This window comes from Coregonus clupeaformis, unplaced genomic scaffold (genome assembly GCF_020615455.1).
Source record: "Coregonus clupeaformis isolate EN_2021a unplaced genomic scaffold, ASM2061545v1 scaf0115, whole genome shotgun sequence".
In the NCBI taxonomy this organism is placed as follows: domain Eukaryota; kingdom Metazoa; phylum Chordata; class Actinopteri; order Salmoniformes; family Salmonidae; genus Coregonus; species Coregonus clupeaformis.
This window is the reverse complement of record NW_025533570.1, coordinates 351,904-496,082: the sequence shown is the minus strand read 5'-3', so window position 1 is coordinate 496,082 and position 144,179 is coordinate 351,904. Positions and strand designations below refer to the sequence as shown.

General features: G+C 44.8%; 1 protein-coding gene across 2 annotated transcripts; it reads left to right on the top strand.

The window, feature by feature from the left end:
* The first annotated feature begins 100,087 nt into the window (after nucleotides 1-100,087).
* LOC121543315 (diacylglycerol O-acyltransferase 1-like) lies at nucleotides 100,088-143,923 on the top strand. Of its 2 annotated transcripts, XM_041853106.1 has the most exons (17): nucleotides 100,090-100,555; nucleotides 100,912-100,999; nucleotides 108,920-108,960; nucleotides 109,579-109,664; nucleotides 130,535-130,587; nucleotides 130,835-130,940; nucleotides 136,287-136,415; nucleotides 137,307-137,381; nucleotides 138,187-138,290; nucleotides 138,900-138,938; nucleotides 140,834-140,875; nucleotides 140,980-141,024; nucleotides 141,194-141,306; nucleotides 141,477-141,542; nucleotides 141,751-141,838; nucleotides 143,277-143,339; nucleotides 143,458-143,923. In XM_041853106.1, the coding sequence occupies exons 1-17, from the start codon at nucleotides 100,335-100,337 to the stop codon at nucleotides 143,620-143,622; spliced, it is 1,524 nt and encodes a 507-aa protein (XP_041709040.1). In that variant the 5' UTR covers nucleotides 100,090-100,334; the 3' UTR covers nucleotides 143,623-143,923. The 2 variants fall into 2 exon arrangements, with proteins under 2 accessions (XP_041709041.1, XP_041709040.1); XM_041853107.1 differs by lacking the exon at nucleotides 137,307-137,381 and having other exon boundaries at nucleotides 100,088-100,555.
* The last annotated feature ends 256 nt before the right edge of the window (nucleotides 143,924-144,179 follow it).

The window sequence follows — 144,179 nt, the reverse complement described above, 5'->3', positions numbered from 1 at the left end:
GTGGGATCACAGTGGGTTTACAGTGGGTATATATTGGGTTCACAGTGGGTTTATATTGGGTTTACAGTGGGTTTATTTTGGGTTTATAGTCATCACTGGTCCATGACTTTACTGCTCTCAGTCAGCCTCATCACCTCAGGATGCAAACAGCAACAGTCAATTACTATCTCTCTGCTATCGCTCTCAGCCCCTCAGAGTATTTACATACCATCAATATAATCCCCAAGCAGAGGTCGATTATGTGGCATGATAGAGGTGATGGATTAGCAGATGTGGCTTTGTGTGGTAACTAAACCATGTACTGATGTCCATGTTGTTGACTTGTATCCCTGACTGTATGCTGAGGGAATGATGTTGGAGTCAATAGCAATGAAAATTCATAATAATAACCCAACCACTTCATCTGTTATTTTATTTTATAATATTTGGGCTTTATTCAGACTCAAACCCTCAGGATTTGATGCAAACAAGGTTTGCAAAATTCCGTTAACTTTCCCAAAATGCTTAGGTTTTCCAGGAATCCTAATAGGGGGGATTCCAGATTTCTCTACTGACTCCTGGAATCTTCCAGAAAGGATTTCTGCAAAACCTATGCATTTTTTTTAAAGTTACCGGAATGTTGCACATTAAATACTGTGGCAAATACCCACTGACAGATCCACTGAAGCTGTGTGTCTGTGTAAAGCCCCAATGCCCACTGACAGATCCACTGAAGCTGTGTGTCTGTGTAAAACCCCAATGCCCACTGACAGATCCACTGAAGCTGTGTGTCTGTATAAAACCCCAATGCCCACTGACAGATCCACTGAAGCTGTGTGTCTGTGTAAAACCCCAATGCCCACTGACAGATCCACTGAAGCTGTGTGTCTGTGTAAAACCCCAAATGCCCACTGACAGATCCACTGAAGCTGTGTGTCTGTGTAAAACCCCAATATGTGTTATTCTCTCCTGATCCAGCACCAGTCTGTATGATGAGTGGGGAGGACTGACAGAGGACTGGGCCATCTGTTTTGCTACATGTGGGAAATCTTTGACTGATGACAAAAGTCAGAACCGACTGTGTTTGTGATGATGCAAAACTTGAGGATGATTCTTTCTCAACACTCCCCCTCCTCCTTGGTTGTGTGAATTTATGTTGACTGTTCTTACCATGTTACTGTATTAAGTCTGGTCTAAAATACCAAAGAGGAAAATGTATTTGGGGAGAGGAATTGGGAGGAATTTCATGCCTGTAATATTAATATAATGACCTTAGGATCTTGCATTCTCTCTCTCTCTCTCGCTCGCTGTCTTTTACACACGAAAACACCATTCTTACAGAATATGGATTCTCTATGGCCAAATAAATCAGTTATCTCTGCAATGCAGTCTATTAAACATTAATGTACTGTATGAATCTAATTCCTCCCGGCTGAATAAGTAGGAACACGAAAGTGTCCAAAGGCACCAACAAATAGAGTAATACAGTACTACATTTAGCAGACGCTCTTATCCAGAGCGACTTACAGGAGGAATTAGGGTTAAGTGCCTTGCTCAGGGCACATTGACACATTTTTCATCTAGTAGTCTCGGGGATTTGAACCAGCAACCTTTCAGTATAGGCCCAATGCTCTTAACCACTAGGCTACTACATTACTACAGCAATACAGTAATACAGTACTACAGTAATACAGTACTACAGCACTTGAACGGCTGAGCTCACCCATAGTTTTTATGATCTCCAAGCAGCTAAACTGGGTCAAAAACTGCTGTAGAGTAGTCTAGGAAAAGCACTCCCAGGCTGTGTCCCAAGTGGCATCATATCCCCTATTTAATGCACTTATTTTGTGCACTAAATAGTAAACATAGTGCACTATGTAGGAAATAGGGTGCCATTTGGGACGCAGTTCCAAAGTCTAGTAGTGCAGATTAGTGTCTTGGTCTCCAGGTCTGTCATGCTGCATTATAGGCCAAGTTCCATGACAACAACAACAACACGTTCCATAACCAATAGTCATGAACTGTCTCTGTATGAGGATGCGGCCCAAATGGCACCCAATGCCCTAGTTAGTGCACTACTTTTGACCAGTGATATAGGGAATAGGGTGCAATTTGGGACACAACCTGAGAGTCACAGTGAGCAGGACAAATAATGGCCCATTTAGAGAACGAAGATAATGGACTTATTTCAATTAATTTGATGTTGTTGTTGTTGTTTTACACTCTGTTCTCTACCAGGCGTATGATTGATCTGGCCAGATCCACTCTGTAGTTCTGTTTCACTCATGGCTTCCTTCCTCACATATTCATAGAAAATGTTTCATTCTTGCTCTATTGGACTGAGCCCAATAATGGGAAGACTTTAACACTGTCTCAGCTAGGTCCACCCATACAACAGGGTATGCTGAATGCACACACTACTGACAGTCTCTTTGGATAAAAAAGTGTCTGCTAAATAGCATACATTATATTCTACAGGACTATGGGCCAAGGACATGTTGGACTTTGGTAACAGTCGCAGCATATTGTTGTGTTGGTATTACATTATCATGGAAACGTTTTGTTGACTGACAACATTATTCAACTCATAATGTTATTTAAATCTCCCGATCTGAAGCAGAAGCAGTGCAGTAAATCTGTAAACACATACAGTAACTGAAATGACAGCTACAGTAATTATTCAACATTCAAAACGTTAAATAAAGAAGGACCAATTACCTGTAGTCAGTTCTTTTGGCACAGAGAAGTCAGTTCCCATTCATGACAGTCTGTCCGGTGCTGGAACAGAGATGAGAGAGGTACTGTATGACAAAACTCACAGAGCACTGTTGTGGAATAGCACAGCATTCCCCGTCAATCATCAGGCCATGCTTTGTGTCATTCTAATGAGGCTCAGGCTGATTTAAATATGCTACTTCCTCAACAGACCTGTGGTGACAGTGAGTGGTACAGAGATTAATAACTAACGCTGAGTCCTAAGTGCTGAGTCCTAAGTGCTGAGGCCTAGTGCTGAGTCCTAGAGCTGAGTCCTAGTGCTGAGTCATAGTGCTGAGTCATAGTGCTGAGTCCTAGTGCTTTGGCCTAGTGCTGAGTTCTACTGCTGAGTCCTAGTGCTGAGTCCTAGTGCCGAGTCCTAATGCCGAGTCCTAATGCTGAGTCCCAGTGCTGAGTCCCGGTGCTGGGTCCCGGTGCTGAATCCTAATGCTGAGTCCTAAGTGCTGAGGTCTAGTGCTGAGTCTTAAGTGCTGAGACCTAGTGCTGAGACCTAGTGCTGAGACCTAGTGCTGAGACCTAGTGCTGAGGTCTAGTGCTGAGGTCTAGTGCTGAGGTCTAGTGCTGAGGTCTAATGCTGCGGTCTAATGCTGAGTTCTAATGCTGAGGTCTAATGCTGAGGTCTAATGCTGAGGTCTAGTGCTGAGTGTTAAGTGCTGAGGTCTAGTGCTGAGGTCTAATGCTGAGGTCTAGTGCTGAGGTCTAGTGCTGAGTCTTAAGTGCTGAGGTCTAGTGCTGAGGTCTAATGCTGAGGTCTAGTGCTGAGGTCTAGTGCTGAGTCTTAAGTGCTGAGGTCTAGTGCTGAGGTCTAGTGCTGAGGTCTAGTGCTGAGGTCTAGTGCTGAGGTCTAGTGCTGAGTCTTAAGTGCTAAGGTCTAGTGCTGAGGTCTAGTGCTGAGGTCTAATGCTGAGGTTTAATGCTGAGGTCTAGTGCTGAGGTCTAGTGCTGAGTCTTAAGTGCTGAGGTCTAGTGCTGAGGTCTAGTGCTGAGGTCTAATGTTGAGGTCTAATGCTGAGTTCTAATGCTGAGGTCTAGTGCTGAGGTCTAGTGCTGAGTCTTAAGTGCTGAGGTCTAGTGCTGAGGTCTAGTGCTGAGGTCTAATGCTGAGGTCTAGTGCTGAGGTCTAGTGCTGAGGTCTAATGCTGAGGTCTAGTGCTGAGTCTTAAGTGCTGAGGTCTAGTGGACTCACAGCCATCTACTCTCACCTCACACCTTAAAGGGCTCTGCTTCCAGACCTGGGTTCAAATAGTATTTGTTTTCTTTCAGATACTTTAGGTGCACTTAATTAAGCTTGTCTCTCGCAATGTAACCAATGGAGTAGTCCCAAAAGTGCAAACCCCATCCATTTGTCCCTCCCAAGCAGGCTCAAGCAAATCCTCAAAGTATTTGAAAAGAAAACCAATACTATGTGAACCCAGGTCTGTATGTTTGTTTTCCAAAACAGATTCCCAATGACGTGGGGGTGACTTTCCTTCTGCCGCTGTTCTGACATACACACTGAAAACACAACACAACCTAATTTCCCAGAATAACTTAATCAGCGGCTCAACGAAAGAGGCAGGCACTTTTAACAGGGAGAAGTAGAAGTGTTGTCTGCCTGCCGAAGAGCTTTCCCTCCAAGCTTTGTTACAATGGATGAATATGCAGTGGACATCACAGGGGAGAGCAGCTCAAAGACAGGCTCATGGATTGACTGATACTGAGGAGACCAGTTGTACAGTATTTTGTTTCATTCAAATATGATTTTATGCACGCTTGTGTCTTTCAGCTGTTCAATCAACCAGGCTAATTTTATTCCATTTTGACTTTGCCAATGATTCCCACCTAACCTTAATTTTTTTAAACATTTGTCACATTTGCATACATTCAGTTGCCTCGGAAATTACAGTATAAGTTGACAATGCCATGATGGATGTATAAAAGCAAAAAGGAACAACACTGCTTTAGACAGTCTGGCTGCAGAGACATGGACAAATCTAAATCAACAATTGCTGTTTTATTTACCTGAATTCACATACAATTATATATATTTCTCTAATATCATGTTTGGATACGCTGTTTGCCATGTGTACAGATAGCAGCCCCATTCAATACTTTCAATGCTATTTTGGGTTAAAAACTGCAAAATGTTTATAACTGGTGGTACTTTTCCATTTAGGCATGTAATAATAGGTTTCACCAGGTCATTGCTCATGAAGTCTCATTTTACTGCACAGAAAAAGTAACAAAACAATACTGAGGTGATTATGAAACAAGCAGGAGTGTACCAATTGTGTTTGGAAACTTTTATTCTTATAAAAGCCATTCTAAAATCGAATAAAAACAAGGTGTGTGACTAAGTTGCGGCCCCGGCCATTTAGCAACACTGGGTTTGGCCTCTGGCAGAGATTCCCTCGCTCTTCCCCTAACATTAACAAGTGGTGACATGCATTCCCTTTAAAGCAGGATTTATCACAATGCAGAAGAACATTTCAATTAATAATGTATGGGTGTTTTCCTTAGAGGTTTAACCAAGGAGCAAAAAACTAAAAAATTCGCATTGCAAATCATCAAAAATGTTAATGCAGACGTTGGTTGTATTCTCATTATATGGCTGGCTTTTCTCTATGTTTACCACCTACTGTATGGAGGTTGAGGAATACTTAATTGTTTGAGAATAGCTAGTCTTATAATCCATTCATTAGTACACAGCCCATTTGAATATCTTTTATCTTCCAAATGAGCAAATAACATTAATGTGGTTGAAGCTGCAACAGATTGTCTCTTGGTATTAAACCTAATGCTAACAGGTCTCAGTGTAGGTCTATACAGTACAACGTACTACACACACAACGGTTAATGGATTTGATTCTACACATTATTCTGTTCTCATATGATCAGTCTTTTCATATTTCATGTCTTGTGTGTCATCATCAGAATGCAGTATTTTCTATAGATCACACCATTGGTCCTATCAGCCTACAGTTCAGGTATCAGCTTTCTTCCCAGTGCTTTTATAGAAGACATGCAAGGGTACGCAGCCGGGGGCGGAGAGCTGAGAGGAGAGGAGAGGAGAGCTGAGAGGAGAGAGGCTAAGAGGAGAGGAGAGCTGAGAGGAGAGAGCTGAGAGGCTGAGGAGAGCTGAAAGGAGAGCGGCTGAGAGGAGAGCTGAGAGGCTGAGAGGAGAGCTGAGAGGCTGAGAGGAGAGGAGAGCTGCCTGTCTGTCTGTCTCTCTGTGGGGGCGTGAATGTCTGGGAGATCATAGGGCCTCATACAGGATCATGACACCTCATTGAGATAAAGGGTTTTTATTACCATGTTATTGATGCCATGGCGAAGAGAACGTCCATTACTACACCCACCAGTTGATGCTGCTGCATCATTGTATCATTATCTGCAGTAGTGTAGAGCATTACTGGAAATTGTTGCAGAGCAGAGTGTGGAGAGAGAGAGAGAGGGAGAGAGAGGGAGAGAGACAGATGGAGAGGGAGAGAGAGAGAAAGAGAGAGAGAGAGAGAGAGAGAGAGAGAGAGAGAGAGAGAGAGAGAGAGAGAGAGAGAGATAGGGGGCGAGAAAGAGGGAAAGAAAGAGATAAATTACTAACCATCTCCTCTCCTCTGTCCATCCATTCCTCTTCCCATTGTTTATAATTAGACATAATATTACTATTAGCGGGAATCTAAGCAGAGGTCAGAGGCCGGTTTTGAAATATAGAGAGGAGAAGGAGAGCAGAGAAAGACACACACACACACACACACTCACACACTCACACACACACACACACACACACACACACACACACACGAGAAGGGGAGTCAGTTGTTCCTGCTTCAGGGTGTGTCTCTGTATTATGCAGAGTGCACTCCGGTGCCTGTGGACCCCTCAAGGCAAGTGAGTAGCTGCTTCCATGCAACATTGTCACCGTGAGCGATGCTGCCTGTTCCAGTGCAAAGCAATCATCACAAGCAGCAAGCCCACATCCTGTTCTGCTGCTTCCCCCTTCATGCTGTAATTCCCACTGCTGCTGCTCCCCAATGCATTCAGAAGAAAAACATGCAACTAATTCCACCTGTGTCGGCCAGCTTCTTCTCCTTCTTCTTATTCCCCTCCCACGCAACAATGGTTTACCGGAGAAATGCAGAGCGGGCAAAAACTACCGGCCATCTAATAATTTGCTGAATGCTTTTTCAGTGAGTATGAATGGTCACACATGGTTTGTTCTGCAATTAGTTTTTTTCTTAATTGCAGTACAATTTACTCTGGTATTGTAAACATTTCAGTGAAGGAAAGGACAGGTCTGCTACCTACCACCGAAGCACCTTAACAGGTATGCTACCTACCACCGAAGCACCTTAACAGGTATGCTATCTACCACAGAAGCACCTTAACAGGTATGCTACCTACCACCGAAGCAGCTTAACAGGTATGCTACCTACCACCAAAGCAGCTTAATAGGTATGCTACTTACCACCGAAGCAGCTTAACAGGTATGCTATCTACCACCGAAGGGAATAGGGTACCATTTGGGACACACAGAGTGGGGAAGGCCACATATGAATGAACTAAGCAGTCAACAGTTAACAGAGCCCAGCTGTAGTTAGCAGCTACTAGATATCAGCACAACCAGCTGTAGTTAGCAGCTACTAGATATCAGATCAACCAACTGTAGGAGGCAGCTACTAGATATCAGCTCAACCAGCTGTAGGAGGCAGCTACTAGATATCAGCTCAACCAGCTGTAGGTAGTAGCTACAGTGAGGGAAAAAAGTATTTGATCCCCTGCTGATTTTGTACGTTTGCCCACTGACAAAGAAATGATCAGTCTATAATTTTAATGGTAGGTTTATTTGAACAGTGAGAGACAGAATAACAACAAAAAAATCCAGAAAAACGCATGTCAAAAATGTTATAAATTGATTTACATTTTAATGAGGGAAATAAGTATTTGACCCCCTCTCAATCAGAAAGATTTCTGGCTCCCAGGTGTCTTTTATACAGGTAACGAGCTGAGATTAGAAGCACACTCTTAAAGGGAGTGCTCCTAATCTCAGTTTGTTACCTGTATAAAAGACACCTGTCCATAGAAGCAATAAATCAATCAGATTCCAAACTCTCCACCATGGCCAAGACCAAAGAGCTCTCCAAGGATGTCAGGGACAAGATTGTAGACCTACACAAGGCTGGAATGGGCTACAAGACCATTGCCAGCTTGGTGAGAAGGTGACAACAGTTGGTGCGATTATTCGCAAATGGAAGAAACACAAAAGAACTGTCAATCTCCCTCGGCCTGGGGCTCCATGCAAGATCTCACCTCGTGGAGTTGCAATGATCATGACAACTACACGGGAGGATCTTGTCAATGATCTCAAAGCAGCTGACCATAGTCACCAAGTAAACAATTGGTAACACACTACGCCGTGAAGGACTGAAATCCTGCAGCGCCCGCAAGGTCCCCCTGCTCAAGAAAGCACATATACAGGGCCGTCTGAAGTTTGCCAATGAACATCTGAATGATTCAGAGGAGAACTGGGTGAAAGTGTTATGGTCAGATGAGACCAAAATCGAGCTCTTTGGCATCAACTCAACTCGCCGTGTTTGGAGGAGGAGGAATGCTGCCTATGACCCCAAGAACACCATCCCCACCGTCAAACATGGAGGTGGAAACATTAAGCTTTGGGGGTGTTTTTCTGCTAAGGGGACAGGACAACTTTACCGCATCAAAGGGACGATGGACGGGGCCATGTACCATCAAATCTTGGGTGAGAACCTACTTCCCTCAGCCAGGGCATTGAAAATGGGTCGTGGATGGGTATTCCAGCATGACAATGACCCAAAACACACGGCCAAGGCAACAAAGGAGTGGCTCAAGAAGAAGCACATTAAGGTCCTGGAGTGGCCTAGCCAGTCTCCAGACCTTAATCCCATAGAAAATCTGTGGAGGGAGCTGAAGGTTCGAGTTGCCAAACGTCAGCCTCAAAACCTTAATGACTTGGAGAAGATCTGCAAAGAGGAGTGGAACAAAATCCCTCCTGAGATGTGTGCAAACCTGGTGGCCAACTACAAGAAACGTCTGACCTCTGTGATTGCCAACAAGGGTTTTGCCACCAAGTACTAAGTCATGTTTTGCAGAGGGGTCAAATACTTATTTCCCTCATTAAAATGCAATTCAATTTATAACATTTTTGACATGCATTTTTCTGGATTTTTTTGTTGTTATTCTGTCTCTCACTGTTCGAATAAACCTACCATTAAAATTATAGACTGATCATGTCTTTGTCAGAGGGCAAACGTACAGAATCAGCAGGGGATCAAATACTTTTTTCCCTCACTGTACTAGATATCAGCTCAACCAGCTGTAGGAGGCAGCTACTAGATATCAGCTCAACCAGCTGTAGGAGGCAGCTACTATATATCAGATCAACCAGCTGTAGGAGGCAGCTACTAGATATCAGCTCAACCAGCTGTAGGAGGCAGCTACTAGATATCAGATCTACCAGCTGTAGGAGGCAGCTACTATATATCAGCACAACCAGCTGTAGTTAGCAGCTACTAGATATCAGATCTACCAGCTGTAGGAGGCAGCTACTAGATATCAGCTCAACCAGCTGTAGGAGGCAGCTACTAGATATCAGCTCAACCAGCTGTAGGAGGCAGCTACTAGATATCAGATCAACCAGCTGTAGTTAGCAGCTACTAGATATCAGATCAACCAGCTGTAGGAGGCAGCTACTAGATATCAGATCAACCAGCTGTAGGAGGCAGCTACTAGATATCAGTTCGACCAGCTGTAGGAGGCAGCTACTAGATATCAGCTCAACCAGCTGTAGTTAGCAGCTACTAGATATCAGTTCGACCAGCTGTAGGAGGCAGCTACTAGATATCAGCTCAACCAGCTGTAGGAGGCAGCTACTAGATATCAGCTCAACCAGCTGTAGGTAGTAGCTACTAGATATCAGATCAACCAGCTGTAGTTAGCAGCTACTAGATATCAGCTCAACCAGCTGTAGGAGGCAGCTACTAGATATCAGCTCAACCAACTGTAGGTAGTAACTACTAGATATCAGCTCAACCAGCTGTAGGTAGTACCTACTAGATATCAGCTCAACCAACTGTAGGTAGTAGCTAGTATACAGCAGCTCAACCAGCTAAAGGTAGCACAGGGTTTCCCAAACTCTGTCCTCGGGACCCCAAGGGGTACACGTTTTGGTTTTTTCCCTAGCACTACACAGCTGACTCAAATAAACAACTAATCATCAAGCTTTGATAATTTGAATCAGCTGTGTAGTGTTAGAGCAAAAACCAAAACATGCACCCCTTGGGGTCACGAGGACCGAGTTTGAGAAACGCTGAGGTAGCAGCTAGTGGATAGCAGTGAGACATGCATCCTGTCAACTCCCGCTTTAATCCCTTTTAACTTTAACAGTATGAAAATGTATGCACTCACTAACTGTAAGTCGCTCTGGATAAGAGCGTCTGCTAAATGACTAAAATGTAAAATGTAAACTTAGTGCTGTGCTGATCAGCCCAGCTCCTGCACCGTGGATGCATCTCAAATGGCATCCTATTGGGCCCTCGTCAAAAGTAGTGCACTATGTAGGGAATAGGGTGCCATTTGGGATGCAGATCGTGTCTCGGCTCCCTCCGCCTCTCTCCCCAGAGAACTGCCAGGCAGCAAGGGACACAAACAACGCCTCAACACCTAGCCTCACACTGACTGCAAGCCTCACACTGACTGCTAGCCTCACACTGACTGCAAGCCTCACACTGACTGCTAGCCTCACACTGACTGCAAGCCTCACACTGACTGCTAGCCTCACACTGACTGCTAGCCTCACACTGACTGCTAGCCTCACACTGACTGCAAGCCTCACACTGACTGCTAGCCTCACACTGACTGCTAGCCTCACACTGACTGCTAGCCTCACACTGACTGCTAGCCTCACACTGACTGCTAGCCTCACACTGACTGCTAGCCTCACACTGACTGCTAGCCTCACACTGACTGCTAGCCTCACACTGACTGCTAGCCTCACACTGACTGCTAGCCTCACACTGACTGCTAGCCTCACACTGACTGCTAGCCTCACACTGACTGCTAGCCTCACACTGACTGCTAGCCTCACACTGACTGCTAGCCTCACACTGACTGCTAGCCTCACACTGACTGCTAGCCTCACACTGACTGCTAAACTCACACTGTCTACGTCCCAAATGGCACTCTAACACCACTTTTGACCATGGCCTCTGGTCAAAAGTACTGCACTGCATAGGGAATAGGGTGCCATTTGGGATGCACCCACTGTCTGACGGCCAGCAGGCTGAATTAACCACTGGAGGTACAGAACAGAACAGGGAACACACCGGGGGAAATAGATCTGATGGACATTTCAACAGGGGATTCTCTAGTTCTTCTTCTCTAGTTCTTCTTCTCTGTCTCTCTCTGTCTCTCTCTGTCTCTCTCTCTGTCTCTCTCTGTCTCTCTCTGTCTCTCTCTGTCTCTCTCTCTGTCTCTCTCTGTCTCTCTCTGTCTCTCTCTCTGTCTCTCTCTCTGTCTGTCTCTCTCTGTCTCTCTCTCTGTCTCTCTCTCTGTCTCTCTCTCTGTCTCCCTCTGTCTCTCTCTGTCTCTCTCTGTCTCTCTCTCTCTCTCTCTCTGTCTCTCTCTGTCTCTCTCTCTCTGTCTCTCTCTCTCTCTCTGTCTCTCTCTCTCTCTCTCTCTCTCTCTCTCTCTCTCTCTCTCTCTCTCTCTCTCTCTCTCTCTCTCTCTCTCTCTCTGTCTCTCTCTCTGTCTCTCTGTCTCTCTCTCTCTGTCTGTCTCTCTGTCTCTCTCTCTCTCTCTCTCTCTCTCTCTCTCTCTCTCTCTGTCTCTCTCTCTGTCTCTCTGTCTCTCTCTGTTTCTTTCTCTCTCTGTTTCTTTCTCTCGCTCTCGCTCTCTCTTTCTCTTGCTCTCTGTCTCTCTCTTTCCCGCTCTCTTTTTTAACACAGACATGGGGCATCATTTATCAAGGTGGTTGGTTTTGCCATCACCTCCAGCGGTGCTCCTCAGTGCAGCACAAGGGCAGGTGCCCACACGGGGACACCCAGCTAGCCACAGCTCCCTCCAACGGTCATTTTTCATGCTCTCATACCCCATTATAGTGGAGTCGTACTGAGTAAACATTTTCCTCTGTCCCACCGCTTCAGGTGCTCTTCGCTGATGTGAGGCTGGCTGATACAGACACAGAGACATCCTCTGAAGGCTGATGGGAATGTTCTTCTAAAGTTTAATCATCATACAGTGAGGGAAAAAAGTATTTGATCCCCTGCTGATTTTGTACTTTTGCCCACTGACAAAGACATGATAAGTCTGTAATTTTAATGGTAGGTTTATTTGAACAGTGAGAGAGAATAACAACAAAAAAATCCAGAAAAATGCATGTCAAAAATGTTATAAATTGATTTGCATTTTAATGAGGGAAATAAGTATTTGACCCCTCTGCAAAACATGACTTAGTACTTGGTGGCAAAACTCTTGTTGGCAATCACAGAGGTCAGACGTTTCTTGTAATTGGCCACCAGGTTTGCACACATCTCAGTAGGGATTTTGTTCCACTCCTCTTTGCAGATCTTCTCCAAGTCATTAAGGTTTCGAGGCTGACGTTTGGCAACTCGAACCTTCAGCTCCCTCCACAGATTTTCTATGGGATTAAGGTCTGGAGACTGGCTAGGCCACTCCAGGACCTTAATGTGCTTCTTCTTGAGCCACTCCTTTGTTGCCTTGGCCGTGTGTTTTGGGTCATTGTCATGCTGGAATACCCATCTACGACCCATTTTCAATGCCCTGGCTGAGGGAAGGAGGTTCTCACCCAAGATTTGACGGTACATTGCCCCGTCCATCGTCCCTTTGATGCGGTGAAGTTGTCCTGTCCCCTTAGCAGAAAAACACCCCCAAAGCATAATGTTTCCACCTCCATGTTTGACGGTGGGGATGGTGTTCTTGGGGTCATAGGCAGCATTCCTCCTCCTTCAAACACAGCGAGTTGAGTTGATGCCAAAGAGCTCGATTTTGGTCTCATCTGACCACAACACTTTCACCCAGTTCTCCTCTGAATCATTCAGATGTTCATTTGCAAACTTCAGACGGCCCTGTATATGTGCTTTCTTGAGCAGGGGGACCTTGCGGGCGCTGCAGGATTTCAGTCCTTCACAGCGTAGTGTGTTACCAATTGTTTTCTTGGTGACTATGGTCCCAGCTGCCTTGAGATCATTAACAATGTCATGAACCCTGCGTCCTGAGTCAGTTCCTGCCTGTGTTGCCATTTTTCTGCTCGGAATCTCCTGTTTCCTGAAGGTTCTTGAACGCTCCCTGCCTGGTTGCCGGGCGACGTTGCTAGGCGGGAGATCTCTCGCTTACCCGCACCTGCATCTCATCAGCGATCTGCACACCTGGTCCTGATCATCACCCTTCATAAGCTCTGACCTGACATCCATTCCCTGCCGGATCGTTAGCCATGAACAGTATGTTTGTCAGCGTATCAGCCTTTGAGTTTCTAGCGTTAGTTTTGTTGTTTTGCACCTTGTTGGCTTGCCGTGTACTTACCTCCATTTGTTTCTATCTACAGTCAATCTCCCAGAACCTTCACCCAACCCCTGCCTGGTTGTCGGCGGCTGCCGAGCCATTATTGGATCTGCCACTGCACCTCCACCAACTCATCTCCGCCGCCCGCTCTGTCCCCTGGATTATTCTGCATCGTGTTTTTTTGAATCTGTTAATAAATACTCACCTTCGTTCAACTCACCTTGTCCTGGTCTGCTTCTGGGTTCTGGCTTAGAAAACCGTGACAAACAAGATCCTCCCGTGTAGTTCTGGGCTGATTCCTCACTGTTCTCATGATCATTGCAACTCCACGAGGTGAGATCTTGCATGGAGCCCCAGGCCGAGGGAGATTGACAGTTCTTTTGTGTTTCTTCCATTTGCGAATAATCGCACCAACTGTTGTCACCTTCTCACCAAGCTGCTTGGCGATGGTCTTGTAGCCCATTCCAGCCTTGTGTAGGTCTACAATCTTGTCCCTGACATCCTTGGAGAGCTCTTTGGTCTTGGCCATGGTGGAGAGTTTGGAATCTGATTGATTGATTGCTTCTGTGGACAGGTGTCTTTTATACAGGTAACAAGCTGAGATTAGGATCACTCCCTTTAAGAGTGTGCTCCTAGTCTCAGCTCGTCAACTGTATAAAAGACACCTGGGAGCCAGAAATCTTTCTGATTGAGAGGGGGTCAAATACTTATTTCCCTCATTAAAATGCAAATCAAATTATAACATTTTTGATATGCGTTTTTCTGGATTTTTGTTGTTGTTATTCTGTCTCTCACTGTTCAAATAAACCTACCATTAAAATTATAGACTGATCATTTCTTTGTCAGTGGGCAAACGTACAAAATCAGCAGGGGATCAAATACTTTTTTCCCTCACTGTATATATACTGTAAATATATACGTGTGTGTGTCTTATCAGTATGATTTGGTTTGATTCACTGGTGTTAGGTCAACCTCATGTTATATAGACACAAAGCTAGATTCACTCAGAGATCTATAGGGTTCACTGGTGTTAGGTCAACCTCATGTTATATAGACACAAAGCTAGATTCACTCAGAGATCTATAGGGTTCACTGGTGTTAGGTCAACCTCATGTTATATAGACACAAAGCTAGATTCACTCAGAGATCTATAGGGTTCACTGGTGTTAGGTCAACCTCATGTTATATAGACACAAAGCTAGATTCACTCAGAGATCTATAGGGTTCACTGGTGTTAGGCCTACCTCATGTTATATAGACACAAAGCTAGATTCACTCAGAGATCTATAGGGTTCACTGGTGTTAGGCCTACCTCATGTTATATAGACACAAAGCTAGATTCACTCAGAGATCTATAGGGTTCACTGGTGTTAGGTCAACCTCATGTTATATAGACACAAAGCTAGATTCACTCAGAGATCTATAGGGTTCACTGGTGTTAGGCCTACCTCGTGTTATATAGACAGAAAGCTAGATTCACTCAGAGATCTATAGGGTTCACTGGTGTTAGGCCAACCTCATGGTACATAGACACAAAGCTAGATTCACTCAGAGATCTATAGGGTTCACTGGTGTTAGGTCAACCTCATGGTATATAGACACAAAGCTAGATTCACTCAGAGATCTATATGGGTATTTATTTCCTTCATCTTTGGTTTGTTCACTGGTGTTAGGTCAACCTCATGGTACATAGACACAAAGCTAGATTCACTCAGAGATCTATAGGGTTCACTGGTGTTAGGTCAACCTCATGGTATATAGACACAAAGCTAGATTCACTCAGAGATCTATATGGGTGAATTTAATAAAAATTCAAACGCATTACATATTGCAGATTGTACCGTGCAGTACAGTAAAATGCCCAGGCATCTTTAACATCTCTGTCAGAGAAAACCTATGATGGCTTTTATATCTGTGTGGCTTGCTTTACTGCGGTGTGCCTATAAATCCTCTTTGTTCCAACGCGTGTTGTTGGTCACTGGTGTGAGATGAATGATGTACACTCCAGGCACAGCAACAAATCGTCCTCCCCACAGACAGACACTTTCCAGTGGACAAACATTAACAGACAAACACATGCTCAGCCTCCGCTCGTCCACACACAAACACAGCAGCCCAGCGAACAAGTGCCGACTGCCTTGTCAGGGCGCTGAAGCAATTGATTCAGCCTGGGATGCAGGCGAGAGATGTGAGGGAAGCAGTGATGGCTGCTGGATGCTGCTGCTGCAGTGAACTCTCTGTTGACTTAAACCACTCTGATGACCTAGAATGACAGACCTCTGTCAACAAGCTCTCCCCACTGAGCTGAATAAATATCGATGGACCGAACAGTTTGGGGCTGCAGCCAGACACACACATAATCTGCCTTTCAAATGGCACCCTATTCCCTATATAGTGCACTACTTTTGACCAGAGCAGGGCATAGCCGCGGGACGCAGGGGTGCTGGGGGTGCTGCAGCGCCCCCTGAAATATCAGAATAAAGAATATTAATTTGAACAAGTATTTCGTTTTGCAGAAAAAAATGGGATTTTACTACTTCTGGATTAGTGGACAGATATAGCTGTCTGTAGCGCTGGCATTTTATTTTGCCCCCCCACCCCTGGTCCTTTAAAAACCTCCTGTATGTTGTGTGCTATATATTTACTCACTCTATTGATGTTTGTTCTCCTCATGTTTGTGTGAATAATGTTTACTTTACTTTTGTTTACTTTTAATTTTCATTGCACCAACATACACTGAGTGGACAAAACAATAAGAACACCTGCTCTTTCCATGACGTAGACTGACCAGGTGAATCCAGGTGAAAGCTATGATGTCACTTGTTAAATCCACTTCAAATCAGTGTAGATGAAGGGGAGGAGACAGGTTAAATAAGGATTTTTAAGCCTTGAGACAATTGAGACATGGATTGTGTATGCGTGCCATTCAGAGGGTTTGTGTCAAGAACTGCAACACTGCTGGGTTTTTCACGCTCAACAGTTTCCCGTGTGTATCAAGAATGGTCCACCAACCAAAGGACATCCAGCCAACTTGACACAACTGTGGGAAGCATTGGAGTCAACATGGGCCAGCATCCCTGTGGAACGCATTTGACACCTTGTAGAGTCCATGCCCCGACGAATTGAGGCTGTTCTGAGGTGTTCCTAATGTTTGGTATACTCAGTGTATAGTCTCATTTAACCCTACAAGACATGTGGACATGTAGTTCTATGTTACCATGTAAAATAATGTTAAATCACATGAGACAGAAATCACATTAGACAGCAATCACATTAGACAGAAATCACGTTGGACAGAAATCACATTAGTCAGCAATCACGTGAGACAGAATGAACGCGTGCACATCAGCCATCGAGATTTGAACCAATTCTTGAGCTTGGACGCTGACATTGAACGCAACGCGAGCAGTATAGCAGCATTCATTGTTTTCAAAGGAAGCATTCCCTCAATGGCTAATGGCTGAAGGCAATGCCGAACGTCCAAATGGCTGTAGTGTAGCAGTGCCGTTACGTGATTTCTATCTTGTGAATGAAAATAATGAGATAATTTCTTTATTTTGGTTGGTTTCTGTGTAGCAGGTAGAACGTGCCAACCTGTTGTTTACGAAGCATGCAACGAATAAATCACGTGACAGAAATCACGTTAGACAGAAATCACGTGAGACAGAAATCACAATAGACAGAAATCACGTGAGACAGAAATCACGTTAGAAAGAAATCACGTGAGACAGAATCTCTAACAGCCGTGAAGCAGAACTTGAACAACTAGCAATTTTAGAAATACCCCTCATTGGGAACAGAATGGTACTGTATAGGGTATAAGGGAATCTAATTTTGTGCTAATCATAGCTCAAATAGAAGTCCTTTTAGATTAATGTATTTATGGCTTCGACTATGTATTTTCTGAGTCTAGACGATTCAATATCTCCCCCGGGTGTGCCGCTATTCATTTAGTTTCATCACGTTTGTTCTCAGCTCATGAAATTAGTTGTGATTGCTTCCCAGTGAGTTACTTTCCAACACTGAGTATTATATGTACTCTTTGAATTTCCACTGTGTCCTGTGTGGTTTATGTGGCAGATTGAATAAAGTGTCATAATTACTGAACACAATTGTTTTTAAGGATCAAGCAAAATGAAGACTATAAAGCCGCCCTTCGGGGGTAGGATTACGATCCAAATAAATACACAGATGTCAAGCTTCTTCACCACCGAGCCCAAACGTCCTTCTTTGATTATCTTAACTTTTATAGAACTTTAAAGCCCCTTCAGAGAGCATACAGTTACTGTGCTCTCTCACACACATGTCATCCATCCGGTTATACATTAGTCTGCAGGTGCTGCTGTACACTAATACACTACAGCCTACCTCATCCCTGCCTAGGGATAACAGAAGACCAGGAAGTGCCATTGGGGAAGAGAGCCACTGGGTTGGTTGGCCCCAGGGCCGTAACCAGGGTTTTAGTGAGGTCTATTGTCCAAATGCTATTTGGAAAACAGCAAAAAAAAGCAGACATTTCCCCAGCCATTATCACCTTGGCTGCTGTAGGTTCATTCACCTCAGTCCATCTACAAACACACAGCCTATTAGCTATACAATTGTAATGTTATATCCCTGAAAAGGGGGACATATGAGAAGTGATTCACACTGACACGTAGCATCAGCAACTGTTCAGTCAGTTTTTATGACGAATTGCATAAAATCATCAACTCTTTACATAAATAGCTATTTTCTCAAATTACATAGCGTTCACATTTGTATTCCTAGGTATTACTAATCAAGCTCTGCACAAACAGACATCAATGGAGCACACAGGATTGTATTATCACATTCACATTAATTATTAGAATATTACTCATTACTGTTTTAATATAGTGGGGGGAAAAGGTGGGAAATGGATAAGATGAACAACCACCGATATAAACTAAAACGTATGACATTTTTTAAACTGTACTGTTTGCATTCCGATTGCATTTTAATTTAGGCCTATAGGGAAGAAATGCCATGTAGATATGTTCATATTGAAACATACCTTCTTTCCTAACTTGTTTGAAAAGATTAGTAAATATTTTCTAAGGGAACCCAACATGGGGCCCCGACCACAAGTTTGGGAACCGCTGTACTCACCTCTGTCTCCTCTCTCTCTCTCTCTCTCTCTCACATCATCTCTCTCTCGCTCTCTCTCACATCATCTCTCTCGCTCTCTCTCTCTCACAACATCTCTCTCTCTCTCTCTCTCTCACATCATCTCTCTCTCGCTCTCTCTCACATCATCTCTCTCGCTCTCTCTCTCTCACATCTCTCTCTCTCTCTCTCACATCATCTCTCTCTTGCTCTCTCTCACATCATCTCTCTCGCTCTCTCACAACATCTCTCTCTCTCTCTCTCTCTCTCTAACATCATCTCTCTCTCTCTCTCGCTCTCGCTCTCTCAATTCAATTTCAATTTCAATTTAAGGGCTTTATTGGCATGGGAAACGTATGTTAACATTGCCAAAGCAAGTGAAGTAGATAGTAAACAAAAGTGAAATAAACAATAAATATTAACAGTAAACATTACACTCAGAAGTTCCAAAAGAATAAAGACATTTCAAACGTCATATTATGTATATTTACAGTGTTGTAACAATGTGTAAATAGTTAAATTACAAATGGGAAAATAAATAACCATAAATATGTGTTGTATTTACAATGGTGTTTGTTCTTCACTGGTTGCCCTTTTCTTGTGGCAACAGGTCACAAATATTGCTGCTGTGATGGCACACTGTGGTATTTCACCCAGTAGATAAGGGAGTTTATCAAAATTGGGTTTGTTTTCAAATTCTTTGTGGATCTGTGTAATCTGAGGGAAATATGTGTCTCTAATCTGGTCATACATTTGGCAGAAGGTTAGGAAGTGCAGCTCAGTTTCCACCTCATTTTGTGGTGGAAAGTCTCTCTCTCTCTCTCTCTCTCTCTCTCTCCTCTGCTTCCTCCAGCATGCATTGCAGCCTGCTTCAGCCTCACCACTGAGTACCACACCACTGTCTCAGTAGCCTGCTCTCTGTAAAGCAAAGTTATTATGAGCACTTAGTAGGGCTGGGAATTACCAATATTGACCTCACAATATATTATTACGATACTTACTCTAGGTGCCGATACGATATGTATTACGATTCTCACGATTCTGTATGTATCGCGATTCGATACTGTGATTTTATTGCGATTCGATGTTCCAAACATATTGCTCACAATATGTCTGCTGAAGAGGGACAAGAGAGAGCCGTTAGAAAGCAAGTTTTGATCAGTGATGGAAATAAAAGTGCTGAAAACAAATTGGCTCCCTACTAAAAAAGAAGATGGAGAACAAGCTACGAAGGAAAAATACTCGAGTTTTGGTGCAGCTACTGCCAACTAGTGTAAAAAGAATATTGCTATATTGTCAAAACGATACGATATATCGTCAAAGACATCCCGATATGTAACTGTATCGATATTTTCCCCCATCACCAGAACTTAGTAGCCTATTGTTTGCTCCGTTTAACGTCAGCTTCTTACTTTATCCTTCTAGCTGGCATAGTATTCTAAACAAAAATATAAACGCAACATGCAACAACGATTTTACTGAGTTACAGTTCATATAAGGAGATCAGTCAATTTAAATAAATTAAATAGGCCCTGGGAGGCGTAGCCATGGGTGGGCCTGGGAGGGAATAGGCCCAACCACTTGGGAGCCAGGCCCACCCACTGGGGAGCCAGGCCCAGCCAATCAGAATGAGTTTTTCCCCACAAAAGGGCTTTATTACAGACAGAAATACTCCTCAGTTTCATCAGCTGTCCGGGTGGCTGGCCTCAGATGATCTTGCAGGTGAAGAAGCCGGATGTGGAGGTCCTGGGCTGGCGTGGTTACACGTGGTCTGTGGTTGTGAGGCCGGTTGGACGTACTGCCAAATTCTCTAAAATGACGTTGGAGGCAGCTTATGGTAGAGAAATGAACATTAAATTATCTGTCAACAGCTCTGGTGGACATTCCTGCTGTCAGCATGCCAATTGCTCGCTCCTTCAAAACATGAGACATCTGTGGCATTGTGTTGTGTGACAAAACTGCACATTTTAGAGTGGCTTTTTTAAGTTCCGGTGCAGCTGTGTAATGATCATGCTGTTTAATCAGCTTCTTGATATGCCACACCTGTCAGGTGGATGGATTATCTTGGCAAAGGAGAAATGCTCACTCACAGGGATGTAAACAAATTTGTGCACAAAATTTGAGAGAAATACGCTTTTTGTGCATATGGAACATTTCTGGGATCTTTTATTTGAGCTCATGAAACATGGGACCAGGACTTTACATGTTGCGTTTATATATTTTTGTTCAGTGTAATACTAGCCAGAGCCCTTCAACGTTATTGCAATAGAAGTCTCTGCCAGCAGCTAGCCACCTGACTGACTGACTATTTACCAGTTGTGCACTCATTCTCCGGGAGTCCGTTTTTGTTTGTTTGGGGGATGTCTGTAGACATGGCAGGAGTCGCGGGACAGCTTTAAAATCCCCTTTTGTCCGGCATCTCCCAAACACAATGTCAGCAGCGTGCGTCTCTAGTTGCCTACTTGCGCCGACTACGAGCTGGGGTAGTTCGTTTCACGTCACAGGCCCACGTCCCGTGCCGCGAGAGGGCGGAGTTAGCCATTTGAGAGAGTGCGGAATGTGCTGCTTAAAAGACAATCTGGGAGGCAAATCCGAGGGACATAAAGAACAAACCACTGTTCATGATTCCACTCGTTCGCAAAGAGGCAGGCGCGATTAGAACTCAGTCAGATCAAGAATAGCAGTGCTCTGAGCTTTGATCAACGCTGGGAGCAATATTTAGATGTTGACCCATATTGTTTTTATTTTATTTTATTTTATTTAACCAGGTAAGCCAGCCAGTTGAGAACAAGTTCTCAATTGTGTTGATCTTTATTGTGTACAAAATATATATTTGTATTATTTTATGTATATACATTATTTTTATTATAAATAATTACCAACCAGGTCTGGTCCTGGACGTCACAGGGACGGCCCTCCCCTCGGTAGGACACCAGAGGACAAAAGCAAAGACTGTGAATCCATACCCCACCGTGGAACAGGGATAAAAATACTTTGCAGACAAGTCAATTAATCAGGTTTGAACTGAAGGTGCTAGCTGCGCTGAAAAATCCTTTAAAAGTTGTTGTAGAACAGTATGGTGAGGCATGTTGTTTATGTTGACTACTGTATAGCACTAGGGCTGCTGCTTTGGATAGCATTGGGACATAACCTATGTCACATTAATGGACGCCCAGGGATATATGGACAATGCAACAACCTTTATTTTATTTTATTGAAGAAGTCTATACTTTGGGGTGTTCTTATAATTCTATTAGTAAAAGGCACAATTAAGACCGGTTTTAAATAAGGCAGATTCAGGTGTAATTTCAATGACTTGAAAAAAGAAACGCAAGTTATTTGTAGCCTAATTAATTTATAGTTCAGACAATATGGCTGTCGCCTCTCAAATGCATCTTAGTCTTCTGTTCTGTCTCCTTCTACAGCCCTCCCTCACTAGGGTTCCTTCTCCAGATAATGATTTATCTGTTCTGTCTCCTTCTACAGCCCTCCCTCACTAGGGTTCCTTCTCCAGATGATGATGTATCTGTTCTGTCTCCTTCTACAGCCCTCCCTCACTAGGGTTCCTTCTCCAGATGATGATTTATCTGTTCTGTCTCCTTCTACAGCCCTCCCTCACTAGGGTTCCTTCTCCAGATGATGATTTATCTGTTATGTTTCCTTCTATAGCCCTCCCTCACTAGGGTTCCTTCTCCAGATGATGAGTTATCTGTTCTGTCTCCTTCTACAGACCTCCCTCACTAGGGTTCCTTCTCCACATTATGATTTATCTGTTCAGTCTCCTTCTACAGCCCTCCCTCACTAGGGTTCCTTCTCCAGATGATGATTTATCTGTTCTGTCTCCTCTGAAACAGAGTGTGGAGAGAGAGAGAGAGAGAGAGAGTGTCTTGGGACTGTGTGGTGTGGAGGAGGACAGTTAAGGACATTACCATGTTTCCATCCTCGCAGGTGTTACTGCACACCAGTGGCGGTCGGTGCCGTTTAAGATGAGGGAGGACAATCTTTTTTTCAATGAGCATGGCCTTATTTCTATTACAGCGTGTTGGATGACTGTCATTCATATTCCATTCACCCAGCTCAATGTAACATCGATAGGTTTAGGCTACTACATGATACTTTAATTTTCCCTATATCCATCATGAGATTGCTACAACCTAGCCTATGACTGAAAGTTTACAACGTAGGTGCACAGTTTGAGAGAAAAACTGTAGTAATCAAGGTGACAGACAGTGACACATTCCGCCTTGCACACTCTTGCCTGCATCTAGCTGATCTGGGGTGTAATCATTAGTCCAACAGTTGCAAACGAGAGTTTCTACCGGACAACCGTTTTTCAACAGAATCGGCTAAATGAATACACCTCTGATCAGACGCAAACACAGTTCACTTTCATAGCAGCCACATACAAACAGCATGATCGTTGGATAATTCCTTCTCACATCTATGCACTCTCCTCCGCTCACCTTTTCCTTTCGCTTGTGGACTTCAGTTGTCTGTGACCAGGCGAAAAAAACGTTCCTACACAAACCTTCATATCATAACCGCTAACTGCTACACACAGCCTACATCATTGTCACCATATTAATATAGCAATAAACAATAGCTAACGTCATAGTCAGCATAGCTACTAGAACTAATGCGATAGTAAACCTGCTACAATCATGCAGTACAGTGTACAGTCAAAAAGCAGTTTAGCAGTTTTACCGGCATGCCCTGGTGGCAATAAATAAATAAAACCAAACGCTTACCTTGACTTCGAAGAGTTCCAGTGTTGGATAGCCATAGCCAGCTAGTTAACATAGCATCCCTCTCTGTTTGAGCCGGGTGTTTGAGTAGGCTAAACTAGCTACCTGCATTCGCTAGCTAAGTGAAAGTGGGAAAAAAATACAACAATATATAGCTAACTCTCTCTCTCTCTCTTGCTTCTCCTTAATTTTTAAATAAATTAATATGTTCAAAACTGTTCAACTGCTGTCTTTCTCTCTCTTTGAGTCAACTACTCACCACATGTTATGCACTGCAGTGTTAGCTTGCTGTAGCTTATGCTTTCAGTACTAGATTCATTATCTGATCCTTTGATTGGGTGGACAATATGTCAGTTCATGCTACAAGAGCTCTGATAGGTTGGAGGACGTCCTCCGGAAGTTGTCATAGTTACTGTGTAAGTTTATGGAAGTGGGTGAGAACCATGAGCCTCTTAGGTTTTGTATTGAAGTCAATGTACCTAGAGGAGGACGGAAACTAGCTGTCCTCCAGCTACACCATGGTGCCACCCTACATGGTGCTGTTGAGGCTACTGTAGACCTTCATTTCAAAACAGTGTTTTAATACATTTTTGGGTGATGTGAATATATTTATTATAGTTTTACTATAAAAAAAATTATAATATGAAATTCACTGAAGAGGATGGTCCTCCCCTTCATCCTCTGAGGAGCCTCCACTGCTGCACAAATCCCCCACACTGACATGATACTTTAGCTTAAAGCTGTAATCCGTAATGGTGAAACTGCCACGTCCCTTTACGACATTACAATGACAAAGAAGTTACTTCAATCAACAAACACTGTTTTATTCCCTCGGACAACATCGCACAACATTGCACACGTGATAGAACAGCAGAGTATGTACTGCACATTCTATTTAGCACGATGCTGTAAGCTCCTCTACTCAGTTTCTTCAACAAAACAAAAACAATAACAGTGAAGCTGTTTCACCTTATGCGGATTTCAGCTTTAACTGTTGCTCAGTCACAATATACAGTGGGGAGAACAAGTATTTGATACACTGCCGATTTTGCAGGTTTTCCTACTTACAAAGCATGTAGAGGTCTGTAATTTTTTATCATAGGTACACTTCAACTGTGAGAGACGGAATCTAAAACAAAAATCCAGAAAATCACATTGTATGATTTTTAAGTAATTAATTTGCATTTTATTGCATGACATAAGTATTTGATACATCAGAAAAGCAGAACTTAATATTTGGTACAGAAACCTTTGTTTGCAATTACAGAGATCATACGTTTCCTGTAGGTCTTGACCAGGTTTGCACACACTGCAGCAGGGATTTTGGCCCACTCCTCCATACAGACCTTCTCCAGATCCTTCAGGTTTCGGGGCTGTCGCTGGGCAATACGGACTTTCAGCTCCCTCCAAAGATTTTCTATTGGGTTCAGGTCTGGAGACTGGCTAGGCCACTCCAGGACCTTGAGATGCTTCTTACGGAGCCACTCCTTAGTGCCCTGGCTGTGTGTTTCGGGTCGTTGTCATGCTGGAAGACCCAGCCACGACCCATCTTCAATGCTCTTACTGAGGGAAGGAGGTTGTTGGCCAAGATCTCGCGATACATTGCCCCATCCATCCTCCCCTCAATACGGTGCAGTCGTCCTGTCCCCTTTGCAGAAAAGCATACCCAAAGAATGATGTTTCCACCTCCATGCTTCACGGTTGGGATGGTGTTCTTGGGGTTGTACTCATCCTTCTTCTTCCTCCAAACACGGCGAGTGGAGTTTAGACCAAAAAGCTCTATTTTTGTCTCATCAGACCACATGACCTTCTCCCATTCCTCCTCTGGATCATCCAGATGGTCATTGGCAAACTTCAGACGGGCCTGGACATGCGCTGGCTTGAGCAGGGGGACCTTGCGTGCGCTGCAGGATTTTAATCCATGACGGCGTAGTGTGTTTCTAATGGTTTTCTTTGAGACTGTGGTCCCAGCTCTCTTCAGGTCATTGACCAGGTCCTGCCGTGTAGTTCTGGGCTGATCCCTCACCTTCCTCATGATCATTGATGCCCCACGAGGTGAGATCTTGCATGGAGCCCCAGACCGAGGGTGATTGACCGTCATCTTGAACTTCTTCCATTTTCTAATAATTGCGCCAACAGTTGTTGCCTTCTCACCAAGCTGCTTGCCTATTGTCCTGTAGCCCATCCCAGCCTTGTGCATGTCTACAATTTTATCCCTGATGTCCTTACACAGCTCTCTGGTCTTGGCCATTGTTGAGAGGTTGGAGTCTGTTTGATTGAGTGTGTGGACAGGTGTCTTTTATACAGGTAACGAGTTCAAACAGATGCAATTAATACAGGTAATGAGTGAAGAACAGGAGGGATTCTTAAAGAAAAACTAACAGGTCTGTGAGAGCCAGAATTCTTACTGGTTGGTAGGTGATCAAATACTTATGTCATGCAATAAAATGCAAATTAAGTACTTAAAAATCATACAATGTGATTTTCTGGACTTTTGTTTTAGATTCCGTCTCTCAGAGTTGAAGTGTACCTATGATAAAAATTACAGACCTCTACATGCTTTGTAAGTAGGAAAACCTGCAAAGTCGGCAGTGTATCAAATACTTGTTCTCCCCACTGTAGATTTTTAAGGTTAGGGATTATGTGCCACTTTTTAGGATGTCAATATGAATGTAATGTGTTTGTTTGTAATTTTGTCATGTCTTTTAATCATTACGTGTTCTATATGTTTTTAACATTGAGGACCACTTTGGAAACAAGTGTTTTAATTAATACCTTTAAGTGATATCCTCTGGGAACACATTGTACACATTGTTGTATATGTCTTTTGCCCAAATAAAATTCAATTCAATTGATGAACATGGATGTAAATGTAAATTCGGAACTGTTTTTTGAAAACGGTATTATCAAAAGATCAGTTCCGTATTAATACACTAATGATGATTGAGTAAAAAAAAATGTCCAGAGCCTTGGAGTGTGTCCAGAAACGACACCCTCTTCCCTATTTAGTGCACTACTTTTGACCAGGACCCACAGGGTAGCGGTCTATATAGGGAATAGGGTGTCATTTGGAACGAAGCCTTGGAGTGAACAGAGTTCTTACTGTACCTCAGTGTGAGAGTGTTAGCTGTCAATCATCAATGAGGTAACCATGGATTAATGGAGGGGAGATGTCCATAGTCCTGTAGGACGTGCTGTCAGGTCCATGTGATTTTGTCATCTGGAGAACAGGAAGACCAGCAGCTCACGCGCATGCCGGACACAGCACAGCTCACCAATGACAGCCCCCAGGCAACAATGGGCCTCCATCATGTCACCACTCCGTCACGTCAGCGCAGTCCCAAAGGGAGCAGCCACTTACACAATATGCTGTCATTCTACTAGAGATATGCTGCTCACTCAGAGGTCAGATCCGTCATGTACGATGGTGTTACTATATCTACCGCCTCACTTTTAGCACATCATTTGTTGATGCAGCTGCTGATAACATAGGTGAAGTGCTATTGGCTCAGTTGTTATTGTGTTAATGTTCTGTTTTCTTGTGTGCCAATCTTTCTCTCTAAGGATAAAGCAATACAAAGCTCTGGCTCAAGGCAGAGACTGGTGTGTTATTCCAACATGATATTGTTGAATTACTGTAACAAGTGGCGTTACATTCTTCATTCTGATTTCCTTCCATATTAGTATTCTGACAGTACTGTCTCCTATACAACAGTCAGAATACCAACATCTGGTAAAATTGCCACAGTAACTATTTGTATTCATCCCTGTCCTACAGCTACAGTATACATCAAAACAATAATTAAAATACTGCACGATGCCTGACTGAGTGCCAATGATCCAACAACCTGAGCATGTCCATCCTTACTTAATTATAACATGTAGACTAAAGACTGCGTATGTCTCATGAAATAGTTTTTTCCCATGAACAAAGCTTCACGTTGGATTATGGTTATTTGAGTATTTACATCCTGTAGTTTAACAACTTCATAATGAATCACAAGACTTGTTGTCTGGGTTTTTATAGCAGGTGTTACCAACAGTTTCCCGATATGTATGCTATTTGCACTTGAGAGTAGTGGCTCAACAGGGAGCCATCCACTAACTGTGAGGGATACTGAACAGCTACAGCTCGTTTCCTAGTGTCAGACTGGGCGACCAACAGACCAATTATGTTTGATCTAATGTCTGTTTCCCAAATTGAACACTATTCCCTATATAGTCCTTATATAGTGGGCCCTGGTCAAAAGTAGTGCCCTACAAAGGTAATAGGGTGTGATTTGGGAGGCGGTATATCAGACCGTATAACACGGGTAGTGATCTTTGTGCTGACTCTACCACTGAGACCAGGGAGGAGAAAAGTCCCTGAGCCTCTATTCTGCTCCCTGATTGGTCGATTATTTCCCTGACAGGATGAATTTTCAAAAGCCCTTTAGACCAGCGTGAGATATTCCATTATTGATCTCCCTCTCCCAGTTGTGGGGGTGCGTCCCAAATGGCATTCTATTCCCTACATAGGGCACTACTTTTGACCAGAGTCCTAATCAAAAGTAGTGCAATAATAGGGAATAGGGTACCATTTGGGACTCAAGCATTTAAACGCAAACCTCAGTCCTGCTTTAAACTTCTCCTTCAATAAAGACGTTCACATGATAACCCTGGCCATAGAAAGGGGGGTGAAAACAGAGAGAAAAACGGTCCAACATGAAGAGACTTCAATTTGTTACCAATCACTTTAGCCTGCCCGGCTGGATTACTGTCAGTGTGCCTTCCAACCTGGTGCGCGTCCCAAATCACACCATATTCCCTATATAGTGCAGTACTTTTGACCAGGACCCAGTGCACTATATACTGTAGGGAATAGGGTGCAATTTGGGACACATCCCTTGTCTATTGATTTCGCTATTCACTATCGGCTGGTCCATGTGACCTCGAGGGATGACCTCACTGACTCTCCTGGTAGCTGCTTTCTTCTCTTTGTGGATGGTGAAATAGAAATGTCTGCTTTCTCAAGATCACGGCTATTTTGTATACTGTATCAACAGGATATTCTCTCTGGCAACAGTTTATCTTTGCTAGGTGTGTTTTACAGGATTCCTTTGGTCAATCCATCCTGAGGTAGTTCTTTATACCTATATATACTCGTTGTTGAACCTCCCAATACACCAAGGTCCTCAGAGAGCACAAGATAACACGCAGCCACAGATACTGTGCATTCGGAAAGTATTCAGACCACTTGACTTTTTCCACATCTTGTTACGTGACAGCCTTATTCTAATATTGATTGAATACATTTTTTTCCTCATCAATCTACACACAATACCCCATAATGACAACGCGAAAACAGGTTTTTAGAAATGTTTGCAAATGTATTAAAAATAAAAAAACAGAAATACCTTATTTACATAAGTATTCAGAACCTTTGCTATTAGACTGGAAATTGAGCTCAGGTGCATCCTGTTTCCATTGATCATCCTTGAGATGTTTCTAAAACTTGATTGGAGACCACCTGTGGTAAATTCAATTGATTGTACATGATTTGGAAAGGCACACACCTGTCTATATAAGGTCCCACAATTGACAGTGCATGTCAGAGAAAAAACCAAGCAATGAGGTCAAAGGAATTGTCCGCAGAGCTCCGAGACAGGATTGTATCGAGGCACAGATCTAGGGAAGGGTACCAAAAAATGTCTGCTGCATTGAAGGTCCCCAAGAACACAGTGGCCTCCATCATTCTTAAATGGAAGAAGTTTGGAACCACCAAGGCTCTTCCTAAAGCTGGCCGCCCGGCCAAACTGAGCAATCGGGGGAGAAGGGTCTTGGTCAGGGAGGTGACCAAGAACCCGATGGTCACTCTGACAGAGCTCCAGAGTTACTCTGTGGAGATGGGAGAACCTTACAGAAGTACAACCATCTCTGCAGTACTCCACCATTCAGGCCTTTATGGTAGAGTGGCCAGACGGAAGCCACTCCTCAGTAAAAGGCACATTTGGAGTTTGCCAAAAGGCACCTAAAGACTCTCAGACCATGAGAAACAAGATTCTGTGGTCTGATGTAACCAAGATGGAACTCTTTGGCCTGAATGCCAAGCGTCACGTCTGGAGGAAACCTGCCACCATCCCTACGGTGAAGCATGGTGGTGGCAGCATCATGCTATGGGGATGTTTTTCAGCGGCATGGACTGGAAGACTTGTCAGGATCGAGGGAAAGATGAACAGAGCAACATACAGAGAGATCCTTGATGAAAAACTGCTCCAGAGCGCTCAGGACCTCAGACTGGGGCGAAGGTTCACCATCCAACAGTACAATGACCCTAAGCACACAGCCAAGACAATGCAGGAGTGGCTTCGGGACAAGTCTCTGAATGTCCTTGAGTGGCCCAGCCAGAGCCCGGACTTGAACCCGATCGAACATCTCTGGAGAGACCTGAAAATAGCTGTGCAGCGACGCTCCCCATCCAACCTGACAGAGCTTGAGAGGATCTGCAGAGAAGAATGGGAGAATCTCCCCAAATACAGGTGTGCCAAGCTTGTAACGTCATACCCAAGAAGACTCGAGGCTGTAATCGCTGCCAAAGGTGTTTCAGCAATACTGTACCAAGTTAGCTTCCTGAATAAACTAAGTTAGTCTATTCCTAGAAAACATTGAACCGCTGTAGTTTACAACAATTATAATTTCTAAAGTGGAATTTGGGAGAGTTATATTTGAGTGTTTCAGTGAAACGTAAGTGAGGGAGGCCCCGCTCTCTCGCTTTCCTAGATGTTTAGTTCATTTCATTTCGATCTCCTTTGCATTATTGTAGCCATTTTCTGTAGCCTGTCATCTATGCCTCTGTCTATCCCTGTTCTCTCCTCTCCGCACAGGCTATACAAACGCCTCACACCGCGTGGCTGCTGCCACTCTAACCTGGTGGTCCCTGCACGCACGACCCACGTGGAGTTCCAGGTCTCCGGCAGCCTCTGGAAATGCCGTTCTGTGGCCAACAAGGCAGAGTTCATCTCAGCCTATGCTACCCTCCAGTCCCTCGACTTCTTGGCGCTGACGGAAACATGGATTACCACAGAAAACACTGCTACTCCTACTGTTCTCTCCTCGTCTGACCATGTGTTCTCGCATACCCCAAGAGCATCTGGTCAGCGGGGTGGTGGCACAGGAATCCTCATCTCTCCCAAGTGGACATTCTCTCTTTCTCTCCTGACCCATCTGTCTATCTCCTCATTTCAATTCCATGCTGTCACAGTCACTAGCCCATTCAAGCTTAACATCCTTATCATTTATCGCCCTCCAGGTTCCCTTGGAGAGTTCATCAATGAGCTTGACGCCTTGATAAGTTCCTTTCCTGAGGATGGCTCACCCCTCACAGTTCTGGGTGACTTTAACCTCCCTACGTCTACCTTTGACTCATTTCTCTCTGCCTCCTTCTTTCCACTCCTCTCCTCTTTTGACCTCACCCTCTCACCGTCCCCCCCTACTCACAAGGCAGGCAATACGCTTGACCTCATCTTTACTAGATGCTGTTCTTCTACTAATCTCACTGCAACTCCCCTCCAAGTCTCCGACCACTACTTTGTATCCTTTTCTCTCTCGCTCTCCTCCAACACTACTCACTCTGCCCCTACTCAGATGGTAATGCGCAGTCGCAACTTTCGCTCTCTCTCTCCCGCTACTCTCTCCTCTTCCATCCTATCATCTCTTCCCTCTGCTCAATCCTTCTCCCTCCAATCTCCTGATTCTGCCTCCTCAACCCTCCTCTCCTCCCTTTCTGCATCCTTTGACTCTCTATGTCCCCTATCCTCCCGGCCGGCTCGGTCCTCCCCTCCTGCTCCGTGGCTTGACGACTCATTGTGAGCTCATAGAACAGGGCTCCGGACAGCCGAGCGGAAATGGAGGAAAACTAGACTCCCTGCAGACCTGGCATCTTTTCACTCCCTTCTCTCTACATTTTCTTCCTCTGTTTCTGCTGCTAAAGCCAATTTCTACCACTATAAATTCCAAGCATCTGCCTCTAACCCTAGGAAGCTCTTTGCCACCTTCTGCTCCCTGCTGAATCCTCCTCCCCCTCCCCCCTCCTCCCTCTCTGTGGATGACTTTTGAAAAGAAGGTTGACGTCATCCGATCCTCGTTTGTTAAGTCAAATGACACCGCTGGTCCTGCTCACACTGCCCTACCCTATGCTTTGACTTCTTTCTCCCCTCTCTCTCCAGATGAAATCTTGCGACTTGTGACGGCCGGCCGCCCAACAACCTGCCCGCTTGACCCTATCCCCTCCTCTCTTCTCCAGACCATTTCCGGAGACCTTCTCCCTTACCTCACCTCGCTCATCAACTCATCCTTGACCACTGGCTATGTTCCTTCCGTCTTCAAGAGAGCGAGAGTTGCACCCCTTCTCAAAAAACCTACACTCGATCCCTCCGATGTCAACAACTACAGACCAGTATCCCTTCTTTCTTTTCACTCCAAAACTCTTGAGCGTGCCGTCTTTAGCCAACTCTCTTGCTATCTCTCTCAGAATGACCTTCTTGATCCAAACCAGTCAGGTTTCAAGACTGGTCATTCAACTGAGACTGCTCTTCTCTGTGTCACGGAGGCTCTCCGCACTGCTAAAGCTAACTCTCTCTCCTCTGCTCTCGTCCTTCTTGACCTATCTGCTGCCTTTGATACTGTGAACCATCAGATCCTCCTCTCCACCCTCTCCGAGTTGGGCATCTCCAGCGCGGCTCACTCTTGGATTGCGTCCTACCTGACAGGTCGCTCCTACCAGGTGGCGTGGCAAGATTCTGTCTCCGCACCACGTGCTCTCACCATTGGTGTCCCCCAGGGCTCAGTTCTAGGCCCTCTCCTATTCTCACTATACACCAAGTCACTTGGCTCTGTCATATCCTCACATGGCCTCTCCTATCATTGCTACGCAGACGACACACAATTAATCTTCTCCTTTCCCCCTTCTGATAACCAGGTGGCGAATCGCATCTCTGCATGTCTGGCTGACATATCAGTGTGGATGACGGATCACCACCTCAAGCTGAACCTCGGCAAGACGGAGCTGCTCTTCCTCCCGGGGAAGGACTGCCCATTCCATGATCTCGCCATCACGGTTGACAACTCTGTTGTGTCCTCCTCCCAGAGTGCAAAGAGCCTTGGCGTGACCCTGGACAACACCCTGTCGTTCTCCACTAACATCAAGGCGGTGACCCGATCGTGTAGGTTCATGCTCTACAACATTTGCAGAGTACGACCCTGCCTTACACAGGAAGCGGCACAGGTCCTAATCCAGGCACTTGTCATCTCCCGTCTGGATTACTGCAACTCGCTGTTGGCTGGGCTCCCTGCCTGTGCCATTAAACCCCTACAACTCATCCAGAATGCTGCAGCCCATCTGGTGTTCAACCTTCCCAAGTTCTCTCACATCACCCGCTCCTCCGCACACTCCACTGGCTTCCAGTTGAAGCTCGCATCTGCTACAAGACCATGGTGCTTGCCTACGGAGCTGTGAGGGAAACGGCACCTCCGTACCTTCAGGCTCTGATCAGTCCCTACACCCAAACGAGGGCATTGCGTTCATCCACCTCTGGCCTGCTGGCCCCCCTACCTCTGCGGAAGCACAGTTCCCGCTCAGCCCAGTCAAAACTGTTCGCTGCTCTGGCACCCCAATGGTGGAACAAGCTCCCTCACGACGCCAGGACAGCGGAGTCACTCACCACCTTCCGGAGACACTTGAAACCCCACCTCTTTAAGGAATACCTGGGATAGGATAAAGTAATCCTTCTACCCCCCCTTACCCCACCCAAAAAAATAATTATATATATATATATATATATCTATATATATATATATATATATATATATATATATATATATATATATATAAAGTGGGGAAAAAAAGTATTTAGTCAGCCACCAATTGTGCAAGTTCTCCCACTTAAAAAGATGAGAGAGGTCTGTAATTTTCATCATAGGTACACGTCAACTATGACAGACAAATTGAGGGAAAAAAATCCAGAAAATCACATTGTAGGATTTTTAATGTATTTATTTGCAAATTATGGTGGAAAATAAGTATTTGGTCACCTACAAACAAGCAAGATTTCTGGCTCTCACAGACCTGTAACTTCTTCTTTAAGAGGCTCCTCTGTCCTCCACTCGTTACCTGTATTAATGGCACCTGTTTGAACTTGTTATCAGTATAAAAGACACCTGTCCACAACCTCAAACAGTCACACTCCAAACTCCACTATGGCCAAGACCAAAGAGCTGTCAAAGGACACCAGAAACAAAATTGTAGACCTGCACCAGGCTGGGAAGACTGAATCTGCAATAGGTAAGCAGCTTGGTTTTAAGAAATCAACTGTGGGAGCAATTATTAGGAAATGGAAGACATACAAGACCACTGATAATCTCCCTCGATCTGGGGCTCCACGCAAGATCTCACCCCGTGGGGTCAAAATGATCACAAGAACGGTGAGCAAAAATCCCAGAACCACACGGGGGGACCTAGTGAATGACCTGCAGAGAGCTGGGACCAAAGTAACAAAGCCTACCATCAGTAACACACTACGCCGCCAGGGACTCAAATCCTGCAGTGCAAGACGTGTCACCCTGCTTAAGCCAGTACATGTCCAGGCCCGTCTGAAGTTTGCTAGAGTGCATTTGGATGATCCAGAAGAGGATTGGGAGAATGTCATATGGTCAGATGAAACCAAAATATAACTTTTTGGTAAAAACTCAACTCGTCGTGTTTGGAGGGCAAAGAATGCTGAGTTGCATCCAAATAACACCATACCTACTGTGAAGCATGGGGGTGGAAACATCATGCTTTGTGGCTGTTTTTCTGCAAAGGGACCAGGACGACTGATCCGTGTAAAGGAAAGAATGAATGGGGCCATGTATCGTGAGATTTTGAGTGAAAACCTCCTTCCATCAGCAAGGGCATTGAAGATGAAACGTGGCTGGGTCTTTCAGCATGACAATGATCCCAAACACACCACCCGGGCAACGAAGGAGTGGCTTCGTAAGAAGCATTTCAAGGTCCTGGAGTGGCCTAGCCAGTCTCCAGATCTCAACCCCATAGAAAATCTTTGGAGGGAGTTGAAATTCAGTGTTGCCCAGCGACAGCCCCAAAACATCACTGCTCTAGAGGAGATCTGCATGGAGGAATGGGCCAAAATACCAGCAACAGTGTGTGAAAACCTTGTGAAGACTTAATGAAAACGTTTGACCTGTGTCATTGCCAACAAAGGGTATATAACAAAGTATTGAGAAACTTTTGTTATTGACCAAATACTTATTTTCCACCATAATTTGCAAATAAATTCATAAAAAATCCTACAATGTGATTTTCTGGATTTTTTTCCCTCATTTTTCTGTCATAGTTGACGTGTACCTATGATGAAAATTACAGGCCTCTCTCATCTTTTTAAGTGGGAGAACATGCACAATTGGTGGCTGACTAAATACTTTTTTTCCCCACTGTATATATATTGTAAAGTGGTTGTCCCACTGGCTATCATAAGGTGATTGCACCAATTTGAGCGTCTGCTAAATGACGTAAATGTAAATGTAAATGTAAAACAAAGTACTGAGTAAAGGGTCTAAATACTTAAGTAAATGTGATATTTCCGTTTTTAAATTTGCTAAAATTTCTAAAAACCTGTTTATACTTAGTCATTTTGGGGTATTGTGTGTAGATTGATGAGGGGGGAAAACGATTTAATCAATTTTTTAAATAAGGCTGTAATGTAACAAAATGTGGAAAAATTAAAGGGGACTGAATACTTTCCGAATGCACTCCACAATTCAACTATTTCAACCCTCTTTGACACACCATAAACTGCTCATATCTTGAACAGTAGCATTACACGAGGAACGAGACCGTCATGCTTTCACACATGGTAGTCTCGGTATGTGTTGCTAGCCCCGGGGAGGTGAGCTACACGTTTATTAAAGGTGAGGGTTGTGCAGAGGATTTGAGAAAACCAATTTGCTGCTGTTCTCCCTGGTTGTTACACTCTGTTAGAGGGGAGTTTACACTACAACTAATGTGAGGAGTCACCTCTGGAAGGCCTAGATGGGCTAGTGGCAGTGACTGACTGAACGCCTCAAGAGTCTCACGCTCCATAACTAACCATAACGAACATCAACTGTGCGCAGTAGATCACCTGCTGGGTGTTGATAAACAGTGGTGATTCAACATGTAGAGTCATCTGGAAATATATTTAAATTGACAGCCGATGTGCAATACGAAGCCCAACCGTTCGCTACTTTTAGCCGCTTATTGGCGCGGCCTGTTTTGTCCTTTAGCCTGCTGAGCTATGCTGTAGGCATTTGTTTGGGGAGCTACTCTTCAGGTCTCAGCCAAGTCTAATAAAGATGCACGCACAACGTTTGTTGTTGCATTCGCTTCTTAGTTTCACAGTTGAGTTCTGGAGTTTTGTAGAAGACTGTATCTGGCTGACTAGCCTGCCTATTTATTTGGGCATGACAGGCACATTGACAGCTGTGCACAGGAGAGTGTTACAGTCTATCTGACTGACAGCTTATTTTCCAAACCTAAATAAACAACACAGTGGAAAATCATAGCCTCCACACCACGCTCAGAGGCAAAATGATGGATAAGTTTCACCGTTATTACTGCACCCTCCTACAGTACTATTCCCCTGTTCCATTTAAAAGCATTGGGTTCTCATCTTTCTGCCCTTGTGGTTAAAGTAGGAGGCTTGAAGTTCAAAGACTGGCAGAGCCACAGGCAGGGTCAGTGAAACAGAGGGACAAAGGAGGAGTTAAATGAACCATCTGTAATTGAAGTGACCCTAACATCAGCCTTGCAGTCCCTCCTCTCTTTCCCTCCCACTCTCGCTCTCTTCTCTTGTCGTCCTAGCTCCCATAAATTCAAACCTCCAGCTCCCTTGGCTCATTTGCCAATGTCTGTGGTCCCACCTGGTAGAGGTCTCTTCAGGAGAGGAATAATGTTGAGGAAAGAGGAGGGGGGATGGTACTAAGACTGTCTTCACAACTGATGGTATGTACAAGACAGTGGGGATGTATGAGAGAGAGAGAGAGAGAGAGAGAGAGAGAGAGAGAGAGAGAGAGAGAGAGAGAGAGAGAGAGAGAGAGAGAGAGAGAGAGAGAGAGAGAGAGAGAGAGAGAGAGAGAGAGAGAGAGAGAGAGAGAGAGAGAGAGAGAGAGAGAGAGAGAGAGAGAGCACTTTTGTTTAATATCTACTTCACTTGCTCTGGCAATGTTAACACACGTTTCCCATGCCAATAAAGCCCTTAAATTGAAATTGAAATTGAGAGAGAGAGAGAGAGAGAGAGAGAGGGAGATGATGTGAGAGAAAAAGAGAGATGATGTGAGAGAGAGAGAGAGAGAGAGAGAGAGAGAGAGAGAGAGAGAGAGAGAGAGAGAGAGAGAGAGAGAGAGAGAGCGCAAATATTTTTTATAACTAACCCAAGATAGACCACAGCCTGTTGTTTCCAATGGGAGCAAATTAAATAGTGGGCAGAACCAAGCAGGAGTTAGCGAGAGCCTATTGGCGCGTTCTAGCATGTATTTGCATATTTCCGTTAGGGAACGCCTACTCTGTGACGTGTACATGTGCAATTACTCAATTAGCTGTTGCACACCTTCTAAATTTTGGGTAAAGTTTACTAAACTTAGTCCACTCTGTTTGTAACAGATTCTAGTTTTGGAAACAGAAAACTGTATTGAGATCAAATGTTTCATCGATGACAAAATTAGCAGAATGTCAGCCAAAATCCATCTCGCTCCATCTTCTCCCACTGCTGGCCACTGGGCTTCCTCTCAACACCATATTTGGTGGTGAGTGGAAACGCCAACCAGATGCTTCACATTTATACATCCAATGAAATATCTGTCTCATTGTTCTATCTGTGGAGAGAGTCTACATTGCGAGATTTATGACAAAAAAGTTGGTTGAATGAACATTTGTAACAGCGGCTTCTTTGCAATTCACAGAGGTAACTAGACACAATCTGCTCTCCTATGAAAAGGCACCCATCATATTGTTTCATATAGGTTCCTCTATAGCCTCATTATGTTGTCATTGTCTGTGTTGGAATGGCTGTTTGAAGTTGTCACATTCCTGCTGTTAGACATATTGTACTGGACCACTTGTTCCATCTGGACAATAGTTTGTTTGTGTCCCAAATGGCATCCTATCCCCTATATAGTGCACTACTTTTGACCAGAGCCCATAAAAATGTAGTGGTCTATGTAGGGAATTGTGTTCCATTTGGGACGCACCCTTTGTTATCTCATCAGAACTGAGAAACGTCTAGGAAGTAAAGATGCTTCATTTATTATTTTAGGCCATTGTGCATAAGAATTTGTTCTTAATTGATTTAAGACCCAACTGTGGTCCTCTGTAGCTCAATTGGTAGAGCATGGCGCTTGTAACGCCAGGGTAGTGGGTTCGATCCCCGGGACCACCCATACGTAAAAATTTATGCACACATGACTGTAAGTCGCTTTGGATAAAACCGTCTGCTAAATGGCATATTATATTATTTACCTGGTTAAATAAAGGTTAAATAAATCAAAATGACAGTATATGTGCTGACTGATAAACACCTTTGGAGAATTAGAATGCATTCCACTTATTTCTAACGACACTCTCAGGATAGTTTCACTTTTAAGAGATGACTAATACTGAAGAAAAACATAATGCATGCAAGATCATCTTATGATAAAAAATCTTCTGTTAACAGTTCAATACTATCTGATAAAGGTGCGGTACGTGTCTCTTCTACAGAAGAGTATAACATGAAAGAAAACTGTAAATACAAGACAAGGTTTTCCAGTGTGTCTGCCTCTGCCTGGCTGCAATGGAGAGGGAAGAGAGAGAGGGACAACACATCTCCCCAGAGAGAGAGACTGAGACAGAGCGAGAGAGAGAGAGAGACAGAGACTGAAGCAGCGAGAGAGAGAGAGACAGAGACTGAGACAGAGACAGACAGAGACAGCCAGAGAGAGAGACAGAGAGAGACAGACAGAGAGACAGAGAGAGACAGATACTGAGACAAAAAGAGAGACAGACAGAGACAGATACTGAGACAGAGCGAAAGAGAGACAGACAGAGACAGAGAGACAGACAGAGACAGACAGAGAGACAGAGAGACAGAGAGAGAGAGAGAGAGAGAGAGAGAGAGAGAGAGCAAGCGAGAGACAGCGAGAGAGAGAGAGAGAGAGAGAGAGAGAGAGAGAGAGAGAGAGAGAGAGAGAGAGAGAGAGAGAGAGAGAGAGAGAGAGAGAGAGAGAGAGAGAGAGAGAGCGAGAGAGAGAGAGAGAGAGAGAGAGACAGAGACATCAGCGCCACAGGTAACTTCCACAAAGCTGTGAACGATTTGAGAGACAAGGCAAGAAGGGCCTTCTATGCCATCAAAAGGAACATAAAATAAATACTTGAATCCGTTATAGCACCCATTGCCCATTATGGTTGAGACTCTGCATGCAGAATTCTGCAAAAGATATCCTCAGTGTACAACGTAATACACCAAATAATGCATACAGAACAGAATTAGGCCGATAACCGCTAATATCAAAATCCAGAAAAGAGCCGTTAAATTCTACAACCACCTAAAAGGAAGTGATTCCCAAACCTTCCATAACAAAGCCATCACCTACAGAGAGATGAACCTGGAGAAGAGTCCCCTAAGCAAGCTGGTCCTGGGGCTCTGTTCACAAACACAAACAGAACCCTCAGAGCCCCAGGACAGCAACACAATTAGACCCAACTAAATCATGAGAAAACAAAAAGATAATTACTTGACACATTGGAAGGAATTAACAAAAAAACAGAGCAAACTATAATGCTATTTGGCCCTAAACAGAGAGTATACAGTGGCAGAATACCTGACCACTGTGACTGACCCCAAATTAAGGAAAACCTTGACTATGCACAGACAGTGAGCATAGCCTTGCTATTGAGAAAGGTTGCCATAGGCAGACCTGGCTCTCAAGAGAAGACAGGCTATGTGCACACTGCCCACAAAATGAGGTGGAAACTAAGCAGCACTTCCTAACCTCCTGCCAAATGTATGACCATATTAGATACACATATTTCCCCCAGATTACACAGACCCACAAAGAATTTGAAAAACAAATCCAATTTTGATAAGCTCCCATATCTATTGGGTGAAATACCACAGTGTGCAATCACAGCAGCAAGACTGATGACCTATTGCCACGGTAGGCCGAATTTGTTCTTAACTGACTTGCCTAGTTAAATAAAGGTTAAATAAAAAAACAAGAAAAGGTCAGCCAGTGAAGAACAAACACCATTGTAAATACAACCCATATTTATGTTTATTTATTTTCCCATTTGTGCTGTAACTATTTGCACATTGTTACAACATTGTATATATACATAATATGACATTTGAAATGTCTGTAGTATTTTGGAACTTGTGTGTGTGTAATGTTTACTGTTAATTTGTTATTGTTTATTTCACTTTTATTCATCCATTTCACTTGCTTTGGCAATGTAAACATATGTTTCCTATGCCAATAAAGCCCCTTTAATTTAATTTAATTTAATTGAGAGAGACAGAGAGAGAGAGAGAGAGACAAACAGAGATAGAGGCTCTTTAGGTTTGCTCAGTCTCACTGACTCTCTACTGAAGTTCATCCTAATTGTGCATCTCTCACTTGAACCCAGTTTGGGGGTGCTTGGAACTAAGTCAGGGCTTTGATACCTTTAGTGTGGCTGAGAGAGATACCCCATTTGATCCCCACTCTTAAGTCACAGAGCCAGTGGGAGAGCAGGCAGCACAGCGGTGTTCAAGGGGGTTCGAAGATCACCAGGAACTTTATCAAAGTGTGTGGAGGAGGTAGAGGGGTTCAAAAGCCTCGACTGCTTCTGCTACTGCTGCACTACCACTCTCAGCCCAGGAGTTCATGCTTGGTGTGGTGGTGTGGTGGGTGGTGATTCCTCTCAATTTTATTCATGAATAACATTATTCAACCAAGTTGGTTTAATTGAGGATTAGTTTGTTTTGATAGTATAGCACAAGTGGCTAAACAAATATAGAACTACTGTATATAACTACTACTACACAGGGAACAGTAGTATCAATGTATACATTATTGTATACAGTATTGTAATGTATCGATCATGCCATCATAAGCATGTATATTGACTCCCTCACAGGATATAAATATACAGGCAACAGACAAAATAAAGGAAACAGTTGAGTAAATGAGGGATACAAAGTATATTGAAAGCAGGTGCTTCCACACAGGTGTAGTTCCTGAGTTAATTAAGCAATTAACATCCCATCATGCTTAGGGTCATGTATAGAAATGCCCAGTTGCCCATTATTTTGGCTACCATGGCTAGAAGAAGAGATCTCAGTGTGTGTGTGTGTGTGTGTGTGTGTGTGTGTGTGTGTGTGTGTGTGTGTGTGTGTGTGTGTGTGTGTGTGTGTGTGTGTGTCTTAGTCACCAGATCTCAAACCAATTGACACTTATGGGAGATTCTGAGACAGCGTTTTCCACCACCGTCAACAAAACACCAAATGATGGAATTTCTTGTGGAAGAATGGTGTCGCATCCCTCCAATTGAGTTCCAGACACTTGGAGAATCTTTGCCAAGGTGCATTGAAGCTGTTCTTGCAGCTCGTGGTGGCCCAACACCCTTTATGTTGGTGTTTCCTTTATTTTGGCAGTTACCTGTATTTACGTGTGTACATGTACCTACAATTACTGAGCCTTAACAAAAAAGATGGGTGAAGTCTATATTTTTACCAGACAAGGTACACATCTAATTAGTTGTCTTTAATTTGCTTTCTTTCATCAACATCAGCACTTCTAACCTCCCACTTACTCCTTCCTTCATTTCCTTTAGATTACATTATGACCTTCTTCAATAGAAATGTTGAAGACATCCGCAGCTCCCTGAAACAATCGCCTGTTCATACCTCCAGCTGCGTCCCAAATGGCACCCTATTCTCTACCAGGGCCCATAGGGCTCCGGTCAAACGTAGTACACTATATAGTGAACAGGGTGTAATTTGGGACTCAGTCAGTACTACTAGCCTGCGGCCACCCAAGAGGCCCCTCCCAGTCTGTCTTCATTCTAACCTCTCAGTGAGGCAGACATTTAGCAGGCTGATGCCCCACCGTCAGACCACCTGTCCACCTGAACATATGCCCTCAACCTAACCCTCCTCCTGCCTGTCTGCCTACGTCTCCCATGACGCACCTCAACCTAACCCTCCTCCTGCCTGTCTGCTTACGTCTCCCATGATGCACCTCAACCTTACCCTCCACCTGCCTGTCTGCCTACGTCTCCCATGATGCCCCTCAATCTAACCCTCCTCCTGCCTGTCTGCTTACGTCTCCCATGACGCACCTCAACCTAACCCTCCTCCTGCCTGTCTGCCTACGTCTCCCATGATGCCCCTCAATCTAACCCAACTCCTGCCTGTCTGCCTACATCTCCCATGATGCACCTCAACCTTACCCTCCTCCTGCCTGTCTGCCTACGTCTCCCATGATGCCCCTCAATCTAACCCTCCTCCTGCCTGTCTGCCTACGTCTCCCATGATGCCCCTCAATCTAACCCTCCTCCTGCCTGTCTGCCTACGTCTCCCATGATGCACCTCAACCTTACCCTCCTCCTGCCTGTCTGCCTACGTCTCCCATGATGCCCCTCAACCTAACCCTCCTCCTGCCTGTCTGCCTATGTCTCCCATGACGCACCTTTTCTATAAGCAACAGCCTGACCACTAGCTACCTTCCCTTCCAATATCATCATGTATTTTTCAAGGGGTGATGATACTCACCTACTTGCCCGCACCCCACATACACATGCAGGCATGCACACACACACACGTAAACACACACACACACACCCATGTGAGGTGAGGATCTGACCATACACCTTTTTCAGATCATCTTCCCTGTGCTACCTCACATATCACCTGTGACAGCTGGAATGAACAGACCCCTGCAGCAGTCTAGTGAAGTAACACAGTCTGCTGTACTGTGGCGACTTGTTATTAAAACCCAAACAAGTATGGACAAAGCTGTGGCAACCTGATTATTACACTGGAATTACAAAACTAAATGTTCTAGGTATTTCAACAACCTATCAGATCATATTTATCATATGGGAATGCAGCATAGCACTAAACATCTCCAAGGCTATAGAATATATTAAACACCAGGTATCACCTTCATGGAGACCTGAACATTGTTATTACATGCAAAGTGATTCTCGCCTTAGGGTGACAGAAATCTTAGTGGAAATGAAATCTCACCGGGCTGCAAGGTAAGTAACCTCATAGCTGTTCAACATGCACAGGCATGGACAGAGATTAGATTTAACACATTGTTAATGTCATTAAGACATTCAAACTTAACATTGGATAATCGATCTCATCTCTAAATGAACTAATGAGAATTCTGAATATTCAGAACTGAAACATTCTTTCATATAGGATGCCATTGTAAATTGTCACAGAGCAATGTAAATGGTGAAGCCTCAGCTAAACACACCAAGGTTATGGTTAAATATTTCATAATAACTATCTCATGGACTGAATGACTTCAACAGCATCCCAAATGAAAGATAACATTTAATCAACCGGAATAGTTCATTCCTTAGCATCAATCTTCCCGATTGAGGCACATTTTCATCACAATAGACCAGTTGGCTGTGACCCCAAACAGGCCCTGGTTTCCAAACTGAACTAAAACATTTGTTCATACTGAATATAATATTCACATTATATTTGGATTTTAAACCCAGTTCCCAGAACAATATCTCAACCAAAATAATGAGCCATTCATACAGCATGGCCATTAGCAGCTATCAGCATAATGCTAACTGTATGGACACAATAAAGCTGGGAGATCTAGTGGGTTTCAGTGGACGGCACTATATCAAAACCGCTTGCCTTGTAAAACCTACTACTGTATTAATTATCCAGTCCAATATAATTCTCCTCCGCCATAGAAACACCACACAAAGGCCCTAGCTGCTGGGTTTATGCGAGTCACACTGAAGTTCATTTAGAGAAAGATTAATTAATTCAGATGATTGGATGCTCCTACTCTATCTCGCAGTCCCATAATTCTCCCACATAATCAGGGAGGAAGGGGAGAGAAAATTCCCTCCCATACATGAATCCCATTCCATACAAAGGGCAAAAACACTCCATAATGCTTGTAAATGAAAGGAGCCAATGTCACACATGGCCCGTCTCTAATGGGATATTAAAGAAGGTTAAGAGTAACCATGCAAAACACTCCAAAGGTCACCGTCACAATGACTGAAGGAGGGAAACCGGGGGAGAGAGAGAGAGAGAGAGAGAGAGAGAGAGAGAGAGAGAGAGAGAGAGAGAGAGAGAGAGAGAGAGAGAGAGAGAGAGAGAGAGAGAGAGAGAGAGAGAGAGAGAGAGAGAGAGAGAGAGAGAGAGCGACATGGAGATACAGTGAGGGAAAAAAGTATTTGATCCCCTGCTGATTTTGTACATTTGCCCACTGGCAAAGAAATGATCAGTCTATAATTTTAATGGTAGGTTTATTTGAACAGTGAGAGACAGAATAACAACAAAAAAATCCAGAAAAACGCATGTCAAAAATGTTATAAATTGATTTCCATTTTAATGAGGGAAATAAGTATTTGACCCCTCTGCAAAACATGACTTAGTACTTGGTGGCAAAACCCTTGTTGGCAATCACAGAGGTCAGACGTTTCTTGTAGTTGGCCACCAGGTTTGCACACATCTCAGGAGGGATTTTGTCCCACTCCTTTTTGCAGATCTTCTCCAAGTCATTAAGGTTTCGAGGCTGGCGTTTGGCAACTCGAACCTTCAGCTCCCTCCACAGATTTTCTATGGGATTAAGGTCTGGAGACTGGCTAGGCCACTCCAGGACCTTAATGTGCTTCTTCTTGAGCCACTCCTTTGTTGCCTTGGCCGTGTGTTTTGGGTCATTGTCATGCTGGAATACCCATCCACGACCCATTTTCAATGCCCTGGCTGAGGGAAGGAGGTTCTCACCCAAGATTTGACGGTACATGGCCCTGTCCATCGTCCCTTTCATGCAGTGAAGTTGTCCTGTCCCCTTAGCAGAAAAACACCCCCAAAGCATAATCTTTCCACCTCCATTTTTGACGGTGGGGATGGTGTTCATAGGCAGCATTCCTCCTCCTCCAAACACGGCGAGTTGAGTTGATGCCAAAGAGCTCGATTTTGGTCTCATCTGACCATAACACTTTCACCCATCATGTTCATTGGCAAACTTCAGACGGCCCTGTATATGTGCTTTCTTGAGCAGGGGGACCTTGCGGGCGCTGCAGGATTTCAGTCCTTCACGGCGTAGTGTGTTACCAATTGTTTTCTTGGTGACTATGGTCCCAGCTGCCTTGAGATCATTGACAAGATCCTCCCGTGTAGTTCTGGGCTGATTCCTCACCGTTCTCATGATCATTGTAACTCCACGAGGTGAGATCTTGCATGGAGTCCCAGGCCGAGGGAGATTGACAGTTATTTTGTGTTTCTTCCATTTGCGAATAATCGCACCAACTGTTGTCACCTTCTCACCAAGCTGCTTGGCGATGGTCTTGTAGCCCATTCCAGCCTTGTGTAGGTCTACAATCTTGTCCCTGACATCCTTGGAGAGATCTTTGGTCTTGGCCATGGTGGAGAGTTTGGAATCTGATTGATTGATTGCTTCTGTGGACAGGTGTCTTTTATACAGGTAACAAGCTGAGATTAGGAGCACTCCCTTTAAGAGTGTGCTCCTAATCTCAGCTCGTTACCTGTATAAAAGACACCTGGGAGCCAGAAATCTTTCTGATTGAGAGGGGGTCAAATACTTATTTCCCTCATTAAAATGCAAATAAATGTATAACATTTTTGACATGCGTTTTTCTGGATTTTGTTGTTGTTATTCTGTCTCTCACTGTTCAAATAAACCTACCATTAAAATTATAGACTGATCAATTCTTTGTCAGTGGACAAATGTACAAAATCAGCAGGGGATCAAATACTTTTTTCCCTCACTGTAGATCATGTGTATGCACTCAGGGCTAACCTAGATGAATGACAGGTAGCTGCTGGATGGAAGTTGAAACACTAATTAAAGTTAATTCATTTGTCAGAGAGAAAATAAAGTTTCCTTGATGTTCGTATCATTACATCATAATAGAGAAAAATATATGAGGAGATTGTTAAAAATGAGTATAATATGTGCATTTCTGAAGAGGGGATCATATCCAACACCAGCATAGACAAAACAACAAAATGTTAATTTGGTTGGAAAGACCATGTTACAAACCACTTTAGATTTTTCTAAGTCTGCTGTTGTATCTTGAGTCACGCCCACTAAATCTCCTCTCTTCCAAGCATGGGATTTTTCCTCAATATTTATCAGACCCCCTCTTAACAACCCACAGAGTTCAAATTCAAAGAGTGATATCACACCAATTTCTGAGAGAGTGGCTATTTTCTGCCTTTGAAGCGATTTCCAAGTCTCAGAGTATTTGCCTTCCCGTTGCGACAGGGCCTAAAATACAGGCTGACATCCTCCACTCAGCACTGGAGCATATGCAGCGCTGCTGGCTTGCAGAGAACCCCCGTGGAGCTGCCGGCGCTCACATCGTTGTGTTAAATGTAGAGCTGGCATGCACACCAGGCGACCGTCACATAACATACTCTCCCTCACTCTCCCCCTCATTGGACCAGCACAAACACGCATTTAGATCTGTGGTTGGTTTTGACTCTCTGTGGTGGTTTCACTGTGCTGCTACAGGGATGACTATCAGTGTCACGCCGTTTAAAGGGCTGTAGAGATGATGGTGGGGACGTCTCCTCCCTAACAAAGGTCATTGACTCTATTTTACTCTGTCGCCATCATGGTTATCCCAGCAGGACAGGGTCAAACGGACTGTCCACTTGAGCCATGCCGAATGAATAGATAGATGTACTGTCACACCCTGACCTGGAGAGACTGTTATTATTTGGGTAGTTTGGTCAGGGTGTGACAATCTATGTTTTGTAGTTCTATGTTTGGCCGGGTGTGGTTCCCAATCAGAGGCAGCTGTCGCTCGTTGTCTCTGATTGGGGATCATACTTAGGCAGCCAGTTTTCCTGCCTGGGTTGTGGGATCTTGTTTGTGTTCCTGTTAGGCTTGTTTCTTGTATAGCCCATAGGACTTCACGGTTTCGTTGAGTTTGTTATTTTGTCTAGTGTTTATCCAGTTTAATAAACATGTTCGCATACCACGCTGCACCTTGGTCTGACCCGTCTCTCAACGTTCGTGACAGAAGATCCCACCAAAAACGGACCAAGCAGCGTGCCCAGGAGCAGCAGACACCCTGGACACAGGTGGGGAAGTCATTTTGGACTTGGGAGGAGATATTGGCTGGTGGAGGACCCTGGGCGAAGGAGGAAGCCCAGGCAGGAGAGGAGAAACGGCGACCCAAAAGGACTCAGTCACGGAGAAAGCCAGAGAAGCAGCCCCAATATTTTTTTTTGTGGGGGCACACGGGGTGGTTGGCGGAGCCAGAGTTCAGAGCAGAGCCAACTCCCCGTACTCACGCTAGGAAGCGTGTGACCGTGCAGGCTCCGTGTTATGTGGAGCTACACACTGTGTCGCCAGTGCGCCGGCACAGTCCAGTGTCCAGTCCTGTGCTAACGCCACGCACGTGTCGTGCGAAAGTGGGCATCCAGCCAGGACGGGTTGTGCCAGCTGTACACTCCAGACCTCCAGTACACCTCCACGGTCCAGTATATCCTGCTCCGGTTCTACGCACTGTGTCACCAGTGCGCCTCACCAGTCCAGTACGGCCCGTACCTGCTCCCCGCACCAAGCCAGTGGTGCGTGTATCCAGTCCGGCACGACCCGTGCCTGCTCCTCGCACCAAACCAGTGGTGTGTGTTCCCAGTCCGGCCCGGCCCGTTCCTGCTCCTCGCCCGTTCCTGCTCCTCGCACCAGACCTGTGGTGCGTGTATCCAGTCCAGTACGGCCCGTACCTGCTCCCCGCACCAAACCAGTGGTGCGTGTCAACAGCCCGGTACGCCCCGTACATGCTCCCCACACCAAACCAGTGGTGCGTGTATCCAGTCCGGCACAGCCCGTGCCTGCTCCTCGCACCAAACCAGTGGTGCCTGTCGCCAGCCCGGTACGCCCCGTACCTGCTCCTCGCACCAAACCAGTGGTGCGCGTATCCAGTCCGATATGGCCCGTGCCAGCTCCTCGCACCAAACCAGTGGTGCCTGTCGCCAGCCCGGTACGCCCCGTACCTGCTCCTCGCACCAAACCAGTGGTGCGCGTCTCCAGTCCGGCACGACCCGTGCCTGCTCCTCGCACCAGACCAGTGGTGCGTGTTCCCAGTCCAGCTCCGGTCAGTGGTTCCACTCCGGAGCCAGAGCAGTCCGCTCCACCGAGTTCCAGTTCAGCTCCGGTCAGCGGCTCCACTCCAGACCCAGAAGTCAGCCCCTCTCCAGGGTCGGGGCCTCCCACACCAGGGTCCAGACAGGGCTTGGTGCATCGCGGGAGGATTGCCGATCCAGGCCCAGACGTCAGGCCCATTTGGGTAGTTTGGTCAGGGTGTGAAAATCTATGTTTTGTAGTTCTATGTTTGGCCGGGTGTGGTTCCCAATCAGAGGCAGCTGTCGCTCGTTGTCTCTGATTGGGGATCGTACTTAGGCAGCCAGTTTTCCTGCCTGGGTTGTGGGATCTTGTTTGTGTTCCTGTTAGGCTTGTTTCATGTATAGCCCATAGGACTTCACGGTTTCGTTGAGTTTGTTATTTTGTCTAGTGTTTATCCAGTTTAATAAACATGTTTGCATACCACGCTGCACCTTGGTCTGACCCGTCTCTCAACGTTCGTGACAGAAGATTATGAATAATAAAATGGTGTCCTAGAATCACAGTTCTAGAGGTGAATCTGAATGGTTCAGATTGCCTTGGAACAAGGATTTATTTTGTATGCATTGTAGACAATACAATCATTCAACATGTACAATATTGTTAAGTTATTTTAATAAATGGAAAACAAAGCAACAAGTAACTACAGTAACAATTTCCAATGGGTTGCATATTATTGGGTCCAGTAGAGAAATGTCCTTATCAATTTGTGTACTTTCTACCACTAGCTACCACTGCCTTGGAGCATGGCCATTAGCTACCACTGCCTTGGAGCATGGCCATTAGCTACCACTGCCTTGGAGCATGGCCATTAGCTACCACTGCCTTGGAGCATGGCCATTAGCTACCACTGCCTTGGAGCATGGCCATTAGCTACCACTGCCTTGGGGCATGGCCATTAGCTACCACTGCCTTGGAGCATGGCCATTAGCTACCACTGCCTTGGGGCATGGCCACCATTGAGCATGACTGCCTGGATAAAGCTCTATGGCCTAGGGGTTAGGAGGAGTGTTCCCTGTAGACTCATAGCAGCTTCTAGCATTAATGAGAGATGGGGGAAAGAAAAGGAGAGAGAGAGAGCTTTATGACTGACCTAGTATGCCATTTGAAAGCAGTACCATCCAAGCTACCCTGAAAGCAGTACCATCCAAGCTCCTCTGAAAGCAGTACCATCCAAGCTCCCCTGAAAGCAGTACCATCCAAGCTCCTCTGAAAGCAGTACCATCCAAGCTCCCCTGAAAGCAGTACCATCCAAGCTCCTCTGAAAGCAGTACCATCCAAGCTCCCCTGAAAGCAGTACCATCCAAGCTCCTCTGAAAGCAGTACCATCCAAGCTCCCCTGAAAGCAGTACCATCCAAGCTCCCCTTAAAGCAGTACCATCCAAGCTCCCCTGAAAGCAGTACGATCCAAGCTCCTCTGAAAGCAGTACCATCCAAGCTCCTCTGAAAGCAGTACCATCCAAGCTCCCCTGAAAGCAGTACCATCCAAGCTCCTCTGAAAGCAGTACCATCCAAGCTCCCCTGAAAGCAGTACCATCCAAGCTCCTCTGAAAGCAGTACCAGCCAAGCTCCCCTGAAAGCAGTACCACCCAAGCTCCCCTGAAAGCAGTACCATCCAAGCTCCCCTGAAAGCAGTACCATCCAAGCTCCCCTGAAAGCAGTACCACCCAAGCTCCTCTGAAAGCAGTACCATCCAAGCTCCCCTGAAAGCAGTACCATCCAAGCTCCCCTGAAAGCAGTACCATCCAAGCTCCCCTGAAAGCAGTACCATCCAAGCTCCCCTGAAAGCAGTACCATCCAAGTTCCCCTGAAAGCAGTACCATCCAAGTTCTCCTGAAAGCAGTACCATCCAAGTTCCCCTGAAAGCAGTACCATCCAAGCTCCCCTGAAAGCAGTACCATCCAAGCTCCCTTGAAAGCAGTACCATCCAAGCTCCCCTGAAAGCAGTACCATCCAAGCTCCTCTGAAAGCAGTACCATCCAAGCTCCTCTGAAAGTAGTACCATCCAAGCTCCTCTGAAAGTAGTACCATCCAAGCTCCTCTGAAAGTAGTACCATCCAAGCTCCTCTGAAAGCAGTACCATCCAAGCTCCTCTGATGCCAAGCTAAGTCAACCACTGTTTCATTCTCCCTCCACATTTCACCATGAGCCCTGGACAATAAGCACTAAAATGTATGATGTTGTTGTCTGTTATGACTATACTAGATCTACAATACTGTGAGTAATAAGGCATTATCTTGCCACCAAACAGAACAACCAGGGAAAATGCTGTGATAAGACTCCAATGCCATACTGACTCCAATGCCATATTAACAGTTCACCACAACCATGGAGAGTACAGGGACAGTGATCTACTGTTACACTGGAAACATGTGATTGACTCTTCAGTCTTAAAATAACTGAATTATGATGGTCTAATTTCTCCAGTCCTCTGCGAGGGACGGGGAGCCCATATGACTCCTGAGGAAAGGAGGGAGGCTGAGTGTTGAGGTGTTCTGTGTTCCTTCGTTGCCTGGGAGATGGACGAGTGGAAGCTGAGAGAGAGAAGATCAAAGCAGCTGTCTGATGAAGCAGATAATAAGCATGTTGCTTTGTGTGGGAAGACATCTGTAGTGTAGCTGCAACTTTCTATTGTCTAGACTGCATGGGAAACGGTTACCGTCCGCAGCCAAAAAATGCAATACAATGCCACCAAGGCACTGACAACAAAATCTATTCTGGTTGATCTGCTCAATGCACAGAACAGATAGATACTCATGATTTGCAGGTAATTGGCACCTTAATTGAACTGCCTACTTTGTTTCTGCCAAGTCAAGCATTTACTATTGCTACTTAATGACAATTGATCAAAACCAAGTTGATGTACATTATACACCACTTCAACACAGTATTACCAGCTGAATAAGAGAAGCAGACAAGTGGAGGTCAGCGTAAATGTATACATTGTGATTTTACCCTTCAAAGAAATAAACTGCATTATCTTGACAAGGCAGTCAAAATGGATATCACTCTGACAGGCAGGAGAGCTACGCTATAGACTACATTATTATATTTTGTGGATATCACTACGACAGGCAGGAGAGCTACGCTATAGACAACATTATCATATTTCGTGAATATCACTATGGCACACTATAGACAACATTATAATATTTTGTGGATAGCACTATGACAGGCAGGAGCTCTACGCTATAGACAACATTATCATTTTTCGTGGATATCACTCTGACAGGCAGGAGAGCTACGCTATAGACAACATGATCATATTTAGTATGTACAGTATGTCTGTCTCAATCTGGAGCAGGTGGTATATAGACCCATGGGAGTATCCGTTAGGCCTAATTTATCAAACGTATTGTACACAATGTAAACGTGGAGAGTTGTTGTCCTTATGCATTTAGCAAGAGGTAAATCAAGTACTCATAGCTATATCCCCACACAAGCATATAGGGCCTCAGAGGCTACATGTATGGTAACCATAGTGATTACACTTTACTGTACTGTACTTTAGAGGCCTACCGTGCTACTTCTTGTAAGGCTTACTTTCTAGTGTTATTTCTATTTTCAGTGTGAGCTAATGCATAGGCATTTAAATTTAATCAAAGCTGGAATTATAAAAAAATAAAAGTTAGGCCTCCCGAGTGGCGCAGCGGTCTAAGGCACTGCATCGCAGTGTTGCGGCGTCACTACAGCTGTGTCACAACTGGCTGTGACCGGGAGTCCAATAGGGCGGCGCACAATTGGACCAGCGTAGTCCAGGTTAGGGGATGGTTTGGCCGGGGGTGGCTTTACTTGGCTCATCGTGCTCTAGCGACTCCTGTGGCAGGCCGGGCGCCTGCAGGCTGACTTCGGTCGTCAGTTGAACAGTGTTTCCTTCGACACATTGGTGCAGCTGGCTTCCGGGTTAAGCGAGCAGGTGTTAAGAAGCGCGGCTTGGCGGGTCATGTTTCGGAGGACGCATGACTCGACCTTCGCCTCTCCCGAGCCCGTTGGGGAGTTGCAGTGATGAGACAAGATCATAATCACGAAATTGGAGAGAAAAAGGGGGTAAAAATTAGAACAACATTACAAATAAATGTGTAGTTTTTCTGCCAGTCCATTCTTTGTCTTCTCTTATCGTTTGAGACATTACCGTCAAGCGATAATGCCTGCGTCTCAAATGGCACCGTATTCCATACCTAGTGCCCTACTTTTGATCAAACCCTATGGGCCCTGGTCAAAAGTAGTGCACACAGTGCCTTCAGAAAGTATTCACACCACCTTGACTTTTTCCACATTTTGTTGTGTTACAGCCTGAATTTAAAATGGATTACATTGAGATGTTTTGTCTCACTGGCCTGCACACATTAATAGTGTTTAATATGGTCTCTGAATGACTACCTCATCTCTGTACCCCACACATGCAACTATCTGTAAGGTCCCTTAGTCGACCAGTGAATTTCAAACACAGATTCAATCACAAAGACCAGGTGTTCCAATGCCTCGCAAAGAAGCAGACATTGACTATACCCTTGAGTATGGTGAAGTTATTAATTACACTTTGGATGGTGCATCAATACACCCAGTCACTACAAAGATACAGGCATCCTTCCTAACTCAGTTTCTAGAGAGGAAGGAACCGCTCAGAGATTTCACAATGAGCCCAATGGTGACTTTAAAACAGTTAGAGAGTTTAATGGCTGTGAAACGAGAAAACTAAAAATGGATCAACAACATTGTAGTTACTCCACAATACTAACCTATATGACAGAGTGAAAAGAAGGAAGCCCGTACAAAATATTCCAAAACATGCATCCTGTTTGCAACAAGGTGTCATGCCCTGGCCTTGAGAGGCCGGTTGTCTTTAGTTGGTTTGGTCAGGGCATGAGGATCTATGTTAGAATTTCTATGTTTAGGATCTAGATGTGGTGTTTCTATGTTTGGCCGGGTGTGATTCCCAATCAGAGACAGCTGTCGCTCGTTATCTCTGATTGGGGATCATACTTAAGAAGCCTGTTTGCCTACCTTAGTTGTGGGATCTTGTTCCGTGTTAGGCTTGTATGTGTATAGCCTGAGGACTTCACGTTACGTTGTTTCTTGTTTTGTTTATGTTTATTGAGTTAAGTAAACATGTACGCTTTTCACGCTGCACCTTGGTCTGACCCGTCTCTCAACAATCGTGACAGAAGATCCCACCACAAAAGGACCAAGCAGCGTGCCCAGAAGGAGCAAACGCCCGGTACTCAACAGGAGGCCGTCCGTTACGGTAAGGCAATGAAGGAGGAAGCCCGGGTAGGAGAGGATCAACGGCGACATCAACGAAGCCGCCCGAAGAGGAAGCCCAAGAAGCAGCCCCAAGAAAATGTTGAGGGGGGGCTCACGGGATGGACGACGAGGCAGCAGGAGGCCGGGAAAGGGCTGACTAGTGAGGAGGAGGCCGCTATTTTAGAGGTCCTCCAAGACCTGCCGATCGAGAGAGAGGAGCCCCGACCACTGCACCGGTGGGGTTCCAATTGGAGTCCCTACGACCATGGGAACAGGAATGGGAACATTTTTACACTGAGGAGTCGGAGGATGACGACGACGATGAGTTTCTGTTCCCTAACTCGTGGGGGCTCCCGGAGGAGTCCTCACTCGAGGAGGATTGGGCGCGGAGAGAGAAGGACTGGAACCGTCGTACATCTCCAACGCCAATTCCCAGCCCGGTACGCCCCGTGCCTGCTCCTCACACCAAGCCAGTGGTGCGTGTTCCCAGTCCGGCATGGTCCGTTCCAGGACAGAAACACGCACCTAAAATGGAGTCGGCAGGTACAGTCAGTCCGTCCGGATCTTGGGAGGAACGTATCCAACGGCAGGCGAGCAGGATCCAGGCGCTCGGCAGCGCAATGGTGCGCGTGGTGAGTACATTGGAGCGATGGGAGAGAGGTGGCGTTTCTACACGTCCTCCAACCACACAACTCACTCGACCTCCAGCGACGGTCCCCTGCAGGGAGCACTTTAGCGTGTCGATGCCCAGTCTGGGGCCGGCAACCAGCCCAACTACAGGGTTGGAAACCACCTCTGCGTCGGTGCCCAGGGTGGGCACGACGTACAGCCCTGTTTTGGAGCAGGAGCTCCTAAACGTGTCGATGCCCAGTCTGGGGCCGGCAACCAGTCCTATTACAGGGCTGGAATTTTCCTCTGCATCGGTGCCCAGGCTGGGCACGGCGTTTAGTCCTGCTCCAGAGATGGGGATGGATACGGGTCCGGAAGTTTGCTCCACTCCAGAGCCAGAGCAATCCGCTCCACCGGTACCTGATCCAGCTCCGGTCGGTTGCTCCACTCCGGAGCCAGAGCAGTCCGCTCCACCGGGGTCCAGTCCTGCTCTGGTCAGTATCTACACTCCGGAGCCAGAGCAATCCGCTCCACCGGTGCCCAGTCCAGCTCCAGTCAGCGGATCCACTCCGGAGCCAGAGCAATCCGCTCCACCGGTGCCTGATCCAGCTCCGGTCAGCGGCTCCATTCAGGAGTCAGAGCATTCCGCTCCACTGGGGTCCAGTCCTGCTCCGGTCAGCGTCTCCACTCCGGAGCCAGAGCAATCCGCTCCAACGGTGCCTGATCCAGCTCCGGTTGGTTGCTCCACTCCGGAGCCAGAGCAGTCCGCTCCACCGGTACCAAGTCCATTTCCGGTCAGCGGATCAACTCCGGAGCCAGAGCAGTCCTCTCCACCGGTGATTAGTCCAGCTCCGGTCAGCTGCTCCATTCCGGGAGTCAGAGCATTCCGCTCCACCGGGGTCCAGTCCAGCTCCAGTCAGCGGATCCACTCCGGAGCCAGAGTAGTCCAGTTCGGTACGGCCTGTGCCAGCTCCTGGCACCAAACCAGTGGTGCCTGTTGCCAGCCGGGTCCGCCCCGTACCTGCTCCCCGCACCAAACCAATGGTGCGCGTATCCAGTCCAGTACGTCCCGTGCCAGCTCATCGCACCAATCCAGTGGTGCGCGTATCCAGTCCGGTATGGCCCGTGCCAGCTCCTCGCACCAAATCAGTGGTGCGCATCTCCAGTCCGGAAAGACCCATTCCTGCTCCTCGCACCAGAACTGTAGTCCGCTCCACCGAGGTCCAGTTCAGCTCCGGTCTGCGGCTCCACTCCAGACCCAGAAGTCAGCCCCTCTCCAGGGTCGGGGCCTCCCACACCAGGGTCCAGACAGGGCTTGGTGTATCGTGGGGGGATTGCCGATCCAGGCCCAGACATCCGCCCCTCTCCAGGTTCGGGGTCTCCCACACCAGGGTCCAGACAGGGCTTGGTGCATCGCGGGAGGATTGCCGATCCAGGCCCAGACATCCGCCCCTCTCCAGGTTCGGGGTCTCCCACACCAGGTTCCAGACAGGGCTTGGTGCATTGCGGGAGGATTGCCGATCCAGGCCCAGACGACCGCCCCTCTCCAGGTTCGGGGTCTCCCACACCGGGGTCCAGACCAGCATCGCGCCGAGGTCCAGACCAGACCAGGGGCGCAACGGGGAGGCAGAGAGGAAGAGGTCGTCACGCCCGGAGCCGGATCCGCCTCCGAGGCTAAATGCCCACCCGGACACTCCCCTAATGAGTCAGGTTGGTGCGGCCGGAGTACGCACCTTTGTGGGGGGGGGGGTACTGTCACGCCCTGGCCTTGAGAGGCCGGTTGTCTTTAGTTGGTTTGGTCAGGGCGTGAGGATCTATGTTAGAATTTCTATGTTTAGGATCTAGATGTGGTGTTTCTATGTTTGGCCGGGTGTGATTCCCAATCAGAGACAGCTGTCACTCGTTGTCTCTGATTGGGGATCATACTTAAGTAGCCTGTTTGCCTACCTTAGTTGTGGGATCTTGTTCCATGTTAGGCTTGTATGTGTATAGCCTGAGGACTTCACGTTACGTTGTTTCTTGTTTTGTTTATGTTTATTGAGTTAAATAAACATGTATGCTTTTCACGCTGCACCTTGGTCTGACCCGTCTCTCAACGATCGTGACACAAGGCACTGTAATACTGCAAAACATGTGACAATGCAATTAACTTTTTGTCCTAAATACAACGTTTTATGTTTGGGGCAAATCCAATAAAACACATTACTGAGTACCACCCTTCATATTTTCAAGCATGGTGGTGGCTGCATCATGTTATGGTATGCTTGTAATCGTTAAAGGACTGGGGAGGTTTTCAGGATAAAAAATAAACGGAATGGAGCTAAACACAGGCTAAATCCTAGAGGAAAACCTGGTTCAGTCTGCTTTCTACCAGACACTGGGAGATGAATTCACCTTTCAGCAGTACAATAACCTAAAACACAAGGCCAGATTTACACTGGAGTTGCTTACCAAGAACACAGTGAGTACTCCTGAGTGGTTTAGTTCCACTTTCCACTTAAATCGGCTTGAAAATCTATGGCGAGACTTGAAAATGGCTGTCTAGCAATGATCAACAACCAAATTGACAGAGCTTGAAGAATTTGTTTAAGAATGTGCAAATATTGTACAATCCAAGTGTGCAAAGCTCTTAGAGACTTACCCAGAAAGACTCACAGCTGTAATCGCTGCCAAAGGTGATTCTAACATGTATTGACTCAGGGGTGTGAATACTTATGTAAATTAGATATTTCTGTATCATTTTCAATACATTTGCAAAAATGTTTGAAAACTTGTTTTCACTTTGTCATTATGGGGTATTGTGTGTAAATGGGTGAGAAAAAAATATATTTAAACAATTTTGAATTCAGGCTGTAACACTAGAAAATGTGGAACAAGTCAACGGGTATGAATACTTTCTGAAGGCAAATAGGGTACCATTTGGGCCGCATAAATGAGTAGAGATTCATATGTTGGATGATTGATGGGGTTACTGGAGGCCCTCTGGACAGAGGCTGCAGGGTGGGGCTCCTCTGTGAGACACTGCTGTTCCCCCTGGTCTATGATAGGGGGTTACAAGCATTTAGGAACAATCTCCAAACAAGCCATTTTGTTACTGTAATTCATATTATTGATTCTCTCTTGGGCGTTTGCAAATATTTCTCCAATATTTGCTGACTAAGGTGTATACATACCAAACCAAAATAACTATTTAGCCAATGAGATAAAGGAATTGCCTTTGTGAAATATCAGAATTAGCCGATCACTCTGAGAATTGCCATGTACACTTAATAAAGTCTTGACAAGTGACATCCATCAATTTTACATCAGTGCCACTTCAACAGAAAACTAGCAATTACTGTACGGACCTGGACCAGAGCAACTAAATAATATGGATGTCTCAAATGGTACCCTATTCCCTTCATAGTACACTACTTTTGACCAGGACCTATAAGGCTCAGGTCAAAAGCAGTGCATTATAGTGAATAGGATGCCATTTAGGACACATCCAATATGAAAACATGACATCACTTTGGCTTATTCTCTTCTTCCTGCTAAACCATGATTGAGTCCCAAATTGCACCCTATTCCCTACATAGTGCACTACTTTTGACCAGAGCCATATGGGCCCTGGTCAAAAGTAGTGCACTACATAGAGAATAAGGTGCCATTTGGGGAATAACCCCCGTCTGAAATCAGGAAGTTGAGATTCACAGCTCATATTTCATTGGCATCATAAATCTCACTTTACAAACACAATGAAATAAATTGCGTCATGCCCATAGAGGGCACAGGGGCACGTGCCCCCTTAGATCTGTCCTGTTTAAATATATATCAATATGAGTTATGCTTAGATGTGCAGAATGTCACGATCGTCAAAAGGAGTAGACCAAGGCGCAGCGTGGAATGCGTACATCTTTCATTAGAGTACTTACACAACTAACAAAACAACAAAACGAAACGTGAAGTCCTCGGTTAACAAACAAACCAACACGGAACAAGATCCCACAAAACACAGTATGGTTCCCAATCAGAGACAACAAGCAACAGCTGATTCACGTTGCCTCTGATTGAGAACCACCCCGGCCAACATAGAAACACATGAACTAGACACTGAAACATAGAACACAAAACAATGACTCTACACACCCTGGCTCAACATATGAGAGTCCCCAGAGCCAGTGCGTGACAGTACCCCCCCCCCAAAGGCGCGGACTGTGACTGCGCCAACATAAACCCAACAGGGGAGGGGCCGGGTGGGCATTCCTCCTCGGAGGCGGATCCGGCTCCGGGCGTGACCACCACCCTCTAACAACCCCCCCGTAGCGCCCCTGGTCTGGTCCCGCTGGCTGGAGCTGGACTGGACATCGGTGGAGCGGATTGCTTAGGCTCCAGTGTGGAGCAGCTGACCGGTACCTGACCAGGCACCGGTGAAACGGGCACGGGCTGTGCCGGACTGACGACGCGCACCACAGGCTTGGTGCGGGGAGCAGGGACGGGCCGGACCGGGCTGACGACGCGCACCATTGGCTTGGTGCGGGGAGCAGGAACGGGCCGGACCGGGCTGACGAAGCGCACCACTGTCTTGGTGCGGGGAGCAGGAACAGGCCGGGCCGGGCTGGCGACGCGCACCATTGGCTGGCTGCGAGGGGCAGGAACAGGCCGGGCCGGGCTGGTGACGCGCACCATTGGCTTGGTGCGAGGGGCAGGAACAGGCCGGGCCGGCAACGCGCACCATTGGCTTGGTGCGAGGGGCAGGAACAGGCCGGGCCGGGCTGGCGACACGCACCATTGGCTTGGTGCGAGGGGCAGGAACAGGCCGGGCCGGGCTGGTGACGCGCCCCATTGGCTTGGTGCGAGGGGCAGGAACAGGCCGGGCCGGGCTGGCGACGTGCATCACAGGCTTGGTGCGAGGGACAGGAACCCACACTGGGAACACACACCACTGGCCTTATACGGGGATCAGGAACGGGCCGGACCGGACTGGTAACACACTTCAGTACCTCTCGCCGTGCCTCTACACTTTCCTTCCCTCTAATGACCAATGGCCCTCGTAACCTGGTGGCCTTCTCTCCATGTCCACAAACTCGCCCTGTATCTGCCTCCAGCAGCCCCGTCGTCCATGCCATGTGCCCCCCCCAAAAAATGTCTTGGGGGTGCCTCTCGCCTGTCCGACGACGACCCGGTTGGCGCCGCTTCTCCTCTCCTGCCTGGGTCTCCCCTTTCATCGCCCTCCGGTAACGGACGGCCTCCTCCTCTGTAATCTGCCCCCAACCGAGGAGGACATCCACTAACGTTACCTCCTGCGTGTGCTCCTGGACACGCTGCTTGGTCCAGTATTGGTGGGATCTTCTGTCACGATCGTCAAAAGGAGTAGACCAAGGCGCAGCGTGGAATGCGTACATCTTTTATTAGAGTACTTACACAACTAACAAAACAACAAAACGAAACGTGAAGTCCTCGGTTAACAAACAAACCAACACGGAACAAGATCCCACAAAACACAACTGCCCAAACGGCTGCCTAAGTATGGTTCCCAATCAGAGACAACAAGCAACAGCTGATTCACGTTGCCTCTGATTGAGAACCACCCCGGCCAACATAGAAACACATGAACTAGACACTGAAACATAGAACACAAAACAATGACTCTACACACCCTGGCTCAACATATGAGAGTCCCCAGAGCCAGGGCGTGACACAGAAAAACAAACATATTCTTTACATATAATTAAGCATAATGATTATGGCTGCAGGAAAAAGCTATTTCAAAATTCTAATTCTCTAAATTATGGACGTGGGCCTAGCCCCCACCTGGAATTCCCCCCAGCTATCCTCAATTACTATGTGTCCCTTCAGATTTTTGGGCTGCATGACGCCCCAGTCACAGATGCTCCACTGTCACTAAAGGGTTAGTTAGGGCATATGTGATTTATTTCATTGGAAAGTTACCTTCTTGTGCATTAATCAGTTGTGTATGTATGTATATAATCAGGAGAGTGACATCTGTCCTGGGTGTAGTTTCCTCTGTGCTAATGAGACCTACTCACACAGACTGGAAGTGTTGAGTGTATCTGGGACGACTGAAACAAAGACTGTCCATGTTTCACACTGGGCTGCATGGTGTATGAACACATGGCCCTCACCACGGGGCGTTGCCCTTTCACCTTTGTGTTACTGTTATAATAACATACATGGGGCCGCATGCAGTGAGTGGAAGCATCATGTCTGTCACTCACAATTATATAAAACGTCTAGAGTAATTTAACTTAATTGCCATCTTAAATCAGGGTCAGTGTTCACAGAAGCTTCACAGAGTAGGAGTGCTGATCTACGGTAGCTGAGACTGATGCATCTAAATGTGTTTTATACACACACTCATTTAGCCAATTCAATTGTGTTTCTTTCCCACACACTCTCTGCCTCCGTCTGTAAAATCTCCGACTAGTCTTATTCGTACGGCACTAGTCAAAGAGGATGTCTTCATCCCAAATGGCACCCTATTCCCTATATAGTGCACTGCTTTTGAATAGAACCCTATGGGCCCTGGTCAAAAGTAGTGCTCTATATAGGGGATATGGTGCCATTTGGGACGCAGCTCTCGAGGAGAACAGCCAGTCAGCTGTTGAAGAGCTGCTGTGAGCCCACACACATCATGTCTGACTAGTACTTTAGGGAATACTGAGGAGATACTGATAAGATACTGAGGAGATACCGAGGAGATACTGAGGAGATACCGAGAAGATACTGAGGAGATACTGAAGAAGATATACCTGGAAATAAACATCGGAGCGCATGTACATGTATTATGTAGGTAGGATATTGCGCACACACACACAAACACAGTCATTGAGTTCTCTGACGTCATGCAATGAACAGCGAGCGTCATAATATGTTAGGACCATTTAGTTGTTGGTGCTGTAGCTTTGTTTAAATGTTTGGTTTGGTCACTGACTGTATTTTTGGCTGGACATGAAGGACGTGAAAACTGTAAAAGCCATCCATGTCCTCTTGTTGGTCATATAAGGGACATTAGATATGGGCTAATGTACATGGTTGAATGCAATGGGTTTAGTGAATTACTTTGAATATAATATAATAATATGCCATTTAGCAGACGCTTTTATCCAAAGCGACTTACAGTCATGTGTGCATACATTTTTTTTTTTGTGTATGGGTGGTCCCGGGGATCGTGAATGATTAATGAACTTCATTAAATATAATCCCTTCTTCTCAGACAGACTCTACAGCCCAGAAACATGGGTGGCGTCCCAAATGGCACCCTATTCCCTTTATAGTGCACTACTTTGGACCGGGGCTAGATAGGGAATAGGGTGCCATTTGGAATAGGGTGCCATTTGGGATGTACACACAGATGCATATAATCACAGCTGGAGTGGAACAGTTCTTAATTTTTTCACTAAGTATGATTGAATTCTTTCAACCATTCCCACCTATTTTTGTTATCCTCATAGATCTGTGTCCATCATGTCTTATTGTCCATACAAGAACGTCTAATACGGTTGTACTGCCACACACGTGATATACAGTCATATTCCGTCAGAATTGGAGATTGTTTGAGAATCCTAGAAATCATTCTTGCCCACGCCAACCCAATTTGAACGTCTGGGTTTTAGTCTGCTCACCACGACACTCAGAATGAATCCACAAAACATCAAACGGGGTGTTTAGAATTTCTCTCGATAGCTCTCAGGAAAGAAAGTGTCCAAATGTTATAATTCTCAATTGGTAGTTACAGTTGCCATGGAAGTGGTGAAATACAGGTAGCTGTTTTGCAGCCTTGTCTCTCTCTGATGTTTCACATTGTTTCAGGTCTAGTGTTTGTTTGTGTTGTTTTCCTCAGTCACAGTATTTAGACATCCCCTGCTGTTCCCTGTCTGAGTCTCCCTGTATAATTAGCATTAAGCATATTTCCATATAGTTAAATCCTTCAGGAGCCTTTCAGATTAAAGAGCCATCCTCCTCTGGTCTATTCGTCAGAGGATTCTCTTCCAGGCAAACATGGTCTAAAATGGCACCCTACCCCCTATATTGAGCACTACTTTTGACCGGAGGCTTACGGTCCCTGGTCAAAAGTAGTGCACCAAAGAGGGAATAGGGTGCTATACGGGATACAGATCAGGTCATTTCATACCTCCCTTTAGAGCCAACCTAAAAACTCACCACAAATCCCAAACTAAACACTATTGATAGAAAAACACAGCGCTTCATGGAGGTGTTATTCTATTCACTGTATATGGTAGAAGTTGTTGTTTTCCCCACAAACACCACCAATGGGGTAAAGTGCCTTATACAATGCATAACATGAATATAATTCAACAGTGCCCCCCATTGAATGCTGACATGTGTCCAGTGTACAGAGAGAGGGGGAGGCTGAGCTGAAGATGTGTTGAGAAAGAGGGAGAGAGGGAGAGAGTGAGAGTGGGAGAGAGGGAGAGAGGGAGAGAGGGAGGGAGAGAGGGAGAGAGGGAGAGGGAGAGGGAGAGGGAGAGGGAGAGGGAGAGGGAGAGGGAGAGAGAGGGAGAGGGAGAGAGGGTGAGAGGGAGTTTGAGACAGGATATGGGTGCCATGTGGGGCTCAGAGGGCATGGGCAGCCAGCAGGGGCGGATCTGACAGCAGGCAATGCCAGCTTGGCATCTCAGGGGCCTTGTTCCCAGTGCCAGTGTTCTCCATAGAGCGGTGCTGCTGCTGGGGCACAGTCACCGTCCTCTGGGGGGAAGGCAGGGGGTAGAGAGGAGAACCAGGGCCAGCTTCCCCTCCAGTCCCTATGAGCCCGGAGCCACAGGCACAAGAGAGGAGTAGAGAGAGACAGAACAAACAAAGCAACATATCTGCAGAGCTTGACATTTCACTGGTCTAAATATGGTGTTCATCCGGAAATATGAAGCACTGACTCATTAACTGCACAGTCAACAACAGGAAATAAAGCGTTCAGGGGAGAGGGGATGGAGTCTGGACTGGAGGGTTGTGATATGACAAGCAATACTGATTAGCTACGAATGGATGTTGTAGTAAGAGAGATTGGGATGATACATATCTGTTTTTTGGTGTAGGAGAAATTAAATGATGGCTTGTCAACTAGTGTGAGTGAGTGAGTGAGTGAGTGAGTGAGTGAGTGAGTGAGTGAGTGAGTGAGTGAGTGAGTGAGTGAGTGAGTGAGTGAGTGAGTGAGTGAGTGAGTGAGCGTGCGTGCGTGCGTGCGTGCGTGCGTGCGTGCGTGCGTGCGTGTGTGTGTGTGTACAGAATACTATGGTCCAGTCAAGCATGACGACAGTCCGAGAGGTTTATAGGAGTGAGGAGAAGAGAACTCACAGGGGAATAATATGAAAAGGTCTATAAAGACATCAGTCATCTTTATGACAGAATGGAACACTTTATACCGTGACAACGGATGAGGGAGGAATCTCGATAAATGATTTATCCTGGCAAATCTCCTCCTACATCACACCAAATAACTTCAAGTGTTTTTCTCTCTCTCTCTCTCTCTCTCTCTCTCTCTCTCTCTCTCTTTCAGTCATCGACCTGTGCTGTTTTTGCATGCAACCAAAGTAACAAGGATAAATGGGGTGGCAAACGGCCATCAGGGGAGCGTAGCTTAGCCTTGAGATGCAGATGATTTGAAAGTTGTAAAAACCTTTAAAGAAGTTCATCACCAGGGCTCTGTGTGTCTGGCTGTTTAGAACTTCCATCCATCTGGCTACAGGGCTCCTGGTCTGGCAGCCTGTCTTAAGAGTCAGCATGCCAGGTGAACTTATAGAGGCCTGATATTAAACACAGAGGAGCTATTATAGCTGCTATATCCACTGCCCACAGTCAAGCCTATATCCCTCTGAGTCACACCTCCCCTTCTCTCTCTCTCTCTCTCTCTCTCTCTCTCTCTCTCTCTCTCTCTCTCTCTCTCTCTCTCTCTCTCTCTCTCTCTCTCTCTCTCTCTCTCTCTCTCTCTCTCTCTCTCTCTCTCTCTCTCTCTCTCTCTCTCTCTCAGCAATGTATGGACTGGGAGGGAGGGAGGGAGGGATGGAGGGATGGTTGGATGATGGGAGAGAAGGATGGAGGGAGGGGGTGTTGTGAAAACCAGGATACAGCTCTAATTAGTTTGGCAGTGAAAACTTCAATCTCTTTTCCCCGCAAATGAGTGACCTTAATAAACAGATGAGACTTTGTGCGTGTGTACACACAAAAAAGTTGCCTCAGCGCTTTACGGGTAAATGTACTCATTAGCTTAGCCTAGTTGCACATGAGTGGGGAACAAAAAACGTCTGCCAAGCCTCTAGAAAACATTTCTCTAGAAGCTTTGGCAGAAAGGCAAAGGTCTCCAAACGGTTTGGGAGTCATCATTTTCTGACTGGAGAGTGAAACCCACTGTTGCCCTGCTACCATGAGAAGAATTCCAGATAACAGAGCTCGACAGTGAATACAACGGATACTGTACGTCTTTCTCAATCAAACCTGTTTTAGTTTTTTGCATAACACTCATAGCATAATGGTGGGAGATACTGATTGAATTCTGTATGTATTTGTTTTTAATTTCCAATAATTTTGTATCTATTTAAGCTTGTAGACATTCCAAGAATGCTAATGAATCCCTATGCAACATTTTAATTGCTCTGCTACATTTCCATTTCAATAGGACTACCCCCCCTTTCAGACCGATGTCTTTCAAGCTGTATAATGTCTGTGGTGATGAGCAGGGTTGAGGGACATAATGAGTTGAAAAGGATATAAGACTAAAACTGATATCCTACTGTAACCTCTATATAAGACTAATACTGACATCCTACTGTATACCCTTTGTGACGTCACGAGAGGCTACACAGCTTTCAGCGGGATTGCTCAAGTAGTGCAAGGAGACAAGGTTCAAACAAAACAAGGATTTTATTATAGGTCTTGGGAAATTAACGAAAATATAACCAAATTCTGTTCTCTTGTGGCTCTTTAAGGGTTAACAGTTCAGGGATGTCTCTTCCACATCCAAAATCATAATTCTCACTCGCTCAGATAACTTTTCCCCAGCCTTACTGTAGTCCACGTTGCAGCTAGTGGCCAACCCAGCAAAGAGTCCTTCCAAATGTCTCTCACGTATTTCCACAGGTGCATATATCCAAAGGTGAGTATTTCCCAAAGGTAAGTATCTCCAAATCCTTATATTCCTCATGGAAGTGGACGTGCAGCACTCTTGTCCTCCAGAGAGCCCAGGTTGGAGACTGTGTCTCTTCCCTTCCCAAACCTTCAGCTCATCAGCTCCTCATTTGTTTCAGCTGCGTGGGAAGATTGGCCATAGAGGGGTGGAGTTCCCGACCATACCAGCAGATGGAGCCATAGCTGTCTGGGTTTGCAGCCACCTCAGGGGGATGTAACGTCCCTCCAGGACACAGCCTCTCGTGACATCACACATCCCCCTCCTCGGGACCGACGTCCTCGTCGGGGTAAAGGCAGCGAAGAAGGCATCACGCCGGGAGAGGGCATCCGCATTGCCGTGGTGCTTGCCAGCCCTGTGGACAACAGAAAAGTTAAACGGTTGCAAGCTCAAAAACCATCTGGTTACTCTACTGTTTGATTCCTTGTTCTTGGCCATCCACTGCAGAGGGGCGTGATCAGATACCACCATGAAACGTCGGCCCACCAAATCCTTACGCACCAGGGTGGCCCGGCTACCAGAATCCAGTAAGGCCTCCACATCATGGTGATTCACAGTTACCGGGCAGGTGGGGGGTCGATCTGGGCCGCCATCTACGACTCCCAAGAGCGAGGCAAAACGGTGTGTGGGTGCTGAGCTGGAGGACTCCGCAGTGGGCATAGGTTCATCGGCTGGTTTCCCACACTGCCAAGAGATATGTCCCATCTCCCCACACCGGTAACACTGTCGAGTTTCCCCCTCCTGGTGTACTCTTCTTGGACCCGCCTGGTTTCTGGCTCCCCCTGGAGCCGGGATAAGTCCTGACGTGGCTGGGTTCGAGACCTTGGGGTCCTTTGGACGGGTTCTTCCCATTTGTGGTGGGGCCGCCCTCCTGGGGTCTTTTCGGGAAGCATTCAGCATCTCCGCTGTGGCCTGGTACTTTTCCACAGCTTCCACGGTCAGATCAGCCGTGGTCAAGGCCTGTTGACTGAGGAACCGTTTTGCCTCATAAGGCAGGGCGCGTAGGTAACGATCCACCACAACGGCCTCCACCACCGCCGCTACTGTATTCCTCTGCGGATCCAGCCATTTCCTTGCGATTCGGACAAGTTCATGCATCTGCGCCCGAGGAGGTTGGTCTGGTTGGAAGGTCCAGCTGTGAAAGCGCTGGGCCATACCAAACTTTGTGAGTCCATATCTGCTGAGGATCTCAGACTTCAGGGCATCATAGTCAGTAACCTGGTCAGGGCCCAGGTCCCGGACAGCATTCAGCGATTCCCCGGTTAGAAAGGGGGGCTAACAGACCAACCCACTGTTGCTTGGGCCAGGCTTCCCTAGTGGCCGTGGCCTCAAATGCATGCAGGTATGCCTCAATGTCATCGGTAGCTCCCATCTTAGATATAAAGTCACTTGCCTTTATTGGGCGGGTATTTTGGACAACCCTCTGTCTCTGCAACTGCAATTCCTCTGCCTTCAGAAGGTTGGCTTTCTTTTGCTCCTCCAAGAGAGCCACGTTTGCTTGCATCTGGGCGTGCTGGCCAGCAACAAGGGCTTTCAATATGTCCTCCATTTCAGTCGGCGGGGAGCCTACGGCCAACTTGGAAAACTGGGTGATCAAACCTTCGGTATCCTCCTCTGACATGCACTATTAACGCTTGAGCGTGCCCGTGTTCTCCACCATCTGTGACGTCACGAGAGGCTACACAGCTTTCAGCGGGATTGCTCAAGTAGTGCAAGGAGACAAGGTTCAAACAAAACAAGGATTTTATTATAGGTCTTGGGAAATTAACGAAAATATAACCAAATTCTGTTCTCTTGTGGCTCTTTAAGGGTTAACAGTTCAGGGATGTCTCTTCCACATCCAAAATCATAATTCTCACTCGCTCAGATAACTTTTCCCCAGCCTTACTGTAGTCCACGTTGCAGCTAGTGGCCAACCCAGCAAAGAGTCCTTCCAAATGTCTCTCACGTATTTCCACAGGTGCATATATCCAAAGGTGAGTATTTCCCAAAGGTAAGTATCTCCAAATCCTTATATTCCTCATGGAAGTGGACGTGCAGCACTCTTGTCCTCCAGAGAGCCCAGGTTGGAGACTGTGTCTCTTCCCTTCCCAAACCTTCAGCTCATCAGCTCCTCATTTGTTTCAGCTGCGTGGGAAGATTGGCCATAGAGGGGTGGAGTTCCCGACCATACCAGCAGATGGAGCCATAGCTGTCTGGGTTTGCAGCCACCTCAGGGGGATGTAACGTCCCTCCAGGACACAGCCTCTCGTGACATCACACCTTCTAGATAAGACTAAAACTGACATCCTATTGTAGCTTCTAGATCAGACTAACACTGACATCCTACTGTATACCCTTCTAGATAAGACTAAAACTGACATCCTATTGTAGCTTCTATATAAGACTAATACTGACATCCTACTGTATACCCTTCTAGATAAGACTAAAACTGACATCCTATTGTAGCTTCTAGATCAGACTAATACTGACATCCTACTGTATACCCTTCTAGATAAGACTAAAACTGACATCCTATTGTAGCTTCTATTTAAGACTACAACTGACATCCTACTGTAGCTTCTCAATGGAGATGTTTTATTTATTTCAGTACAATTTGGCCTTTTATTACATGGTACCATTTGGTTATATCATTGCACAAGGCCTGAACCAGGTGTAGCTCTGGTTCTGCAACTCTTTAAATGACTTAACAGATAGTCATAGGTTAGTTTATAGATAATTGACAAACGCTTATTCATGATAGTAATTATAAAATGTTACCATGTTATTTATGTTTTTGTCCACTGACTATGAACTCAATTTCAGCCTCCACCTATAGTTTGAGTCTATAGTCCCTTTGAAGTTGAATTCAACCAAAGCACTTCACTTCCTGATTGAAAACACTTTGCTCTCATGTAATGGTTTTCATTTTGTTTGTTTATCTGACGAGGAGGCTGCATGGTTCTGAAGGCAGGAGGCCGGGGAGCTTCAGCTTTAGGGGTGAAGAGTAGACACTACACGGATTGCCCCCATTCTCGATTTACAGTCTCCCTCCCTATCCTATCTCTGCCCTGCCCGGGGTACTGGGAGTGTTCAGTGACATTTGTGTGAGAAGGCGGGGCTGTGTGTGGTACCGGAACAGAACGCAGATGCACCCACTTTCCATGGCCTGCCAGGCTAGGCTGGGGCAGGCTGGGGCAGACAGCTGGGCCCTGCGCCTCCCCACTGTCACCATTGTTTCCCCAGTCATTCTACAAGTGGCCTCAGGCTCCAACATATGCTCTTCCCTCTCTGCTATTGTCACAAATTAACACTGTTGTCACTGGAAATTACGCCGTCCCTACAAACAACATTTTACTGCAGTGTTGGAAGGGAGGGAGGGAGGTTCGGAGGGAGAGAAATGGGACATGCACAAGTGAACTCAGACGTGCATGGTGCAGTGGCTTATAGTTTTCCTGTTTCAGAGTTAGTACTGGTCTATCAACTATTGACGAGACAACAATGTAATATTTTCATGTAAGCATGTTCCCCGTTTCCCCATTGCCATGAATACATTTACTCCATAAATACAAACAATGGACAAATAGTGAACCAAGGAGTTATATGCCTACATGAAGCCTAACTGAAGAGCATTGATCACCAGAATAATGTGTACCTGTAGAAAAAGACGGTCCTGCATTGTCTGAGACTCTGAGGTTTGAATGGCTGATAGCAGGGTCATAGGATTACACAGCCAAACCATACAGGCCAGGGTAACTCCCTCCCTGGTACAATCATCAGGGTAACTCCCTCCCTGGTACTATCATCAGGGTAACTCCCTCCCTGGTACTATCATCAGGGTAACTCCCTCCCTGGTACTATCATCAGGGTAACACCCTCCCTGGTACAATCATCAGGGTAACTCCCTCCCTGGTACAATCATCAGGGTAACTCCCTCCCTGGTACTATCATCAGGGTAACTCCCTCCCTGGTACTATCATCAGGGTAACTCCCTCCCTGGTACAATCATCAGGGTAAATCCCTCCCTGGTACAATCATCAGGGTAACTCCCTCCCTGGTACTATCATCAGGGTAACTCCCTCCCTGGTACAATCATCAGGGTAACTCCCTCCCTGGAACAATCATCAGGGTAACTCCCTCCCTGGTACTATCATCAGGGTAACTCCCTCCCTGGTACTATCATCAGGGTAACACCCTCCCTGGTACTATGATCAGGGTAACTTCCTCCCTGGTACTATCATCAGGGTAACTCCCTCCCTTTTACTATCATAAGGGTAACTCCCTCCCTGGTACTATCATCAAGGTAACTCCCTCCCTGCAACTATCATCAAGGTAACTCCCTCCCTGTCCCTGGTACTATCATCAGGGTAACTCCCTAGCTGGTACTATCATCATGGTAACTCCCTCCCTGGTACTATCATCAAGGTAACTCCCTCCCTGCAACTATCATCAAGGTAACTCCCTCCCTGTCCCTGGTACTATCATCAGGGTAACTCCCTAGCTGGTACTATCATCATGGTAACTCCCTCCCTGGTACTATCATCAGGGTAACTCCCTCCCTTTTACTATCATAAGGGTAACTCCCTCCCTGGTACTATCATCAAGGTAACTCCCTCCCTGCAACTATCATCAAGGTAACTCCCTCCCTGTCCCTGGTACTATCATCAGGGTAACTCCCTAGCTGGTACTATCATCATGGTAACTCCCTCCCTGGTACTATCATCAAGGTAACTCCCTCCCTGCAACTATCATCAAGGTAACTCCCTCCCTGTCCCTGGTACTATCATCAGGGTAACTCCCTAGCTGGTACTATCATCAGGGTAACTCCCTCCCCTGTCCCTGGTACTATAATCATGGTAACTCCCTCCCTGGTACTATCATCAGGGTAACTCCCTCCATGGTACTATCATCAGGGTAACTCCTCCCTATCCCTGGTACTATCATCAGGGTAACTCCCTCCCTGCAACTATCATCAAGGTAACTCCCTCCCTATCCCTGGTACTATCATCAGGGTAATTCCCTCCCTATCCCTGGTACTATCATCAGGGTAACTCCCTCCCTGCAACTATCATCATGGTAACTCCCTCCCTATCCCTGGTACTATCATCAGGGTAACTCCCTCCCTGCAACTATCATCAAGGTAACTCCCTCCCTATCCCTGGTACTATCATCAGGGTAACTCCCTCCCTGCAACTATCATCAAGGTAACTCCCTCCCTGTCCCTGGTACTATCATCAGGGTAACTCCCTAGCTGGTACTATCATCAGGGTAACTCCCTCCCTGGTACTATCATCAGGGTAACTCCCTCCCTGGTACAATCATCAGGGTAACTCCCTCCCTGGAACAATCATCAGGGTAACTCCCTCCCTGGTACTATCATCAGGGTAACTCCCTCCCTGGTACTATCATCAGGGTAACACCCTCCCTGGTACTATGATCAGGGTAACTTCCTCCCTTGTAATATAATGTATCATCAGGGTAACTCCCTCCCTGGTACTATCATCAGGGTAACTCCCTCCCTTTTACTATCATAAGGGTAACTCCCTCCCTGGTACTATCATCAAGGTAACTCCCTCCCTGCAACTATCATCAAGGTAACTCCCTCCCTGTCCCTGGTACTATCATCAGGGTAACTCCCTAGCTGGTACTGTCATCATGGTAACTCCCTCCCTGGTACTATCATCAAGGTAACTCCCTCCCTGCAACTATCATCAAGGTAACTCCCTCCCTGTCCCTGGTACTATCATCAGGGTAACTCCCTAGCTGGTACTATCATCAGGGTAACTCCCTCCCTGTCCCTGGTACTATAATCATGGTAACTCCCTCCCTGGTACTATCATCAGGGTAACTCCCTCCATGGTACTATCATCAGGGTAACTCCCTCCCTATCCCTGGTACTATCATCAGGGTAACTCCCTCCCTGCAACTATCATCAAGGTAACTCCCTCCCTATCCCTGGTACTATCATCAGGGTAATTCCCTCCCTATCCCTGGTACTATCATCAGGGTAACTCCCTCCCTGCAACTATCATCATGGTAACTCCCTCCCTATCCCTGGTACTATCATCAGGGTAACTCCCTCCCTGCAACTATCATCAAGGTAACTCCCTCCCTATCCCTGGTACTATCATCAGGGTAACTCCCTCCCTGCAACTATCATCAAGGTAACTCCCTCCCTGTCCCTGGTACTATCATCAGGGTAACTCCCTAGCTGGTACTATCATCAGGGTAACTCCCTCCCTGCAACTATCATCAAGGTAACTCCCTCCCTGTCCCTGGTACTATCATCAGGGTAACTCCATCCCTGGTAGTATCATCAGAGTAACTCCCCCCTGGTAGTATCATCAGGGTAACTCCCTCCCTGGTACTATCATTAGGGTAACTCCCTCCCTGTCCCTGGAACTATCATCAGGGTAACTCCCTCCCTGCCCCTGGTACTATCATCAGGGTAACTCCCTCCCTGTCCCTGGTACTATCATCAGGGTAACTCCCTCCCTGTCCCTGGTACTCTCATCAGGGTAACTTCCTCCCTGTCCCTGGTACGATCATCAGGGTAACTCCCTCCCTGGTACTATCATCGGGGTAACTCCCTCCCTGTCCCTGGTACTATCATCAGCTCCATGGTTCACTGCTTTATGGCTTATGGTTCACTCCCCTAGAATCTGACCTCTGTGTGTGTCACTACTCTTCCTGTAAAGCCAGGCAACGGTAAACAACATGTTTCTGTAACACATTATAAACGTTGTATATTAACTACCATACATACAGTATTACTGATTACCATGCTGTAGTACATACTGTACTGCACACTACTTTTCAGACTCAGAGCTCTTCTTAAGGATCATTTCAGCACCACAGAGTGAGACTAAGCCCTGTGGACTATAATATAATGAAGTAGCTAGGTATTCCTGAACGCTTTGACAGTCCAGAGGAAAGTGTCAGCTTCATCAGATCTGCAGCCTCATTGATCCTACGCAGGTTGTCACAAGACTGGGGATACGTCCCAAATGGCTTCCTATTCCCTATATAGTGCACTACTTTTGACCAGGGCCCATCAGGGTAACTCCCTCCCTGGTACTATCATCAGGGCTCTGGTCAAAAGTAGTGCACTATATAGGGAATAGGAAGCCATTTGGAACAAAGCCTGGAATCATTTGAGCCACCCTGGATATGCCTAGTTTCCCTACATGCAACAGCAGCATGTGATGGAAGAGACGCCTCTTGGGCCTGAGTTAGAATCTGGCTGGTTTAATTATCAGGTTTGATGCCTGTCTGTGTCTGAGGTATTTGAAGTTGTCATTTGAGTAGATTTTGTAAGTATTGTCAGCTGTTCTCAATTTGCTTTGTTCTCACTTGTCTTACATTTTTCTGTATGGTTTCTGGCGAGGAGATATATATATATTTTTTGCTAGCTACAGAAGATGAAACCCTTTAGGAATGGTAATATTTTGATACCTCATTGATTCAATGTGCTTGCTAAAGAAAATGAAACCGTTTAGGAATGATAATATTTTGATACCTGGTTGATTCAATGTGCTAGCTACAGAAGATGAAACCATTTAGGAATGGTAATATTTTGATACCTCATTGATTCAATGTGCCTTTAGTACAGCAGATTCATCACGGTTCTGTTGGAGCAGATGTTCCATTATTAAACAAAAGTGTTTTTATAGGTGTGTTAATAATTAAAATGTCCCCTCAGATCCTGCAAAACACCATATCTTTCCATCACTTAACCATGAACCAGAATATCACGGCTAAGTTGAATAAAAGTCTGCTCCATTACAGAGGGATGAATCAAGGACATTATTTGTCGCATAAATTGTTAGCCTAATCAGGCCTAATTAAGCCCTTTTATAAGTCCTTGATAAGGCATGATACCTGTTAGTAACCAAGTCTATCTATCTGACACCTGGATCACCTTACTTGTTAACCAAGTCATCATTTGAGATAACCGATAATGTCCATCTGACTGTAGCCTCACCAGCCCATCTGATACATACCAATGTCTCTCCCATATGGTTAATTTGAGGGTATATCAACCTAATGTACTGTAGTGGTGGTATAGAGGAGGCATGTGATTGAGAGCGCTGTGTAATCTTCAGTGACTTTGGTTGAAATATCCTTTTGACCATTATCACATGATTCAATTTCACAGCACTGCAGACTGCTGACGTTTTCTAATTGTCGTGCTGGGGAGGGATAAGCCATGCGTTCACACTTGAACAGTGACACACACACAGGCAGGCAGGCACGCACACACACACACACACACACACACACACACACACACACACACACACACACACACACACACACACACACACACACACACAGACACACACACACACACACAGACACATACACACACGCACACACACACACACAGACACAGACACACACACACACACACACAGACACACAGAGACACACAGAGACACACACACACACATACACACACACACACACACACAGACACACACAGAGAAAGAGAGACTGCTTTCACAAACACACTTTTAAAAAGTGTAAATGGGGATATATAGAGAGAAGTGTGTGTGTGCGTGTGTGCGTGTGCGTGTGTGTGTGTGCATGTATGCGTGTGTGTGTGTGTGTGTGTGCGTGTGTGTGTGTGTGTGCGTGTGTGTGTGTGTGTGTGTGTGTGCGTGTGGTGTGGCCAAGCTAGGTATGGTCCAGTGTACTATTCTACTGTATATAGTGATTACTGTTAGGAAGTCATTGGATGATTTCTTTGTCTCTATAATAATTTCCCCGAATTATCATATCAAACCTACACCAAATCCTGCCCCTATGTAAAGAATATCATATCCAAACCTACACCAACTCCTGCCCTCATCTGAAGAATATCATATCCAAACCTACACCAAATCCTGCCCCTATGTAAAGAATATAATATCCAAACCTACACCAACTCCTGCCCTCATCTGAAGAATATCATATCCAAACCTACACCAAATCCAACCCCATGTAAAGAATTTTCAAAGAAAATTGTTGAATGCAACGGGCCAAACCACAACTTGACACATTTCATTTTTTTGCTTCTGCTTTTTCTAGTCAAGTTGCAGTTGTTTTCAAGACATCAAAACAGTGAGCGAGCGTTCAGTTTTTACTGGAGAGACACAGCCAGACAAGGACCTCAGAAACCCAGCAGCAGAGAGAGCAGAATACTCCTCTCTTCCTCTCTTCCTGTCTTTCCAAAACAGCAGAAAACAATGAAACCAGGAGATAAAAGGGCTTCCGGATATCTCTGAGCTCTCTGCTGCTGCTGTCTAGGAATACAACAGTGCATTTCATTCTGAACACTTCTCTCCACTGTTGTTGCATGTTGAAGCCAACTTGGAGGTTGGCTAGCAGCACTTAAAGCGTTCCGATAAAGGGAACCTTTGATAATCTCTCCACTTTCAAGGGCACAGTGTTGCTAATGATATCGCACAGACAGACAGGCAGACACCCCACCCTCGCCACGATCCTATGCTTTAAATATGCAGTAAGCATCATTTTCCTCGTAACGAAAGGATAATGTGGCCCTGGTGATGCAAACGGTTTTTCTTTGAGTCTGTATAGTGTCTGTCTGTGATGCCTGTCAGGGCAGGAAAAGTACATGCCCAAACACACACAAAACTTTTGATGACACGCTGGAATCTTGTAGGCATCTGAAAAAAACTGAAAAATGACTAATTTTATTTTCCATTTGGGTTAAATTGGGGTTAAAATGAGTAACTTGAGGGTGAAACACATTACTACCCACTTGCAACAAGAAATAAGCCATGATATTCAAGAGACACAGGAGGCTGGTAATAAATCATTACCAAAGGTTCTAGATCACAATGTACATGCATGTACTGTACATCCATGGAGGTACACAGACAAATCATTTCCAGCCTTTGTTCAAAGGTCTTTAATTGAATACGCTTCCCATAAACTGCTCTCACTGCTAAACACGTATCAGTTACTATTCTGCACAGCAGATTTCCATATGCACATATTTGTCATGTAGAGCGCTGGGTGTAATGTGTTACGCGTGTTATGAATACATTTCCTGTTGATACATATGCCTACACCAGTGGAGGCTGCTGAGGGGAGAACGGCTCATAATAACGGCCGGAACGGAGCAAATGGAATGGAATTAAACACCTGGAAACCATGTGTTTGATGAATTTGACACCATTCCACTGATTCTGCTCTAGTGATTACCACAAGCCCGTTCTCCCCAATTAAGGTGCCACCAACCTCCCATGTCTCTTGCTTTGGGGAGGAAGAGTCACTTTATAGATGCACATTGATTTTGTCATCCATGTTCACTCTTACATTGTTTAATTTAGAAATTCAATAACAATGATGTAACTAATTTAATGATCATGCTTGAAATAACTCTACATACTGGGAGTGTTGATCTGGAGGACAGGGTCAATATTACCAAAGCTGACGAGGCAACAGCAGTAACATCTCTCAGGGGTCAGGGCAGCAGCAGTACCATCTCTCAGGGGCCAGGGCAGCAGCAGTACCATCTCTCAGGGGCCAGGGCAGCAGCAGTACCATTTCTCAGGGGCCAGTGCAGCAGCAGTACCATCTCTCAGAGGCCAGGGCAGTACCCCCCCCCACCCCCATCTAACTCTGGCTGGCTGGCTGGCTCTCTCTCCCTCTCCTTCTCTCTCTCCCTCCGCCTCTCCCTCTGTCTCTCTCCCTCCACCTCTCCCTCTGTCTCTCTCTCTCTCCCTCCATCTCTCCCTCTGTCTCTCTCTCTCTCCCTCCACCTCTCCCTCTGTCTGTCTCTCTCTCCCTCCATCTCTCCCTCTGTCTGTCTCTCTCTCTCTCCCTCCACCTCTCCCTCTGTCTCTCTCTCTCTCTCTCTCTCTCTCCCTCCATCTCTCCCACTGTCTCTCTCTCTCTCCATCTCTCCACCTGTCTCTCTCTCCCTCCATCTCTCCCTCTGTCTCTCTCTCTCTCCCTCCACCTCTCCCTCTCTCTCTCTATCTCTCTCCCTCCATCTCTCCCTCTGTCTCTCTCTCTCTCCCTCCATCTCTCCCTCTGTTTCTCTCTCTCTCCCTCCATCTCTCCCTCTGTCTCTCTCTCTCTCCCTCCACCTCTCCCTCTATCTCGCTCTCTCTCCCTCCACCTCTCCCTCTGTCTCTCTCGCTCTCCCTCCACCTCTCCCTCTATCTCGCTCTCTCTCCCTCCACCTCTCCCTCTGTCTCTCTCTCTCTCCCTCCATATCTCCCTCTGTCTCTCTCTCTCTCCCTCCACCTCTCCCTTTGGCTCTCTCTCTCTCCCTCCATCTCTCCCTCTGTTTCTCTCTCTCTCCCTCCACCTCTCCCTCTGTCTCTCTCTCTCTCCCTCCATCTCTCCTTCTGTCTCTCTCTCTCTCCCATCACCTCTCCCTCTGTCTCTCTCTCTCTCTCTCTCTCTCTCTCTCTCTCTCTCTCTCTCTCTCTCTCTCTCTCTCTCTCTCTCTCTCTCTCTCTCTCTCTCTCTCTCTCTCTCTCTCTCTCTCTCTCTCACCTCTCCCTCTGTCTCTCTCTATCTCTCTCCCTCCATCTCTCCCTCTGTCTCTCTATCTCTCCCTCTGTCTCTCTCTTGCTCTCTCCATCTCTCCCTTTGTCTCTCTCTCTCTCCCTCCATCTCTCCATTGTCAACCGTGTGCCGTGGGGTTGGAGTAAGAAAGGACAATACCCACCTGCATACAACTCAACTGGCACCCCAGGATTCCTTGGCTCTCAGGCAAAGACCACATAGCCTGAGCCCACAGGGCTACACACAGTTGATTAGATGGGCTAAACGCTATTGTCAATCAAACAGACCACTTGATAGCGGAGTAAATAAGATAAATTGTTGAATGTGCTTATACAATTAGCACTGGTAATTTTCTATATCTCAGAATTAGACAAAAGAGTGGATGTCCTGAATGAACACGGATCCATCTGAAGTAGATGTCATGGTGGGTTCTCCGCTGTATAGGAATGTTATCTGCACTGTATCATCAAGCTACAGTACGAAACAACATCAGTAATCACTTTCCAGGAGCTAGGCCTATATCACTCCAGGGAGTCCAGTAGGCAGAAACATATAGTTTTACTAAGTCTCATCAAAACTATTTAGCCATGAGATACTATCTCACCTCACCTTCTGATCCAGGGCAGGATGAACTTAGTGATAAAACACCAATTGTCTGCGGAAGACATTTCCCTCCTCCCTCCTGTACTTTCCTGAACTGGAGGCTTGCCGTGTCGAGGTGCTGCATCTCTCGAACTCCAATTAAAGATAGCCAGATGGGAAAATGTTTGCACAACGCCGCAACCATGTTTCCTGGTCATGGTGGCCAATGGCGACAATCAGATTGCCGCCAACTGTTAAAAGAATCAGCTGCCCGCCCGTGCGCCCGGCTCAACCTCCCAATGTCGTCCTGGGCTTGTTTAGATTATTCAGCGCCTTTGTTTCAGACCACTTTGTCGTCTGGAAGTGTGTTTATTGGCTAATAACAGTGGGGGGAGATGATCATGCAGGATTTACTGGTGAGATGGACTGTAATCCATCCAGTTGATTATTAGTCAATGACAGATACTTCACTGGGGAACAGACTCCTAATGTGTAGGGATGGGGTGTGACACACACATAGGAGGACCATTCCACTGACCTTCCTTCTATGTTTTGGGTATTGCAGTATGTTTGATGACGGTCATGTAAAAGCAGTTCTCCTTCCATATTAAGACTTATAACCTCATTCCAACTCGGTATGTGGGATGTGTGTGGGAAGCACTAATGTAGATAAAGCAGCCATGTATTGTAATGGGTTCTGTGTGCTTTCCTTTCCACAGAGGTGAAAGGGACTGAAGATAGATTGTGGCTAAACAGTCTCTTGCCAGAGTCTTGTCACAGATGCTGCAGAACTAATCTCTGTTTATCTTCCCTGAGGATACCACATTGGCTACCCTCCGACTTCCCCTTGCAAAGTCACATATATTCTGTAGGATTATAGGAGGAAGTCAGGAAATATGCTGAGATCCATTATCAGCGTATTGTGGTGCACTATATGTAATGATGCAGATGTCACTATATGACTGCCATGCTGAGGCAGCAGTGATGTCTTTGAGAGCAGACTGGGAACGTCAGGAGTTGTTTCAGCTAATATCTCCATTCTCCCTCAGATCGTAAAGGGGGAATGTTGTTGCTCATGGAATGCCATGGGAAATCCTTGGCATGGTTTTAGTTTAACCATCGTCTAGTCTCCTCTTTAGCCTAGAATATTGCAATTTTTCCATTCCTGAGACACTTTAATTAAACAAAAGTCGTTTTCTTCTAGAACGAGCCTGCTAAAATACCGCCAGCAGTCCTCAACCTCTGAGCGTGAGCTAGCTAGCTAAGCGATCCAGGTGCCATCCCTCAAGCTGCCATCTCGTTGTCCACATTAGCCGTTAGTCTCTGGGTGTAATCCAGATGAATTCCCTTGTCTCTCTGTGCCTCCTCTTCATTAATCTCTCCCGTGCACGGAGTCAACGCTACAGCCTCTGTCTTGCCTCGTCAGCTCAATGCCCTTTGACCAACAGTAGGCCAGGCTGGCAGGGCCTGTTGTCGGAAGCATTGGGACATGGAAGGGTTCAACCACATGCAGCTGCCGCCACGTCCACTATGCCCGCTGTGTCCACAGCAGACCTGTCTACCACTGCCACTCTCCTGGGTCTAAAGCCCTCTGGCAGCACAGAGCTGTTGGTCCTCCCCAGAGAACGACCACTCTAGTCTAACCCCTACACCACTCCACCCTTCTCTCTCTCTCTCTCTCTCTCTCTCTCTCTCTCTCTCTCTCTCTCTCTCTCTCTCTCTCTCTCTCTCTCTCTCTCTCTCTCTCTCTCTCTCTCTCTCTCTCTCTCTCTCTCTCTCTCTCTCTCTCTCTCTCTCTCTCTCTCTCTCTCTCTCTCTCTCTCTCTCTCTCTCTCTCTCTCTCTCTCTCTCTCTCTCTCTCTCTCTCTCTCTCTCTCTCTCTCTCTCTCTCTCTCTCTCTCTCTCTCTCTCTCTCTCTCTCTCTTCTCTCTCTCTCTCTCTCTCTCTCTCTCTCTCTCTCTCTCTCTCTCTCTCTCTCTCTCTCTCTCTCTCTCTCTCTCTCTCTCTCTCTCTCTCTCTCTCTCTCTTTCTATCTCTCTAGAGCTGGCACACAGGAGCAAGTCCATAAGCACAAGGACTGCTTGTTCTCTGCCCAAGATCAATGCTCTGTGTAAGAGATATCCACACTGCAAGCATTATACATTTCTTGAAAATGTTATTTTTTCTTTTACATTTCATACAACCAAGCATCAAGTATTATCTAGATGAATTGGATGTATAATTCTATGTTTCCAGCAAAGTAATTTGTGAAAAGTGAATAAAAGAGGGGAAAGCTAAACATGTCCCAAAGTCCTGCTTGAGCAGTGTTCAAATCACCACAGAATGAAGCCTAGTTTGTTTCTGCAGACTTTGTCAAAGTACCACAGGGAGAGTGCCAGACATTGTTGATTCCAACGGGGCTTCTGTCTGAAAACATGGCACATAATTGCAGTCTCCTTCTTGTGTGAACATCAGATGGCACCGTGGCTGAGACTGAAAACCGCCATGATTAAAAGATGAAGTCTCAAAGGGAAACTCTTCCCAATTCAAATCAATTCAATTGAGTTGCCAATAAGCTAATCTTAGCCAAATGTCCTTTCTTTTAAGTTTTCCTCTCAAACAAGATCAACTGCCAAGGATCCAGTTTAAAGCCAATGCACTTCTCCCTCATTTGTTTGCAGAGGTATTTTTACTCTCCATTTGATGAGACCAAAATAATCGCAATGAATATTGAACTAACTCCAGTACTTCTGTGCTAATATCCATATCACTAAAACCGGGCTTGCTCAACTTGAATTAATTCAAAGTAATAGCACCACATAACTCAAGTATATTCTGTTTGCATTAGTACTTCATAAACACTTTTACCTACAGGTTTTTGCACAGAAATCAACATTCAAGGTTGTTTATGTGCATTTAAAGACCGCTGAGGGAGTAAAATATAGAAATTGGAGGATGTTCTCTCTTCCTAAATCTTGACAGAAACTAGAGCTCAATAGGGAGTTATAGGCCGCTTCAACACAATTAACTTGCGAATGTGAAACACAAGTATATGAGGCAAGATCTTAATAAAGCAATGTATTTCCCAAATGAGAGGCCATGCTAATTTTTATCATTACAAAAAATCAGATACGCATTTCTATTATTCTACACCAACACCACATTCCTGTCACGATCGTCTGAAGGATTGGACCAATGCGCAGCGTTGCGAGTGAACATGATGACTTTATTAATCAAAGCAACCACGAAAAACAACAAAAGACGATACGTAAAGTTCTATACTGAAATATGACAAACAGCAACAAAGAAACAATAACCCACCACACAAAGTGAACTCACACAGTATAAATATGGCTCCCAATCAGAGATAACGAGCCGACAGCTGACACTCGTTACCTCCGATTGGGAGTCATACGACTAATCAAGAACAATTAACCAAACATAGAAAATGCACAACCAGAAATCCCCAACATAGAAATACACCCAAACAATGAAACTAAACAACCCTGGCTCAAATATCAAGGTCCGTGGAGCCAGAGTGTCACATTACCCCCCTAAAGGTGCGACCTCCGGGCGCACCAGCACTCTGTCTCGGGGAGGGTCTGGGTGGGCGTCTGTCCCTGGTGGCGCTCTGGTCAGGTCGTGGTCCCCACCCCACCTTAGTCACTATCCGCTTCCGTATTCCCTTCCTCATGACCACCCCCAACTAAACCCCCCACTGGATTAAGGGCGGCACCGGACTACGGGGCAGTACCGGACTAAGGGGCAGTACCTGACTAGATGGCGGATCCTGGCTGGCTGGCTCTGGCGGATCCTGGCGGGACGGCTCTGGCGAATCCTGGCGGGACGGCTCTGGCGGATCCTGGCCGGGGCCGGCTCTGGCGGATCCCAGGCTGGACGGCTCTGGCGGATCCTGGCTGGACGGCTCCTGGCGGATCCTGGCTGGGCGGGCTCTGGCGGATCCTGGCTGGGCGGCTCTGGCGATCCTGGCTGGGCCGGCTCTGGCGGATCCCTTGCTGGGCGGCTCTGGCGGATCCTGGCTGGACGGCTCTGGCGGATCCTGGCTAGACGGTTCTGGCGGATCCTGGCTGGACAGCTCTGGCGGATCCTGGCTGGGCGGCCCTGGCTGCTCATGGCTGGCTGACGGATCTGGCTGCTCATGGCTGGCTGACGGATCTGGCTGCTCATGGCTGGCTGACGGATCTGGCTGCTCTGGCTAGCTGACGGATATGGCTGCCCATGGCTGGCTTCTGACGGATCTGGCTGCTCGTGGCTGGCTGACGGATCTGGCTGCTCGCTGGCTGGCTGAAGGCTCTGGCTGATCCTGTCTGGCCGAAGGCTCTGGCTGATCCGGTCTGGACGGAAGGCTCTGGCTGCTCCTGTCTGGCGGAAGGCTCTGGCTGATCCTGTCTGGCGGAAGGCTCTGGCTGATCCTGTCTGGCGGAAGGCTCTGGCTGATCCTGTCTGGCGGAGAGCTCTAGCGGCTCCCGGTCTGGCGGACGGCTCTGAAGGCTCATGGCAGACGGGCGCTTTGCAGGCTCAGTACAGACGGGCAGTTCAGACGGCGTTGGGCAGACGGACAGTTCAGACGGCGTTGGGCAGACGGGCAGTTCAGACGGCGTTGGGCAGACGGGCAGTTCAGACCGGCGTTGGGCAGCCGGGCAGTTCAGGGCGCCCGTTGGGCAGACGGGCAGTTCAGACGGCGTTGGGCAGACGGGCAGTTCAGGCGGGCGTTGGGCAGACGGGCAGTTCAGGCGCCCCGTTGGGCAGACGGCCAGTTCAGGCCGGCTGGCGACGCACATCGTGGACCTGGTGCGTGGAGTAGGAACAGGCCGGACCGTACCGGGAACACCCACCACTGGCCTTAACTGGGGATCAAGAACGGACCGGACCAGACTGGGAACACACTTCAGTCTCTCATGCCGTGCCACAACAACTTCCCTCCCTCTACTCGCCAATGGCTCCCGTAATCCGATAGCCTTCTCTCCTTTTCTCCCTGTGGCAGCCTCCTGCTGCCCAGGCGCCTAAACCATGTGCCCCCCCCAAAAAATTTTTTGGGGAGTAACCACTGGCTTCCAGCCTCGACTCCGCGCTTCCTCTTCCTACCACCTCCTCTCGGCTGCAGCTGCCTCCAGCTCTTCACGAGGGCGGTGATATTCCTCCTCAGACCACCTCCTCTCGGCTGCAGCTGCCTCCAGCTCTTCACGAGGGCGATGATGTTCCTCCGGTTGTGCCCAAGGACCCTTTCCAGCCCGAATCTCCTCCCATGTCCAAAAGTCCTTAGGAGGCATCCATAACTCCTGTGTCCAGACCCCTTGCTCCTGGACGCGCTGCTTGGTCCTTTTTTGGTGGGTTATTCTGTCACGATCGTCTGAAGGATTGGACCAATGCGCAGCGTTGCGAGTGAACATGATGACTTTATTAATCAAAGCAACCACGAAAAACAACAAAAGACGATACGTAAAGTTCTATACTGAAATATGACAAACAGCAACAAAGAAACAATAACCCACCACACAAAGTGAACTCACACAGTATAAATATGGCTCCCAATCAGAGATAACGAGCCGACAGCTGACACTCGTTACCTCCGATTGGGAGTCATACGACTAATCAAGAACAATTAACCAAACATAGAAAATGCACAACCAGAAATCCCCAACATAGAAATACACCCAAACAATGAAACTAAACAACCCTGGCTCAAATATCAAGGTCCGTGGAGCCAGAGTGTCACAATTCCTATCTTTGCAGTCTTAATTCAGTGTTCAATCAATTTGTAAAATTGTCGTATGGGCAAGAGAGAGACACAAATTCAGAGCTCATTAATATGGGAGACTAGCCAGAGGACCTAGACAATTAGAGCTCACTAGTAAGGACCTCCCACTCCCTGTTTTCCCACTGTTAAAGCACAAATCAATGGCTTCATGTCTGGAGCGCTGGGGGAAGGACTGATTCAGCAGTCATTGCAGAGATACAGATATGTCAGCCTGGGGAAAAAACGGTTAACTCTTTGCACTGTTATGCAGGGAGTTGGGTTTCTGTCTGGCTAATGCTGCAGTCATACAGAGAGGTAGGATGCTGTCTGTCTGTGAGCAACAGTGGGCTTTAGCGATGCAGTGTGTTTCTCCTTCTCCACTAAGATGACTCGACATGCTGTAAGATCAGCCGTGCAGATTGGCTCTGAGTTCAATAGGAGACATAAGGCTTCCTGACACTGGGAGGAAGAGGAACACTGACAGACAGACAGACAGACAGACAGACAGACAGACAGACAGACAGACAGACAGACAGACAGACAGACAGACAGACAGACAGACAGACAGAAGACTCCCGAGGTTCTCAGAACAGAACACAGAACCACTCTCTGGAACAATGCATTGAATTCCCTTTCCTTTCCTAATACTGTAGATCAGCTAAACCCTCCTTTCAGATCCTCTCACTGGAGTGCTGGTGTTGGCTTACTATCAAGCTCTGTAGCATGTGTTGTTTCCTCCCCAAAGAAAAGCATCCAGATTGCTTCTTTGTAATCAATGTGAGCGACATACTGTGGCCTGTAAACCTACCCATAGATTCAATAGTCCTTTGATTTTTACGTAGTTGCAGTAAAGGATGTTGGCTATAGCGGAATTGTGGGGAAAACAATTCAATGATCAATAATCCACACTACAAAGTCCACTGTTATGCAAATCCCTGTTCCAAGAAAATCTGTTGATGACACAGCAAACTGTATACAATTTTCTATGTAAGAAATAACTATATGGTGGATTTCAGTTATTTTAATTTTAATTAATAATGCTGTAAAAAAAATAATGTAGTCTGGTTGTTTTCATGTCTAACAATAGCTCTTCAACTGCCAGAAGTAGTCAACAGGGAGTGCAACAAGGACTATAAATGCCATCATTTTCAGGAGCAATAGAACACCAGCCATTACTGCAGTGCACTTAGAAGGATAATAAGAAAATGCAGGCCTTTGAGGGTCCCTGAAGACTGTGCAGAAGAATATGTATTTTCTCTGCTGTCACTGAAACATGTAAGTCCCAGTGAAGGAATGTATGAGCACACACACACACACACCTCTTCCATTAACCATACAGTGCATCCTTCAGACAGGCTGCAGCCTCAGACAGACAGTCTACCTTTTCAATGCGCTGCTTGATCTCCTCATCAAGCCAAGATGCACTCCAGCACTTGAAGGGTTGCTGTCAGGAAGAGGAGACCAACAATACAATGGAGCTCAGGATTCAAAATGAGGGAAACAAAAACACAGGTTCCTATGAAGACCTGCTCTCCAAACCTTTACAAAGCTCCCTCTTTATACAGTAGATGATTATGGGTAATTAAATTAAGATATGGACCTTTTACAAGAGGTTAGGACTGTGTGGTTAGTATACTGTTCACATAATAGGTGCATTTTATGGGGGTTTTCTTTTCATTCTTTGCAGGTACTTAACGTATAATGTTTGTGCAATTCCAGCTTCCGAATTTGTATGCCCTCCCAATCCCTATTCAGTTCCCCCTCTCCAATGAGGTCTGGCCCAATCCCTCCTCTGTCCCCCCTCTCCAATGAGGTCTGGCCCAATCCCTCCTCTGATCCCCCTCTCCAGTGAGGTCTGGCCCAATCCCTCCTCATTTCCCCCTTTCCAATGAAAACTCCCTCCAGTCCATGATTACACCAATCCTATGCTTATAAATCCTTGTGGGGAGGGAGGTGAACGAATGTGACACTTCTGGGAGAAGGGGGAGAAAGGGGAATTGGGCTCCTGAGTGACAGAGGGACTGACTGCAGAGGGATTGACTGCAGAGGGACTGACTGCAGAGGGACTGACTGCAGAGGGACTGACTTCAGAGGGACTTACTGCAGAGGGACTGACTGCAGAGGGACTGACTGCAGAGGGACTTACTGCAGAGGGACTGACTGCAGAGGGACTTACTGCAGAGGGACTGACTGCAGAGGGACTGACTGCAGAGGGACTTACTGCAGAGGGACTGACTGCAGAGGGACTGACTGCAGAGGGACTTACTGCAGAGGGACTGACTGCAGAGGGACTGACTGCAGAGGGACTGACTTCAGAGGGACTGACTGCAGAGGGACTGACTGCAGAGGGACTGACTGCAGAGGGACTGACTGCAGAGGGACTTACTGCAGAGGGACTGACTGCAGAGGGACTGACTGCAGAGGGACTGACTGCAGAGGGACTTACAGGCATGCAGGTAATGTTGCCAAGCATATTTCTCTATGGGACAGTAAAGTATTCATCCATGCATTTCTAAGCTAGCTAGAGTAGAGGGAGTCCCAAACATATGCTTTCAGTCTGATTCTAACTTCTGACCCGTCACTCAATTGTTTTATCTTCTCATGAGCTGCACCCAGTCATCCATCCCTGACATAATTGTGCAAAGCCCTCTCTGAACTTACTGCAGTTCACAGGTGAAGGAACACTGAAACCCAGTAGAAATAAAGCAGTTTAAGAAGCAGCATGTGCCCCAGTATGAACCAATACTGCATGTTCTTACCTCAAATCTGAATTTACTGCACAGGTAAAGAAACAATACAATCCAGAATAAAACGGAGCATTAGGTAACATATGACCTAGTATGTAACATCATGTACAGCAGGATATTGTAGTGGGGTTATATTTGTCATATGTATATTATTCATACCTCACATAATATGACTGTGTCAGTTGTATGCTACAAAGTCCATTCAATGAATTATCTGAATCCATTTAACATTATAATAAAGCCATGTGCAATCAAGTATTATACGTTCAGCTGACTAAGATCAAGGAATGGTCATGAGAAGCGAATATCAAAGCAAGTATCATTTAATAACTTTGTAAAATGAATGGATTCACATACAGGGCATAAAGCTTAAGTTACAAAGCATTAACAAGCATAACATGGAATTATTCTAGGAATGAAGATCTTAGAGTTACAAGGCAAAACATGAACCAAGAGATGCCTACTAGACCAGAGTCTACAGGATAAGAGAGAGGATAGACATTCATTCCATTTATTCCAGATCTGACTTGTTCGTATTGTTGACCAATCCACAGACCAAACCAAAGGCAGTAAAACTGAGATGTCCAATCAGATCAAACCAGCCAACATCCTCTAGGAAGGGGGTCACATCTATGTGTGTTGACCTGAGGGGGTGGGGCTTAGTAGGACAATTGCATAAGGTGTCGTCAGAGTTCACTCTGAACAACTACAAGTAACCACAGAGATCATACATCCACATAGATGTCTTCAGAGTCCTCCTTAAGGGGACAAGTTTCAGATAGATACCAGAGACGGCTGCTGTAGGATTATCCTATCAGACGTTCAATAGTCCTCTGGATACTGGAACAGAGATAGGGGGGGGGCATTTGCCATGCAGCCGGAGGTGACAGAGAGTACATAAATTAGGGCGGAGCCTACAACATGCCCTAGTATGTACCAATACTACATCTTCTTACCTCAAATCCAGACAGATGTGTCATCCACAGCAGATTGGGTAACACATAGTTCTATTCCTGGAGACAAAAGAATCCTCGGATAAGTGGGTGATTCTACACAAGCAGACATAGATAGCGTAGACAGTAAAGCTAGTGGAACTTTACATGATGCCACATAGCATACTTGACAACATACTTGACAACATACTTGACAACACATACTGTCCATTACAGGTGGAGAATGTCTGCACTGAAGAAGAAAACGGCTTCAGGCTGAGTATGGGCATTTGGGAGCCATTGCATTCTCCGTTGATGTGCAACCTCAGAACGGGCAGTACAGGGTATGCAGAGGGACGTTAAAGGGATAGCTCACCCAAATTACCCCCCAAAAATGTGGTTTCCTTACCCTGCAAGTAGTCTATGGACAAGGTATGACAGCAATCCATGCTTTGGTTTAGTTTCCCTGGCACTGTTTCCACGTGCTAACATTTTAGCATTTGTGGCACAAATCTCATTCAAGTCATGGGACCGATATTCAAATGTTTCGTGCTATCATACCTTGTCTATAGACCGCTTACAGGGTAAGGAAACCAATGTGTCATTTTGTAATTTGGGTGAACAAAGTAAACTCGCACACCTTATTAACGAACTACCCTGCAAGTTGTCTATGGACAAGGTATGACAGCAATCCATGCTTTGGTTTAGTTTCCCTGGCACTGTTTCCACGTGCTAACATTTTAGCATTTGTGGCACAAATCTCATTCAAGTCATGGGACCGATATTCAAATGTTTCGTGCTATCATACCTTGTCTATAGACCGCTTACAGGGTAAGGAAACCAATGTGTCATTTTGTAATTTGGGTGAACAAAGTAAACTCGTACACCTTATTAACGAACTACCAGGTACATGGAGAGAAGAAGTGTACTCAATAAAAAGAACTCCAGCACACTGGTGATCTTGATGCTTCTTAAAAAAAAAAGTTAATGATCTTTTTAACCAATGTTTCGGTCTCAATCGACCCTCATCAGGGTGTTAAAGTGTTGTGCCGGCCCCTCCCAGTCCCCTACTAACAAACTGTACAGGCGTCTGAACTCATGCGGGCCCCTGGCCCCCCGTGGAGACCCCTACAGCCTCGCGAGGCCCCAGATGCTAAGGGAAAAATTTAAGTTATGCAAAATTAGGCATGCACATAATTACCAGGGGACATGTCTTATTTATTACCCAAGGTAGCTCAGTAGCTGCCCGGTGTAAAGTGCCTCTAAGGAGGCCTCCCTCCACTCCCTATGACAACGCAGAGGAAAACTACTGGAAACAGTGAAACACATGAAATGCATGCTGTTTAAGGAGTGGGTGAAATTAGTGAAATGCACTGAGGCACTGAAATGCCTGTTGTTGTGTTTTTCCCTGTTGCTGCTGTAAAGGGTTTAACTCCGGAAGGCAGATCCTCGCACCACTTGAGTGGAGGGGGAAATATTGATCCCTGCAAACAGCAGCAGTGTTTTTTCTCTCCTCCTTATTGCTGTTAACCTTGTAAAAAATACTCTCCTCTAGTTGGAAATGAGCCCTCCAAATTCAATCTCCAGGCTGTCAGGCTATGTTTAGATTTAAAAGCCCTGGATGCAGACAGGCAGGTTATGCTATTGTTGTTACATTACTGGCTGAGGCCAGCGTCAGAGAGAAACTCGGCTAGGATTCAACACTCAACATCCCCACCTGCTGGACACACTGGACCTGTCAGTCAGCATGATGAATCTCTTGTCTTCTCTCTCTCTCTCTCTCTCTCTCTCTCTCTCTCTCTCTCTCTCTCTCTCTCTCTCTCTCTCTCTCTCTCTCTCTCTACCTCGCTCTCTGTCTCTCTCCTTCTCCCTCTCTCTCTCCTCCTCTATCTATCTTCTCCATCTGTGTCTGTCTCTGAATCAGGGGTCTTGGGAAGTGGATTCTTAAGGCTTTGAATGATTCTGCCTCAATCTATTGTGCTGTGGCAGCACAGCCCCGTCCTGAGATGGGCCATGCATCTTCATCACAGTGAGGAGGAGGAAAGCGAGACAGAGAGAGAGAGCGAAGGAGAGCGACATACAGACATAGAGAGAGAGAGAAAGAGAGAGAGGAGATGGGAAGAAGGAGTAAGAGAGAGAGAGAGTTCTTGCGGTGTTTGTGTGTGCTGCCTCCCTGCAGTTTCTGCAGCAATACTGTCAGCACTCCCTGCTTTTTTACGCTGAATTTGGCACTTTCTCTGTAAGATAATACACATTCTCAGGCAGGGCCATATGCATTATAGATCACTACCCAGCAAAGGGAAAGGACACACATAAAAAATGTATATTTCAACCAAATCTCACATTCACACTGTCACAAGAGAATAGGTATTGTCTAACTTTCCTCATAGACTCTATGAGAAAGATCCACTCTACAGAACTCTATACACTGAGTGTACAAAACATTAGGTACACCTTCCTAATATTGATTGCACCCCCTTTTGCCCTCAGAACAGCCTCAAAAGTGTTCCAGAGGGATGCTGGCCCATGTTGACTCCAATGCTTCCCACAGTTGTATCAAGTTGGCTGGATGTCCTTTGTGTGGTGGCCCATTCTTGATACACACAGGAAACTGTTGAGCGTGAAAAACCCAATAGCGTTGCAGTTCTTGACACACTCAAACCGGTGCACCTGGCACCTACTACCATACCCTATTCAAAAGCACTTAAATATTTTGTCTTGACCAATTCACACTCTGAATGTCACACATACACAATCCATGTCTCAATTGTCTCAAGGCTTAAAAATCCTTCTTTAACCTGTCTCCTCCCCTTCATCTACACTGATTGAAGTGGATTTAACAGGTGACATCAATAAGGGATCATAGCTTTCACCTGAATTCACCTGGTCAGTCTATGTAATGGAAAGAGCAGGTGTTCCTAATGTCTTGTACACATAAACGTAGCCTCTGTGTTTATGACAAAATAATGCCCTCCCCTACTTTTGGAACCAATGGAACGCACCCAGCTTTTTGGGGAATGACTTTACTAACTACACTTCAAAAAGCAGCCCTCCCCTCCTTCCGTTTGGTCTCCAGACAGTATCTAAGGGAGGATAGGTTTGTGGACAGAGAAGTAGGGAGGCACTTAAACTAATCTTGAACAAATAGCACAAGTCTTCCACTCAAAAAACAGAGGGGGGAAAAAGAGTGCAACAAATCCCTCCAGTGAATTCATTCTAGCAGCTTAATTAACAGGTATGCAACAAAGCCTTGAATTTCTTAATGAACAGCAACAAGAAATAAATAGCATTCTAATCCTGGCCAGTTTCTCATTGATGTTGAGTATGTAAATAAATGTAATTAATGCATTGTACTGATCTTATTGGCCTAGAAGACACCTGTTTTAACCTACATTGATTATTGGAGTGTGTACAATGTACCATCTCTGCAACAGTTAAGTTTAAGGTGATCATTCCAAGTAATGGTTTCCATTGTGAGTTAGCTCCAGATTCGAACGCTTAACAGGTGGAGTTAATTGTTATCCATAAGTGAAAGGAGTATTAACAGAACAGCTGAATATGAACAATTATTATTAGGGGGAATTACATGGAATTGACTGGAAAAAATACTTAAAAGTACCTTTTGAACAAGAATGACTAATCATTATAATTGTTTACATAATGTTAATTGGATAAAGAGTGCAATATAATTGCAGAAACTTATTTATTCTACTAATTCATTTCTCAATTACTTTTTCTGGTGCTGGAAATTGGAGGGAAAATGGTTTGATTATGAGAATGCTTTCCATACTCTACACCCATTTAAACATTAAGACATTGTGGGAAGAGAACTTGCAGTGTTTATTCGTGAAAACTGAATGAATTCTCAATAGACATAAAGTAGTTACAGCTGCATCTTACAACAATGTTATTTTCATTAGGGACAAACTTGAATTTGTTGTCGAAGAGCTTAGAATGGATCCAGTTTGAACACTTTGTTAGAGTGCACTGTACACTGTACATAAAAAGTGTGTGTTGGGTTGCAAATGTCGAAGTGCCATGGGTGAGCAATTGTTAAGGGAGGTTTATTCAGACACTGCTGGTCTGCTGGAGCTGAAAAATGAAAATCAATCTGGTCAAAGATTGTGACCTGAGGGGTATACTGAGAATCAAGCTAGATCTACTCAGCTTCAGTTAGCGTCACATTCCAGCTCAGGCTTCCTCCATACTATGACAGTGGATATTTCTCATCCGCCTGCCGCTAACTCTAGCAGGCTTGCAACTGCGCGTGCATGTCTAGTCACACGCCAAACACTTCATTGAGACGTTGATGAAACATCAAATAAATCGATGGGCGAGCCAGTGCCGAAATGAAAATAAAATTAAAGTTATCTTGCAAATTCAGCAGGCTATGGTATGAAATAATATTTTAGAGGTGCTTTCTGTCTGGCCTAACAGTCAGCTTTACAATAGTTTGGATGGTTCCCCAGTCCCCATCTCATTCTGTCTGGCCTAGCAGTCAGCATTACTATAGTTTGGATGGTTGTCCAGTCGCCATCTCATTCTGTCTGGCCTAGCAGTCAGCTTTACTATAGTTTGGATGGTTCCCCAGTCCCCATCTCATTCTGTCTGGCCTAACAGTCAGCTTTACTATAGTTTGGATGGTTGTCCAGTCCCCATCTCATTCTGTCTGGCCTAACAGTCAGCTTTACTGTAGTTTGGATGGTTGCCCAGTCCCCATCTCATTCTGTCTGGCCTAACAGTCAGCTTTACTATAGTTTGGATGGTTCCCCAGTCCCCATCTCATTCTGTCTGGCCTAACAGTAAGCTTTACAATAGTTTGGATGGTTCCCCAGTCCCCATCTCATTCTGTCTGGCCAAACAGTCAGCTTTACTATAGTTTGGATGGTTTCCCAGTCCCCACCCCCTTTCTGTCCAGCCAAACAGTCAGCTTTACTATAGTTTGGATGGTTCCCCAGTCCCCATCTCATTCTGTCTGGCCAAACAGTTAGCTTTACTATAGTGTGGATGGTTCCCCAGTCCCCATCTCATTCTGTCCGACCAAACAGTCAGCTTTACTATAGTTTGGATGGTTTCCCAGTCCCCACCCCTTTCTGTCCGGCCAAACAGTCAGCTTTACTATAGCGTGGATGGTTCCCTAGTCCCCATCTCATTCTGTCTGTCCCAACAGTCAGCTTTACTGTAGTATGATTGGTTCCCCAGTCCCCATCTCATTCTGTCTGTCCAAACAGTCAGCTTTACTATAGCGTGGATGGTTCCCCAGTCCCCATCTCATTCTGTCTGGCCTAACAGTCAGCTTTACTATAGTTTGGATGGTTCCCCAGTCCCCATCTTATTCTGTCTGGCCAAACAGTCAGCTTTACTATAGTTTGGATGGTTTCCCAGTCCCCACCCCTTTCTGTCCGGCCAAACAGTCAGCTTTACTATAGCGTGGATGGTTCCCAGTCCCCATCTCATTCTGTCTGGCCAAACAGTCAGCTTTACTGTAGTGTGGATGGTTCCCCAGTCCCCATCTCATTCTGTCTGGCCTAGCAGTCAGCATTACTATAGTTTGGATGGTTGTCCAGTCGCCATCTCATTCTGTCTGGCCTAGCAGTCAGCTTTACTATAGTTTGGATGGTTCCCCAGTCCCCATCTCATTCTGTCTGGCCTAACAGTCAGCTTTACTATAGTTTGGATGGTTGTCCAGTCCCCATCTCATTCTGTCTGGCCTAACAGTCAGCTTTACTGTAGTTTGGATGGTTGCCCAGTCCCCATCTCATTCTGTCTGGCCTAACAGTCAGCTTTACTATAGTTTGGATGGTTCCCCAGTCCCCATCTCATTCTGTCTGGCCTAACAGTAAGCTTTACAATAGTTTGGATGGTTCCCCAGTCCCCATCTCATTCTGTCTGGCCAAACAGTCAGCTTTACTATAGTTTGGATGGTTTCCCAGTCCCCACCCCTTTCTGTCCAGCCAAACAGTCAGCTTTACTATAGTTTGGATGGTTCCCCAGTCCCCATCTCATTCTGTCTGGCCAAACAGTTAGCTTTACTATAGTGTGGATGGTTCCCCAGTCCCCATCTCATTCTGTCCGACCAAACAGTCAGCTTTACTATAGTTTGGATGGTTTCCCAGTCCCCACCCCTTTCTGTCCGGCCAAACAGTCAGCTTTACTATAGCGTGGATGGTTCCCTAGTCCCCATCTCATTCTGTCTGTCCCAACAGTCAGCTTTACTGTAGTATGATTGGTTCCCCAGTCCCCATCTCATTCTGTCTGTCCAAACAGTCAGCTTTACTATAGCGTGGATGGTTCCCCAGTCCCCATCTCATTCTGTCTGGCCTAACAGTCAGCTTTACTATAGTTTGGATGGTTCCCCAGTCCCCATCTTATTCTGTCTGGCCAAACAGTCAGCTTTACTATAGTTTGGATGGTTTCCCAGTCCCCACCCCTTTCTGTCCGGCCAAACAGTCAGCTTTACTATAGCGTGGATGGTTCCCCAGTCCCCATCTCATTCTGTCTGGCCAAACAGTCAGCTTTACTGTAGTGTGGATGGTTCCCCAGTCCCCATCTCATTCTGTCTGGCCAAACAGTCAGCTTTACTGTAGTGTGGATGGTTCCCCAGTCCCCATCTCATTCTGTCTGTCAAACAGTCAGCTTTACTATAGTGTGGATGTTTCCCCAGTCCCCATCTCATTCTGTCTGGCCAAACAGTTAGCTTTATGTAGTGTGGATGGTTCCCCAGTCCCAACCCATTCTGTCTGGCCAAACAGTCAGCTTTACTGTAGCGTGGATGGTTCCCCAGTCTCCATCTCATTCTGTCAGGCCAAACAACATCATTGGAGGAGACAGCACATAAAGGACTAAAATACATTTCCTCAGGGCAGAACATCAAATACGGTCTGCTTGAGATACAAAGACATTGCCAGTGAGTGTGGCCTTTGAAATGTTTTGGAACTTGCCCTATTTTAGGAGGCAGAAAATTGGCTGTTGCATTCTCATTTGTCTGACTACTTTGCTGAGTGGAACCTCCTCAGACGGAATAAACTGCCCTGAAGAGAAACAGACTTTACCCAGACAGTCACAGGTGTCCTGTACCATAGAACATGACCATGATGAAACACAACTGTTATTCACCACACAGAATGAAAACCACTGGCAACTAAGGCGGTCCACTAGCCAGCTATCTATAATACTAAGACAGTCAACCAGCCAGCTATAAGTGAACTCAGACAGTCAACCAGACATCTATAGGTCAACTCAGACAGTCAACCAGACAGCTATCTATAATAGTTAGACAGTCAACCAGCCAGCTATAGGTCAACTCAGACAGTCAACCAGACAGCTATCTATAATACTTAGACAGTCAACCAGACATCTATAGGTCAGCCAGACATCTATAATACTAAGACAGTCAACCAGACAGCTATAGGTCAACTCAGACAGTCAACCAGACATCTATTGGTCAACTCAGACAGTCAACCAGACAGCCATCTATAATACTAAGACAGTCAACCAGTCATCTATAGGTCAACTTAGACAGTCAACCAGACAGCTATAGGTCAGCCAGACATCTGTAGGTCAACTCAGACAGTCAACCATATATAATAGTGGAACAGCTAAATCAGTGTAATTACATCAACAAAACACTTAGATGAAGAACTATTTTGAGTAAGTAAGTAATCTATCACGTAAATAGATTATGTAATCAGGTGGGAGGGAGAGAGAGAGCACCACTTGTCCTTTTCTTCCTGAAGTGTCTGCCTGGGCTGCATTGGAAAAGAGACAGCTCTATAAACTTGCTACACAAAGCAGGTTTCCCAGGTTGCACCTCTCTCTCTGCCCTGCCAGTCTGTCTGAGAAGAAAGAGTGTAGCAGAACAGAGGAGTCCTTGACTGAATTGTGGAAGTGCTGACACCGTGCCACTTGTGATGCCTATATCAGTCTGCCAGGATCTCTGCTGAGATAAACTAGCTTTTGGTCACTAATGATTCTGAATAAATGTGGCATGTTCTTGATTAAGGACCCAGTGTCTTTTTCCAGTGTTAGAATGAGTAATTTCCCCCCAACAACTTCATTACAACCCCAAGGACAAACTCTCACCGCACCCCATACTTCAACACTGTCCTTGCCACATTGTAAACACAACCCCAGGCACAGTGCCTAGTGCCTACACAGTTTGACAGACACACCGCCATCAAAGCAAGAGAGGTGCAGCTCAGGCAGTCCAAGCAGCAAAGCATAAAAAAAAGAACCCCCTTTCAATTGTAAAATACTGAATTAATCTCTTTTGCCCGTTCTTGAAGAAAAACAGCAGCAAGCCAAGGTGACACTTCTTGTGGATCTCTACTGACCAATGGGGAAAAGGAGAAACACAAAATGTTGTGGTCACATCAACTGTTGTTCGTGGCACTCGGACCAGACAGAAGCATGTAAATCCGCCTCTGCTGTTGAATACTGAAAGAAAATTAATAATTGATTGAAAAAGCTCTTATTCTCTAAATGTTAAATGCCCCGCTATATCAAAAATAACTTCTTTATAAGGGGAGGCTAAAAGGGCTGCACGCAATGGGGCGACCCTGTCTGACACAGCTCTTCTAAAAGGTTGCAGTGTCAATATCAATCAAATCAATGGATTGAATAAATGATCATGTCAAATGAGGAAACTGCATTTTATTCTGTGTCTGTCTTTTCTACTAACACACTGATGTAGCACAGGAGGTTGGTGGCACCTTAATTGGGGAGGATGGGCTCATGGTAATGGCTGGAGTGGAATAGGTGGAATGGTATCAAATACATTAAACTCATGGTTTCCTTGTGTTTGATGCCATCCCATTGGCTCCGTTCCTGCCATTATTGTGAGCCGTCCTGCCCTCAGCAGCCTCCACTGTGATGTTGATTGGACATGCCTGGGCATATCTAATAGCTATTACAACACATCTGCAGTTGATGAGGCATACACAGTAAGAATAGCATGAGGTCTTGTAGAGTCTGCTCTGATGAGGAGACAGGCCTAGCTCTTGTCCAGGGCGTTTGTGCCTGTTCACGTTCCTACACTAACGTCGTGGACCAGAGCTATGGAAGCCCAAACTGCCACCATGAGTAGCAGGTGCAGTAGGCTACTAATCAGATGGTTTAGCCAGGCCTGCTGTGTGAGGGTACAATTGTTCCATGAAGGCTACACATTAAAAGTAGGCCTAGTATATTCAAGGTAATTCATTCCTAACTCATTACTCTTGCCAGTAGAAAGGTCTGATAAAAGAAAATCGATTCAGTTGATTGACAATTACATCTGGAACTGCTTGATTTAGCCCACTGCAATGAACTATTGCCTGACATAAACTCCTGAAGAGAAAATTCAGCAACTCTTGGAGAACAGTAGACGTTAATAAAAGTGCTTCTTCTTTACTGTTAAAGGTAAAGCTAACTCGTTTCGGCCCTTTGGTTAATCATCTCTACAGAAAGAAAACCATGAAGGAGGATTTTATGTCTTTCAATATGGCCTCTTAGGTTTCAGGGACCAATCACAGTTGGAAAACGAAACAAAACTTAATGTGATTTGTAAATTGGTAAATTAGTTGAAAAAACGTAGTCTACTCATTAACGAATTACATGTTTAGTTTTTTATTCCCTTTGTGATTGGTCTTTGAACCCATAGTTCATTTTGAAATATATAAGCCGCCTTCATTTTACAATCGGTAACCAAACCCTCCCTTCATTCTGGGCGCGCTCTTCTGTGGTTAGCTGATAGCCTACATAAAATACCTATTTGTAAGATCTGGCATGCGTCAGCAACTCCTGGGCAGAGGAATGCGCCTGAAGGCTTCAAAGTTCAATTAATGCACCTTGGTTGTAGCTAGCCCAAAGGCCGGCAGATGGCGATATTGAGTCATTTCATCTTACGGTCCAAAGGGAATGTATGCAGCTGGCTATACACTTGTTTCCTCATGGACCGGTTTGTACATAAAACTTTCTCCATTCAGGCTGCAAAAGCATCGATTTCCTCCTTAACTCGATTTAATGGCGAGAAGGTGAAAAAAAACAGGGAAAATATGCGTACTTTCCTTATGAAACACCATTTTCCACAACCATGCTACAAAGCTGCCAACTCTCACGCATTGGCCGTGAGACACACGCATTTGACCCTCTTCTCACGCTCTCACAGCACATCTCTTATATCTCACACATTGAAAAGTACTGCTTTTATTTTCCTAATTAGTCCATTAGTCAGCGCGTTAACTTTTCAAATGTGCTCCAAATCGTTTTGAAATGGGAGCGTCTGCGCCTGCACATCACGAGCAGAACCTCTATCATTGTCCTGTCCTGCCACAGCACTGTGAACCGCGGCACATTGAAGCATATGATTGGTCTAGTTATGTAAGGGATCAAGGGGATTGGATGCATGTTTTAAAGAAACGCCCCTCAAGATTAGAGTGGAGCTGAATGGAGAGAGAGAATGTTCTCCGCTGAGTTTATAAAACCTTACAAAGAGTAGTACAGTAGCACTGTTTTATCTACAATGTGGCCAACAAAATGAGGTTGCTGTTACTCTCGTCCCTATTGCACATTGCAGCCTTTTGACAGTATTCAGGGCTGCCAACTTTTGAAGAAAGCTTGGAGTGAGATTTGCTATGTGAATTGCATTGCCCCATGGCACATCCCTAGACGGGAGGTCTAGGGGATTTAATCAGCACTTGCGTTAGTCCCCTAGTTTGGTGATTGGCATTTAGACTGTGACAACGAAAAGGCAGCAGACAGACTTACATTATGTTTTATCAGGGAAGTTTGGTAGGGTGACCTGATTTGTAACTATGAAAATAATTGTGAACCCAAGAGTGTAAGTTTGATTCTAGAGTGGGGACAATAAATATAACAATTATTTGGTTAGGGTGTAGGGACAGATTAATGTCATTTTCAGGAGATTTGATTATTTATTTTATTTAGTCTGATCAGTGGAACAATTTACCCCATTTTTCTCCCCAATTTCATGATTACAATCTTGTCTCATCGCTGCAACTCCCCAACGGGCTCAGGAGAGGCAAAGGTTGAGTCATGCAGCAACCCGGAAGCCAGCTGCACCAATGTGTTGGAGGAAACACCGTTCAACTGACAACTGAAATCAGCCTGCCACAAGGAGTCACTAGAGCGCGATGAGCCAAGTAAAGCTCCCCCGGCCAAACCCTCACGACACTGGGCCAATTGTGCACCGCCATATGGGACTAACGGTCACGGCTAGTAATGACACAGCCTGGGTTCGAACCCCAGCCCAGACTGTAGTGACGCCGCAACACTGCGATGCGGTGCCTTAGACCGCTGCGCCACTTGGGAGGCCCTAACAATTCTCATTCTTAACAATGGGCTAAAATATAGGGTAATTAATGTGCTTGTCAGAAAGAACACTACTGTTATTCCCCACATGTCACGATTCAGACAGACGACCAGAGGACCACAATTGCGTCACACCAGAAAGTTTATTAAACTTAAGGGAAAAGGGAAGTAGGGAGTGAATGAAGGCTCCAGGGGTAACAGGGATCCCGTCCAATGCGCTGGGTCTGTGCCCCCCCCAGTGGCAGCGATGCGTCCTATGAAGCCGGTGGTGGGTGGTCCAGAAGTCCTGGGGGGGGGGGGGAGACACAGACACAACAGGGCGGAATGAAACCAGGCAGCAGTACAGTTCAAGGGAAATCCAAAATACGTAGTAGCAAGGCAGAAGGCTGGTCAGAGTTACCGGGATAGAAGAGTAGTCAGGAGTCGTAATGGCAGAAGCAGGTCTGGATCTCCTGAGGCAGAAGAGTATCCAAAAAACAGGCAGGTCCGGGGTCACAAAAACAGGGTGAGCCAGAAGCGCGAGCAAACAGGTTCCGGGTGTGAGCTTTGCAGACGATCTGACACCGGAGAGCTGAAAGACAGGGCCTTAAATACTGGGAGAGGTTAGTGGGTAATGCAGCGCAGCTGGCAGAGTAATTAGAGCCGAGCAGAGCAGGGACAGGTGGAGCTAGTTAGGCTGAGTAGAGAGAGGGAGGTGAGCAGAGTGGAAGATAGTGGAAACAAATTAAGGTGGTAACCCGGTGGAGTGAGAGGGCTCATGACACCACATTTATTTTATTATTCAATTTCTTCCCAATTTTGCCACTCTAATCACATATTTGAAATCTGATATGCCAACTTTTGTCTTTGAAAATGAATTATTTGAGGCTATGTATTTTTGCAGCCATTCATGGACAGTCTTGAATAGGTCATACAAATAAGCATTGGATATTAAATGCTCCAGGAATCAAATATAAATGTTGACATTTTTATATTGTGCACATGCTAGGCAGAGATGGTAGGAGGACTCACAACTCATAAACACCTCATATTTAGTCTATGTAGAGTAAGATGAAGGCACGGATCTTCAACTAGTAGGAATAAACCACCTGAATATTGATATTCATTAGATTTTTCTTGAAGGTTGAGTGAATGTGAGAAAATAATTGTTATAACAAGAACATTGGCTTAATTTGGCCAAAGAAAATGGCTCAACAGAATGAAATAAAACAATTAAGAACTGGTTTAAACCTTCACAAATGTTTTGAACAGGCTATATTGCAGCAATTACCAACAAAGGCAAGTGTCTACAGCACCCAAAAAATGACAGAAATAGGCTAATGTTATTTATTTTACAACAGACCTACTTATAACCTATCTTAAACTAAATATGGAGCACACAGTTAAAAAGACAGATTTAATTTAATTTAGCCAATGAAAATGTCTCAACAGAATTAAACAAAACAGGTTTTTTTTTTAAACTGGTTTCGATTAATAAATAGGCTTACAATAATAACAATGATATACAATAATAATAATGATAAAACAAATAATTATTTAAAATAAATGTAAGTTCCAAAATTGCATCCTACCTGAATAGGGAGTTGTACAGTAGCCTGCATTTGGCCATGCCAACATTCTTCTCATCTTCCACTACAATGTTAAAACGTATATTAAATCCCCCTTGTAGGCTTTTCACTATAGGCAAACTCTTTTCCACTAACTTTAGTTTTACTTCAATGAAAAAGGCCTCCATCTTCACAATCAACAGTGGCCTAGGCCAAGGCTCCTCTCTCTCTCTATCTCCTACCCAGTATGCTCAGCAGTGGCCTAGGCCAATGCTCCTCTCTCTCTCTATCTCCTACCCTGCATGTTCAGCAGTGGCCTAGGCCAAGACTCCTCACTCTCTCTATCTCCTACCCAGCATGCTCAGCAGTGGCCTAGGCCAAGGCTCCTCTCTCTCTCTATCTCCTACCCAGCATGCTCAGCAGTGGCCTAGGCCAAGGCTCCTCTCTCTCTCTATCTCCTACCCAGCATGCTCAGCAGTGGCCTAGGCCAAGGCTCCTCTCTCTCTCTATCTCCTACCGAGCATGCTCAGCAGTGGCCTAGGCCAAGGCTCCTCTCTCTCTCTATCTCCTACCGAGCATGCTCAGCAGTGGCCTAGGCCAAGGCTCCTCTCTCTCTCTATCTCCTACCGAGCATGCTCAGCAGTGGCCTAGGCCAAGGCTCCTCTCTCTCTCTCTATCTCCTAACCAGCATGCTCAGCAGTGGCCTAGGCCAAGGCTCCTCTCTCTCTATCTCCTACCCAGCATGCTCAGCAGTGGCCTAGGCCAAGGCTCCTCTCTCTCTCTATCTCCTACCCAGCATGCTCAGCAGTGGCCTAGGCCAAGGCTCCTCTCTCTCTCTATCTCCTACCCAGCATGCTCAGCAGTGGCCTAGGCAAACTGAAAAGCCTATAGTGCATAGGGAAAGTACCAAAACACCTTGATATAGGGGAGGCGCATGCAAGCAATTGAGGACATGTGGCTAGGATGGAATAAATTATATAGTAAAACCTGCAAAAGAGCGAATGTTAACCTTGAAAGAAAACATACTAGCCTCCCCTGTGCCCACACAACTCTCCCCAAAGCAAAACAAAAAAAGTTTGACAACCCTCCCCTATTTTGTACCACCGCTCCCTCCATTCAATTGCGATCTGTCCCTAACTTAATATAGCCCTTGCCTTCATCACTGGCATCCGCCCAGCCATTGTCCGCGTGAGACTTGCAACTCCTCCACGGTTCTGTTCCACTACGCCACATTCCTACGTATTGTGTCAATACGGAACTGTTGCTTGCTCCTCACTACAACTACAGTATTCATACAGTATCGCGTTTTGCAATCCCCATTTCCTCTTGCTCTCTCTGACAGTGTGATGTTTGGCAATAGTGGGCATGTGTTATAGCTGCCCGCAAAGTAGGCTACACGTCACATTAATCTAGAGCACTGAAAATCGGCGATATCATGGAAGCAACAGGGGCCATTACCCGCAAAAGAAGAGCCACTATATCCTCTGGAAAAGGTGTTACTTTGAAACAAGTGAATGGACGGTCAGCGGTTGATGAAAGTATCAACGGCCCCGGTGACAGCGGCAACATTGTAACGAAGCAAAATGTAACCGATTTGCCTTCTACAATGTCAAAGGAAAGGAAGAAACGAATAAATGTTCCTAATGATAGACAGAGGTGAGGCATAAACTAACAAAACCCGGACGTGTCCTCATAGTGTGGTGAATTTATGCCAGGGAAAACAGCTCGTTACTGTATTTATTACTGCACCTACTTGTGAAATCTTCCCTTATATGAACACTTTATAATGGCGTAGAATGAATTATGTGCATATTACTTTGAACCCTTTCGCATAGTCTATATGTCACCCATGCTGGTTCAGTAGGCTATATGTCATTTTGAATCTCGAAGGGAAGTCAGTGGTGTGTTGCGGAAGTCATTTGGGAAGGGTATTTCAGATCAGTTAACTATAGCTGTATTATAGGAAATGAGTGCGCACGTATTCAAACTATCCATGTTTCTTCGTGCCCCAGTTGCCACAGGTTGCAGGAGTCCCTGTTGAGCTCTGCCAGTGGTTACAGGAACTACAGAGGAGTCCTCAACTGGTGTGTTGTCATGCTGGTAAGTTTTTTTCTGCATCTTCATAATGAGAGTCTCAGTTAATGCACCAGTCTGCTCAACAACACTCAGGTCAGTGTAAACACTAAAATCACTGGCCAGGTTTCCCTCTTAGGCTACATTTTAATACCTAATCATTTTGGGGGGGGGACTATTTGTTGTTCCATGTAGTGAATCTGTTATACAATGGGTTTGTATGGGCTAATAGCAGGGAAGGCCAAATAAAATGATTAATCAAATAATTTTGTAAATAATAACATTTTTGATACTTCAAGGGGTCTTGAAATTCAAAATCAAATAGAAAATGATTATTGGTATGACCTTCTTAAAACAATTCCATATAGCTTAGTAGACCCCCCATTCCCCTGGTTTAGACTGGGCTTAGACTGTTTAGTGCCAAAAATAAGGGGTTAAATACATGTAAAAAAACACCAACTAATGTTTCCTGACCTTTCTTACAGTAATCTCTCAGATTTAGGACAGACACTTCAGAACAAACTTCCTTGAGATTTTTTTGGTGGGACTATCTGTTGTTCCATGTAGTGAATCTGTTATTCAATGCGTTTGTATGGGATAATAGCAGTAAGGCCAAATAACATTTTTCATCAAATATTTGTTTTAGATATATTTTCTTATACTTCAAGGGGTCTTAAAATTCAAAATCAAATAGCAAAATGATCCTTGGTATGACCTTCTTTAAAACAATTCCATATAGCTCAATTGGCCCAGCGTCGTCGAGGGTAGGGGAGGGAATGGCCGGCAGGGATGTAGCTCAGTTGGTAGAGCATGGCGTTTGCAATGCCAGGGTTGTGGGTTCGATTCCCACGGGGGGCCAGTATGGGAAAAAATAAATAATGTATGCACTCACTAACTATAAGTCGCTCTGGATAAGAGCGTCTGCTAAATTACTCAAATGTAAAATGTAGACCCCCCATTCCCCCGGCTTAGACTGTAATGGTTTAACACAAAGCAGCAGCAGATTCCCTACAAGAGGAGTCGATCAGAGAGCATCACTGTGTGGTGGTGGGTGTGTGCCCCCAGGCCTCACCAGAGGGCATGTTCATCCCACACTGGGCCTAAAACCAGAGTGTTTAAAGACACCTGACACTTATTCAGAACACCTCAAGAGGATTATATATCTAGCTCAAGGCTACTCTGTGTTTCTGTTCCTTTAGTTTAGTAAGATTACAGTGAAAGTGAGACAATATCATATTTCTCATCATATTCTTTTTGTCTTTTAATTATTTTGCTGCTAAAGGATCTGATGTGGATTGAGGTGAGGCCAAGGTCATACTGCTTTCATGTAGGGGACTTTTAATAGTCTGATATTCTGAGAGATTCCTTTAGGCCTAACTTACTAGACACAGGATAGTTTAGGTACATTGCACTTGTGCCGCAGCGCTTACTGTTGCTGGACTAGACCTGTCCAATCCTAAAGTGGGACACGTAATGCTTAGCTATATAGTTAGCTAATGACTTTGTTAATAACCTTGTGTTTTGCTAATTCAGTTTGGCTTTGAAGTCAGTGTGTGAGAGGATGGGAAAACAGCAGGACATTCCCACTCCTCTCTAGCTTTCAGTGAGTCTCAATACAACCACATAAACCATTGTTTTACTCTTTAGAGAGAGATGTTGGAGTTCAAGGATGGTTTGATGATGCTAAGGGCAACATGGGAGTACCATTCCCATAGAAAAACACACAGACATTTAGAAGTGTATCTTAAGTGGGGAAATATAGCATTGAGAGACTATCTAAAGTAATCATTCTCCAACAGCTAGTTAGTCAGTCTGAATGCACGTCAAATCTGGAGCGCCGCCAGCTTAGTCCCCTTCATCAAAGCCGTTGAGAATAAATTCGAATTTCTAAAACTGTTGATAATCCACTCTCTGAAACAAGATAATTTTGTCATCACAGTAGTTTGTTCAGACTTTGTGAACTTCTTCTCAAATTCACATTGAACGTGGAGAAGTCTTTGTATTCCATAATAAGATGTTACAATCCAAAAGGAAACATTTTCAATGAGGGAAGGAAAGAATCGCAAGACAGACCAAAAAAATCTAGAGAGTGATTATCTTGACTTGCAAACACTTCATCTTTTAGCTGTCAAGATCAGTTCCACAAATAATACCGTGTTTAGTATTTTATTAGGATCCCCATTAACTAGAGCCAAAGCTGCAGCTACCCTTCCTGGGGTCCACATAAAGCATAACATTCATAGACCATTACAGCTGAAGGGCAGAGCTACTTAAAATGACATCACACATAACATTAATAGACCATTACAGCTGAAGGGCAGAGCTACTTAAAATGACATCACACATAACATTAATAGACCAGTACAGCTGAAGGGCAGAGCTACTTAAAATGACATCACACATAACATTAATAGACCATTACAGCTGAAGGGCAGAGCTACTTAAAATGACATCACACATAACATTAATAGACCATTACAGCTGAAGGGCAGAGCTACTTAAAATGACATCACACATAACATTAATAGACCAGTACAGCTGAAGGGCAGAGCTACTTAAAATGACATCATACATAACATTAATAGACCAGTACAGCTGAAGGGCAGAGCTACTTAAAATGACATCATACATAACATTAATAGACCAGTACAGCTGAAGGGCAGAGCTACTTAAAATTACATCATACATAACATTAATAGACCAGTACAGCTGAAGGGTAGAGCTACTTAAAATGACATCATATATAACATTAATAGACCAGTACAGCTAAAGGGCAGAGCTACTTAAAATGACATCAAACATAACATTCATAGACCAGTACAGCTGAAGGGCAGAACTACTTAAAATGACATCACACATAAAATTAATAGACCAGTACAGCTGAAGGGCAGAGCTACTTAAAATGACATCATACATAACATTAACAGACCAGTACAGCTGAAGGGCAGAGCTACTTAAAATGACATCATACATAACATTAATAGACCAGTACAGCTGAAGGGCAGAGCTACTTAAAATGACATCATACATAACATTAATAGACAGGTACAGAACTACATACAGTACCAGTCAAAAGTTTGGACACACCTACTCATTCAAGGGCTTTCTTAATTTTTTTACTATTTTCTACATTGTAGAATATAAGTGAAGACTCAAAACTATGAAATAACACATATGGAATCATGTAGTAACCAAAAAAGTGTTAAACAAATCAAAATATATTTTATATTTGAGATTCTTCAAAGATTCTTCTCAACCAGCTTCACTTGGAATGCTTTTCTAACAGTCTTGTTGGCTGCTTTTCCTTCACTCTGCCGTCTGTCTCATCCCAAACCATCTCAATTGGGTTGAGGTTGGGGGATTGTGGAGGCCAGGTCATCTGATCAGCACTCCATCACTCTACTTCTTGGTAAAATAGCCCTTACACAGCCTGGAGGTGTGTTGGGTCATTGTCCTGTTGAAAAACAAATGATAGTCCCACTAAGTCCAAACCAGATGGGATGGCGTATCGCTGCAGAATGCTGTGGTAGCCATGCTGGTTAAGTGTGCCTTGAATTCTAAATAAATCACAGACAGTGTCACCAGCAAAGCACCCCCACACCATAACACCTCCTCCTCCATGCTTTACAGTGGGAAACTACACATGCGGAGATCATCCGTTCACCAACATCGCGTCTCACAAAGACACGGCGGTTGGAACCAAAAATCTCAAATTTGGACTCCAGACCAAAGGACACGTTACCTGCAAGGAAACACGTGCCGTCATCATTGCTTTGCACAAAAAGGGCTTCACAGGCAAGGATATTGCTGCTAGTAAGCTTGCACCTAAATCAACCATTTATCGGATCATCAAGAACTTCAAGGAGAGAGGTTCAATTGTTGTGAAGAAGGCGTCAGGGCGCCCAAGAAAGTCCAGCAAGCGCCAGGACCGTCTCCTAAAGTTGATTCAGCTGCGGGATCGGGGCACCACCAGTGCAGAGCTTGCTCAGGAATGGCAGCAGGCAGGTGTGAGTGCATCTACACGCACAGTGAGGCGAATACTTTTGGAGGGTGGCCTGGTGTCAAGAAGGGCAGCAAAGAAGCCACTTCTCTCCAGGAAAAACATCAGGGACAGACTGATATTCTGCAAAAGGTACAGGGATTGGACTGCTGAGGACTGGGGTAAAGTCATTTTCTCTGATGAATCCCCTTTCCGATTGTTTGGGGCATCCGGAAAACACCTTGTCCGGAGAAGAAAAGGTGAGCGCTACCATCAGTCCTGTGTCATGCCAACAGTAAAGCATCCTGAGACCATTCATGTGTGGGGTTGCTTCTCAGCCAAGGGAGTGGGCTCACTCATATTTTTGCCTAAGAACACAGCCATGAATAAAGAATGGTACCAACACATCCTCCGAGAGCAACTTCTCCCAACCATCCAAAAACAGTTTGGTGACGACCAATGCCTTTTCCAGCATGATGGAGCACCTTGCCATAAGGCAAAAGTGATAACTAAGTGGCTTGGGGAACAAAACATCGAAATTTTTGGTCCATGGCCAGGAAACTCCCCAGACCTTAATCCCATTGAGAACTTGTGGTCGATCCTCAAGAGGCGGGTGGACAAACAAAAACCCACAAACTCCAAGTATTGATTATGCAAGAATGGGCTGCCATCAGTCAGGATGTGGCCCAGAAGTTAATTGACAGCATGCCAGGGGTGATTGCAGAGGTCTTGAAAAAGAAGGGTCAACACTGCAAATATTGACTCTTTGCATAAACTTCATGTAATTGTCAATAAAAGCCCTTGACACTTATGGAATGCTTGTAATTATACTTCAGTATACCATAGTAACATCTGACAAAAATATCTCATAACACTGAAGCAGCGAACTTTGTGAAGACCAATACTTGTGTCATTCTCAAAACTTTTGACCACGACTGTACTAATAACGGCTACACTGCAGTCATCCATTTTGTTACAGTTGCTTACTGTTACAATTGCAGGTCCTGATTCTAATCTCTCAGAACCAGTTGTTCTCTAAACACTAGCGAGAATTTCATAACATTAGGAACCACCCGTGTCCTTGGTTCTTCCGTTTGACGTTAATACTGTTCATAATAATAATGTGATTCATAGATGTTACTGAATGCAAGTGAATATGTAGACTTTTTATAGATCCATCACTGCATAATGTGCAATAAATTGAACAGAGTTATCATTATCATCAGATAGGCTTCACCTACGTCCTTCGCCCTGTCTAGTGCATACAAATGAACTAAACCAAACTGCCAGTAAAGGGTTTACTGAGGTATAGTGTAACGTGTTACAGTGTACTGCCCATAAAGGGTTTACTGAGGTATAGTGTAACGTGTTACAGTGTACTGCCCATAAAGGGTTTACTGAGGTATAGTGTAACGTGTTACAGTGTACTGCCCATAAAGGGTTTACTGAGGTATAGTGTAACGTGTTACAGTGTACTGCCCATAAAGGGTTTACTGAGGTATAGTGTAACGTGTTACAGTGTACTGCCCATAAAGGGTTTACTGAGGTATATTGCAACGGTTTGCAGTCTACCGCTCTTAAAGGGTTAGCTAAGGTATAGTGTAACGTGTTACAGTCAACTGCCCTTAAAGGGTTTACTGAGGTATAGTGCGTGGCCTTTGGACTTATTCATAAAATTAATAAAGTCCCCTTGATATGGAGTTTCCTCTGGTTCTCTTATGGAGTTTCCTCTGGTTCTCTTATGGAGTTTCCTCTGGTTCTCTTATGGAGTTTCCTCTGGTTCTCTTATGGAGTTTCCTCCGGTTCTCTTATGGAGTTTCCTCCGGTTCTCTTATGGATTTTCCTCCGGTTCTCATAAACTTGTTTTGCATTTCCATTTTCATTCCCCGCACCACACTCGCACCCAGAGGCGTCAAAATAATAATAATACTTTGATAGTTAGGTGCATCTACACAGATACAGTGGGGAAAAAAAGTATTTAGTCAGCCACCAATTGTGCAAGTTCTCCCACTTAAAAAGATGAGAGAGGCCTGTAATTTTCATCATAGGTACACGTCAACTATGACAGACAAAATGAGAAAAAAAAATCCAGAAAATCACATTGTAGGATTTTTAATGAATTTATTTGCAAATTATGGTGGAAAATAAGTATTTGGTCAATAACAAAAGTTTCTCAATACTTTGTTATATACCCTTTGTTGGCAATGACACAGGTCAAACGTTTTCTGTAAGTCTTCACAAGGTTTTCACACACTGTTGCTGGTATTTTGGCCCATTCCTCCATGCAGATATCCTCTAGAGCAGTGATGTTTTGGGGCTGTCGCTGGGCAACACGGACTTTCAACTCCCTCTAAAGATTGTCTATGGGGTTGAGATCTGGAGACTGGCTAGGCCACTCCAGGACCTTGAAATGCTTCTTACGAAGCCACTCCTTCATTGCCCGGGCGGTGTGTTTGGGATCATAGTCATGCTGATAGACCCAGCCACGTTTCATCTTCAATGCCCTTGCTGATGGAAGGAGGTTTTCACTCAAAATCTCACGATACATGGCCCCATTAATTATTTCCTTTACACGGATCAGTCGTCCTGGTCCCTTTGCAGAAAAACAGCCCCAAAGCATGATGTTTCCACCCCCATGCTTCACAGTAGGTATGGTGTTCTTTGGATGCAACTCAGCATTCTTTGTCCTCCAAACACGACGAGTTGAGTTTTTACCAAAAAGTTCTATTTTGGTTTCATCTGACCATATGACATTCTCCCAATCCTCTTCTGGATCATCCAAATGCACTCTAGCAAACTTCAGACGGGCCTGGACATGTACTGGCTTAAGCAGGGGGACACATCTGGCACTGCAGGATTTGAGTCCCTGGCGGCGTAGTGTGTTACTGATGGTAGGCTTTGTTACTTTGGTCCCAGCTCTCTGCAGGTCATTCACTAGGTCCCCCCGTGTGGTTCTGGGATTTTTGCTCACTGTTCTTGTGATCATTTTGACCCCACGGGGTGAGATCTTGCGTGGAGCCCCAGAACGAGGGAGATTATCAGTGGTCTTGTATGTCTTCCATTTCCTAATAATTGCTCCCACAGTTGATTTCTTCAAACCAAGCTGCTTACCTATTGCAGATTCAGTCTTCCCAGCCTGGTGCAGGTCTACAATTTTGTTTCTGGTGTCCTTTGACAGCTCTTTGGTCTTGGCCATAGTGGAGTTTGGAGTGTGACTGTTTGAGGTTGTGGACAGGTGTCTTTTATACTGATAACAAGTTCAAACTGGTGGCATTAATACAGGTAAAGAGTGGAGGACAGAGGAGCCTCTTAAAGAAGAAGTTACAGGTCTGTGAGAGCCAGAAATCTTGCTTGTTTGTAGGTGACCAAATACTTATTTTCCACCATAATTTGCAAATAAATTCATAAAAAATCTTACAATGTGATTTTCTGGAGAAAAAAAATCTCAATTTGTCTGTCATAGTTGAGGTGTACCTATGATGAAAATTACAGGCCTCTCTCATCTTTTTAAGTGGGAGAACTTGCACAATTGGTGGCTGACTAAATACTTTTTTTCCCCACTGTATACATGTACACTCATCCACACACACACACATTCATGCTACACACACATCACAACTGCTGCTACCAGACTCTTATTATGATTTCTAAATACGTCACAATTTAAACACTTTCCCCCCTTTCCCCAAAACATGTGTATTGTTATGCTAAAATGTTTATTCTACTGAGACATTTACTTTGTTTGTATTCTTATCTTTTATCATTTGTTGTTGTTGTTCCATTGTCGAAAAGGAACCTGCAAGTAAGCATTTAGTTGGATGATGTATCCCGTACGACTAATAAAACTTTAAACTTCAATGGAAAATAAACACTGTAATTTAATCCTATGATGAATGTATGCTTGTACCAAGTGAAACAAACTTTATTTTCAAGGATGCAATGAATTTACGAGCCCTCTTTTGCTGTAGGTCTTGAGCAATGCCCGTCTGTTCTTGGAAAACCTTTTAAAGTAAGTACGTTATGAGAAGCTTGACATAAAAGAGGAGGATAAAGGAGTGTGGTCTTTTCCAACGACGTTGTCATGGGCTGTTATTTGACGGTTGGAAGTAAAGGCCCAGTTTTCACCGAATGGAATGTAACGTCAGCCCCTTCACAGCTAAGACCATATGCTGTCCTGTACACTACTGCAAGCGCAATGCCTCTTGACTGTCCCCAGATGCCCACCACAGTAGCAGCCTGTAGGGAACAGCTTACTAAAGGCATACTGTGGTAAAGACGTGCTAGGAGGGTACATTGTCATGTATTACTGTAAAGTAACATAGGAGGTTCTGTGTCTGATTCTCTCAAACACGCTGTATCATGTTTTACAGTATAATGCCAATGCAAATACTTGCAGCATTCTGAAAACTGAAAGGCTGAAATGTTTCAAGTGAAGTTTGAATGACACATGCACAAGTACAGTGAAATGCCTTTATTGCAAGCTCTAAACCCAACAATGCAGTATTCAATAGCAATGTAGTATTAAAAATAACAAGGTAGAACAAAAACACACAAGATATACAAATAAGAATGTGGTTTGATTCAACTGAGCTCTGAGTGTCTAACCACAGTATTCTGTTTTTTCTAGGTATGGCATTCTTGTGGACCCAATACAAGTGGTTTCTCTATTCATAAAGGACCCCTACAACATGCCTGCAGCATGCCTTGTTATCGGTACGTGGACTTTACTCTGCTCTAACATGGACTTTAGGGTCCTTTTGGATATACCCCCTCATTCCCCCTATGCATTAGATCACTATCACTCTCCCTATACACTAGATCACTCTCCCTACACACTATCACTATCACTCTCCCTACACACTAGATCACTCTCCCTACACACTATCACTATCACTCTCCCTACACACTAGATCACTCTCCCTACACACTATCACTATCACTCTCCCTACACACTATCACTGTCCTCTGTAGCTCAAATGGTAGAGCATGGCGCTTGTAACGCCAGGGTAGTGGGTTCGATCCCCGGGACCACTCATACGTAAAAATGTATGCGCACATGACTGTAAGTCGCTTTGGATAAAAGCGTCTGCTAAATGTCATATTATTATTATTATTACTCTCCCTACACACTATCACTATCACTCTCCCTACACACTAGATCACTCTCCCTACACACTATCACTATCACTCTCCCTACACACTAGATCACTCTCCCTACACACTATCACTATCACTCTCCCTATGCACTAGATCACTCTCCCATCACACTATCACTATCACTCTCCCTACACACTAGATCACTCTCCCTACACACTATCACTATCACTCTCCCTATGCACTAGATCACTCTCCCTACACACTATCACTATCACTATCCCTACATACTATCACTATCACTCTCCCTACACACTAGATCACTCTCCCATCACACTATCACTATCACTCTCCCTATGCACTAGATCACTCTCCCATCACACTATCACTATCACTCTCCCTACACACTAGATCACTCTCCCTACACACTATCACTATCCCTACACACTATCACTATCACTCTCCCTACACACTAGATCACTCTCCCTACACACTATCACTATCCCTACACACTATCACTATCACTCTCCCTACACACTAGATCACTCTCCCTACACACTAGCACTCAATCTCCCTACACACTAACACTATCACGCTCCCTACTTACTATAACTCTCCCCACACACTATAATTCTGACTTCACACTATCGGTCTCCCTACGCACTATCACTCTCCCTAAACACTATCACTCCCCCTACACACTATCACTATAACTCTCACTACACACTATGACTCTCCCCACACACTATAATTCTCCCTACACACTATCACTCTCCCTAAACACTATCACTCCCCCTATACACTATCACTCCCCCTACACACTATCACTCTCCTTACACACTATCACTATCACTCTCCCTATACACTATCACTCTCCCTAAGCACTATCACTCCCCCTACACACTATCACTATCACTCCCCCTACACACTATCACTATAACTCCCCCTATACCCTATCACTATAACTCCCCCTACACCCTATCACTATAACTCCCCCTACACACTATCACTCCCCCTACACACTATCACTATCACTCCCCCTACACACTATCACTATCACTCTCCCTACACACTAGATCACTCTCCCATCACACTATCACTATCACTCTCCCTATGCACTAGATCACTCTCCCTACACACTATCACTATCACTCCCCCTACACACTATCACTATCACTCTCCCTACACACTAGATCACTCTCCCATCACACTATCACTATCACTCTCCCTACACACTAGATCACTCTCCCTACACACTATCACTATCACTATCCCTACACACTAGATCACTCTCCCTAGACACTTATCACTCTCCCTACACACTAACACTATCACGCTCCCTACTTACTATAACTCTCCCCACACACTATAATTCTGACTTCACACTATCGGTCTCCCTACGCACTATCACTATCACTATCACTATCACTCCCCCTACACACTATCACTCCCCCTACACACTATCACTCTCCTTACACACTATCACTATCACTCTCCCTATACACTATCACTCTCCCTATGCACTATCACTCCCCCTACACACTATCACCCTACACACTATCACTCTCCCTAAACACTATCACTCCCCCTACACACTATCACTATCACTCCCCCTACACACTATCACTATCACTCTCCCTATGCACTATCACTCCCCCTACACACTATCACTATCACTTCCCCTACACACTATCACTATCACTCTCCCTACACACTATCACTATCACTCCCCCTACACACTATCACTATCACTCTCCCTACACACTATCACTATAAGCGACTGTAAGTCGCTCTGGATAAGAGCGTCTGCTAAATGACCAATTATTTATATTATTATATTATTATATTATTATTATTATAATTATTACTATCACTCCCCCTACACACTATCACTATAACTCCCCCTACACCCTATCACTATAACTCCCCCTACACCCTATCACTATAACTCCTCCTACACACTATCACTATCACTCCCCCTACACACTATCACTATCACTCTCCCTACACACTATCACTATCACTCCCCCTACACACTATCACTATAACTCCCCCTACACCCTATCACTATAACTCCCCCTACACCCTATCACTATCACTCCTCCTATACACTATCACTATCACTCCCCCTACACACTATCACTATCACTCTCCCTACACACTAGATCACTCTCCCTACACACTATCACTATCACTCTCCCTACACACTATCACTGTCCTCTGTAGCTCAATTGGTAGGACATGGCGCTTGTAACGCCAGGGTAGTGGGTTCGATCCCCGGGACCACCCATACGTAAAAATGTATGCGCACATGACTGTAAGTCGCTTTGGATAAAAGCGTCTGCTAAATGTCATATTATTATTATTATTACTCTCCCTACACACTATCACTATCACTCTCCCTATGCACTAGATCACTCTCCCATCACACTATCACTATCACTCTCCCTACACACTAGATCACTCTCCCTAGACACTATAACTCTCCCTACACACTAGCACTCAATCTCCCTACACACTAACACTATCACGCTCCCTACTTACTATAACTCTCCCCACACACTATAATTCTGACTTCACACTATCGGTCTCCCTACGCACTATCACTATCACTATCACTCTCCCTACACACTATCACTCCCCCTACACACTATCACTCCCCCTACACACTATCACTCTCCTTACACACTATCACTATCACTCTCCCTATACACTATCACTCTCCCTACACACTATCACTCCCCCTACACACTATCACTCTCCCTAAACACTATCACTCCCCCTACACACTATCACTCCCCCTACACACTATCACTCTCCTTACACACTATCACTATCACTCTCCGTATACACTATCACTCTCCCTACGCACTATCACTCCCCCTACACCCTATCACTATCACTCCCCCTACACCCTATCACTATCACTCTCCCTACAGACTATCACTCCCCCTACACACTATCACTCCCCCAACACACTATCACTCCCCCAAACAATCTATCACTCTCCCTACGCACTATCACGCTCCCTACACACTATCACTCCCCCTACACACTATCACTCCCCCAACACACTATCACTCCCCCAAACAATCTATCACTCTCCCTACGCACTATCACGCTCCCTACATACTATCACTATCACTCCCCCTACACACTAGATCTGTAGGCAGGTCATTACAGGCTGTCCTGCTGCAGCTGTCTCCTGAGGATCATCCACCTGGCTTATTTTAGGGGCCTACAGTACTGAGAGTAGGCCTATGGGACAAGGGACTCCCTATACTGTACAGTACTGGGGCATAGCAGACAATGACGCCCTCGGAAGTCACTGGTTTTATATGCATTGCAGCATATTTTTTTTATTAACACTTGTAGTCGTTGACGCGTGATTCAGTGTCTGTTTTATTGGCTGTAGTATCAGTTAAGCTCAGGCACTTCTTGTGCTTGTGAGCCAGGCACAGATAGTGCCAAGGCACTAGAGGGAGAAGACTATTGTATTTTTATTCTCTGTTTTATTGAGGCTTGGTTTCCATAGAAGTCCACCTCAACCTATTCCATCTGGCCTTTGACATTTTGAATACTGTAGGCCTTTAGAATTGATTCTATGATGTATCCTTCAAAACACAGCAGAAAAAACATTATTACAAACACCAGGTCACATGATATGGAGTGAGAGGCAGCCCTGGAGCTAGTTTGATAATCCCGCGATTCAAAATAGTTGAGCCTTTCTGTGTTTTCTTTCTTTGTGTGTTCATGCTCATGCATACACATGTGTGTTTGCGTCCGTTCTCGTGTGTGTGTGTGTGTTTCATCTCCACTGCAGAGCTCCCCTGCCAGTCCTGTAGTAGAACAGTATCAGTCCTGCAGTAGAACAGTATCTGTCCTGCAGTAGAACAGTAACAGTACAGCAGTAGAACAGTATCAGTCCTGCAGTAGAACAGTATCAGTCCTGCAGTAGAACAGTATCAGTCCTGCAGTAGAACAGTATCAGTCCTGCAGTAGAACAGTATCAGTCCTGCAGTAGAACAGTAACAGTGCAGCAGTAGAACAGTATCAGTCCTGCAGTAGAACAGTATCTGTCCTGCAGTAGAACAGTAACAGTGCAGCAGTAGAACAGTATCAGTCCTGCAGTAGAACAGTAACAGTGCAGCAGTAGAACAGTATCAGTCCTGCAGTAGAACAGTAACAGTGCAGCAGTAGAACAGTATCAGTCCTGCAGTAGAACAATAACAGTGCAGCAGTAGAACAGTATCAGTCCTGCAGTAGAACAGTAACAGTACAGCAGTAGAACAGTAACAGTACAGCAGTAGAACAGTATCAGTCCTGCAGTAGAACAGTATCAGTCCTGCAGTAGAACAGTATCAGTCCTGCAGTAGAACAGTAACAGTGCAGCAGTAGAACAGTATCAGTCCTGCAGTAGAACAGTAACAGTGCAGCAGTAGAACAGTATCAGTCCTGCAGTAGAACAGTAACAGTGCAGCAGTAGAACAGTATCAGTCCTGCAGTAGAACAGTAACAGTGCAGCAGTAGAACAGTATCAGTCCTGCAGTAGAACGGTAACAGTGCAGCAATAGAACAGTATCAGTCCTGCAGTAGAACAGTAACAGTGCAGCAGTAGAACAGTATCAGTCCTGCAGTAGAACAGTAACAGTGCAGCAGTAGAACAGTATCAGTCCTGCAGTAGAACGGTAACAGTGCAGCAATAGAACAGTAACAGTCCTGCAGTAGAACAGTATCAGTCCTGCAGTAGAACAGTATCAGTCCTGCAGTAGAACAGTATCAGTCCTGCAGTAGAACAGTATCAGTCCTGCAGTAGAACAGTATCAGTCCTGCAGTAGAACAGTATCTGTCCTGCAGTAGAACAGTATCAGTCCTGTAGTAGAACAGTAAGAGTACAGCAGTAGAACAGTAACAGTACAGCAGTAGAACAGGAACAGTACAGCAGTAGAACAGTATCAGTCCTGCAGTAGAACAGTATCAGTCCTGCAGTAGAACAGTAACAGTACATCAGTAGAACAGTAACAGTGCAGCAGTAGAACAGGAACAGTACAGCAGTAGAACAGTATCAGTCCTCCAGTAGAACAGTATCAATCCTGCAGTAGAACAGTAACAGTAGAGCAGTAGAACAGTATCAGTCCTCCAGTAGAACAGTATCAATCCTGCAGTAGAACAGTAACAGTACAGCAGTAGAACAGTATCAGTCCTGCAGTAGAACAGTATCAGTCCTGCAGTAGAACAGTATCAGTCCTGCAGTAGAACAGTAACAGTACATCAGTAGAACAGTAACAGTACAGCAGTAGAACAGTATCAGTCCTGCAGTAGAACAGTATCAGTCCTGCAGTAGAACAGTATCAGTCCTGCAGTAGAACAGTATCAGTCCTGCAGTAGAACAGTAACAGTACATCAGTAGAACAGTAACAGTACAGCAGTAGAACAGTATCAGTCCTGCAGTAGAACAGTATCAGTCCTGCAGTAGAACAGTATCAATCCTGCAGTAGAACAGTAACAGTACAGCAGTAGAACAGTATCAGTCTTGCAGTAGAACAGTATCAGTCCTGCAGTAGAACAGTATCAGTCCTACAGTAGAACAGTAACAGTACATCAGTAGAACAGTAACAGTACAGCAGTAGAACAGTATCAGTCCTGCAGTAGAACAGTATCAGTCCTGCAGTAGAACAGTATCAGTCCTGCAGTAGAACAGTATCAGTCCTGCAGTAGAACAGTAACAGTACATCAGTAGAACAGTAACAGTACAGCAGTAGAACAGTATCAGTCCTGCAGTAGAACAGTATCAGTCCTGCAGTAGAACAGTATCAGTCCTGCAGTAGAACAGTATTAGTCCTGCAGTAGAACAGTATCAGTCCTGCAGTAGAACAGTATCAGTCCTGCAGTAGAACAGTATCAGTCCTGCAGTAGAACAGTATCAGTCCTGCAGTAGAACAGTATCAGTCCTGCAGTAGAACAGTAACAGTACATCAGTAGAACAGTAACAGTGCAGCAGTAGAACAGGAACAGTACAGCAGTAGAACCGTATCAGTCCTGCAGTAGAACAGTAACAGTACATCAGTAGAACAGTAACAGTACATCAGTAGAACAGTATCAGTCCTGCAGTAGAACAGTAACAGTACAGCAGTAGAACAGTATCAGTCCTGCAGTAGAACAGTATCAGTCCTGCAGTAGAACAGTATCAGTCCTGCAGTAGAACAGTATCAGTCCTGCAGTAGAACAGTAACAGTACATCAGTAGAACAGTAACAGTACAGCAGTAGAACAGTATCAGTACAGCAGTAGAACAGTATCAGTCCTGCAGTAGAACAGTATCAGTCCTGCAGTAGAACAGTATCAGTCCTGCAGTAGAACAGTAACAGTACATCAGTAGAACAGTAACAGTACAGCAGTAGAACAGTATCAGTCCTGCAGTAGAACAGTATCAGTCCTGCAGTAGAACAGTATCAGTCCTGCAGTAGAACAGTATCAGTCCTGCAGTAGAACAGTATCAGTCCTGCAGTAGAACAGTATCAGTCCTGCAGTAGAACAGTATCAGTCCTGCAGTAGAACAGTATCAGTCCTGCAGTAGAACAGTATCAGTCCTGCAGTAGAACAGTATCTGTCCTGCAGTAGAACAGTATCAGTCCTGTAGTAGAACAGTAAGAGTACAGCAGTAGAACAGTAACAGTACAGCAGTAGAACAGGAACAGTACAGCAGTAGAACAGTATCAGTCCTGCAGTAGAACAGTATCAGTCCTGCAGTAGAACAGTAACAGTACATCAGTAGAACAGTAACAGTGCAGCAGTAGAACAGGAACAGTACAGCAGTAGAACAGTATCAGTCCTGCAGTAGAACAGTAACAGTACATCAGTAGAACAGTAACAGTACATCAGTAGAACAGTATCAGTCCTGCAGTAGAACAGTAACAGTAGAGCAGTAGAACAGTATCAGTCCTCCAGTAGAACAGTATCAATCCTGCAGTAGAACAGTAACAGTACAGCAGTAGAACAGTATCAGTCCTGCAGTAGAACAGTATCAGTCCTGCAGTAGAACAGTATCAGTCCTGCAGTAGAACAGTAACAGTACATCAGTAGAACAGTAACAGTACAGCAGTAGAACAGTATCAGTCCTGCAGTAGAACAGTATCAGTCCTGCAGTAGAACAGTATCAGTCCTGCAGTAGAACAGTATCAGTCCTGCAGTAGAACAGTATCAATCCTGCAGTAGAACAGTAACAGTACAGCAGTAGAACAGTATCAGTCTTGCAGTAGAACAGTATCAGTCCTGCAGTAGAACAGTATCAGTCCTACAGTAGAACAGTAACAGTACATCAGTAGAACAGTAACAGTACAGCAGTAGAACAGTATCAGTCCTGCAGTAGAACAGTATCAGTCCTGCAGTAGAACAGTATCAGTCCTGCAGTAGAACAGTATCAGTCCTGCAGTAGAACAGTAACAGTACATCAGTAGAACAGTAACAGTACAGCAGTAGAACAGTATCAGTCCTGCAGTACAACAGTATCAGTCCTGCAGTAGAACAGTATCAGTCCTGCAGTAGAACAGTATTAGTCCTGCAGTAGAACAGTATCAGTCCTGCAGTAGAACAGTATCAGTCCTGCAGTAGAACAGTATCAGTCCTGCAGTAGAACAGTATCAGTCCTGCAGTAGAACAGTATCAGTCCTGCAGTAGAACAGTAACAGTACATCAGTAGAACAGTAACAGTGCAGCAGTAGAACAGGAACAGTACAGCAGTAGAACCGTATCAGTCCTGCAGTAGAACAGTAACAGTACATCAGTAGAACAGTAACAGTACATCAGTAGAACAGTATCAGTCCTGCAGTAGAACAGTAACAGTACAGCAGTAGAACAGTATCAGTCCTGCAGTAGAACAGTATCAGTCCTGCAGTAGAACAGTATCAGTCCTGCAGTAGAACAGTATCAGTCCTGCAGTAGAACAGTAACAGTACATCAGTAGAACAGTAACAGTACAGCAGTAGAACAGTATCAGTACAGCAGTAGAACAGTATCAGTCCTGCAGTAGAACAGTATCAGTCCTGCAGTAGAACAGTATCAGTCCTGCAGTAGAACAGTAACAGTAAATCAGTAGAACAGTAACAGTACAGCAGTAGAACAGTATCAGTCCTGCAGTAGAACAGTATCAGTCCTGCAGTAGAACAGTATCAGTCCTGCAGTAGAACAGTATCAGTCCTGCAGTAGAACAGTATCAGTCCTGCAGTAGAACAGGAACAGTGCAGCAGTAGAACAGTATCAGTCCTGCAGTAGAACAGTAACAGTACATCAGTAGAACAGTAACAGTACAGCAGTAGAACAGTAACAGTACAGCAGTAGAACAGTATCAGTCCTCCAGTAGAACAGTAACAGTGCAGCAGTAGAACAGTATCAGTCCTGCAGTAGAACAGTAACAGTGCAGCAGTAGAACAGTAACAGTGCAGCAGTAGAACAGTATCAGTCCTGCAATAGAACAGTAACAGTGCAGCAGTAGAACAGTAACAGTGCAGCAGTAGAACAGTATCAGTCCTGCAGTAGAACAGTAACAGTGCACGGTAGAACAGTATCAGTCCTGCAGTAGAACAGTAACAGTGCAGCAGTAGAACAGTAACAGTCCTGCAGTAGAACAGTAACAGTCCTCCAGTAGAACAGTAACAGTGCAGCAGTAGAACAGTATCAGTCCTCCAGTAGAACAGTATCAATCCTGCAGTAGAACAGTAACAGTACAGCAGTAGAACAGTATCAGTCCTGCAGTAGAACAGTATCAGTCTTGCAGTAGAACAGTATCAGTCCTGCGGTAGAACAGTATCAGTCCTGCAGTAGAACAGTAACAGTACATCAGTAGAACAGTAACAGTACAGCAGTAGAACAGTATCAGTCCTGCAGTAGAACAGTATCAGTCCTGCAGTAGAACAGTATCAGTCCTGCAGTAGAACAGTAACAGTACATCAGTAGAACAGTAACAGTACAGCAGTAGAACAGTATCAGTCCTGCAGTAGAACAGTATCAGTCCTGCAGTAGAACAGTATCAGTCCTGCAGTAGAACAGTATCAGTCCTGCAGTAGAACAGTATCAGTCCTGCAGTAGAACAGGAACAGTGCAGCAGTAGAACAGTATCAGTCCTGCAGTAGAACAGTAACAGTACATCAGTAGAACAGTAACAGTACAGCAGTAGAACAGTAACAGTACAGCAGTAGAACAGTATCAGTCCTCCAGTAGAACAGTAACAGTGCAGCAGTAGAACAGTATCAGTCCTGCAGTAGAACAGTAACAGTGCAGCAGTAGAACAGTAACAGTGCAGCAGTAGAACAGTATCAGTCCTGCAATAGAACAGTAACAGTGCAGCAGTAGAACAGTAACAGTGCAGCAGTAGAACAGTATCAGTCCTGCAGTAGAACAGTAACAGTGCACGGTAGAACAGTATCAGTCCTGCAGTAGAACAGTAACAGTGCAGCAGTAGAACAGTAACAGTCCTGCAGTAGAACAGTAACAGTCCTCCAGTAGAACAGTAACAGTGCAGCAGTAGAACAGTATCAGTCCTCCAGTAGAACAGTATCAATCCTGCAGTAGAACAGTAACAGTACAGCAGTAGAACAGTATCAGTCCTGCAGTAGAACAGTATCAGTCTTGCAGTAGAACAGTATCAGTCCTGCAGTAGAACAGTATCAGTCCTGCAGTAGAACAGTAACAGTACATCAGTAGAACAGTAACAGTACAGCAGTAGAACAGTATCAGTCCTGCAGTAGAACAGTATCAGTCCTGCAGTAGAACAGTATCAGTCCTGCAGTAGAACAGTAACAGTACATCAGTAGAACAGTAACAGTACAGCAGTAGAACAGTATCAGTCCTGCAGTAGAACAGTATCAGTCCTGCAGTAGAACAGTATCAGTCCTGCAGTAGAACAGTATCAGTACTGCAGTAGAACAGGAACAGTGCAGCAGTAGAACAGTATCAGTCCTGCAGTAGAACAGTAACAGTCCTGTAGTAGAACAGTATCAGTCCTGCAGTAGAACAGTATCAGTCCTGCAGTAGAACAGTATCAGTCCTGCAGTAGAACAGTAACAGTACATCAGTAGAACAGTAACAGTGCAGCAGTAGAACAGGAACAGTACAGCAGTAGAACAGTATCAGTCCTGCAGTAGAACAGTAACAGTACATCAGTAGAACAGTAACAGTACATCAGTAGAACAGTATCAGTCCTGCAGTAGAACAGTAACAGTACAGCAGTAGAACAGTATCAGTCCTGCAGTAGAACAGTATCAGTCCTGCAGTAGAACAGTATCAGTCCTGCAGTAGAACAGTAACAGTGCAGCAGTAGAACAGTATCAGTCCTCCAGTAGAACAGTATCAATCCTGCAGTAGAACAGTAACAGTACAGCAGTAGAACAGTATCTGTCCTTCAGTAGAACAGTATCAGTCCTCCAGTAGAACAGTATCAGTCCTGCAGTAGAACAGTAACAGTACAGCAGTAGAACAGTATCTGTCCTCCAGTAGAACAGTATCTGTCCTCCAGTAGAACAGTATCAGTCCTCCAGTAGAACAGTAACAGTGCAGCAGTAGAACAGTAACAGTACAGCAGTAGAACAGTATCAGTCCTCCAGTAGAACAGTATCAGTCCTGCAGTAGAACAGTAACAGTACAGCAGTAGAACAGTATCTGTCCTCCAGTAGAACAGTATCTGTCCTCCAGTAGAACAGTATCAGTCCTCCAATAGAACAGTAACAGTGCAGCAGTAGAACAGTAACAGTACAGCAGTAGAACAGTATCAGTCCTCCAGCAGAACAGTATCAATCCTGCAGTAGAACAGTAACAGTACAGCAGTAGAACAGTATCAGTCCTGCAGTAGAACAGTAACAGTACATCAGTAGAACAGTAACAGTGCAGCAGTAGAACAGGAACAGTACAGCAGTAGAACAGTAACAATACATCAGTAGAACAGTAACAGTACATCAGTAGAACAGTATCAGTCCTGCAGTAGAACAGTAACAGTACAGCAGTAGAACAGTATCAGTCCTGCAGTAGAACAGTATCAGTCCTGCAGTAGAACAGTATCAGTCCTGCAGTAGAACAGTAACAGTGCAGCAGTAGCACAGTATCTGTCCTCCAGTAGAACAGTATCTGTCCTCCAGTAGAACAGTATCAATCCTGCAGTAGAACAGTAACAGTACAGCAGTAGAACAGTATCTGTCCTCCAGTAGAACAGTATCTGTCCTCCAGTAGAACAGTATCAGTCCTCCAGTAGAACAGTAACAGTGCAGCAGTAGAACAGTATCTGTCCTGCAGTAGAACAGTATCAGTCCTCCAGTAGAACAGTATCAGTCCTGCAGTAGAACAGTATCAGTCCTCCAGTAGAACAGTATCTGTCCTGCAGTAGAACAGTATCAGTCCTCCAGTAGAACAGTATCAGTCCTGCAGTAGAACAGTATCTGTCCTGCAGTAGAACAGTATCAGTCCTCCAGTAGAACAGTATCAGTCCTGCAGTAGAACAGTAACAGTACAGCAGTAGAACAGTATCTGTCCTCCAGTAGAACAGTATCTGTCCTCCAGTAGAACAGTATCAGTCCTCCAGTAGAACAGTAACAGTGCAGCAGTAGAACAGTAACAGTACAGCAGTAGAACAGTATCAGTCCTCCAGTAGAACAGTATCAGTCCTGCAGTAGAACAGTAACAGTACAGCAGTAGAACAGTATCTGTCCTCCAGTAGAACAGTATCTGTCCTCCAGTAGAACAGTATCAGTCCTCCAGTAGAACACTAACAGTGCAGCAGTAGAACAGTAACAGTACAGCAGTAGAACAGTATCAGTCCTCCAGTAGAACAGTATCAATCCTGCAGTAGAACAGTAACAGTACAGCAGTAGAACAGTATCTGTCCTGCAGTAGAACAGTATCAGTCCTCCAGTAGAACAGTATCAGTCCTGCAGTAGAACAGTAACAGTACAGCAGTAGAACAGTATCTGTCCTCCAGTAGAACAGTGTCTGTCCTCCAGTAGAACAGTATCAGTCCTCCAGTAGAACAGTATCAATCCTGCAGTAGAACAGTAACAGTGCAGCAGTAGAACAGTAACAGTACAGCAGTAGAACAGTATCTGTCCTCCAGTAGAACAGTATCAGTCCTCCAGCAGAACAGTATCAATCCTGCAGTAGAACAGTAACAGTACAGCAGTAGAACAGTATCTGTCCTGCAGAAGAACAGTAACAGTACAGCAGTAGAACAGTATCTGTCCTCCAGTAGAACAGTATCAGTCCTCCAGTAGAACAGTATCAATCGTGCAGTAGAACAGTAACAGTACAGCAGTAGAACAGTATCTGTCCTGCAGTAGAACAGTAACAGTACAGCAGTAGAACAGTATCAGTCCTGCAGTAGAACAGGAACAGTACAGCAGTAGAACAGTATCTGTCCTGCAGTAGAACAGGAACAGTGCAGCAGTAGAACAGTATCTGTCCTGCAGTAGAACAGTATCTGTCCTGCAGTAGAACAGTATCTGTCCTGCAGTAGAACAGTATCTGTCCTCCAGTAGAACAGTATCTGTCCTCCAGTAGAACAGTATCAGTCCTCCAGTAGAACAGTAACAGTGCAGCAGTAGAACAGTAACAGTACAGCAGTAGAACAGTATCAGTCCTCCAGTAGAACAGTATCAGTCCTGCAGTAGAACAGTAACAGTACAGCAGTAGAACAGTATCAGTCCTCCAGTAGAACAGTATCTGTCCTCCAGTAGAACAGTATCAGTCCTCCAATAGAACAGTAACAGTGCAGCAGTAGAACAGTAACAGTACAGCAGTAGAACAGTATCAGTCCTCCAGCAGAACAGTATCAATCCTGCAGTAGAACAGTAACAGTACAGCAGTAGAACAGTATCAGTCCTGCAGTAGAACAGTAACAGTACATCAGTAGAACAGTAACAGTGCAGCAGTAGAACAGGAACAGTACAGCAGTAGAACAGTATCAGTCCTGCAGTAGAACAGTAACAGTACATCAGTAGAACAGTAACAGTACATCAGTAGAACAGTATCAGTCCTGCAGTAGAACAGTAACAGTACAGCAGTAGAACAGTATCAGTCCTGCAGTAGAACAGTATCAGTCCTGCAGTAGAACAGTATCAGTCCTGCAGTAGAACAGTAACAGTGCAGCAGTAGCACAGTATCTGTCCTCCAGTAGAACAGTATCTGTCCTCCAGTAGAACAGTATCAATCCTGCAGTAGAACAGTAACAGTACAGCAGTAGAACAGTATCTGTCCTCCAGTAGAACAGTATCTGTCCTCCAGTAGAACAGTATCAGTCCTCCAGTAGAACAGTAACAGTGCAGCAGTAGAACAGTATCTGTCCTGCAGTAGAACAGTATCAGTCCTCCAGTAGAACAGTATCAGTCCTGCAGTAGAACAGTATCAGTCCTCCAGTAGAACAGTATCTGTCCTGCAGTAGAACAGTATCAGTCATCCAGTAGAACAGTATCAGTCCTGCAGTAGAACAGTATCTGTCCTGCAGTAGAACAGTATCAGTCCTCCAGTAGAACAGTATCAGTCCTGCAGTAGAACAGTAACAGTACAGCAGTAGAACAGTATCTGTCCTCCAGTAGAACAGTATCTGTCCTCCAGTAGAACAGTATCAGTCCTCCAGTAGAACAGTAACAGTGCAGCAGTAGAACAGTAACAGTACAGCAGTAGAACAGTATCAGTCCTCCAGTAGAACAGTATCAGTCCTGCAGTAGAACAGTAACAGTACAGCAGTAGAACAGTATCTGTCCTCCAGTAGAACAGTATCTGTCCTCCAGTAGAACAGTATCAGTCCTCCAGTAGAACACTAACAGTGCAGCAGTAGAACAGTAACAGTACAGCAGTAGAACAGTATCAGTCCTCCAGTAGAACAGTATCAATCCTGCAGTAGAACAGTAACAGTACAGCAGTAGAACAGTATCTGTCCTGCAGTAGAACAGTATCAGTCCTCCAGTAGAACAGTATCAGTCCTGCAGTAGAACAGTAACAGTACAGCAGTAGAACAGTATCTGTCCTCCAGTAGAACAGTGTCTGTCCTCCAGTAGAACAGTATCAGTCCTCCAGTAGAACAGTATCAATCCTGCAGTAGAACAGTAACAGTGCAGCAGTAGAACAGTAACAGTACAGCAGTAGAACAGTATCTGTCCTCCAGTAGAACAGTATCAGTCCTCCAGCAGAACAGTATCAATCCTGCAGTAGAACAGTAACAGTACAGCAGTAGAACAGTATCTGTCCTGCAGTAGAACAGTAACAGTACAGCAGTAGAACAGTATCTGTCCTCCAGTAGAACAGTATCAGTCCTCCAGTAGAACAGTATCAATCGTGCAGTAGAACAGTAACAGTACAGCAGTAGAACAGTATCTGTCCTGCAGTAGAACAGTAACAGTACAGCAGTAGAACAGTATCAGTCCTGCAGTAGAACAGGAACAGTACAGCAGTAGAACAGTATCTGTCCTGCAGTAGAACAGGAACAGTGCAGCAGTAGAACAGTATCTGTCCTGCAGTAGAACAGTATCTGTCCTGCAGTAGAACAGTATCTGTCCTGCAGTAGAACAGTATCTGTCCTCCAGTAGAACAGTATCTGTCCTCCAGTAGAACAGTATCAGTCCTCCAGTAGAACAGTAACAGTGCAGCAGTAGAACAGTAACAGTACAGCAGTAGAACAGTATCAGTCCTCCAGTAGAACAGTATCAGTCCTGCAGTAGAACAGTAACAGTACAGCAGTAGAACAGTATCTGTCCTCCAGTAGAACAGTATCTGTCCTCCAGTAGAACAGTATCAGTCCTCCAATAGAACAGTAACAGTGCAGCAGTAGAACAGTAACAGTACAGCAGTAGAACAGTATCAGTCCTCCAGCAGAACAGTATCAATCCTGCAGTAGAACAGTAACAGTACAGCAGTAGAACAGTATCAGTCCTGCAGTAGAACAGTAACAGTACATCAGTAGAACAGTAACAGTGCAGCAGTAGAACAGGAACAGTACAGCAGTAGAACAGTATCAGTCCTGCAGTAGAACAGTAACAGTACATCAGTAGAACAGTAACAGTACATCAGTAGAACAGTATCAGTCCTGCAGTAGAACAGTAACAGTACAGCAGTAGAACAGTATCAGTCCTGCAGTAGAACAGTATCAGTCCTGCAGTAGAACAGTATCAGTCCTGCAGTAGAACAGTAACAGTGCAGCAGTAGCACAGTATCTGTCCTCCAGTAGAACAGTATCTGTCCTCCAGTAGAACAGTATCAATCCTGCAGTAGAACAGTAACAGTACAGCAGTAGAACAGTATCTGTCCTCCAGTAGAACAGTATCTGTCCTCCAGTAGAACAGTATCAGTCCTCCAGTAGAACAGTAACAGTGCAGCAGTAGAACAGTATCTGTCCTGCAGTAGAACAGTATCAGTCCTCCAGTAGAACAGTATCAGTCCTGCAGTAGAACAGTATCAGTCCTCCAGTAGAACAGTATCTGTCCTGCAGTAGAACAGTATCAGTCCTCCAGTAGAACAGTATCAGTCCTGCAGTAGAACAGTATCTGTCCTGCAGTAGAACAGTATCAGTCCTCCAGTAGAACAGTATCAGTCCTGCAGTAGAACAGTAACAGTACAGCAGTAGAACAGTATCTGTCCTCCAGTAGAACAGTATCTGTCCTCCAGTAGAACAGTATCAGTCCTCCAGTAGAACAGTAACAGTGCAGCAGTAGAACAGTAACAGTACAGCAGTAGAACAGTATCAGTCCTCCAGTAGAACAGTATCAGTCCTGCAGTAGAACAGTAACAGTACAGCAGTAGAACAGTATCTGTCCTCCAGTAGAACAGTATCTGTCCTCCAGTAGAACAGTATCAGTCCTCCAGTAGAACACTAACAGTGCAGCAGTAGAACAGTAACAGTACAGCAATAGAACAGTATCAGTCCTCCAGTAGAACAGTATCAATCCTGCAGTAGAACAGTAACAGTACAGCAGTAGAACAGTATCTGTCCTGCAGTAGAACAGTATCAGTCCTCCAGTAGAACAGTATCAGTCCTGCAGTAGAACAGTAACAGTACAGCAGTAGAACAGTATCTGTCCTCCAGTAGAACAGTGTCTGTCCTCCAGTAGAACAGTATCAGTCCTCCAGTAGAACAGTATCAATCCTGCAGTAGAACAGTAACAGTGCAGCAGTAGAACAGTAACAGTACAGCAGTAGAACAGTATCTGTCCTCCAGTAGAACAGTATCAGTCCTCCAGCAGAACAGTATCAATCCTGCAGTAGAACAGTAACAGTACAGCAGTAGAACAGTATCTGTCCTGCAGTAGAACAGTAACAGTACAGCAGTAGAACAGTATCTGTCCTCCAGTAGAACAGTATCAGTCCTCCAGTAGAACAGTATCAATCGTGCAGTAGAACAGTAACAGTACAGCAGTAGAACAGTATCTGTCCTGCAGTAGAACAGTAACAGTACAGCAGTAGAACAGTATCAGTCCTGCAGTAGAACAGGAACAGTACAGCAGTAGAACAGTATCTGTCCTGCAGTAGAACAGGAACAGTGCAGCAGTAGAACAGTATCTGTCCTGCAGTAGAACAGTATCTGTCCTGCAGTAGAACAGTATCTGTCCTGCAGTAGAACAGTATCTGTCCTCCAGTAGAACAGTATCTGTCCTCCAGTAGAACAGTATCAGTCCTCCAGTAGAACAGTAACAGTGCAGCAGTAGAACAGTAACAGTACAGCAGTAGAACAGTATCAGTCCTCCAGTAGAACAGTATCAGTCCTGCAGTAGAACAGTAACAGTACAGCAGTAGAACAGTATCTGTCCTCCAGTAGAACAGTATCTGTCCTCCAGTAGAACAGTATCAGTCCTCCAGTAGAACAGTAACAGTGCAGCAGTAGAACAGTAACAGTACAGCAGTAGAACAGTATCAGTCCTCCAGTAGAACAGTATCAATCCTGCAGTAGAACAGTAACAGTACAGCAGTAGAACAGTATCTGTCCTGCAGTAGAACAGTATCAGTCCTCCAGTAGAACAGTATCAGTCCTGCAGTAGAACAGTAACAGTACAGAAGTAGAACAGTATCTGTCCTCCAGTAGAACAGTATCTGTCCTCCAGTAGAACAGTATCAGTCCTCCAGTAGAACAGTATCAATCCTGCAGTAGAACAGTAACAGTGCAGCAGTAGAACAGTAACAGTACAGCAGTAGAACAGTATCTGTCCTGCAGTAGAACAGTATCTGTCCTGCAGTAGAACAGTATCTGTCCTGCAGTAGAACAGTATCTGTCCTCCAGTAGAACAGTATCTGTCCTCCAGTAGAACAGTATCAGTCCTCCAGTAGAACAGTAACAGTGCAGCAGTAGAACAGTAACAGTACAGCAGTAGAACAGTATCAGTCCTCCAGTAGAACAGTATCAGTCCTGCAGTAGAACAGTAACAGTACAGCAGTAGAACAGTATCTGTCCTCCAGTAGAACAGTATCTGTCCTCCAGTAGAACAGTATCAGTCCTCCAATAGAACAGTAACAGTGCAGCAGTAGAACAGTAACAGTACAGCAGTAGAACAGTATCAGTCCTCCAGCAGAACAGTATCAATCCTGCAGTAGAACAGTAACAGTACAGCAGTAGAACAGTATCAGTCCTGCAGTAGAACAGTAACAGTACATCAGTAGAACAGTAACAGTGCAGCAGTAGAACAGGAACAGTACAGCAGTAGAACAGTATCAGTCCTGCAGTAGAACAGTAACAGTACATCAGTAGAACAGTAACAGTACATCAGTAGAACAGTATCAGTCCTGCAGTAGAACAGTAACAGTACAGCAGTAGAACAGTATCAGTCCTGCAGTAGAACAGTATCAGTCCTGCAGTAGAACAGTATCAGTCCTGCAGTAGAACAGTAACAGTGCAGCAGTAGCACAGTATCTGTCCTCCAGTAGAACAGTATCTGTCCTCCAGTAGAACAGTATCAATCCTGCAGTAGAACAGTAACAGTACAGCAGTAGAACAGTATCTGTCCTCCAGTAGAACAGTATCTGTCCTCCAGTAGAACAGTATCAGTCCTCCAGTAGAACAGTAACAGTGCAGCAGTAGAACAGTATCTGTCCTGCAGTAGAACAGTATCAGTCCTCCAGTAGAACAGTATCAGTCCTGCAGTAGAACAGTATCAGTCCTCCAGTAGAACAGTATCTGTCCTGCAGTAGAACAGTATCAGTCCTCCAGTAGAACAGTATCAGTCCTGCAGTAGAACAGTATCTGTCCTGCAGTAGAACAGTATCAGTCCTCCAGTAGAACAGTATCAGTCCTGCAGTAGAACAGTAACAGTACAGCAGTAGAACAGTATCTGTCCTCCAGTAGAACAGTATCTGTCCTCCAGTAGAACAGTATCAGTCCTCCAGTAGAACAGTAACAGTGCAGCAGTAGAACAGTAACAGTACAGCAGTAGAACAGTATCAGTCCTCCAGTAGAACAGTAACAGTACAGCAGTAGAACAGTATCTGTCCTCCAGTAGAACAGTATCTGTCCTCCAGTAGAACAGTATCAGTCCTCCAGTAGAACACTAACAGTGCAGCAGTAGAACAGTAACAGTACAGCAGTAGAACAGTATCAGTCCTCCAGTAGAACAGTATCAATCCTGCAGTAGAACAGTAACAGTACAGCAGTAGAACAGTATCTGTCCTGCAGTAGAACAGTATCAGTCCTCCAGTAGAACAGTATCAGTCCTGCAGTAGAACAGTAACAGTACAGCAGTAGAACAGTATCTGTCCTCCAGTAGAACAGTGTCTGTCCTCCAGTAGAACAGTATCAGTCCTCCAGTAGAACAGTATCAATCCTGCAGTAGAACAGTAACAGTGCAGCAGTAGAACAGTAACAGTACAGCAGTAGAACAGTATCTGTCCTCCAGTAGAACAGTATCAGTCCTCCAGCAGAACAGTATCAATCCTGCAGTAGAACAGTAACAGTACAGCAGTAGAACAGTATCTGTCCTGCAGTAGAACAGTAACAGTACAGCAGTAGAACAGTATCTGTCCTCCAGTAGAACAGTATCAGTCCTCCAGTAGAACAGTATCAATCGTGCAGTAGAACAGTAACAGTACAGCAGTAGAACAGTATCTGTCCTGCAGTAGAACAGTAACAGTACAGCAGTAGAACAGTATCAGTCCTGCAGTAGAACAGGAACAGTACAGCAGTAGAACAGTATCTGTCCTGCAGTAGAACAGGAACAGTGCAGCAGTAGAACAGTATCTGTCCTGCAGTAGAACAGTATCTGTCCTGCAGTAGAACAGTATCTGTCCTCCAGTAGAACAGTATCTGTCCTCCAGTAGAACAGTATCAGTCCTCCAGTAGAACAGTAACAGTGCAGCAGTAGAACAGTAACAGTACAGCAGTAGAACAGTATCAGTCCTCCAGTAGAACAGTATCAGTCCTGCAGTAGAACAGTAACAGTACAGCAGTAGAACAGTATCTGTCCTCCAGTAGAACAGTATCTGTCCTCCAGTAGAACAGTATCAGTCCTCCAGTAGAACAGTAACAGTGCAGCAGTAGAACAGTAACAGTACAGCAGTAGAACAGTATCAGTCCTCCAGTAGAACAGTATCAATCCTGCAGTAGAACAGTAACAGTACAGCAGTAGAACAGTATCTGTCCTGCAGTAGAACAGTATCAGTCCTCCAGTAGAACAGTATCAGTCCTGCAGTAGAACAGTAACAGTACAGAAGTAGAACAGTATCTGTCCTCCAGTAGAACAGTATCTGTCCTCCAGTAGAACAGTATCAGTCCTCCAGTAGAACAGTATCAATCCTGCAGTAGAACAGTAACAGTGCAGCAGTAGAACAGTAACAGTACAGCAGTAGAACAGTATCTGTCCTCCAGTAGAACAGTATCAGTCCTCCAGTAGAACAGTATCAATCCTGCAGTAGAACAGTAACAGTACAGCAGTAGAACAGTATCTGTCCTGCAGTAGAACAGTAACAGTACAGCAGTAGAACAGTATCTGTCCTCCAGTAGAACAGTATCAGTCCTCCAGTAGAACAGTATCAATCCTGCAGTAGAACAGTAACAGTACAGCAGTAGAACAGTATCTGTCCTGCAGTAGAACAGTAACAGTACAGCAGTAGAACAGTATCTGTCCTCCAGTAGAACAGTATCAGTCCTCCAGTAGAACAGTATCAATCCTGCAGTAGAACAGTAACAGTACAGCAGTAGAACAGTATCTGTCCTGCAGTAGAACAGTAACAGTACAGCAGTAGAACAGTATCTGTCCTGCAGTAGAACAGGAACAGTGCAGCAGTAGCAGGTGGTCTGTGCAACACATGCTGTGTTTGTGCTGCCTCATTTGTCCCAGAAGCTGATGCTGTGACAGCAGGTTTATCTTAAGAGGGCAGTGGGTGGACCCCCCTCAGTACTGTAGCGAGGAAACAACACTAGACCTTTATTTGATCATCCTGTCATCTCCCTTTTATATGTTAACTCGCCATGCTTGTCATGTGTTTGTTTGGTAACATTTATTTGATAACCGACATCATTTGTCTCATCTTTCCTTCCAGCGTCCAACGTGTTTATTGTGGCAGCTTTGTACACAGAGAGAAGGCTCTCGGTGGTGAGTTTCATTCTGATGTACTTACCATTGTTGCTATTATTGTTATAAAAAAGTTTTGCCTGCGCTGCAGACGGCTATATCAGTCCGCTAATACAGGACTATTAAAGGCCCAGTGCACTACTTTTGTGATTTTATTGTATTCTTTTTTTCTTTTCTTTTTTCTTTTTTTTCAGGGGGTGCTGCAGTCCCCTCAGCACCCCTACTTCCTGTGGCTATGCCTTAACGTGCTGTTCTTCTGTCCATCCAGGGCTGCTTCAGTGAACGTGTTGGGCTGCTGGTTCATTCCATTAACCTGTCGATCACTCTGTGCTTCCCGGTGGCTATCGTACTGATGGTGAAGTCCATGACTCCAGGTACTGCATGTGTTCTTATCAGCCTACAGATGTAGGATCTTAATTTGATCACCCTGTTGCAGGAGAACTTTCCATTTTGCATCATCATGATGATGTGACCGGTGACACATTGCTTCTTGAAACTCCGATGTCTTGAAAACTTGACTACTGACATGCAAAACATTTTGGGACAGTATCAACTGTGGACTAATGAAATAAATATCAAAAGAGAGTTTCTGAGTGGAGTTTAACTTTAATCATAATCCACATAATAATTTACATTTCCTGTTGCTGCAGTATTGTTTTCCTGCAGTAGCAACCTGGCTCAAATTAAGATCCTACATCTGTATAGCAAATCCTGCTTTTCAGAAAAAAACGAAACTGTATCTGAATCCAGTGTGTCTCTGTGTTTCCACATTATTAGTTTAGTTAGTGTGTGTCTGTGTTTCACTATTAGTTTGGTTAGTGTGTTTCTCTGTGTCTTTACTATTAGTTTAGTTAGTGTGTGTCTCTGTGTCTTTACTATTAGTTTAGTTAGTGTGTGTCTCTGTGTCTTCACTATTAGTTTAGTTAGTGTGTGTCTCTGTGTCTTCACTATTAGTTTAGTTAGTGTGTGTCTCTGTGTCTTCACTATTAGTTTAGTTAGTGTGTGTCTCTGTGTCTTCACTATTAGTTTAGTTAGTGTGTGTCTCTGTGTCTTCAATATTAGTTTAGTTAGTGTGTGTCTCTGTGTCTTCACTTAGTTTAGTTAGTGTGTGTCTCTGTGTCTTCACTATTAGTTTAGTTAGTGTGTGTCTCTGTGTCTTTACTATTAGTTTAGTTAGTGTGTGTCTCTGTGTCTTCACTATTAGTTTGTTAGTGTGTGTCTCTGTGTCTTCACTATTAGTTTGTTAGTATGTGTCTGTGTTTCACTATTAGTTTGGTTAGTGTGTTTCTCTGTGTCTTTACTATTAGTTTAGTTAGTGTGTGTCTCTGTGTCTTCACTATTAGTTTAGTTAGTGTGTGTCTCTGTGTCTTTACTATTAGTTTAGTTAGTGTGTGTCTCTGTGTCTTTACTATTAGTTTAGTTAGTGTGTGTCTCTGTGTCTTCACTATTAGTTTAGTTAGTGTGTGTCTCTGTGTCTTCAATATTAGTTTAGTTAGTGTGTGTCTCTGTGTCTTCACTTAGTTTAGTTAGTGTGTGTCTCTGTGTCTTCACTATTAGTTTAGTTAGTGTGTGTCTCTGTGTCTTTACTATTAGTTTAGTTAGTATGTGTCTCTGTGTCTTCACTATTAGTTTAGTTAGTGTGTGTCTCTGTGTCTTCACTATTAGTTTAGTTAGTGTGTATCTCTGTGTCTTCACTATTAGTTTAGTTAGTGTGTGTCTCTGTGTCTTCACTTAGTTTAGTTAGTGTGTGTCTCTGTGTCTTCACTATTAGTTTAGTTAGTGTGTGTCTCTGTGTCTTCACTATTAGTTTAGTTAGTGTGTGTCTCTGTGTCTTCACTTAGTTTAGTTAGTGTGTGTCTCTGTGTCTTCACTATTAGTTTAGTTAGTGTGTGTCTCTGTGTCTTTACTATTAGTTTAGTTAGTGTGTGTCTCTGTGTCTTCACTATTAGTTTAGTTAGTGTGTGTCTCTGTGTCTTTACTATTAGTTTAGTTAGTGTGTGTCTCTGTGTCTTCACTATTAGTTTAGTTAGTGTGTGTCTCTGTGTCTTCACTATTAGTTTAGTTAGTGTGTGTCTCTGTGTCTTCACTATTAGTTTAGTTAGTGTGTGTCTCTGTGTCTTCACTATTAGTTTAGTTAGTGTGTGTCTCTGTGTCTTCACTATTAGTTTAGTTAGTGTGTGTCTCTGTGTCTTCACTTTTAGTTTAGTTAGTGTGTGTCTCTGTGTCTTCAATATTAGTTTAGTTAGTGTGTGTCTCTCTGTCTTCACTTAGTTTAGTTAGTGTGTGTCTCTGTGTCTTCACTATTAGTTTAGTTAGTGTGTGTCTCTGTGTCTTTACTATTAGTTTAGTTAGTGTGTGTCTCTGTGTCTTCACTATTAGTTTAGTTAGTGTGTGTCTCTGTGTCTTCACTATTAGTTTAGTTAGTGTGTGTCTCTGTGTCTTCACTATTAGTTTAGTTAGTGTGTGTCTCTGTGTCTTCACTATTAGTTTAGTTAGTGTGTGTCTCTGTGTCTTCAATATTAGTTTAGTTAGTGTGTGTCTCTGTGTCTTCACTTAGTTTAGTTAGTGTGTGTCTCTGTGTCTTCACTATTAGTTTAGTTAGTGTGTGTCTCTGTGTCTTTACTATTAGTTTAGTTAGTGTGTGTCTCTGTGTCTTCACTATTAGTTTGTTAGTGTGTGTCTCTGTGTCTTCACTATTAGTTTGTTAGAATGTGTCTGTGTTTCACTATTAGTTTGGTTTATGTGTTTCTCTGTGTCTTTACTATTAGTTTAGTTAGTGTGTGTCTCTGTGTCTTCACTATTAGTTTAGTTAGTGTGTGTCTCTGTGTCTTCACTATTAGTTTAGTTAGTGTGTGTCTCTGTGTCTTTACTATTAGTTTAGTTAGTGTGTGTCTCTGTGTCTTTACTATTAGTTTAGTTAGTGTGTGTCTCTGTGTCTTCACTATTAGTTTAGTTAGTGTGTGTCTCTGTGTCTTCACTATTAGTTTAGTTAGTGTGTGTCTCTGTGTCTTCACTATTAGTTTAGTTAGTGTGTGTCTCTGTGTCTTCACTATTAGTTTAGTTAGTGTGTGTCTCTGTGTCTTCACTATTAGTTTAGTTAGTGTGTGTCTCTGTGTCTTTACTATTAGTTTAGTTAGTGTGTGTCTCTGTGTCTTCACTATTAGTTTAGTTAGTGTGTGTCTCTGTGTCTTTACTATTAGTTTAGTTAGTGTGTGTCTCTGTGTCTTCACTATTAGTTTAGTTAGTGTGTGTCTCTGTGTCTTCACTATTAGTTTAGTTAGTGTGTGTCTCTGTGTCTTCACTATTAGTTTAGTTAGTGTGTGTCTCTGTGTCTTCACTATTAGTTTAGTTAGTGTGTATCTCTGTGTCTTCACTATTAGTTTAGTTAGTGTGTGCCTCTGTGTCTTTACTATTAGTTTAGTTAGTGTTTGTCTCTGTGTCTTCACTATTAGTTTAGTTAGTGTGTGTCTCTGTGTCTTTACTATTAGTTTGTTAGTGTGTGTCTCTGTGTCTTTACTATTAGTTTAGTTAGTGTGTGTCTCTGTGTCTTCACTATTAGTTTAGTTAGTGTGTGTCTCTGTGTCTTCACTATTAGTTTAGTTAGTGTGTATCTCTGTGTCTTCACTATTAGTTTAGTTAGTGTGTGTCTCTGTGTCTTTACTATTAGTTTAGTTAGTGTTTGTCTCTGTGTTTTCACTATTAGTTTAGTTAGTGTGTGTCTCTGTGTCTTCACTATTAGTTTAGTTAGTGTGTGTCTCTGTGTCTTTACTATTAGTTTAGTTAGTGTGTGTCTCTGTGTCTTCACTATTAGTTTAGTTAGTGTGTATCTCTGTGTCTTCACTATTAGTTTAGTTAGTGTGTATCTCTGTGTCTTTACTATTAGTTTAGTTAGTGTGTATACATATTATTTGATGATTTAAAGTGTTTAATCTTATCTGCACGAAATGACTTGGTCATTATTTAGTGTGGTATTCTATGATCTACTCCTGTAAGAGTTTATCTAAATGGAATCAGTTGCATTACAGAAGTTACAGTAGTGTAGTATTATATTATCCATGTGTGATTTTAGCTAAATGGAATCAGTGGTCATTAATGTGTAGTTAGTATAGTATTATATTATACAAGTGTGTGATTTTATCTGAATGTAATCAGTTGGGCAGTGTTTGATCAGTCCCAGTTGGCTCACAGGGAGAGGAAGGAAGGAGTGAGGTGAATATGAGGCCAAAAGAGGAGTGGCTGAGAGACAGGTCAATGTCAGGTCAGCTCTGCCTGTCTTCATCAAGCTGGTCGCTAGCCAGCATGGCATGTGGTGACATACAACAGCTAACAGCCTCTCATGTAGGCTACACATGACTCAGAACTTAGGAAGCTGACCATAACCACAAGATGTTATTAACTGTCTGTGATGTTGTTCTTTACCCACAGACTTACAGATGTAGGATCTTAGTTTGTTCACCCTGTTGCAGGAGAACTTTCCTGCAATGAAGGACATTTAAAAGTTGTGGATTACTGAAGTTTGTCATTTCCACTTTGATATTTCAGACTTGATTTTCCCTTACGAAAAATGTATCAACCCCTACACAAATGTCCATGAATTATAATCCACATAATAATAATAATAATAATAATAATAATAATAATAATAATAATAATAATAAAAATGTCCCTTTGCTGCAGGATTAATTTCCTGCTGTAGCAAACAGGCACAAATTAAGATCCTACATCTGTACACGCAAAAAGACAAAGGTGAACCTACAGTCATGAGTTTTTAGTAATCATTCTCTTAGAGGAGAATAGGAAGATTTTGTTTCTTTAAGATCTTGATTTTACCCCTCACAAATCAGATCATCTTTCCCTGGACGTTGACTGCGTAGCTACAGTATCCTTCCTTACCTAAAAGTATTTATTTCTCCTCATCTGCCGTCGCCACGGGAACTGACAAAGATGTACCATCTGTCTCTTGTACCTCATGCAGGGCCACTGTTTATACATCAAGGTCAGGGGAGTGGGCCACGGATGCTCCTCTTGGCGAGGGAGACAGTCTCTGTCGTTCTCTCTCTCTCTGTGCCCATGCCATCTACTAGGTAACCAGCACGGTCCATTTCCATGCAGCATATGGCTGCTGTTGATAAAGCAGGAGTAGTCTGTTAGAAGGACCTGGGGGCCTTGCCAGGTTTCCCTGGACCTCAGTCGGTAGCGCTGGTAGTTGGTTGAGCGTGAGTGGGCGTTTGTGTTTCCAGTCGTTCATCTTGTGTGATAGGCAGGGAGAGGATGGTGAGTGTTGTAACTCTTGACTGATATGGATAGCCCTAGATAAGGACAGTGAGAGCCAGGTGGGCAGCATTCCTCAGCTTCTTGTTAGGGCCTGCTTGTTAGCCGAACATCAAAGCCAACGTCTTCGCTAACTGGGAAACGGAGGGTTTAATTCATTCTGTCCTTGACATAGTTTGAGGTGAGACAGCTTTTCTGTTATACAGTGTGATGTGCATGTTGAATACCTCATGTTGACTGTCCCATAATATATTACACTGCACCTGTGCTACTACACATCAAGATAATTTACAACCACCCACACCCACGGCATTAACTTAATTTGATGGATAATGTGTATTGTACTGTTGTGCATGCAACACTTAATATGATTGACTATGAATTCTAACAGCAAATATTGTATAAATATTGCTCATAATTAAACATTGCACATTTTTCCTTGTCCTCAGCGGGTGGAGTGTCTGCTCTGGGAGTGTACACCATCCTGTTCCTGAAGCTCTACTCCTACAAAGATGTGAACAAGTGGTGTAGAGAGATGAGCCATGCTAAAGCCCGTAGCCTGGCCCGCTCCCTCTCATGTAAGTCCTCCACGGTCCTCTATGCCCCCTACCAGCAACTGGGCAACGACAGCACTGCTACTCTTTAACTACTTCGGATGTGCTGCTTTTGCTATCGATATGGCTCAGGCTTTCTGGGCTTTTCACTGCTTCGGATTTTACTGATACTTCTGTTCTTGAGGTTTGTGCGGTGTGAGGGAGATTTTTCAAATACTTTATATTTGATTGAGTCTGCCTGGAGTGCCAGATGGGCGGAGTATGTACTTTTGTGCCAGTAACCGAAAGGTCGCTGGTTCTAATCCCCGAGCCGACTCGGTGAAAAATCTGTCGATGTGCCCTTGAGCAAGGCACTTAACCCTAATTGCTCCTGTAAGTCGCTCTGGATAAGAGCGTCTGCTAAATGACTAATTATTATTATTATTATTTTGGGACTATTCCTTTTTATCCATTGCGCCAGGCAATCAAGTATTTGAAAGAAAACTAATATTGTTATACCAGGTTTGCTTTCAACCCTCGCCCTCTCAGCTCTTCAGTGACGACTCCCAGAGTTGCTTTGTCTAGAGAGTTTGTGTCACCTGGATTCTACACTGACCTTTGACTAGTAATAAAGGGCTTAATGAGGTTTCTGACTGGCCTCCACGGAAATGGCAACTGTTATCTCATTTTTCGTAGGCGGCAATGCTGGGTGTTTGTATATGTACCCTTAATGGAAACCGTTTTCCTGTTGGTGAAAACTTGTGATATTTTACCCTCAACACATAAAATTTAACACACACACATACAATACTACTATCCACATCGCTCCTTAACTGCTGCACTGCCACCTGCTGGTTGACTGTAGACATGAAGCCGTTCTTTAAGTAGAGTGACTGTGAGAATCATACATGTGTAATTGCTGACTCTCCTCTAAAGGTTCCTCTATACCGCGGTCTAAGGGAAGTGGAGTGGACTATCAGGTCTCCTACCCTGGAAATCTGACCCTCAGAGGTCAGTAAAGGTTGACCATTCCATCCCATGTAGACACAGACCTGGGTTCAAATACAATTTCAGGTATTTCAATTACATTTCAAAACAATTTGAAAATAGTATTTGAAATAAGTATTTGAAAATATGTTCAAATACAATTTGGTCGACTATTTGGTTTTTACAAATAACCATTCAATTATTATATTTTTTTAAGTACTTGTTTTGGGCTGTGTATTTGAAAATATTCAAATACACAGAAAGTATTTAAATAACAAATACTCAAATACACAGAACTATTTAAATAACAAATACTCAAGTACACATATTTGAACCCAGGTCTGGGTAGACCCCACTCTTACTACTGCTGCCTCAACCTATCCTGCTATAGCAGACCCCACTCTTATCACTGCTGCCTCAACCTATCCTGCTGTAGCAGACCCCACTCTTATCACTGCTGCCTCAACCTATCCTGCTGAAGCAGACCCCACTCTTATCACTGCTGCCTCAACCTATTCTGCTGTAGCAGACCCCACTATTATCACTGCTGCCTCAACCTATCCTGCTGTAGCAGACCCCACTCTTATCACTGCTGCCTCAACCTATCCTGCTGTAGCAGACCCCACTCTTATCACTGCTGCCTCAACCTATCCTGCTGTAGCCTGCTACTGGAGCTGTATCAGACTATAAACATACTCTCTCTTTCTTTCTCTCTCTCCTTTCACTCTCTCTCGCTCTCTTTCTCTCTTTCTAATCTCTCTCTCTTCCCTCTCTCTCCTCTCTCTCTTTTTCTCTTTCTCCCCTCTCTCTCAACCCATTGTGTTTTTAGATTTATATTATTTTGTTTTTGCACCAACCCTCTGCTATGAATTAAACTTCCCCCGGTCTCCACGGATTCGAATGAGCTTCCTGCTGAGGAGGCTTTTTGAGATGGTGAGTTCTGTCCCCAATCATCCTTTATGCATTGGTTTGTTAATATGCTGCTTTATACTCTGTAAACTAGACTGAACAGTTGATGTGTCATGGTTCTGTCCTACTGATTATTTTATGGGTATAGAAGAGGAGGTACAACTTCCTGTTTAGCCCCATGTGAAGGAGCACATTATAGAAATACAGTTACATAATAAGATCTATTCTCTTCAATACAATCTGACACAATCATCTACAGCAAACATGGATACAACAGATATAAGTAGCTTATTTAACAATGTCAACTTCCATTGTGAATTTCTCTGAATCCCCATTAGAAGATTAGCTTGGCTTATTGGTCTACTGTGGAGATGTGCACTCTGGTTCCAAGACTTATCCAAAGCTAAAAGGCAGACAGCGTTTTTCCTGCACACACACACACACACACACACACACACACACACACACACACACACACACACACACACACACACACACACACACACACACACACACACACACACACTCAGACACACACACACACACACACACACACACACAGACACTCAATTATTGCTATTTTGTTTGATTTAGAGGAGAAATGCTAAGTAAACAAGTAATCTCTCTTCCCAGCTGTTCTTCACCCAGTTATTGGTCGGATTAACACAGCAGGTATGTTTTCTACTGACACTGACTTACAGTGGGGGAAAAAAGTATTTAGTCAACCACCAATTGTGCATGTTCTCCCACTTAAAAAAGATGAGAGAGGCCTGTAATTTTCATCATAGCCAGAAGAGGACTGGCCACCCCTCATAGCCTGGTTCCTCTCTAGGTTTCTTCCTAGGTTTTCGCCTTTCTAGGGAGTTTTTCCTAGCCACCGTGCTTCTACACCTGCATTACTAGCTGTTTGGGGTTTTAGGCTGGGTTTCTGTACAGCACTTCGAGATATTAGCTGATGTAAGAAGGGCTATATAAAATAAAATTGAATTGAATTGAATTGAATTGAATCTTTTTTCTCCAGAAAATCACATTGTAGGATTTTTAATGAATTTATTTGCAAATTATGGTGGAAAATAAGTATTTGGTCAATAACAAAAGTTTCTCAATACTTTGTTATATACGCTTTGTTGGCAATGACACAGGTCAAACGTTTTCTGTAAGTCTTCACAAGGTTTTCACACACTGTTGCTGGTATTTTGGCCCATTCCTCCATGCAGATCTCCTCTAGAGCAGGGATGTTTTGGGGCTGTCGCTGGGCAACACGGACATTCAACTCCCTCCAAAGATTGTCTATGGGGTTGAGATCTGGAGACTGGCTAGGCCACTCCAGGACCTTGAAATGCTTCTTACGAAGCCACTCCTTCGTTGCCCGGGCGGTGTGTTTGGGATCATTGTCATGCTGAAAGACCCAGCCACGTTTCATCTTCAATGCCCTTGCTGATGGAAGGAGGTTTTCACTCAAAATCTCACGATACATGGCCCCATTCATTCTTTCCTTTACACGGATCAGTCGTCCTGGTCCCTTTGCAGAAAAACAGCCCCAAAGCATGATGTTTCCACCCCCATGCTTCACAGTAGGTATGGTGTTCTTTGGATGCAACTCAGCATTCTTTGTCCTCCAAACACGACGAGTTGAGTTTTTACCAAAAAGTTATCATCTGACCATATGACATTCTCCCAATCCTCTTCTGGATCATCCAAATACACTCTAGCAAACTTCAGACGGGCCTGGACATGTACTGGCTTAAGCAGGGGGACACGTCTTGCACTGCAGGATTTGAGTCCCTGGCGGCGTAGTGTGTTACTGATGGTAGGCTTTGTTACTTTGGTCCCAGCTCTCTGCAGGTCATTCACTAGGTCCCCCCGTGTGGTTCTGGGATTTTTGCTCACCGTTCTTGTGATCATTTTGACCCCACGGGGTGAGATCTTGCGTGGAGCCCCAGATCGAGGGAGATTATCAGTGGTCTTGTATGTCTTCCATTTCCTAATAATTGCTCCCACAGTTGATTTCTTCAAACCAAGCTGCTTACCTATTGCAGATTCAGTCTTCCCAGCCTGGTGCAGGTCTACAATTTTGTTTCTGGTGTCCTTTGACAGCTCTTTGGTCTTGGCCATAGTGGAGTTTGGAGTGTGACTGTTTGAGGTTGTGGACAGGTGTCTTTTATACTGATAACAAGTTCAAACAGGTGCCATTAATACAGGTAACGAGTGGAGGACAGAGGAGCTTCTTAAAGAAGAAGGTACAGGTCTGTGAGAGCCAGAAATCTTGCTTGTTTGTAGGTGACCAAATACTTATTTTCCACCATAATTTGCAAATAAATTCATAAAAAATCCTACAATGTGATATTCTGGATTTTTTTTCTCAATTTGTCTGTCATAGTTGACGTGTACCTATGATGAAAATTACAGGCCTCTCTCATCTTTTTAAGTGGGAGAACTTGCACAATTGGTGGCTGACTAAATACTTTTTTCCCCCACTGTACATAGTGTGACAACATGCATCTATTGAGAATAAGCAGTGCATGTCATTGTATTGATGATTTGTGCTGTCTCTTATTCTCCTCCAGTGGATGATACCCATAATTCAGAGTTCTATGAAGCCGTTGGAGGTAAAGTAGGATTACTGGTACATTTATCATTTTCATTTAAAGCATTTTTACTATTTTCCTCTATCAATACAATCGCTCTTTCTTCATTGATCCTGATCCTGTAGGATATGGACCTCCCAATGATGATGGAGCGTCTACTCAGACTAGCCGTAAGTACACAAGAGAACACAGTGGTATTGTGGTCATGGTAACATGATTCATAGTACCCTTGGGCCTTGAGAGATATGACATATACATAGTATTGGACAGTTCTGTTGTTCTGTTGTTGTTTTATGTTGTCCTGGATACAAACAGTATTATTTCCCTCTGTCCCATCAGGTGCCCAATCATTTTCTCTGGTTGATATTCTTCTACTGGTTCTTCCACTCCTCCTTGAACTTTATGGCTGAGCTCCTGCAGTTTGGAGACAGAGAGTTTTACAGAGACTGGTGGTAGGTGAAATGAATACGGTCTATTTTGTTACGTTGCATTGTTTATTGCCAGTATGTTACTAAGAGGGAGAAGTGATCATTTCAGATGTACAAAAGCAAAATGTCGATATCATGTACTACTGTAAAATACATCACTTCACATGACTATGAGACTTTTCCCTTTCTTGAAGGAACGCTGAGACCATCACATACTTTTGGCAAAACTGGAATATTCCAGTACACAAGTGGTGCCTTCGGTGAGTAGATGCAATGCATTCTACACATAATATATATATAACATTGAGATCCTATAAATTATTCTATAGTATGGAATCAGTGTAATGGAGGTTAATACTGAGCAGAAATGTATTGGGGATGTATTAGGTATTTGTGACATGGTTTGAAGCTGACGTGAGGTGTTTGATGATGTGCGACCTCCTGTCTCACTCCCTCTCTCTCCCAAAGCCACTTCTACAAGCCCCTGCTGAAGTGTGGAGTCAGTAAGTGGCTCGGCCAATCAGCAGTGTTCTTGGCTTCAGCCTTCTTTCATGAGGTAAGGTGCTCTGCTCTTAGCCGGGTGAAACCAGACTGACCGCTGCGCACATGTTTAGTATCCCTTTTGAAGTGAAACAGAATGTTAGCTTTATCAGGCTGGTGTTTAATGAGGATACTCTGCTCCTACTACAGCTCATATCATCACTGTCTGACGAAAACATCTAATCGCCAAAACAGAAACTTTTCAAGAAATTATAAAAATAACCATATTTTCCCATGAACTAACATAGAATTATGACACTTAGAAGCTATTTTGAATACATTTTCTTGGTCCTAAAGTCATGAACTGTTCAGAGTACATTGAGGTTAGTTACCACTTTCAATAAATGTAAAACCATTTAAATTGGAAAAAATTGAGTTAAAATTTTTTCATCAGACACCGACGATATACAGTATTTATACCATTTGTGAAGAAATCCTGCATTTTATCGGAATACAGTTTCATAAGTGCTGAGATTGCTAGTCAGTTGATACTTTAAAGGCCACAGATATAGTTATTGCTTGACAGTACAGTGGCAATACTGCACAGTGGCTATACATTTAAAATAGGGCCCTTTCTGGGGATATTTCCCCATTGTCCAGACACACACACACACACACACACACACACACACACACACACACACGGGTGCGCTTGGCTCATATCCAGCACTCTTCATCATTGACGAAGGTCAGTGTTGGAGGGACGGTAGTGTAGCTGGGATGAGTGGAGGAGGAGGAGGAGGAGGAGGAGAGGAGTGTAACACAAGCCCATATCAGGCTACTGTGCTTCTGGAGGAGGAGATAAGAGGACTGTACGGTGAGGAGCCTGTTCAGTCAGCAGGTTCACAGAGATACGGCTCCCTCCCTCTCCCCGCCCCGGACAGACAGACAGACAGACGGGGCTGCTGCTGCTGTTTTAAACGGTAACCTTCAGAGGACAGTGAGCGGAGCAGAGAGGAGCGGAGTGCCACAGGGCCCTGCGGGACACTAGTCTCCCCATCTCCTCTGAGTAATGACAGGAGGGATCCTAGTGTCACACACACACACACACACACACACACACACACACACACACACACACACACACACACACACACACACTCCCCTGAGTAATGACAGGAGGGATCCTAGTGTCACACACACACACACTCCCCTGAGTAATGCCAGGAGGGATCTCAGGAGATCAGAGGGTCATACAGCAGGGTTCTGTCAGCTCCCCATCACTCAGAGCAATGAGGTGAGGCTTGATAGTCATCCAGCAGTCATTCCACAGGTTAGCTATCTGTCTGTTACCTCAGTTCTCTTTATGTCCTGTACAAACTGGGTGTCATTCCATAGGTTAGCTGTCTGGAGTAGAGACATTATTTTCCTGTTCGCTGTGGATGAAGGAGATGGCTGTGTGGGAAACTGTTCTTGAAAACTAAAACCTAATGTTGCTGATGTTGTCTTCACAGTACCTGGTCAGTGTTCCACTGAAGATGTTGAGACCATGGGCTTTTATGGGCATGATGTCTCAGGTGAGATGTTGGAATTGAGAAATGATCATCCAGAAGCTTATTGTCTGAAGATGTTTTTGACTCATTAAAATGAATGTTGTGTTTGTTTACTCAATGAATGGAGTCTTTGGCTTTACAGCTTCCGCTGGCCTGGTTTGTGGCCCGTTTTCTCCAAGGTAACTATGGCAACGCAGCCGTATGGATCTCTCTCATCATTGGCCAGCCAATCGCCGTGCTCATGTACGTCCACGACTACTATGTACTTCACTACCGAGACGGGTCAGCAGGGGGTGGACCTGAATGACCCCCTCAGGGAGATATAGAGTACCAGCCTCTACAGACCAGCCTTTTATAGGAAAGACAAATAGAGATAGAAATGTACTGTACTGTATGGTACTTTATGAAAGCACCTGAAAGGGGCAATCAGCAGTAGCTACATTAATTTTTGGATGTATAAATTAATTATATGCACCCATTGATTCTTAAAGAATATAACTTATATAAATGCCTTAGGAGCTTAGTTCACCAGTCATACCCCATCAGAACCTAAAATATAAGATTGTTTTACCAATGTTTGTAAACAAAGAAAATGTAAACAAACACTATATAGCCTCAAAACATGGTTAAAACTATAATTTTTATATCATGGATGGTCAATCCTTGCATCCATAGCTCTGCCCATGAATTTAAAAGTGATTACATTTCTCCAGCCCCATCCCTCAGCTTTATACCGAACCAGGGGTGGGGAGGCGCTTTGTTATTGTTTCAACTGCTGATTGACTCTTTAAAGATAACAAACTTCTCAAGGAAATAATCAATATAGTTAGTGAATATTAGAATATGCCTTATTGAAACACGTCT

Bases quoted from the DNA above. Each gene is read 5' to 3' on its own strand.
- LOC121543315 (XM_041853106.1), top strand. From the start codon at position 100,335: ATGGAAGCAACAGGGGCCATTACCCGCAAAAGAAGAGCCACTATATCC. The intron at 130,588-130,834 runs GTGAGTTTCATT...CTGTCCATCCAG, and splicing joins CAGAGAGAAGGCTCTCGGTG to GGCTGCTTCAGTGAACGTGT. The intron at 141,839-143,276 runs GTAAGGTGCTCT...TTGTCTTCACAG, and splicing joins CTTCAGCCTTCTTTCATGAG to TACCTGGTCAGTGTTCCACT.